General features: G+C 43.7%; 6 protein-coding genes across 12 annotated transcripts in view; 5 read left to right on the top strand and 1 right to left on the bottom strand.

Moving 5' to 3' along the window:
• Positions 1–571: 571 nt before the first annotated feature.
• On the top strand, positions 572–10,360 carry msh4 (mutS homolog 4; the record flags this gene model as incomplete). The annotated part of the gene is made up of 18 exons (XM_080784209.1): positions 572–658; positions 774–884; positions 3,731–3,846; positions 4,388–4,561; positions 4,668–4,840; positions 4,927–4,994; positions 5,433–5,507; positions 5,670–5,734; positions 5,855–6,024; positions 6,121–6,257; positions 6,830–6,933; positions 7,131–7,255; positions 7,674–7,874; positions 8,612–8,730; positions 8,848–8,976; positions 9,195–9,369; positions 9,463–9,551; positions 10,151–10,360. The coding sequence occupies exons 1-18, from the start codon at positions 587–589 to the stop codon at positions 10,358–10,360; spliced, it is 2,313 nt and encodes a 770-aa protein (XP_080640335.1). The 5' UTR covers positions 572–586.
• A 704-nt stretch (positions 10,361–11,064) lies between these two features.
• On the top strand, positions 11,065–37,128 carry ktn1 (kinectin 1). 3 transcript variants are annotated; one of them, XM_080784488.1, is made up of 36 exons: positions 11,065–11,195; positions 16,608–17,260; positions 17,393–17,557; positions 17,653–17,775; positions 18,275–18,405; positions 18,492–18,596; positions 18,716–18,856; positions 19,482–19,588; positions 20,121–20,265; positions 20,907–21,003; positions 21,097–21,281; positions 21,694–21,783; positions 21,889–21,926; positions 22,228–22,318; positions 22,601–22,669; positions 23,841–23,878; positions 24,262–24,352; positions 24,618–24,686; positions 24,927–24,964; positions 25,060–25,150; positions 25,334–25,452; positions 27,950–28,046; positions 28,177–28,217; positions 28,354–28,444; positions 29,314–29,400; positions 30,989–31,078; positions 31,801–31,893; positions 32,511–32,600; positions 32,689–32,781; positions 32,908–32,976; positions 33,225–33,308; positions 33,915–33,998; positions 35,381–35,464; positions 35,561–35,653; positions 35,910–36,020; positions 36,148–37,128. In XM_080784488.1, the coding sequence occupies exons 2-36, from the start codon at positions 16,609–16,611 to the stop codon at positions 36,175–36,177; spliced, it is 3,822 nt and encodes a 1,273-aa protein (XP_080640614.1). In that variant the 5' UTR covers positions 11,065–11,195; position 16,608; the 3' UTR covers positions 36,178–37,128. The 3 variants fall into 3 exon arrangements, with proteins under 3 accessions (XP_080640614.1, XP_080640616.1, XP_080640615.1); XM_080784490.1 differs by lacking the exon at positions 29,314–29,400; XM_080784489.1 differs by lacking the exon at positions 33,915–33,998.
• Positions 37,129–41,760: 4,632 nt separating this feature from the next.
• On the top strand, positions 41,761–57,669 carry peli2 (pellino E3 ubiquitin protein ligase family member 2). Its single transcript, XM_080784694.1, has 6 exons — positions 41,761–42,067; positions 48,891–49,020; positions 51,686–51,787; positions 52,945–53,142; positions 54,122–54,310; positions 54,559–57,669. The coding sequence occupies exons 1-6, from the start codon at positions 41,991–41,993 to the stop codon at positions 55,135–55,137; spliced, it is 1,275 nt and encodes a 424-aa protein (XP_080640820.1). The 5' UTR covers positions 41,761–41,990; the 3' UTR covers positions 55,138–57,669.
• Positions 57,670–59,765: 2,096 nt separating this feature from the next.
• On the top strand, positions 59,766–62,222 carry LOC308329544 (nuclear pore complex protein Nup93-like; the record flags this gene model as incomplete). The annotated part of the gene is made up of 1 exon (XM_080783881.1): positions 59,766–62,222. One exon carries the CDS (start codon positions 59,766–59,768, stop codon positions 62,220–62,222), a length of 2,457 nt encoding a protein of 818 aa, XP_080640007.1.
• A 5,846-nt stretch (positions 62,223–68,068) lies between these two features.
• On the top strand, positions 68,069–99,358 carry tmem260 (transmembrane protein 260). 5 transcript variants are annotated; one of them, XM_080783249.1, is made up of 18 exons: positions 68,069–68,238; positions 68,477–68,590; positions 69,720–69,759; positions 72,989–73,020; positions 74,290–74,441; positions 86,299–86,476; positions 87,298–87,411; positions 87,943–88,122; positions 88,282–88,322; positions 89,862–89,948; positions 90,705–90,813; positions 91,327–91,499; positions 93,006–93,177; positions 94,472–94,611; positions 95,289–95,465; positions 97,262–97,315; positions 97,611–97,698; positions 97,866–99,358. In XM_080783249.1, the coding sequence occupies exons 2-18, from the start codon at positions 68,549–68,551 to the stop codon at positions 98,118–98,120; spliced, it is 2,034 nt and encodes a 677-aa protein (XP_080639375.1). In that variant the 5' UTR covers positions 68,069–68,238; positions 68,477–68,548; the 3' UTR covers positions 98,121–99,358. The 5 variants fall into 5 exon arrangements, with proteins under 5 accessions (XP_080639375.1, XP_080639376.1, XP_080639373.1 ...); XM_080783247.1 differs by lacking the exon at positions 69,720–69,759 and having other exon boundaries at positions 68,232–68,238; XM_080783250.1 differs by lacking the exons at positions 68,477–68,590; positions 69,720–69,759.
• A 22,477-nt stretch (positions 99,359–121,835) lies between these two features.
• otx2b (orthodenticle homeobox 2b) overlaps positions 121,836–121,896 on the bottom strand; it is a gene marked incomplete at both ends in the record, with an annotated part of 1,399 nt that continues 1,338 nt past the window's right edge. The window contains one exon of the mRNA XM_080783743.1: positions 121,836–121,896. This exon is cut by the window's right edge and continues 569 nt beyond it. Coding sequence (XP_080639869.1) covers positions 121,836–121,896 — 61 coding nt within the window.

Here is a 121,896-nt window from a genome sequence, read left to right as displayed (position 1 = left end):
CTATCCATGTGAACAAACTGTTGTGATTTTAGTCACAATTTGAGCCTTCAGTTAAAAATATTGCCAACCTTAGTCTATCATTTTTAAAATCACAGAAAAAATCTAGTCTCACATCACAAATGTGATATTATATTCCCTATACCACAGGCTGATGGAGTGGTCTGCCTATAACCTCTGACTCTGCTGAGTCTGCTCTATACTTGATGATGTCTATGCTCTCTCTCTGACATAGGTCAATTCAACCATAGGTTCAGACCGGATTGCTGGACCACCACTTCATCAGTCCCACCAAATACTACTGGTACTGGTAGCTCCTGCTTCCGCAGCCATGGAGGAACTCCAAGATTCAGAAAGACGCCCGGTTCTGCAGGCACACACTTTCCACGGACACCACTGACAGAACATACTGGTGATATAACCATTGAAAGAATGTGTGTCAACTCAACTGTGAAAAACAGAATATGCATCAATTGTGATTCTTCCTTTTTTTATTCCTGCAGCAACTTCTTCCTGTTCAACAGCCACTGGTGCCTCAGTGATAGTAGCAGTTGTTGAAGGGCGTGGATTAGCCAGAGGAGAGATCGGCATGGCCAGTATCAACTTGAAATGTCCAGAGCTTGTACTCTCTCAGTTTGCAGACACAGGGACTTATGTCAAGGTAATGTGCATCCCTAAATGACAGGCTTTTAATCATACATAAAAAGTTGGTGGCAGAGTCATCTAGTCATCTTTTACCAGTAAATGAGTAAGTAAATCATCTTATACAAGCACAGGCTATCACCAAGCTTCATATCCTGGTGCCATTGGAAATACTGATGCCAGACACAGCCAGTGAGAAGGGGAAAGGGACCAAGCTGTTCAACCTCATCACAGAGAACTTCCAGGTATTAATACAACATAGCCACAGCCTCATTAGCCTGTATTTCACTAGTTGGAGAAAACACACCGTTGGGGAGGTCTTTTGATTGATTGATTGAAATCTTTATTAACAGTTTGCAGAATTACAGTACATTTCAAGCACAAACTCAATACAAAGACTGTTAACTGTGAGTGGACGACCCAATTAAGCCTTACACTTGTTTACAACAGGGTCCACATTGTTCAATTCATCAAAACATTTAGAGACAAACAAATAGACACTTCTATGTAGTTAAAGAACAGAACAGGAATTCATCATATAGGAAGCGAAAAGGGAAAAAAAAATATATATATACAGTGAGGGGAACAGGGGGATAAAAGAAAACGAAAGACAGAGTGTAGGGCGCCTGCACACAACACCATGCGTTGATGCCATGTGTGCATATGTGCAGGCACCCAACACCACGTCCATACAAAAACATAGTACAATCCATAGTACAAAGACAGAGTGTAGGGCGCCTGCACACAACACCATGCGTTGATGCCATGTGTGCATATGTGCATTGTGCAGGCACCCAACACCACGTCCATACAAAAACATAGTACAATCCAGATAAAAATTCAGCTTTTACAGAGGCCAGTTTCGAATTGCAGCCATCCGTAGGTGCCCTTTGAGAGCAGTTTTGAAGGAGCCAAGGGATTCACATGTCTTAATGACTGTTGGTAGGGCGTTCCACATTTTGGTCGCATAGGAGCGAAAAGAATTTAGCCCCTTGTTTGTGCCGAATCTGGGTTGTACATGGTTTGTTGCACTCCCTCTGGTGTTGTGGGTGTGGACTTCGTTTACATTAAGGAAGTATTTAGACTAGTGATGCACCGAATATTCGGCCGCAGAAAATATTCGGCAGAAAATGGCTAAAAAAGCATTTTCGGCCTATTCGGTTTCGGCCTGAATAGGCAGAAATTATATCACCGAATAGTGTATGCAATTAATGCATTCAAATGAGCTGAATAAATGTTTTATGGACCCTTAACAGTGATTATTATTGAAGTTAAGTTTTGCCATAACCATAAATCAGGTAGCTTTAATGACAGCAATGGTAGGCAAAAATATATATAATATTAAATATATTCGGATATTCGGTATTCGGTTTTCGGCCAACTGTTTCTTATATTCGGTATTCGGTTTCGGCCAAGAATTTCCCTTTCGGTGCATTCCTAATTTAGACAGGTACATGGGTATCTTGGTGGTGTATCTAATCTTGTGGACCAGACCCATTGCAAGATGCTGTACTCTGTCGTCGACCCTAAGCCATCCCAGCCTGTCAAAGTGGGCAGGGGTGAGGTGGGTTCGGGGGGTGAGGCCAAGTAGGAGCCTGACCAGTTTGTTTTGGGAGGTCTGGAGCCTTGTTTTAAGGGCCTTTGAGGTGCTGTGGTACCAGGAGGTGGATGCATAGTCAAAGAAACCTTGTACGAGGGCTCCTGTTAAGGTCTTCAAGGTGTTTTTGTCGACCAGTGAGGAGATCCTGTAGAGGAATCTTGTTCTTTGATTGACTTTTTTGATTACGTTGGTGGCCATCTTATCACCGGAAAGATTGGCCTCCAGGATGGAACCTAGGTAGGTAATTTGATCCTTCCGTGTGATAATATCGTCACCAACTCTAACCAAGAAGCCATCTGCCTTTTTGAGATTACTATTTGATCCGAAGAGAATGGATTCAGTTTTTCCCAGGTGTAAGGATAGTTTGTTATCAGCGAGCCAGGTGCAGATTCTACCGAGTTCAGAGCTGAGGGTCTTTTCAACCTGCAGTTTGTTCCTGTCAGAGACCAGCAGTGCTGAGTCGTCTGCGAACAGGAACAAGTTGCAGTCACAAGCTGAAGTCATGTCGTTTACATATATTAGGAACAGTAAAGGCCCTAGTATGCTTCCTTGTGGGACGCCACAGCTCACTGGGAGGGGGGGGACAGTGTTCCGTTCACTTCCACCATCTGTTCTCTCCCCTCCAGGTAGGATTGCATCCAGCTCACTGATGTGCTATCAAAACCAATAGCTTTAAGCTTGTTAACCAGTATGGAGTGGTTCACGGTGTCAAAAGCCTTTTGGAGGTCCAGCATGACCATGCCGCAGTATTTTCCAGCATCCACCTCGTGTTTGATGTGGTCGCTCAAATAGAGAAGGCATGTGTCAGTGGAGTGGGATGTTCTGAAACCAGATTGGAACTCGTACAACAATTTATTAGTGGCAAGATACTTTTCAACCTGTTCATAGACTATTTTTTCCATCACTTTCGAGATGGAGCTTAGAATAGAAATAGGGCGGTAGTTGCCGGGTTCTAATTTAAAGGATTTATTGACAGTAAGGAAAGGAGGGATGATTGAATGAGTTCGGGTGTGTAGGTTCCAGGGGGATCACCGACCCTGGGGTCTTTGGGGAGGAGGTCGTATGGCGTTCGTCTTACGGTGTGCATGGACAGTCACCCCCCAGCAGGAACCTGAGGAGGAGAGAGAGTTTTGTTTTAATCGTTTGTTCCACTTTGGCTAAGTGAATGCAGTATTCCTAGTGCCGATAAGCTCCTTTTGAGCGGGGGAAGGAGCTACTATGGAGGTGGGGGTGGGATGCGAGAAGCCTGTAGGAAGGCGGCTAGTGTGCGACGCAGCAAGGCGGGCGAAACGTGGAGGATTCCGGGTGGTACTGGACAGGTATAAATAGGGACAGGTAGATTGGTGTGGAGGGCGGAGAGTGGCGTGAAGGGCAGGGTCAATGTGTGTTTCTCCACCTCCTGAACATCTGTTGTTCCAACTCCATTAAAATAATCTCCAAAACAAAGGTGTCTTTTACCTGTTGGACTGATGTAACATTTCCTTATGTTAGGGTGTAGCTTTTACTCCTATCCAAAGGAAATATTTCAATGAAAGGAATGGACTGGAGTACATTCAGCAGCTGTGTGCACCAGAATTTGGCACTGTGGTCATGGAAGTGCAAACTAAGTAAGTGTGATTATGTTTACAGAGAATTTAGTAATAATCTCACAATCGCTTAAATCATGAATTATTTAAATTAAATGCTTAATGGACCATACCAATGTCAATACACGTCCATGTCTATTCACATTTCACACAGATTCACATTGTATGTAAACATAGACCATTGAACTTATTTTTAGATTTCACATTTGTTTACATCTTCTCAGAATAAACCTCAATTATTCAGTCAATGTTGGTTCAATATCTTTGCAGCTATGTTGCAGTTAAGTAATGGACTTAATTTGAATTTATTTTTTAAATCAATCTTTGTTCCAGGTACTATTTTCAAATCAATCCATACTCGTACCATACTATTATTAATGGAATCCATTGGCCTCCACGAAAATCAAACTGTATGCTTTGGAAAGTGTTTGGATGTAATGTAAATTATACTGTGAGTCATAATCAATATAAGGCTAAACATGCCAGACCACTGGTATGGTCCTTTAAGTAGGTGTATTGAAAATGTACATCCAGAATGTCACAATTTGATTGGTTTATTTAGGTACTACTGCCTGGCAGCTGCAGCTGCTCTGGTAAAATATTTAGAGTTCATCCAGAACTCTGTCTACGCTCCCAAGTCTCTGAAAGTGAACTTTAAAGGGAGTGAACAGACTGCCATGATCGACTCAGCATCTGCCACTAATTTGGAGCTGGTGATCAATAACAGGGACCACAGGTAAGTGGGCAACTGGGCAAGCAAGGTGAAGACGGTGAAAACTATGTTTATGTATTGCAGTAGTATAAAAATAGACGGTATTGTGTGTCTGTTTGTATATGTGCAGGAGTGAGCATACACTTTTAGGGGTGCTTAATTACACCAAAACTCCCGGTGGTGGTCGAAGGTTGCGCTCCAATATTCTAGAGCCCCTGCTTGATGTGGATACCATTAATATCCGCTTGGACAGCATACAAGAGCTGCTGCAAGAGGAGGAGCTTTTCTTTGGTCTGAAGAATGGTAAAGTGCAAGTACTGCTAGAATGGACTATGTTGGACACAACATATGAATCTGATTATGTATGTTTCCTTTCCACCATTATCCAGCCATAGGTCATTTCCTTGATATAGATCAACTGCTTTCTGTCCTTGTCCAGATACCAAAGCAGGAAACGGTATGTACAGTACATAAACTTTTGAAAAATGATTGCCATCCCTATTAAGCGAGCTTGTTATAATAAGAACAATAAGTTAACAGTTTAGAATAGATAACCAAACTAAATCTTCTTACATGTGTGTATAAAAAAGGCCTGTACATTTGCTGCTAAACTGTTATTTTTTATCAACATAATTTCTATTCTTACTCTTAGTCAATCAAGTCCAGTTTTCCTTATTTTCTTTATATCTCTATTATTTTCCCCTTTATTAAAAACTGCAAATGATGGGAACTTATACGAATTTCACCCACTTTTCTTACATTTGGAAACAAACCTGTGAAGTAATATAAGTTGAAGTCTGAACTTTGGATGAATAATATACTTTAAACAATGTGGTGTGGGCATTGTCTCTTAGCTCACCTGTCCAGGTGAAGTAATTTGACTTTTCATGTACAGGTTCAAGTTGCTGAAGCAAAGATTACACATATCATTCAGCTGAAGCACACACTGGATTTGGTGCCACCACTGAGGGTATTTGTCTTATACCTATATTGTTTATATTTTATTATTACAACCATGAACAGCATAAAGTAGACTTTCTTCTCCTCGAAAATATAAGGCAACACAAGAAAGCAATACGCATTCATGCCTGTGGGTAACACTTTTGTGAACAAAACATTATGCTCTGAACAGACAGTGCTGAAAAACTGCAACACTGCTCTGCTTAAGGCGTACAACTCCTCATTGGAAGACAACAGGTACTGTATTGCTTTGTATGTCCAAGTTAGTCCTCCTTTGAGAAGTTAATTGTGTACTGCAGTGAGATCATTACAGGCTTATAAAAACTTAACCTGCTGGATCTCTACATCCACCATCAGATTTGATGTGATCTTAGAGCAGATCAAGACAGTGATTAATGACGACACCAGCTACATGAAGGGGAGCCTCAACATGCGCACTCAGAAGTGTTACGCTGTGCGCCCCAACATCAATGAATTCCTAGACATTGCCCGGCGAGCTTACACTGAAATAGTGGATGACATTGCAGGTGCTTGTGCTGGACAGTGCATATTTATCCTTCATTTATAGGGTTTGTGTAGATAACATCACCTACACAAATTATCATCAATGGTGTGATCCACAGGGCTTGTCGACCAGATGGCAGAGAGGTATGGCTTACCGATGCGTACCAGCTTCAGCACTGCTCGAGGTTTCTTCATTCAGGTGAAGCTTGAGGGAGGGACACTACCTGGTGGGAAACTCCCAGCCGAGTTCATCAAGGTATGGAAAAAAATAAACTGTTACTGATGAAGACAAAGATCCTTGGAGAAGTTGATTAAAATAAAGTGCATTCATTTACTTACAGTATTTCAAATCTTATGCTGTAATAAAACCAGTGTTTCCTAGTTTATCGTTTTTATGATCCAGAAAGGAATTACAGTATGTACTTACTTTCTATTGTATTTATTTGTTTGTTTGCTTAGTACTAGTGGTACTTGAGCCCCCCTCTGGTGGTACACAGAGGAGTCTCCCAAAAAAGGAGAAAAAAGACAAAAGTGGAATGAAATATTTATATTACTACAGGTAGTTCTTCTGACCAAGCAATTGGTTGAAATAGGCTCTCCAGCCGTGCTGAAATGAGCATGACAGCAGACCTAGCCGTTAATAGAAGTTTTATTTTATAGAATAGAAGAGTTTTGCCAGAGCAGCAGCATTATTGGCTTAGGAATGGAACAAAAAGGGCAGGTATACGCTTCTGTATTTTAACATCAGTTATTATGGTGGTACTTGGAGTGCCAAATATCTTCTGATGTGGTACTTCAGTGTAAAAAGGTTGGGAACCAATGCTTTAGGTTACCAAGCACAAGAACAACTACAGTTTCACCACAGCAGACCTGATGAAAATGAACGACCGCTGCGACGAGGCCCTGAGGGAGATCTTTCACATGTCTTATGTGTGAGTACTAGTAGTTATGAGCTAATGGCTCACAGGCATACACAACAACATGACATGCATTACAATGAATGCACTAGCAACATGAATGGAATGTGTTTGTTTTATTTCCAGCAGAGGGTGCTATTTAGAAAGTATTGGGCTATTTTGTCTTCTTTTGACCATCTTTATACCCTAACCTAACTTGTCTCTCTGTACAGAGTGATATGTCAACTACTTACTACTGTCCATGAGCACATCCACTGCCTCTATAAGCTCTCTGATGCTGTATCCATGCTGGACATGTTGCAGTCTCTTGCCAATGCATGCTCCATCTCAGACTATGGTAAGTCTAGAATTAATTGCCCACCCTGTTGTCTGAGGGAGTGATGTAAATTGCCCCCACAACCACCTCAGCCAGCCTGTACTCAGACACCCTTGTTACATAAGTGTATGTTACAACGCAAATCTCCCTGCCAATAGATCTAATTGACTGATTCCTCTGCATATACATCTTCCTGGAATCATTCTTTTATTTTGATATTTTTCTCTTACTGTAATAAAGTAATTACTTGTTGTCTGTGGTATAGATGTTATAGCTGTGAGCATTAACAGTTTAATGCTGAACTGGCCTTATTACTTGAAGAGCCTGACGGGTCTTATTACATAGTATGTGCCATCTAAGTGATACCATTATAAACTATTATCAATCTTTTTTTTTTACAAGATCCAACATTTTTCATGGGAACTCTTTTCTCCTGCAGTTCGTCCAGAGTTCACAGACACATTGGCCATCAAGCAGGGCCGTCACCCCATTCTGGAGCACATCGCTGGACAACAGCCTGTGTCCAACAACAGCTATATCTCTGAGGGCAGCAACTTTGTCATTGTCACTGGACCCAATATGAGTGGCAAGTCCACCTACCTCAAACAGGTGGCACTGTGCCAGATCATGGCTCAGATAGGTATGTTGCACACAAACCTGTTGGTCAGTGACACGCTGCAAACAAACCGCCCGGCATCTCTACAGAACGGAAGTGTAACAATGATTGTGAACCATCGCAGACTAAAACCATATATGGGCATAGCACCGGAAATGACGGAACTAAACTCCAAAATCTATATAAATATATATATTTAGAAAATAATAAACTTATAAAACTAACAAATTGCATAATAATGACATCAGTAACAATGTGGATTTAACCTATTTTACAAATAATGAAAATAACCGATCTACAAGCTCACAAGAATACCAAATGAGTCGCCCATTTACCAACTCGCCCCGGCATACAGCCAGCGAAACTGCTCAGTAACCTAAAATAGTAACTTTACCGGTAAGTAAATTATGCTTAAACGGTTAAACGTAACCTTATTCCTAACCTTAACCTTGGTAGAACGATGCCTAACCCTAAATGTATTTCTAACCTTATTCTCAGTAAAATAAAGATTACAAGAACCACCACACCGAGCGGTCGGCATGAGGTCGGTGGAAAAAGCGAGGGCGAGATGGATTATGGGCGACGCCGCGACGGTACCTGATACCGCTCACAATGCACCCACAACATGTTGTCAGCTTGTAGATGAAGATAATAGGGATGAAAGGTTGAAAGTGGTTAAAATACCCTAGTGGGTCACAGTAACATGATTTCATTTTTAGAGTCAATCACTGCATAAACTGTGATCTGTATATTTTCCTCAGGCTCTTACGTGCCAGCAGAGTATGCCTCATTCCGTGTAGCCGATCAGATTTTCACCAGAATTGGGGTAGATGATGATTTTGAGACCAACTCTTCTACCTTTATGGTGGAAATGAAGGAGGTGTGTTTTGTTTCACACATGGGCTTCTTATCACTAACTTATTTTAAATAATTCACATTATGAATTAATAATATGTGAATTATAGTAAATGTATACATTTCTGTTTGTATCCCAAAGGTCTCCTATATAATCCACAATGTGAGTGACAGATCTCTAATCATCATAGATGAGTTGGGACGTGGCACCAGCGCAGAGGAGGGTATCGGAATCTGCCATGCGGTTTGCGAGTTCCTCCTCAGCCTCAGGGTAGAGTAGTCATGCTATACTGACTCACTTGTCTTCATCAAAAGATGATTGATGACATTCCAAGGCAACACTTTATTGTTGCATATTGTTGCACACCTCTTTGGTCAACATTTGGATATAAGCAAACTATTTGAGTATGTGGTGTGATACGGGCTATAGATAGGGTATGCATGTAAGGAAGTCTTTAATGTATGTGCTTTTTCCCCTACCTTTCTCAGGCTTTCACATTGTTCGCCACACACTACCTGGAGCTCTGCCAACTTGAGACACTTTATCCCAACATTGAGAACCAGCACATGGAGGTTCAGCACACACGCTCCAGTGACACTGGCACTGAGAGTGTGGTCTATACATACTTGCTGAGTCGAGGATGCTCGGAGGAAAGAAATTATGGTACAAAGTGATGCAGACAGGCAGTTACTACTTACTACTACACTGTGGCAGTCAGTCACTGAAAGCAATTTGCCTCATTTATTTCTCTTTTAGGCTTGAAAGCAGCAGAGATGACTGCACTCCCTGCAAGCATTGTCGAAGAGGCAAAGGCAATTGCTTCTAAAGTCAGCCAGCAGCTATTGGTATGGTATATTTCTCTACATTTTAAATCATGTTTACAGTTTGGGCATTTTGCTGATCCTCTTATGCAGAGGGACTTGCAGTGTGGCTAACAGCTTAACCGTTTTAACCCCTGGGGTGAACATTTGCCAATCACCAATACACTGGGCTATTTTCAGGGGAGATATTTAATGTAGAGGCTTCAACATTTTTCAGGCCAAGCACCCCTTAGTTGAGAGAGAGAGAGATGAAGCAAGGGACACCTGACTACATATTGTCTACATTAATCTTAAATGTGTGTTTTCAGACATTTAACCACTTAAAACCCTCAATACTTTGTAAACTTTGGCTGTGTATGTGGTGACTTGTGGTCTCTTCCTTTGTCCCTGTACACCAATCCTTTTGTCTTTGCTGAAAATAGCAGATCTACAAGCTGACAAATCACAATGGGTAATCAATGTACAAGTAACTAATGAGCCACAGTGCTCTGACAATTAGATGTAACAAATATAGCCTACCTGTGTCCCTAGAATGACTAGACAGTGATATTTGCCTGATATCTGAGAAGCACTTGAAATCTCCCCCCCTTTTATTTAAATATATGATTTCTCCTGTGCTCCAGGCAAAGCATCACAGTGATCCAGAAACCCAAAGGCAGAGGGCTGTGTACCACCTGGCCACTCGCCTCCTGCAGGCTGCCAGGAACTCCAGACTAGATCCTGACAGCCTGCGCATCTATTTGAAGGGCCTGAGGAAGCACTATGAGGTTGAAGTGCAGGACATCCTGAATCCATTGCAGTCACAGACAGGGACCCAGGAAGGGACTGACTGACTGACTCAGGGTGGGGAGGGGGAATGAAATAGCAATGAAAACACAGACACAGACACAGACTTAAATATTTTATGTAGGCCCTATATTATTTTTATTGATACATTTTTCACATGTATCATACCGGTATAACATTATAACATATTTACCACACGTAAATCAATACCCACCAACACGCACGCACACGCACGCACACACACACACACACACACACACACACACACACACACACACACACACACACACACACACACACACACACACACACACACACACACCAGATGAGAAAGACACAAATGCAAAATAGATAAATGAGCAAAACAAACAAAAAATTACTATTTAATTCAGATATTTGTGGGTTGCTTATTTAATAATAAACGTGGTATTTTGTGACCTGTGGTCGTGACTGTCATTTCGTTAAGCAATGTATCATTTGAATGTGCACTGTGTATTGTAATGTCTTTTAATCTTATTATTGTCTTGTCCTACCTACCTAGTAGGTGTACAGACAGACGCCACTCCCAATGTTAGGTTTTGTAGCTCGTTTGATTTATACGCGTTGGATCAGCAGCAGACCGGGTGGAGTTTTGTTCTCTGTCCAAATAAAGACAGTCATAAACCGGTGTGTTCCGAGAGCCAAACCATGCGCTCCCCCACCAGCTATGGTTGTGCCCCGCCCCTCGCCAAGCTACTACAGCAGATAGACTGACAGAAGGCTTAGGGTAGGAGCTGCTGGCCTGGAGGGTCCGCTGTCTTCAACCACCGCGGAGGAGCAACGCCATTTCAACATTCTAAACCGACGTTAAGCTGATAGAGAACCGCGCGTTACACACTCCAGGTATGCCCTTATCAGCAGCATTTGCTTAATGTATATGTTGGGGTTTTTTTCTTCTTAAATTGGTTCCGCTCGTTTGGTCCTGTGCGCTGCTAAGCAGTTCAGCCAGGCCTGGGAACGGCCTTTAAGAACATGACGGAAAACTGGGACGCAGGAATGGGTCAGAGATTTCAGGAGACGAGGAGGCTGGGTCAGCTAGGAGGAGGCCCGCTGGGGACTTGTTGGACCCCACCACGCCTCTGGACATTCATTGAGGATCAGAATGAAAATAGACACCTTTTTCTTGATTCATTGACCCTAATCGAGCTACTTTTAACCGCCCTTTTAACTGTACTCTGTGTATTCCCCTATTTGGATTAGCCAGCAACTTGCTACTAGTGTCAAGCTAACATTAGTTAGCTCATTCATCGATGTAGACTCCTGACTTGACAGCAGCAGAGCCGTGCGAGACCCACGGACAGGGATGTCTCTCTTTTAACAGCACCGGCCATGCCGTTCAGCGGGGGTTGGGTCACTAAAGTCGGCCTCTTGCTCGTCATAACCGTGGCTTGAGCCATTCCGGCCGGGCCGGCTGAGCCTGAGCCTTGCCGTCGACATGTGTGCCCCTCCTTGCCTTTTCAAGGTTCATGTTCAAGCTAACGTGTGACTAGACGGTGAGATTATAGGCTCGGTCAGTGTGTGTCTTTACCTTTTTATTGGGTTTACTGGCTATGGAGCCATTTTATCTCTATCATTTTGATGTTTATCTTTAGGTGGCTCGAATAACTTGCTATAATAATTTGTGCAAGACCGACTTATATACATGATGGCTGGCTGGAACATTCAGTACTCTGCCTGCCTCATATTGAGCAGGACCACCATCCTATCTGACATAAAAAATTATGCTTTAAAGTAAACTAATGTCTTACTGTGATCATAATTACAGTCAGTGAAGTTATGGCAAATGGATGTGGCGCAAGGTGTTGTTATAAAGTACTACTCCCCTAATAGCTAAGTTCGTATTTTATGTGAATGATGACTACATTAAAGTGTAGTAAACTTGTCTTGTGACCCATACAGGGAACATTTAACCCCATTTTGAAGAACCACTAACTGATTAAGAAAATATTTATCTGTTTAACTTACTCTTTTGACTGGGGGGGGGGGGTTGTTTGACTCACACTATCTATCTATATACATATAACATATATGTTATATTACTCAAGCAGTGACCTTGACATTCCTGTCCATTTCCATGTGACAGCCTTTATGTGTTTCAACTTTCAGCGGGCTGTTTATTTAGAATCACTTATGGTGAATCAAATCTAGTTATCAACTTTTACCACCACAGCATAACTACAAATTAATTGGACCATTACTAACTATATCTTTTCTAGTTTATCCTTAAACTGGAGACACTGTCAAATTTAGGTTAATTACACAGATCATACATGGGTATGACTCAACAACGAGGTGGTAGAGCACCAGTGTAATCTAGTAAAAGAGTAGCGACACGCTTTGATCTCGCCACAAAGCGGCTGCCTAGTACACTTCCGCATTCCATTGTTACAATGGGAGTCAACGCTAGTGTCACCACTCTTACTATTCCACTCGGGGTAGCACTAGCTGGACATCTTTATCAGCCTATGAGTCGAGGTGGGATGAATGAATAACATGGCCAGCTATTAGCTGTTTGGCATAACCTAGATTTGGAAAGATGTGTGACACATTAACATTGTTCACAGTGATGTAAACTGCGGTAGTGATTTCCTTGTTATGTGGAAGAGTTGGTCTGCTATGCTTAACAGACACTGCTTAACATTTCTCCTAGGCTGCAGCAATAGATGATGTTGCTTGTTAATTGTGTTGCCAGTTGAAGAGAGTAGAGAGTCCTACTTTCTCCATCTACTGCGTTTTTGACACTGACTGTTATGGGGGATCCCTTGGCGTCTGTTGCCTCCAAAGCAGGCAGTCTGACCCGCCAAGTGGCTGGATTCCGGGCAGCCAATGGCCCGAGAGGGCTTTGTCCTCCGGGCTCATTTCCATGCTCAGACATGGCTCTGGCTAGTGGCTACACAGAAGAAACTTTTGCACTGCCACCTTCTAGTCTGAGGCATAGAGTTAAAAGAAAGCAACGACTGGGATTGCAGGACTTGATCCCATGCATGCCCAATCTTCAGATGCCCAGCTTCTGTGAAGCCACAGCTTCTTGTAAAAACGGCATACATCATAAGAAAATGTGAGGACATTTCTAACTGCTATCCAGTTCTGTAAAATGGTAGAAATGGGCTGCTGCTTCCAGTTCTGCTGCTTCCTCCTTGTTTTACTAAACGCATCTGTATGTAATACATTTTTTTTTTGTCAATGTGAATTCATCTGATAAAGTACTAAAATTAGCCTAGCTGATTCTGTTTAGGTTTTGTAGACTATAGTAATCATAATGATAACATCCCACTCTTTCCAGCCTGTTCCACCTCATTTCAGTCTGTACTTTAGCCTTGAAATAATGTTCCTCTAGTCTAGTGCCATGACAAATTGAGAGGAAGGGTAACTTGGGTAACTTCATGCAAAACAAGACATTGCTATGCCTTCAGAATATTATATCCATCAAGCTAGGTTCTTTACATTTGTCTCACACTCACACAATGTCCCTCTTTGTCTAATAACACATTCTCCATCCACAATGAAAGCATGTATTTGTTAAGACTAGAGTTAGTCCTCATGGCACCCTGTAGCCTCCTGAATGCTGAGGAATGTACACTCTTTGACACATAATGCCTTACAGCCGTCTCTAAGTTCCAGTCAGGATAGGGATTGAATGTACAAGGCTAAAATTCTCCTTCAAAATATTTTGACTTTGTGAAAGCTGAGTATACTTGTTACTTCCAATATATGCTCCTTTTGCCCATGTTTTTCAGAATAGGGAAAGGGAGACGTGTATTACACGACAACGTTATTCTAGGCCCACTCGATAGCTGTGTGTCACACAAGAAGTAATGAGAGCTGTCAGTGGGTCCAAAGAAGCACTGCAGCGGAAAGTTATTCTTAAATGTATTATCATGGGTAATCTGCTTAATCCAAATTGGCCTACCTAAGAGGCCCACTGGCCCAGTATAGGAGATCTACCCGACCGAAGCTGACGCCCATGCTTTATTACAGAGTACAGACACCAATCTGAGTAGAGAAGGGGAGGGTACTACCGTAATTGACTTCAGGGCAGCCACTGTCAACGTCATTTCACATTGATGATGCTCCCTCCTAATGCCATCTTAAAATCGTGGTCTCTGTTGACTGATGATCTGCAATTGATTATTACATATCCTCAAGGGACTAAATACTAACTAGTGTCTTCAGTCTGCTAGGGCAGGCTAAACTGATTTTAAAGAATTACACTCACTCTTATCAAATCAAATCATTTCCGTGGTACAAAAATGTTTACACACACACACACACACACACACACAGTCACACACACACACACACACAGTCACACACAGTCACACACACACACACACACACACACACACACACACACACACACACACACACACACACACACAGATATATATATATATGGGTTCTTCAACTGATGGTCTTCTTTGTAGTTGAGGGATTGTCATTTTATTCAAGTTTAAGGATTAAGACCTGTTGACTATCGGTGGCTAGTGAAGGAAACTAAGGCAGCCTTTTTCCCCTCAGGTGCAAGCAGACGGGGACCAAACTGCAGTGAGTGACATTTACACGGATGTATTTTTGCCCTCGCAAAGCCTTCCTATTTGAGTTTAGAATGTCATCCTTGTAAGCAAGGGTCGAAGGAGGTTAGTGACCACTGACAGTCACTTGGACTGGGGTTTTCCCTTTGCCTGGTTGTCCATTTCCTGTTGTGCACCTAATTCATTCTGTTTTAAATTAGCAAAGCCAGTGTCCTTTGCTGGCCAAGCCTTGCATTTTCTATGCCGTCATAATCAATCTGCCCTGGGGGAAGTGGCATCTCTGTAGGAAGGCATTAGACTTTGAGGCAGTGTGTTTCTGTCTTAATAGGATGATAATATCACTAGGAGAGGACAGGAAGAGATCTTGATGTACTAATCCCCACCTCTCCCCCTTTCTTCTCATATCCGCACCCACCTCTCCCCCTTTCTTCTCATACCCGCAACCATTCACACGTTACACAGATTGTGATCATTCACCTGTCTTAAAGGGTAAGACCACTTTTTGAGATGTTTGGGTTGTTTTCTTACCTTATTATGGGAAAACTATTCCATTCCATGAGTTATTTCGCTCCGTTGTGTTGTTTATTAGCAATTTAAGAAATACAAAATATGGTCCATTGACTTCCATTGTAACGGGGAAACGGCTCTCAAAGTCCCTCTTTTAGCACATAAACCAACTCAACAAAAGCTGATTCTGACAGTTTATGATCAGGAAAACTCATGCAGTTTTATTTTTAATAAAAAAATTCAACTTTGTCTTGTTTTGACTTATTTGTGTAGAAAGAAGATCCGGTAGGTATGCCTAAGCCGATCGAATCACTGCTGTTCGTGTTGAGTAAAAAAACGATCTGATTCGACCAACTGTACACCACTTCCTTATTGGAAACGACTGGGATGTAAACAAATGGATTTGATCTCGTCCGCTTGTCACTAAAACATACACAATGCATGGAGACTTCTTTTTACAAACAAAACCTCGCAAGACGTCCCCGCGAGAGTTGGGTAAGCCGTAGTACGGCTTCAGTACCGCATTCCTGATGTCATAAACTGTCAGAATCATCTTTTGTTGAGTTGGTTTATGTGCTAAAAGAGTGACTTTGAGAGCTGTTTCCCCGTTACAATGGAAGTCAATGGACCCTATCTTTTATTTATTAAATTGCTAATAACACAACGGAGAGAAATAACTCATGGAATGGAATAGTTTGCCCATAATAAGGTAAGAAAACAACCCAAACCTCTCAAAGTGGTCTTACCCTTTAACATGTACTCAGAAGGTTATGATGGCATGTAGCACCTACGTTGGAGGTGAGTGTGTGTGAGCAACAAGCTGGTGTTTAGGTGACATAGAATTCAAATGCAGGCCCCTCAGGTTAATAAGACAGACATGAGTTTCTGTTCTTTTCTATAATTCTTGCTTCTGCTGCACTTGGCTGTCCTGAAATTAGTTAATCAATTAAGCCCTATTCAAAAAAATATGTTTCTGATCTACAAGCTCACATGTCGGGATGTGGCATGTTGTGAGCTTGTAGATCTGCTATTTTTGCATATAATGAATGAGAATTCATGCCCAAGTCGCATTCTATATATCTTTTGAGAATCGGTCATGTTTTTCAGCCATAGGCTTTGTCACACCAGATGTAAGTTGCAAAATGTCAAATGTTTGTAAATTGAATGGGGCATTCTTTATGACTGACACCAGCTTTGCTGTCTTTTCTCTATGCAGAATGGCGGTGGATATCTATGACTCTCAGTACCTGCTTATCCTGGCTCCTTCCCTGGTCATCGCCCTCATGTTCCTCTTCTTCTGGCTGTTCATGAAGGAGACGTCATACGATGAGGTGCTGGCACGGCAGAAACGTGACCTCAAGTTGCCACCCTACAAACCGGACACCCGCAAGAAGAACGAGAAGAAGAAAAGCAAGAAGAAAGAGAGCGCCAGTGCGGGCGGCGGTGGGGGTGGAGAGTCGGAAGAGGATCTACGGGAATTTGACATTACCGACGCCCTCAATGGCTCCACTCCAGACCTGGAGGAGGAGCCGGCACCTATGGCTCCCCCGACTCCTACCCCTGTGCCTGTGATGGCGCCACCGGAGGCTCCTGTTGGTTTGAGGGAGAGGAAGAAGAGGGAGAAGAAGGCGGCAAAAGCCGCTGCTGCGGCTGCAGCCACAGCTCTTTCTCAGCATCATCCTGCCGCTGAAGAACCAGAGATGAACGGCTCCAAGGTGACCGGCCGCAAGGCAGAGTCACCTGTGACTCTCAGCAAAGAAGCCAGTCTACTCAGTCACCAGCCTGAGGTCCAGACTCAGGTTCTGGCCCAGACGCCTCCTCAAACCTCTGGGAAGAAGAAGGAGAAGAAACGACAGAAGGCAGAGGCTGGTGAGTAGAATTGAACAGTGATGTGGGTGGATTCTTCAAGCACACATTCATCTCTGGAAATGTTGAATGCATTATATAAATGTCATAAAAGTGATTTTTGTGTTGAAACATCAACCTGATGTCCCTGTCCAGTGGATGAACAGCAGCTAGATGGTAAAGTGGAACAGGTTACTGCACCAGCTCCAGTCAAGAAGGACCCTCCGGTGGTGGCTGAGACCAAAGCTCAGGATGTCGTCACCCCTCTGACTAACAGTGGCAAGAAGAAGAACTCTGCCAAGAAGCAGAAGACGGAACACGGTAAGAATGCTGGGAAAATCCTGCAGCAGTCAAGCTGCAGCCAGTCCCCGTTGACTTTTTGGGCAAATATTAAAACCTGTTTGTCCATTCACTAGCCTTGGTGGAGGAGTCTCATGTTCTGGCTGATTCTGCGGCTCCTGCTAACCATCAAGTGGCCCACAATGACGACCTGCCATCCAAGGGTAGTGGAAAGAAACAGAAGAACGAGACTGACAAAGGTAGCAGCAGCAGAAGAAGTGTTAATCTTTACCGTTTACTTTTGGTTCTTACTTCCTGTGTGATGTCCATTCACACTATACCATGTTTAATTTCCTTCTCGTTCTTCTTTTTTTAATTTAATTTTTCAATGTATTTTTATTGAGGCTCTGCAATTCAATGTATATAGAACCACATTTTCTTTTTTTAACAGGAAAACAACAAGTACCACAATACGGACATTACAATGCACAGACAAAAAACAAAATGCAAACAAAAAAAAACGAGTACACCACAGTCTTGACATGATTGTACATTACAGGTCACCAGAGTCTTTGTTATTCACTAGCGTTCAATAAGGTACATTGAAGCGCAGCCTAGAAGGGTCCATTGTATCTAAGACTGGTTCCCATACCTTTGTGAACCCTTCCATGTTATCGCGTAGGAGTTGAGTCAGTTTCTCCAGAGGAACCACAGTCATTACCTCCTTGTACCAATCATCCTTCTCGTTTCTTTTGACAGAAAATGCTGAGGTGAAGCTCAAGGAGCTGCTTTCCGGTCTGGCTGGTCTGGCGCTGTCAGAAGCCGAGGCGGTCAGCGTGATGACCCTGCTCAAAGAGAAGAGCCCCAGTGCCCTGGATGCCTGGCACAAGGCAGGTTCAGGCCACAGCATCAGCAATCATGCCATTACTGAATGCATAGGTTTCTGTCTTTTGTTAATGTTCTGTCCCTCTTACAGTCTGCAGCCAAGGCTGATCCATCAGCTCAGGAGAGGGAACGTCTCCTCACCACACTGCAGGAGGAGGCCTCTATCGCCAAGGACAAAGTCAAGCAGCTCAGCCAGGTAGAGATACCCAATACATCAAAGAGATAATATGCCTCCTTTCCAGTTAATATGCTTAATCTCCACCTTGCTGACTGATTTCTTGGTCTCTGATGATGTGTGTTGTTTCTTTGTGCTAGGAGCTTCAGGTGGAGAAGCAGAAGACTGGTCGTGCAGAGAACATTATGAGAGAGCAGCGTGGAGCCATGGAGAAGGAGCTTGGCAGTATGCAGGCTAAAACCCAGGGCAGCTTCCAGGAACTCCAGACCATGCAGATTAAAGTGAGGGTTACTCCAATGCTCCCTACTGTAGCCTTGCCTTTCGAAAGGCTGTATGTTTTACAGCATTTCTTGTAGTGTCTATAGAGGGTATGCACATGCTTAAAGTGAATGGCACATTGAGTGTCAAAGCAACATGCCAAGTGAGTTTAACATTGTTTAATGCAATCAGATAGGACTTTTCTGTTTGGATGCAAGGCCAGAAAGTAGTTTTTTGCCACTCTGTAGGCATTCCTGCATAACTTCCAGGTTTGATGATGATGTCACGCGCATACCCTCTATTATACGTTGTGCTTGAGCCATGGGTGTTGCAGGATCCATACATTATCTACCAATATAAATTGGGATGTGATGGATACCGGAATTGGAAATGTAATTTATACGTGCCAAATATGAAGACGATCGGTCGACTGGTTCTCAAGATCCACTAATTCACTGGAGATCTGTGGAATTTATAAAGCGACGTGTTTAAAAATCTCTTAAAGTACCTTCCATGAAATATAATTTTTGTTTAGATATCATTCTGAACTAAATAAATAATTTAAGAGAAAACATCGTCCCCGTGTCTTGATTTTAAAGGTGCAGTTTTTGCCTTCATCCATTGGTTCTTTTTGTTTTTCATGTGTAGTTCCAGCAGGCGAGGGAACAGTTGGAGAGTCAGATCAGCCGTCTGCAGCAGGAGAATGGCATCCTGAGAGATGCCGTCAGCTCTGCCACCAACCAGATGGAGAGCAAGTTAGTACCACTCGGACCACAACCTGTAGTTTACACCATCTGGGCAGTCCGCATGTTCCTATAGTCCATTACACGAACAGAAAGCACTCATGGCTAACGGTGGGTCACACCATCGAGTTCCAGCCTAAAACATTGTCTGTTTCAGGGCTAGCTTCTTGAACTAGAAGTGAAATAAATTCCTTCGTTAAATATGTAAGGGAGTGTTTGTGCATGTATTGCAACATTGTAGATGTGTCAGAATTCAGCATTTTGATCTTTTTAATGTCTTAAAATCAGCGCTAATACAAAAAAAATGTTTCCATTGTACTCCATCAGTAATGCATATAATACCTGCAATACAAAACCTATTGGAATAAAGCTCAGTAGAATGTATGGCCACCATCAGTTACATTTTTTAACTCTTTTTATTTTATTTTATAATATAACAAGGATATTCCTATGGTTATACAAAATACATTGTCATTATTTAGCGCCGAACGTAACACTGAAGTGTGTGTGTGTGTGTGTGTGTGTGTGTGTGTGTTTTTTACAGGAACTCAGCCGAGCTCAACAAGCTCCGTTCAGAGTATTCTGGCCTGATGAAGGAGCTGTCGGAGAACAACAGCAAGCTGCAACAGGAGGAACACCAGAGGAAATCACTGGAGGTCGGCTATAAGCAGAACGTGTCCCAGCTGGAGGTATGCCATCTTAAATGCACACTAGCATCTTCTGTGTGTGTTTATTTGCAACCCTGGATAAGCAGTGAACAGTGCCTGATCAGGCTAGGTGGGGTTAAAGATGGCTAGCAGTCTCCGTAGGGAAGTGGATTGGGTCGGTGGAAGTCTTTGGGAGGAGACTGTATGTGTTTGTGTGGACTCGTTGTAGAATAGAACGTGGAAGTGGAGGATTGTATTGGTCCAGGAAGCGGGGATGTTTGAGGCTTTGTGCTGGGTGTAAACACCACTTCCCTGCAGCCGACTCAAGGCTCAGCCTTTCCTGTCTTTATCACAACCATAAGCACAGTTGGAAATGTACATCGTTGTCTTGCCACAACAGCAAACTCTACTGTCAGGCCAAGAAACTAACAGAATTTTGAGGAAAGCGGAATTTGTGAGTCACATTCATTGACCTATCGTATATATGTGAAACGTGTTTGGCATGTAGGGCCAAACTCAGATTTGGCACAATCATTGTTTCCTGTAACAGGAACACTAACGACATACTTTGTTGTAAGAAAATTGGTTGGGTCATTGAAATTGGAAAATACTTTTTTTGAGACTAGTATTGAGATTATAATTATGAAGACTGTTTTCAATATTTTTGTTTTTTTTTCGGAAAGGCTCAACTGCAGGATGCTAAGTGTCGTTGGGAAGAGATCCAGAATTACCTCCACAATGTCAACGCAGAAAGAGAAAAGCTTCAAGCCGCAAAACAAGGTACAGCAATAAAACATTGTGCCGCCATGTGACAGTACCTCTCAAAATACTAATGAGTGGGTGCAGTTTATATTCATTGTGTGCATGTGTCAGAGCTCCAGGGCCAGCTGTTGGTGGTGGAGACGGAGATGAACAACAAGAACAAGGAGATTCAGACACTCCACAGCAGCCTGACGGACACCATCGTCTCCAAGGAGCAGGTGGAGCAGAAAGTGATGCATCTGCTGGAAGTTTCCCAGCACAGTTTACCAGATGACTCACTGCAGAGCCAAGTGCAGGTAACGCATGCAGCTGAGCAATAACTGAGCACCACTAGATCGGAACAAATCCAGGATATAATGAAATCATACTTTACCGCCCATCATTGAGAGGGAAAACAAAGCTATTATGTTGAGCCGTGGGGTCTGGGGACACTCTCTGCTTTTGAAGTTTATATTTCTATTCATAAAATAACACCCTGACTCAACCTGAATACCTCATCTGTGCTCTGTTGCAGTGGTCCTTATTTAAGGGACATTCAAAACTTTGTCGATAAATTTGATATTTAGGATTTTAATAAAACCCCACAAATTATTGAACACAAATGTATTATCGAACATTACTTAACAATGAGGCCAATGATCTTTGGGAGACCTTGTTAAAAATGTGTCCCTTTGTACCAGGTTTACTGATAATAAATGTTATTGACAGGAACTGTTGAATGAAAACAAAGCCTTTAAGATGCAGATCGAGAGCATGCAAGTCCAGAATGAGAGCCTGCAGGCCCAGATGTCTTCACAGGTACTGTACATGAACTGACCTCACACCACTGATTCACACGACCACACAAATTCCACCTTGTCTAGTTTATTGTTATGTGGGCTAATGAACTGTCTCCTCATCCAGGCAACCCAGGTCTCCCACTTTGAAGAGCTGCAAAAACTGTAAGAGATGACTTTGTTTTGTTCTTAACCACTTTCAATTTGGTGTGGCTATTTTAGGCATGGCATTATACTGTAGGCTAAGATATGCTAAAACGGCTGATCTACAAGCTTTGATATTTCACTAAAATTACCAGCAAAATAATTAGCATAACCTGCTGGACTGGTCGTTTGCTGCCATACCTATGATTTCATATGATATGCATTTCAAATGTTCTACTATACTGAGAAACTATAATGTGAAAATGCAATAGTGATACTGAGACATTATGTTGTTGACTCTTGTTAATGTGATTGTGTCCAGGCTATCTGAGAAAGAGCTGCAGAGGAAGAGTCTGGAGGACTCGCTGAATGCAGAGCGTAGCAGCCTGGCCAACAGAGAAACAAACATGCAGGTAGAGCCACTGCCTTGTACCAACACTGCTCTGGTTGGTTAGTTTGCAGGAATGTGTTGGACTGGTCGCAGGCCTCTCGGTGCCAATAGACATACTGAAAGGAGGACGTTTGCAACATACTGATTGTCAGTTATTGAGACACTGTTAAGCGGCATACAAATGTTTTCGGATTTGAAATGGGCTGTGATGGCAGAATGTCTTTGCAGAGACTTTGTTGAGACCACCATAGATGCCATTGTGTCGGAATGCAGGCATCGACTATCTGATTCCTCTCCTCCACAGGCGATGCACAATGAGAACATGTCGCTGAAGGCGGAGCTGCAGAGTCTGCAGGCTCAGTTATCTGAACAGGTCAGCTGTGGAATGCGATTGTCTTTATATTGTGCATATCATGCACAATATTGAAATCTTGGCCAATATTCGATTACTGATTAATTGCATTGTCAAATCGACAGATGCCGATATTGCAGTACAAGTTTCCAGTAGGGTTTATCTTAAGTGTGATTCAGGGTGCATATGCAGGCCACCTTTACATGGCAACGGTCTCTAGAGAAAATGGCAGAATAAAATATCAGATGTGCCTTCCGTTTTGACGGCTACGGTGTTATCGGGGGTTGAAAACAAAGTGGAAATCTTTGAAAACTCTCTGCCTGGTGTCCATGTAAATGGGCAAAACGTGTGACATCATGGCTCATGTCGCTTATGTCTATTACAACATTGGAGCAGGTATTTTAGTTCCTAGGATGAGCAAGTGCTCCTCACCCCGTTCATCCTAGGAATACAAATTTAGCGAGCCGCTGCATTGGTGAATGTAAACAAACATCCATGTAATGGGAAGTAGAACGGACGGTTCTACGCATGCGTGCGTACACACACTGGCAGTGTGTGAGGGGGCCACGGCCACTTAGCCACCTGCCATGCACACTACACTACAGCATATATATGGTCTATCTGGCAGTGTGTCATGGGCCACGGACACATAGCCACCTGCCATGCACACTACACTACAGCATATATATGGTCTATCTGACAGTGTGTCATGGCCCCACGGCCACCTGCCATGCACACTACACTACAGCATAATACTGTATGGTCTATCTGGCAGTGTGTCATGGGCCACCTAGCCACCTGCCATGCACACTACACTACAGCATATTCTGATCAGTGTTGCGCCTCCGCCTAAACGCAGAATAAAGAGTGACTCTTCTACAGACCATTGCCGTATAAAGGTGTTCGCAGACTTCTAAAAAACAGTGCATGCTCATTACCAAATTCATTAGTTAGGATTATCTGCAGCTGTTATCGCCCCAAAAGGCTCTTTCAGGTTCACATTAAAAGATGAACATATAAAATGTATTTATATATTCTGTTCGATAGCAGATATTGCCGATATGATGACTAATTAATGAATCATGCATTCTAGTAGTAGTTTATTTTTTTACAGGGAAAACGACTCTGTGTGTGCAGGCTTGTTGTTTAACACACCCTCTGTTCCTATCTGATTTTGACTTTCTCTGTGCAGGCTGCCTCCCAGCTTGCTTTGGACCAGATTCAGCAGAGGTGCGTGTCAACACATAAAACATCATCATACTGGATGTTGGGGGTTGTTAGGACCATGTGGGCCTTTATGAACCACTTTTCAACCTGGCATCCTTATTTTGGGCATATCGACAAAGGAGGGATATATATATATAAATTGTGTTTCGAGCTTGTAAATCAGCAAATTTTTATTGCTTTACTAGCATAACATGGTACCATTACAGTATAGTACTGTTCTTTAACCCATTTTGGGGGTATTAAAAACGTTCACTCTGAAAGAGAATATAATATATATATTCTTTCAGAGCGAACGTTTTTAACTCGGATCTTTGCTTCCCTGGGACAACATCAACAATCTCCCTCACCATGTCATTAACCCCACCTACCTTGTCTCCTGCCCACAGTGTCCAGGAGAGGGAAGAGAACATTAAAACGGTGGAAGATCTGTTAAAAACTGGGCTGATCGAAGTTGCCAACAAGGAGGAGGAGCTCAAGGTGTGTGGGTGTCGTTTTCAAGATTTTCAAGCTAACATTGTCACATTGAAACCGGCAAGTAACACTGTTGTACCACAGAGGAAGAAGCAGGATTCTAACGCAGCATCAGAAAGTAGCATGTTTAGGAAACGACTCGCCTACGTTAATGCCCTGACTTCACTGACCTCAGCTGGTCTTTAAGTGACTGCATTTTGTTGACTTGCTTTCTAATCAATATTCTTAATGGCCACAAAAGCCACATTTCTAATTGCTTTCTCTGTCGTAGGTGGTCAGGGAAGAGAGTGAGGCACTGAAACAACAAGTAGAGTCTCTACAGCGTCAGACTGCAGAACAGGTGAGTTGGACTAAAGCCAATATCCTTCATAATGGTTGACAATTTATTTCATTATGTATACTATATTCAAATTGGCTAATGGCCTGGGAGGGTGGTCCGGCCCTCCAGACCACGGCCACGTCTCTGACTCGGACATAAACAAACCCGATACTATTATCTATAGGCAGGACCATTTCACGATGACTCGGAAGTCATCAACTCAGATACTTTGTTTAACTTGCTTTCTTTGATGTATTACAGATGTCTTCAGAGTCGATAGTGGATGAGTTGCAGAGCAAGTAAGTTGACATGTTTGGTATTCCTCTCTAATAGAGGTGTTGATTCTGCTTGTGTTTTGACAGTTCTGTGTCAAAGACTCACTATTGTATTGCAGGATCCTTGAGAAGGACGAGCAGTTGAAATCGTTGGAGGAGAGCCTACAGGCTGCACAAGACTCTTGCTCGGCCAGAGACCAGAACATTGAGGTGAGGACATAACCGCTGTTTCACCTTCTTACCTATTGAGTTCTCTTCCTTGCTCTCACTCGCAGTTTACTCTGTCACCATTAAATCCTTTGGTTTACCTGTTGTAGAAGCCGTTTGGTGTACTGTATGTTCCTCAGAAATGGAGTCCAAAGTTGAAAGTGTCACTGTGCCTTTTCATGTCAGACTCTGGCACAGCAGTTGGCTGCCCTGCAGGCAGAGACGGAGCAGCTGAGACGAGCAGAGATCTCTGAGGAACAGGCCAGTGCAGACGCCGAAGCTCAGCTTCAAGAGCTCCAGGTTCAGTAAGTTGACAACATGCAGCACCTCTGACCACACAACCATGGTGTAAAACCGGCGTACTCGGGTTTTACCATCTGATGAATTTTGGGGCCAGCGGCCACATTATCTGGTCGCGATGAGGGCTGTAACGTTTTGTAAACGGAGACTGCTATTACAGTCTATCGCCACAAGATGGCCCCTTTATCTATTTGTATTACACACAGAGTCTAAAATGAACACATGCATCTCTTTATTGATTGGGTCAGGGCCATACAATGTTCCCGACCGCACTTATTTCTATCTTAACAGATTGATGTAAAGTCTGGATATTAAAACTTGTGTCAGTTGTTTGTCACAAGTCAGTGCATTTTTAAATGTAATTTCGCTGCCCCACGCCATCACTTTTCCAGTGGGGTGGACAGGGTCGTCTGTAAAAAAGTTAAACTTTGTTTGCTTTTTGCCACATCGTTTCCATGAATGGTTCAAAGTAAACTTTGGTATGCTACACTCCTTCAACTTCACCTCATGATCTCCTGGCTTGTGATCTAAGCTTTAGTCCTGAAAAGAATATCCTATGGAGTGATATGCTTTACAATTATTTGTTGTATAAACACGCTTGTCAGTGAGACGGGCATGGCAGCAGAAAGACTTGTCATCTCGCCTGTTCATTTCATGACTAGACTTGGGACAGTCAATCTGGCACTAACGATACGTCATCATAGGACGAGGCTGTGTGCTGATAATAGCAGATCTACAAGCTTGCAAGTTGTAAGCTTGTAGATCTGCTGATTTCTACACATGGCCCGCTGTGCTGAGCTGTTCTCACATTCACATTTAATTTTCAAGCTTGATTGCCGAGTTTGCGGCTGACAGAATATTTTGGCATATCACGCAATCCAAAGTGTTCCCATATATTGGGGGTGTTGCATTACTTGGTTTTAGACCAGGCTTTAGCTGTTATTTACATAGAGTTCTACTCTCTCGATTCTCTACTGCTTCTGTAAATGATAATCACGTGCAACCAACGCACGTCACATGACACCGTTTGGCCGACGAGATTGTCAAGATTGAATTAAACCGAAAAACCTCACAACCTTGGACTCAACCATTCTGTTATGCATCCAGTTGAAGTGAAGCTTATCTGTTTATTTGTTGAATCCAACGCCATCAAAAACAAGCATATTTCTCTTGAATGTCCTGTCCCCAAAGCCCAAGAGGCCCTGCCCTGCACCATATCGAACACAATGGATGCCAAAACAATGGGGAAGTTTCCAACTTTGTATTTTTATATCAAAAGTCCATAAAAAGCCAATTTTAATTATGTGTCGAGTGTTGCATGAATAAAAATGAATGCTTGATTTCATTCATCCGTTTGATTCCCATATAGCTGCACATTCATCTAAACACGGCTGTTGTTGATTACAGAACTCTGTTTTTAATCTCATTCAAGATGACGTCCAGACAGTGTATTACCCGTTTTAAACTTAATCGGCATGCTAAAATAGCTATCTGAAAACATTATATGTTAGAAATGATCCACATGGCAGCACACTGACTGGCTGTCTGACTTGTAAACAAACGCGCGTGCAGCAGAGCTACCGTCCCATCATCTGAAGGGATTCAACCCTCTGATTGGTTCAGAAACGTACAGCCTCGCTTTCAGGCTCAAACTTCAAAATGAAATTACCGAAATAGCCATTGCACCCCTTCTTTAAATGATCATTCAAATCGGTCCCATAAAAATGTTACAGGTCCCCAATTGTTTTTCGTTCTCTTTGATCGCCAAGGGTTATAATTATAGCTACATTCATGTATGTTCAAATGATCTGAAAATTAAACATTTTAAACTATTTGTAAAGGTGTGTACATTCTATATATCCATTCTATATGCACTACTTATTGGAAAAATAACAAACAATACATTATACAAGCCAAGATACAAAGTTTATATAATCATAATATATGATGAATGTGATATTCACTTCACAGAAGCATAGATAGATGGCAACTAAAGAACAACAGCCGTACTATATGTGGAAGGGGGAAGAGTATGTAGACGGAAGAGAGACATTTGTTTAAGAAAAGTAGATGTTTGCGCCAGTATTTATTGTTCTGGTGTTTCTTTTTACAAAATGCCATTCTGTTTGAATGATTTAGGCTTGTTTCGCACAGAAAATAACGGCTCGCTAAAGAGTGCGGCTAGTTTAGTGCGAGAAGGCTGACACTGTCTGTAGAAATGAACTCCTGCGTTATAAGTGCTGAATTTGTTCATAACATGGCAAGATAAAGTTGTATGTGTCCCATGGATGCTGTGATGGTTAGTTTAATGCGTCCTTTATAAAAAATGAGATAATGGCACCCATACATTCATAAATGATGATCAATATTTGACAGTCCGATATCGCCATATCATTCTCCCTGTATAGATCCGACCATACCTAGTGTTTTCCTTGCATTGATCTGACCATACTTGCAACTATCCATACGGAACACATAATCACGTGAACTCTGACCCTACAGGCTGGCTGCCAAAGACCATGATATCCAGGCACTTCAGGCAGAGCTGGAGGCAAAGACGAAAGAGGTGGCCGAGCAGATGGAGCAGCTCCAGCAACAGGTGAGGAGTGGAGCTTCCACGTTTCACTGATTGTTCAGAGTGATAAAGAAGACGAAGACATTGTTAGAAATGGTTGCATCTATGTACTGTGTATATTAATTTACATACTGTATGTTTTATTTTCTAACAGCAGTCCCATACGGCAGCACCAAGCCCAGAACTGCTTACAGCGTGAGTGCTGCAGCACAATTACACGGCACATTACAACACGTTGTGAATATTAATTCATTAATATTCATCAGTGTGCTTTGACACTCTTCCTCTCTCTCTGCCACATTCCTCCTCCGACTCTTTTCTGTCCTCCCAGGCTGTCGGAGCAGGAGAAGCAGGTATCTGATCTGCAGGCGGAGCTGGCGGAGCTGAGGGACTCGCTGGAGCTCCATAGGAAGAAGAACAATGTAGGTTGCCTGCTCTTTCCCTGACGACGAACCTACAAATCACCAGTCTTCAATGTAGCCCAGAAAGTCCCCTCTCCTGTGTGTGTGTGTGTGTGTGTGTGGGGGGGGGGTCCTCTGAAATGCACCCCTCACTGCGGAGTCGTTCTTTCCCATAACCTCTACATTCCAGTCTACCACTTCTTCCTTTCCTATTTTCTACTACCCTCTATTCTGGACATTCAGAGTTAAGACTTTCAGAACCAAAAACTGATCCAGTTAATGGTCATCTTTTTTTGCCAGATAAATTACACGTATGCAAATTTAGGTTGAAGCAGTCAAAATATACTTCCTTTGCTGATGACTACATCAAAATTGGCCTCTGTCGCCCTGGGCATTGGCCATGATTGTGTGTGTGTGCTTGTGTGTGAGATGGTGGGCATAAACTAATTGCCCGCATTTATTTGTTTGAAAAGACAGCGCAGGTTTTGTTTGTAAGGCATTTGACCTTGTTTTTTTTTTAAATCTATAACTATTCACAACCTTTGACCTTTGCATGAACATGGAAGTATGTAAGACAGGTAACTGGTAATGTACACATTTGGCATGTATGCATGTTGCTTTTTGTTGTTGTTTTTTATCCACAAGAGGTGGCAAATTCTCTGGGCTGTCGGTATACATTTTTAGCAGTGAAGTGTGGATTAGCTAGGCTCTGACATGCGCAGCACTGGGTGACGAACGGAGAGTTCAGAGGACAGAGTTTGGATGTAGTACTTCTCGGTCATCCCTACCAGTTGTATTTGTTTGGTCTGGGTGGGTCATCGAAATCAATGCTTTTTTCTCCCTGAGGCTGAACTGAAAGTAGATATCTCTCTTGGCACCGACCAAAACAGGAGCTTCGGGAGAAAAACTGGAGCGCTATGGAGGCTCTGTCGGCCACCGAGGCCATGCTTCAGGGGAAACTCAGCAAGGCCGTCAAGGTTCGATACGCAACTTCCAGTCTGCTTCACTCTCTAGCTCCGAATCTGATGCACCCCTCCCCAATTGTTGCCATGATCGGCTCAGCGAGATTCCCTTTGGTTTTTTTGCGCCATCATCCATAACTATGCTGCATACTCATTTTACTCATTCTCTCGCCTGCCTTGTGTGCTTTTTGTTTGGCCACAGAGTTAAAATTGGCTGTGCATTAAGCTGTTTCTCCCCCAAGAACCTTTAAAAAGAAAAGCATATTATTTAACTTGCTCCTCCTGCATATTCTGCTTACAACAGGCCGACTGTTGCAATCAACTGGTCTTGTTAATGGATATGTTACACCCAATGCTATATAACGTAACATATTTCCCTTGCCCTAAAAGGCAATGGCTGATTTTTGTAAATGAGTGTGCAGTGCCCTAGAAATGTATTCACTAGATGTCATTAGATTTAAGATTCATGGTATTTATTCATTATACCGCTCCGTGTCCGCTCTTATGCGACTCATCTCCAGCATGTGCTCATTCTGCTTTGTGATGTACATTGTTTGTACATTTTGTCGGTTTCACCACTTAGTCAGCTAATATATAATCAACCAGTTTGTTTAATTCAGTTTCAATTCAATAATTTCAGTGATCCTACAAACATTTTTAATGAGTGTACACGTTGACTTCTCAATACGCTGTGCTCAAGTGCTGCGTTAACTGAAATAACAGCCATGATTCTAAACTAAAGCCTTGCCAAATATATATATTTACAGACCCGTTCATTTTGGGTATAGTGTGGGCCACCAGAGAGCATTGCTATAAACGGTAGTGGTATAGTGTGTATATAGTGGGTACGTACGTACGTACGTACGTACATGCTGAACTGTCAGGGAAGCAGCTGTTTTCTGCCATCCATGTACAGTAGGAGGAACCTCCTCGGAGCTGAGCCAGGGAGATCCTTGGCACCTGTTATTATGTAGGCCTGCCGTCTAAAACAAAAATAAAAGTGCACACTAGTTGTGTACAACCCAAACATGTCAGAGCTCCCTTCTGGCAACAGGCCGTCAATAGGAATAGTGGTGAATGCCCCGGCGTGCTAATGTTTCAGATGCATCAGCTCCTGTCAGGATTCAGTTACAGTGCATGCTGCTTGCCCATAATAAGTAGGAATTTCAACTTGTTTTTTTGCAGCTCATGAGTGAGTGGATCAGTGTGTTGGTTTTTCTTAGGAGTGCCGACTAGAGCATGTGTCTGTGGTTTGACGCTGAGGTCAAGTGAAACATGACGTAGGCCCTGCTGACATTGAGAGATGCTAAACGTGGCACAGGACATGGGACTAAGAACATCTTTACTCAAATTAAACTTTTAGGTTGTTGTTCAACATGAGATATTATTAATGATTTGTTGCCACTTCACTTGGGCTCTCTGTTGACTTTACAGTATGTGGTTTAAAATGAGACATGAGAGAGTAGAGCAAGAGATTAGCGTAATTTCTGCTCGGATGACTACTCTGCAGTGCTTTTCGAATGCATGTGAACCATCAGTCTAGTCTATATTCAATTTCATCTCTTATTTATTTGTAATGTCTCCCTCCCCATCCCCTCTGTAGGAAAACCAGACAGTGCTTGATACTGCCCAGGCTGATTGCAGAGATGTTCTGCACAGACTTCTACCCCACGTGCCTCTACCCAGTGAGCAAGTATGTATACATTTCTTAGCCGTTAGCCTGTGACCAATGGGCTCTATGCAGCCAACACTTCCGCGTTCAGTTTGGGCCGCCGGAAAGCTTCCGGTCGGAAGCAACTCATTCACTGTGAACGTACGGTCGTGATTTTGTAGGAATAAAGTTCAGTACTTTATACAACACTATTTCATTTGAATAGCCCATTGGCTAGTATAAGCCACTCACTTGGTCTGTCCTGATTGGCTGAGGGCGCACAACTCGATATGATTTTAACATGGGTGTTAAATGTAGAGTATTAAAAGACATGGCAGACTTGTGACTGTTACCTCCTAACTCCCACATGCAACCTCTAGGCAAACCTAGGTAGCTTATCGCAAATTACGTGTTAGAGTGGAATATTGCTTCTTCCAAATAGTGTTGAAATTAAATACTGTCTCTTAGTGTGATCACACTGGATGTGTTTTTGTTTTGCTCTAGCGCAGCGCTCTACAGTCTAGTACAGTGACTAGCACTACAGTCGCTAAATATTTCAAAGAGCACTTGGAGTGTTGCAAGTTTTGAAAACTTACTTAAAGGTTTATGATGTGCTTTGCAGCTAATGCTCTGCAGCTTAAAGCAGAGACATCTCCAGTTTGGATTGTAGTATAGAGGAGATGGCAAGCACGGGCACGTTTTTATAAAATCATCCAGCGTTATCTCTTTTTACAATGTCTTGTCCCTCGTCCTCTGTCCACTAGAACCACCAGGAGTGGCTGCAGATGTTTGAGCGGGCAGCAGCTGAGACGTCGGCTGCAGACTCAAGTTCCACCCCTGCATCAGGGGACATGGAGGTAAACAAAAATAAAACCTGTTACTGAACACCCATTCCTCCACTGCTGAGGAATGTTTTAATTTAGACCAAAGGTAGAGCTTCACTGCTTTCAAACTGAAGTCATGTTTTAGGCTTAGTTAGAACTTTGGTCCACCCAACGCATATTGACAAAAGTTGCTTCCAACAATTCTACTGTCTTTTATTGATTGAATACTTTATTAACAGTTTGCCCAAGAAAGCACAAAAGTACAGTTTAATACAAATACAATTCTAAAAGGATTGAACCCAAGAAAGAAAGCACTATGGCTTGTTTCAATTGGGGTCCTGTGTATTGAATACATTGAAACATTTAGTGACAGACAAAACATCATATAAATGAGAACTAATCAAAAAGAAAAATATTTACAGTAAGTAGTTTGTGGGGTGATGGGCATGGATGTTTTTACAGGGGCTAGTTCCATCTTTTGTTGAAAGCTGAGCTACACAAATAGAAATCAGTTGAGCACAAAGTCATAAATTACCCACAGCTATAATGGATCTAGGGTTTTGAAGTGTGCCTGTCTGACTTGGAAGAACAGGTTATGGCTGCTATTTGTGCTCTTATGTTTTCTATGAATTGCTTTATTCTTTTACCAGGGTCTGGCTGAGAAGCTGAGGGAGGCAGACGAAGCCCAGAAGGTCCTACAGAAAGACTGCGAGACATACAAGAAGGTTTTGGCAGAGACGGTGAGATGAGTTTCACCATTTTAACACATGATGGTGAAAATGTTAGCTTAAATTAAAACTGGAGTTGTCATACCTACCCTGTCCACAGGAGGGCATTTTGCAGCGCCTCCAGAACAGTGTTGAGCAGGAGGAGTCTCGCTGGAAGGTGAAGCTAGAGGTGTCACAGGGAGAGCTGAAAGAGGTGGGTATTCAGGTTTACCTAGTCATAATTCCCATGCTAGATGCTTACAACATTGCTGCAGCTCTAGAATATTTTGTTCCACACAATACGGTTACAGTACACTTATGGTTCTTTGTTGTTCCTCAGATGAATCTGAAAGTCACAGCACTGGAGCAGGACATTGAGAGACTAGGCGATGGAGCCGAGTTGGAAAATGTCAGTCCTCTTCAGATGCACACACACCTCACATTTTCTACGTACTTTTAGTACTATTGCACATCTCATTTGGACAAGTTTAGTCATGGCTATTTGTATATCCTTTAATCTGTTATATTACAGTCTCAAAAAGGCTTTACATTTCCATATAAAAAAGAAAAGAAACGCCCCATACTTAGTATTTTCTTAATTGGAATACATTTGTCTCAAGGTATTTTCTCTGAAGTTCTTCTGCTGTTGTTGTTTAGTTGAGAAGAGACAAGACGCACTTGGAGTCTGAGTTGGAGAGGGCGGAGCGTGAGAGCGCCACCTATGTTACCGAGGTCAGAGAGGTAAGCAGCTATGGGCGTGAGGATTCTGTGGTGACCGTAATCCTCAATGATTTCATATGGCTCATCCACCTGCAGCAGAGGGATTCTCTACTGTGTTGACTGGGTGGCAATATATATTTATTTATGCTTTGCGACCTTCACTACATTGTTTATACATTTAAAAAAGAAAAAGGCATATCATTTTTACACAACACAAACGTATAAAGCTGAAATGATGGGGTGCGCACGATCCATGTAGTTACTGTAGGCAGCTATAGCACTATAGAGCTGCTGACTAATCCAATCGATTTCCCTATTGGTAATAAATACAGTACAGTCATACAGAACTTCAACCTTATTGACGGTTGAGTGTTTTTATTTCCACATTGCCATCACATAGCTCTGCTGAATAGTGCAAACATTGATTTTAGTTTAGATAACTTTTGGCAGAATTAGAGCTAGACCAGCTGACTGCTTCAATAGCATTAGATGACTTTTAGGATATACTGCACTTCACACCCTTGGTGGACTTTCGGTGCCTCCTGCTTCATCTAGAGTAGTACTATCCTGGACACGGTCCCATAGCATAGACGCCCATTAAAAACATGATCTCAAACTTCATTTCAGCTCAAAGATCTGTTGACTGAATTGCAGAGCAAACTTGACGGCTCGTATACAGAGGCCGTCAGGCAGAATGAGGAGCTGAATTTGGTAAGCGTTGCTCACCCTGTAGCTAGAGCTCCTTTGTAAAAACAAACAAAAAAGACTGTCTTTACTGCACCCAGCAACGTCTCGGCACTCACTTCTACAGGACGGGTTCTCACAAGTGCTACAGAATGGGGAGACACACCCACAACCTCCAGCACGCTTGATACACTCCAAAAGTATAATTTACATGCTTTATAGGCCTAGGGGGCATGGCAGTGACGGCCATTTTCTGGTCCCATCGTTCAAGACCACATTTTTCCCCATTTAATTTTCCAAAAATATTCATGTCAGTTATTTAATCCTAGAATCAAGCCATCCAGGATCCAGCATCACCATAACATTTGATTCTGTAAAAAAAAAAAAAAAAATCATAAATTCAATATGCAATTCTGATTTACAGCAAGTCTTTCTGGATTCCTTGTATTTTCGCTGCGGGTCATTTAAATCCATGACTGAGTACCATGTGTGAAAGGCCCAGAAAGGCCTTAGGTCTGGTAGCGCTCAGGTGCCAAGAAGTGATCATTTATGGAGTGGATCTAGAATGGGAGGTTGTGAAAGTTGGCTATCTCATTAACTCGCTACTTGTACTGTCGCTGTCTCAGGGTGGGTTCATTCTTCCATCATCAAGCTTCTAACAAACTGCTAACTAGTAAACTTGCTGCATATGCAAAAGCCTAAAGCTGAATTCCAATACCGCAAATCTCTGCAACTCGCTCACTCACACTTGGTCACTCCAGCATGGCAGAAATATGTGACAATCATGTTATGTAGACGTTTCATAATGTCAGTGTCCGAACTTAAATTAGCAAAGTTCAACCTAGTGGTATTTAGACTGTAATGTATTTAAAGACCTCCACTTAAGTTATGTGAACTTGTGAATTCCACAAGATGGTCATATATATTTTGGCAGGTCACCAATTTTATCATAATGTGTGAGTGAGCGAGTGGCCGAGATTTTGAGTATTGGAATTTGGCTTAAATCTGCTGGGACCATTTCCGTTCTGTTACTGTAGCTTAAACATGCACACTTTGTCATTCTGTTTTCATACCTTGATACAGACCTTGTCTTGACACCCTTTCATCCATAACCTTTCTTTTCTGTGCTTTTTATCAAATCTTATCTGTTTAATCTAATTTTTCATTGTGATCATTTGAATAGTTAAGTTGCAGTAGTAATGGTATGCTGGATGATAGAACCGAGAGCAGTTGATGCATTTTTGTTGAACAGCATCACAAATACAGTAGTCGCAATTTGCAAATGAGACCCTCTTATGTCTTGGCATAGAGGTTTGGGTGTGAACGCAACAGCAGCAGTAAACGGGAAGTCCCAGGTGTCAACAGGAAATCGATCATGTGTTCAAAAATGTGTCTTCTTTGGATTCCAGCTGAAAACCCAGCTGACTCAGACTCTTTCCAAGCTGGAGACGGAGGAGAGTGAGAGGCAGAAGGTGGCTGGTGACCTCTACAAGGTAAGATGACCTGTAGACCCAGTTTTAAGCACAGCAGAACATGCATGCCACTGGGCCTGGTCCGGACTGATTCCTTCCCGTCTGTTCTGCCTCTAGGCCCAGCAATCTCTGGACCTGATCCAGGAGGAACTCTCCAAGGAATCGGGCAATGCTGACCTGATAGAGAACAGCAGCCTCTCGTCCCAGACGGTACCGCCAACATTCCATGTATTGCCACACACAGCTTGGCTGGTGTAATTGGTTTACACTTGCAGTATAAGTTTAACCTCATGATCACTGACATTCCTATTTTGGGAAAATTAAAAATATATATGTAGATGCCACATTTGGTGATATATTTTCAGAAAAACCTGTTCTTTGCATGCATGGTCTTAAATGGACATTGGACACTATTTGAATAATTTGATGTTGTGATATCAGAGGGTCTAAACCTGTCTGTCTGCAGGAGGAAATGGACAGGAAGGAGAAAATGACTGCAGGACTGAACCAAACCGTTAGAGAACTGCAACAGCAGCTACAGGCTGTCAACCGGCAACTTACCAAGGGACAGGAAGAGGTACACCACCATATTGTAGTTTTATAAATCTCACGCATAATTATGATTCCTCAATACCAGCAAACAATATTTAAGTGCATTCGTATTTAGGTCAAACTCAAGCCTCCTCATTTGTTCTCTCTTCCAGGAGGCCGACAAGGACTTGCCTGAAGTATAGGGAGAAAAGCATTGCTTTTCAAAGAGGCAGCCAACCTCCAACCTCACTACTACAGAGACCTCTGGTCTATCACTACCACTGCACATCCACCCTGCTCCGCTCCTCTCCTCACCTGGGCTCACTCTGGCCCATTCCCTGTGCATAACACTCCGAGACCCCACGCTGGTCACTATGGGAACAGGCATGGGCTCCAGTTACCACACCTGACCTTTATATTACTACACTCCCACCACATTCCTCTTCTACAGCAGCAACCCTGAATAATTAAGACTTTGTGTGGTGGTGACTCCACTCTCTCTCTGTTTAGAACACTTATTTTTCAATGAAAACCTTTGAATACAGCAGTAGTATTTTTCTTGTTATTTCTCTTTGTTAAGGGGGCAATTAAATGACCCCCCCCCCCCCCTCCTTCACTAAGCAAATGTTGGGTTCCCAGTCCATCAATTGTTTTTGTTAAGTTAAAGATATGTATTGTTTAAATGTACCAGTTAGGACCTGCTGAAATATTGTTGTTGGGCTCTTTGCCTCCTGTCCAAAGACCTCTGTCACAACCCGTACATGATCGTGCATTCATGACATGAACTCATAGCTCTGTGCATACTTTCTGTTCAGAACTGGCTGGAGGCAGGGGTGGATGAGAAGGGGTCTCAGCATGTCAGAAGGGTCAGTACATAACTGTAACGGAGGTGCATGGACTGTGTGTGTGTGTGTGTGTGTGTGTGTCAGTCAGTCATACTGCAGCTCCAATGGGAGGCAGTCTGTGAACCTGGGTGTGGGAGATGATGGCCACGTTGACACTCTAGAGGTTTTTATTCCCACTGTAACTACTCTAGGATTAAGCGTCCCATATCATCTGTAATCAACACTCGCTACTTTGTTGCTAATTTCATTAACTGAATATTTTGTTCTTTTTGTAACAGGTGACCGTTAATAAAAGGGATGCTTGATAAATCTGCTTGGCGTCCTGTATTGCCCGCCAACTGTTCTAGCATGCAGGTTTCAGAGTGGGGCCTCCCGGGGGAACCTGGCATCTACAAGTTTGTAGATTGGATATTTTTATTTTCTAGATTTTCCATTAGGGGGCGGCTGTACCCAGAGGGATCCTTGGCATGGAAACGTTTTGGAACCTCTAGAATGCTACCTGTACTTACCTCTCCCTACCATGCTGGGGCAGCACTGTTCTAGATATCTGAATTTTAAAATTAAATATATCTCAGACTTCTCATAATGGGCTAAAAGAAATTCACCTGGTTTTTATTTTTGTTGCTGTATACAACTGTATTCTTCAACCTTAAAATATGATGTTATTGATTAAGACCCCAGGAAGAGTAGCTGCTAAATAAATCAAACACACGCCCCTTTATAGAATCAAACCATAGACTGTAAGAAATATGGACAAAGCGTTCCCTGGGTCTAACATGAATGTAAAATGAAGCCTGTCAGTCCTTGCAATGGAAGTCGCCATCTTTCTAGATCCGTTTGGGCCCAGCTGGCCCGTTGGCTGGCCCAGACAACGAGGCGGGACTTCCCCCCCCTTCTTTTTCGTTGGTTTTTATTTTGACTCGAGTGCGTGGGGGATCCCGTTCAAAGACTGTAACGGTAGCCACGCCCCTCAGAACATGTACGACTTTATGGTAAAAATATATATAAATGGGACCATAATTTTCCAAAAAGAATATTATGACATTAGAAATGAGACTTTAAACTAGTGACTGGAAGCAAAAAGTATTCATGACCATGTTAAGGTAATACAGTCTAGGTGAAGTTGGGCCCAAATACATGGACTTCTATGGGGGGGGGGGTTTTGGGCCCAATGACGGCACCACAACAGGCCATTATATGAACTTTCAGGAAATCCCGATTTCCTTGTGGCTTCACAAAATATCTGTCTGACTACCCCCCTGAATCAAACGCAGTATTTGTAAGTAGCTCACCTTTAGAAGTGTGTGCTTTGTATGACAGATGAGAAGCTGGCACGCGATGGAGAGCCTCAATTATGGAAGTTTCAAGGGTGTGACAGGTTTCCCAGCATGGCAACATATAATCTAATCTGTCAGAAAAGGAGGTGTGTGTATCTCGCTCAGCTCAACTCTGTGGTTGTGTAACACTTTTGCCATTAAGAACTTTGGGTGAGAAAGGAAGTGACACGGCAACTGGTAAACGGTAAGAATAATGGAACACCAAGGACAACTTCCCCACAGATGTAATACTGGAAACTTTCTCAGACAGATGGACAGACAGACAGACATGAAATTTGTCTTGTAGATGGAGTACAGTCTGTGTTTTGGCAGTCTGGAACAGCACCCTGTGTTTTCCTTTGCTAGTGCAAAAGCTTTAGCGACTCACTCGAATCTGTTGCGGGATTAGTTTTGGTGCTTTGTTCATGAATCCTGAGTAGGAAGGTATAGTATAACCTCAGTTCAGTTGTGATGGATATAACAGAAATGGGGGAGAAGATTATTTATAATCACTGCCAGTATAGTCTATATCAGTACTGACTTGTTTTGTGTAATGACTTGTCAAGATGGTATTCTTGGTTTGCTAGCGCCAACTCTTATTTTGGTAAAGAAGAAAGACAGGTTATATAATGTGTCAGACTTGACATTAGAGCTGTATTCAATACTGTAAGCTCCTGCTTGTCGTCTTTGCTTACAGTTGTGCTGCACATTAGAGGGCCCACCCTGTAACAACACAACTTTTGTGTGCGTACTTGAGGTCAGGTCAGGGTCGAGAGCAGCATGGGATCAGCACATTCCTCAAATTCTCCCTATACTGTCATGCTGCAGTCAGCTGATTGGAGGCCTGCTCTCCATCTTCATGGAAGCCTGAAGCGACAAAGCAGGCGTGGCTGTATTTCAACATAACCCTCGCGGACAAGGTCACACAGGGCCAGGCTAATGATGGAAAGCTGTCCGACTAGGTGTAAATTGATGGAAGGTGTAAATTGTTCAGATGTCATAATTCTATGTAGAAGGGGCAGCAGTAGCTCAGCAGCAGGAAGACCAGCCGCTTGGGTCCCCAACTTGGCATGGTTGCCTCTTGTGTGTGAATGGGTGAATGTAGAGCAATTGGAATGAAAGTGCTATATAAATAGAGATCTTTTTAACCAGGTGAAAGAAAACACGTCTCAATTCACCAAGTGAGATTGGATCCTTTACAACAGTGTTGGATGTTGGATACAGAAAAGTTTACACAAATATGTGCAGTTTCTAATGTTACGGACAAATCCCCATTTGAAAATATTTTGTGCAAGGGTCCCCCATGAGAAGATTTCTTATAGATTGGATTTGCTGCAAAATTCTACAAATGTAGAAGGTGGGGGAGATTTTGGTGGAGAGTGTGAAACATGAACTGAATAATCATTCTCTTTGACGTTTACCCAGTGAAATAATGGTGAAATTAAAGTGCTGGTCTCATTTAGCTGGGAAGCCTATGGAAGTGATGGAACTCCCTCAAGGACCCTTGGTGGACCACCACGTCAGGGACCCTGAGAAATGATTCCTTAAAAGAAAACCTTGAGCACTTTTTATTTGAATTCACTCCATTGTAGAACGTTGAAAGTTATGAAGTTGGATTACATAACCTTTATGCATTGCTGTGTATCCTTCCCCAATGATGACGAATTTGATATTTTTGGGGCTAGTTATCTTTTGTGTAATATGTCTTTAGCGGTCCTTGACAAACTGCCATGCTATTAGAGACTGAAACTGAAACAATCGGAACGATAAGTTCTCTTGTTTGCAGGAGCAAAATGTGCTTCCTCTGGGTATCGCTAAAGGCTGAATAGTCTTACGACTTCTATAGAACTCTCAGGGGAGGAATAAGACATGCTGAGATGTTAATGGAGGCTTTGTCTTTTCCTATGTCATTGTGGCTCATACTGTAGTCACAATTGCGCAATCCAAACTTCTTGTACTGCTGGGCCTCTGCTCCATATAATATGCCTCCTGCCTGGTAACACTGACTCCTCCTCCTAAACATAGATTTGCACACATACACACGCATACACCAGCCAGGCCAACCTCGGCAAAGAGGCCGACTCCCTGCATCTGCTCTCCATCAGTGTGGTATGTGCTAGACTAGAGAGCCTTTGATCCCCCTCCCCTCCACTCCACAGTTTGTGTTTGCATGTGTGAGTGAGTCAGTCGTCAGAGAGCGCGAGAGAGAAAAGGTTGTTGTTCTCTTCTTCTTTTTTTCACAGACAATACTCTGTGGATAAAGGCGGAAAGAGACAGTGCCACAAAAGAGCAGTAAATACTCATTAGGCTTTAAGGGCAGCCTGGAGGACTGTTGGTTCAAGGCACAAAGTAGCTTGATCCCCATGCACAACTGCTGAAGAAGCAGAAGTTCACCCCTCCGTACTATTAATGGACAAGTATGTGCAGCCATGAACGGAACTAACAAATGCCATGGATTAATCTGAGTTGTATTACTTACAGATGGAAAGACAAGATTAGTACATCAGAAAAAGCATCAAAGCGTGTCCCAGTCACTTTTCTATTATATCCTACAGTTGCCAGGCGTTTTCTTTTTGGGTGATGCAGTGGGGTAGGCCTATGGAGGAGTAGAACAGCAGACCAGGGGGCCTGGTACCTTTGTTTTTGTGTTAAGTGTTATTGCACTTTGAAATTGAACACCAGTTCAAACAGGCAGCTAGCTATACACACAGGGGGCCCGAGAGAGTGAGGCACCCCACACCTCCAACCTTGCGGATTCTAATGAAAACAGGACAGAGACAGTAAAGTGTTGATGAGGTTGCCAGACAAACATGTAGAAGTGGCACATTCACCAGAAAGGTGTGACAACAATTGGACTTGCAGTATGGGATATGAGAAGTGGGTGACATGGCACTTGTAAGTGAAGAAGTGACACCACCATATTCTCAAAGTGTGGACATTAAGATTATGTTATGTGAAATCTTTCTTGTTGGCAACTAATCAAACTTTGACCAGAGGTGTTTACAATGTACCCATTTGAACGTAATGGCATTTTTTTTACCTCACTATGGGCATAGGGAACTATGAAACTATAGGAAATCAAATTCGAGCAGTTACCTCAATGTATTATTGCATATATCATACATTTGTATCCACTTGTATTTGCGGATAACTAATAGGTCGGGTTATTTGCAACTGATATAACTAACACAATTGAACAAAATAAGCAGCCAGACCATTTTCTAACATTAATTTGAAATGTAAACAGAGAAGGGTTTGATGATGATCCCTTTAAGAATTCCCAGATTGTACTCTTTGTTTACATAATAGAAGGTGCGATCCGCATGGACCATATGAGGAGGTCGCGAGAGGGAAGTCCACTCTGAAAACGGTGGTTTTGATTCCCAATATACTGAAGAGAACCTCGTCAATTTAGCACCTAGTCTAGAGAAATTAGCTTGTGTTTGTGTTTGAGTTTCTACGATTTAAAATATTGCCTAAAATGTAACATGCAACCTGTTGTTAAAAGGAGACTTGGCAAAGTGACACCCCCTCCACAAAGTGCAGAAGAAGTGAATGGTACAGTCCGCCCCCCCCCCCCCCCCCCCGTTGTTTGTGTCTGTGCTTACTCTTAGTTCAGAGCGGATTCAACCGCCAAGTTGTGATATAGCTCAATTAATGTCTCTCTAAAGCGCTATGTCACGTTAAACAACTTTGTGACCAGTTGATCCAACAGGAAAGTGGACTTTCGTCGTAATAGACACCTATGCGACTGGATATTACTGCCAAAAATGCCGGCTTCCTGTGTTTTCTGAGGGGGGTTCCGTGTGATTTTCGAGCACATTCAGACTGAGACACACTGAAGCCAGAAGCTCCATGTTTTCTTCAAGCCAGGAGGAGTACTGCGCCCCGTCTAAAGACCCGGTGAAATACGGGGAGCTGGTGGTATTAGGGTAAGTAACGTACGTCTAACAAATAATGGTGTCTAGCTGTGGCGTATGCAGCGGCTACTTTAAAGTCCCTTCCAAAGCTGATGAAACCTATAGCGTGTACCTGTCTGTCTCAATATAAAGTTTTTACGAGAGGCCCTCCATAGAAGTTATATTTTTAAATCCCTTTAGTAGTACGACGGTGTCGATTGCCGAAAATAACACATCTAGAAGCCAACAACGCAACGCATTGTTTCGGCAAGCGATGCCCCCTTTGGCGACTAAGGTTTTTTTTAGAAGACTAGTACTGCGTAAACTTTAATCAGTGTAATGGCACCATCATGTTCCCAAAGCCAACTCCACGGTTATTCTATTCTGTACGACGAGAGACAAAACGTAGACTCCGCAGAAATCTGACCGAGTGCTCACGTTACTCAACAAACCAGACACGTGCGCAATAACGAGTGTTTCCATTTCCCGAGCTGGTATTAACAGTTTCATTCCATTTATCCAGGCACAAGATATAAAGGCAAAATGGCCATCCATTAACACATAGCTTTGTACCTAAATAACTGCACTTCGTTTGTTTGTTTTCAGTATTATGGATAAACAGTGAATAAACACATTGTTCCACCACCATGACTGACTGCTGCTGCTGCGCAGTGCGCACTTTCCTACCTAAAGTTGGGTTCGTGGAGTTTGAGGAATTCGGAAGTGGTGATGGCCCCCTCCCCCAGCTCTCAGTCGACTACACACTTTAATGTAGAGCTATCTGTTTGCTGTTTGGCACTTTAGGGCCAGAACGTATAGAGACAGACAGAGTACAGGTCTATCTGTAGACTGACTGGGACCCAGACTGACGGAAAGGTTGCAGGTCTATCTGTAGACTAGCTCTGATCCATAACCTTCTACTATCTGTAGACCTGGACCCAGAGACAGACAGACCACATGTCTATCTGTAGGCCTGGAGTCCTGGACCCAGAGACAGACAGACCACAGGTCTATTTGTAGGTCATAATCTAGAGCGAGAATAAGACCACAGATTTTCTTTTCATAACAAATCTCTCTCTCACTCGCACGCACGTCGCGCACACACTAAGAAGAGTTGCTACAATATGTTTCTCCAAAGCTGACATGGCAGATGTTTCTATAAAGAGCACATGCATAAGGGTTTCATTTTATGTTTGAGTTACACACGCAAGGTGGTGCACAAACATGCATAAGATTCGCTTGGGACAGGGCTTTCATTTCAAAAGTTGTTAATGTTTTTGCATAACAACAGCATCTTATACAAAGGCCATACCACAGACAGGACATTTAGAAATATCACATTGTCTTGTTCTAATGTTGATTTCTGTAAAGGTTATGTAGGAAACTAGGGAGGACAACTCAATTCTCTTTAATATACCAGTTTATCCTTGTCTTTATTGAATTCAATTAATCTACAGCCCAACATCTGTGTGGATATGCCCAATTAAGCCATGTTTATAAACGTCATCAAAGTTAATACACTGATAAATAAAATGGCAATGAATGGCACGACTTGTGTCTAAATAAGGCTTTAGGCTGAAAAGAAAAGCTAGGCAGATGTAATGAGCATCCCAATATAGGCAGTCTGGGACTACTGTGTAACACCATTCAGGCACAATTATTAAATGCTTCTGAATAAACTTGTCAGAGTACTTTGATTGGAAAGGTGTGATTATTATACATTAATTAGGGTATGTAAATATTCATCAGCCATGTTCAGGTTTATGTGAATTATATTGATAAAATGCATTGAATTGGGTGCATTAATATCTTGGCACTTAAGCCATATATAAATAATGTATACTTAATTATATGATGACTAGTAGCGAAATAGACAGATCTGCTTTTTTCTCTATTCTTGAAGAATTATTTTACAAAGTTGAGCAAATTGTTCCCAAAACATGGATGCTAGAGTTAATGTGGTTATTGAAAGAATTAAATGAACTGGGTGAAAGCTTGATATTATTACTAAGCAATGCGTCCTCCCACAGACTCACAGACATGGTCATATCATTATTACAAGGCGTAAAAGTGCTGACTGCTTATTACCCCCAACGTTGAAAGTGTGGGGTGATGGAAGTTGATGCTTTTGCCTTTGCAATGCTTTCTCGCAGGAAAAACCATAGGGCAGACTGTATATTTTGATCACACTGCATGTAGAAACACTGCCATGTCATCACATCCTCTAGGATTAATGCTGATGGTGGACAAGATAGCCTATAGTATAATGGAAACAAAGGTTGTTTGAGTAGCCATTCTCTCAATGGTTTGTTTTCCATGACCAAAGGTGGCTTTTGTGCCTCCATGGCTCCTCCCTGGCTCTGCCTGGCAGCATTTGGTCTGGCACTGCCGGGGCAGTGAGCAGGCTGCGTGAGTGGGTACCCTGGGAATGAATGAATGGATGGATTGATCCAGAGTTTCAGACCCAGTCTCTGCCTCTCTCTACTACCTCTGTTCATTGTGGCTTGGGGAGACTGATCCTATTGATATGAAGTTTGTACATCGCTCCCTCAAGAACCAATGGTAAAAGGATGTGGAGAAGACCAACTTGGGGTCATGTCTGTCTTCCACCCTGATGAACACAGATAACCATCTACAACAAATCTGTCATAGACTTGATGAGATGTAAATAATGCACAGAGCAAGGCCAAAGCACTGAAAGCAGGCACGTTTATTGTGTCCTGGAGTGTGCAGAAATCCACCTAGTCCGGCTTGAACTCTTGTGTACAATGGTTGGTCTGACCCCCAGTCACATCACATGATTCTGTAGCCTCTCTGTCATTCACAATGAGAGTTAGCACTTGACAGTAGACTAGTAATCATATCTCCCTCTGCTATCCTCTCCAGTTGGCATGACTTATGTAGCGCAAACCTGGAGGACAGGTGATGATAGTCGCAAGCCTCTAATCCCTGCTGGGGATTGGAAGGTAAATCCGCTGTCTGTCTGGCACGGGTCGAAAGGGAAACGATTGCAATTAGTTGGAGGCACAACCAAACTAGCGATACAATGCAAAGTGTGGTTGCCGCAAATGCTTACATGGGCCCCTCCCACTAATTTTGCTAGTCAATTACAATGTCAAGTCACCCCTGTGATTATATGGAAGTAATTCGGAAGGGATTTATCCCACAAAAATCATGTTTTTGCAACAAACGGTTACATTTTTTGCATTTGCGGTGCCCCTATGGATGAAAATGGAATTGCTTTTGGCTCTGTGTTGATGCCATCACCCAGGCCATGTGATTCAAATTTGGGGTGGATTGGACGTTTGGTTCATGATTTGTGGCATTCTTTTGTATCATAGGCTAAGGCCGCTCCCACTAACTTCGATGACGATTAAGGCCGGTAAAAAAAAAATCTAAAATTATGTGGATTTTCTTGGGGCGGTACTAACCCACATTAACAAAATGTATCTGTAAGCTCACACATGTCGCAGACTTAGCATCATCACTTTGTATGATATCTATCAGTTATCGTCTGCTCATGGATATGATCATATACATGTCTCTGTGGGTGGGTTGTCCTCCAGGCCGGCTCTCTGCTTTCTGCTGACTGGGACCATGTGTTTCCTTGCCTGGCCAGCCGTGTGGAGACAGGGGACAGGTGGCCCAGCCTTAAGAGCCTATAAGAGGGAGGTGGGTTAGGAGCAGGAAGAAGCTGTGGTCTGTGCCGTTTGTGTTTTTATGTTCAAAGGTTTGGCAGACATATTGGATTATTTAGCGGTTGGTAGAGTTCATTCTTTTTTCATGATATATTGGCATATAAACCTGACCTCATGAAGTCTTTGATGCATCATTTACCATTGCATAAAGTGTGAGTCAGTTCAACGCACTGTGGTTATGTGTGGAGAGGGAGTGTAACAGAAGGCCTGTGTGTTGGATTGGAGCAGAGCATGGGGTGTCCCAGCTGTAGTAACCAGCTGGTGGATAGGGAAAGGGTCGGTCAGACCGGAAGGGTCTCGTCCATTCACCGCCAACTGGAAGAAAAGTTTGACAGGGAGGGTATGGGAAGCAACAGTGTGAAAGGACCAACAAAATGGACCAAACTTTCAGGTGTGCTTTGTATTTACTTTGAACGAGTCCCTGGAGTTTCCAGGCATGGTTGAGCTTTAGCCATGTGAATCAGAGCTCCACCCAGATTCGTCAGTGAGGTGGGGAACCTGACGCACATCCTAAATCCTGCTCCTGCCTGTGATGTATATTATGGGACCACATGGAACAACTGTAGTTTATGCAGAGCTGCCTTGCTGAAACCACGACAAGCACCAACGTGCATTATGTAATAATAATAACGAGAACAATCCAAGGTGACGCTTTCAGTTTCTAATGGGGAGAAATGTACTTCCAGTGATGCAACGAGCACAAAGCTGCTTCAAAAAAGGCTGCAATGTTTTGGTGTAATTAATAGTGATGTGCACTGAAACAAATTTTTAAAGAAACAGTGATTTTGTAACCAACTAGCCTACACAGCTAGTCTAAAATTAAGGGAACACTTGGAAAACAGCCCAAACTGATGACATTTAAATTTGTGGTGGGCAATAGCAAAAATACAAGTTTTTCAGGCTCAAAAATCTTATTGCAGTTCTTTTTCTTATACCGTTATAGGCATTACTACAAACACACATTTCCTTAATAAAAAAAACAAAAACATAGCCCTACACTGCCTACAGGGTAACAAAAAGTGTGCTCCTCTGAGACTGATTGCCAGGCTGTGTTGCATATACTACAGTGTTATCGTCAAACCATGATTTCAGCTCCACCCCTCCCTCATAATACCTCTGTATAACGGCATCTTTGTTTTCAATGCCCGTCAGCCAAGCTTAGTTTTAGCCCGATTGTATACTCCATCATACGGTGGTATCACACGACAAAATAGAAGGTCTACAAGCTCACAATGCATCACAATGCATGTGACCTAGGCTGGTAGATCAACTATTTTCACCCCACGACACCATTATAATTATGACAAGGCATAAATACATTGTTTTTTGATGTGTCAAATGCACGTGTGTGTCAGTGTGAAGCTCAACAGCTGTACTGTCTGTAGCCCTTTAGGCTGCTCAGTGCCACTTTAGGTCACCCAGCTGTATTGCAAATTTGCAGCTGTTGCTACTCTAAACAGACAGACATACATACATAGAGACACACGGCCAGTTATTGGAGTAGTGTGCACCGCTCAAAAAGTAACAAATCAGTGAAATCAACATGACACAACATAATGTCCCACAACATATTCCCAAACACAAATTGTGCCCAAGTGGATGAACTTGCCAATTGTATTATTTATGGATTTTTATTGTGTGGGGGACGGGAAAGGGAGTGAGACATACTGGGCAATAGCCCTTGTTAGTTGAGGACTTGAAAAGGTTTGTTGTGTTGCAAATCCATGATATCCATCCAAAGTGCAAACCTTCATTTTGTAAGGTTTGGGGCTCCACTGCAGCTGCCGGGCGTCTGTCAGAATGTTCCCTCTTAAATCAGTGAATGGTGCTACACCGCCGTTACCCTGCGCGTTGCGTTTGGACGGCATCACCCATTAAATATAGAACTGCAATAACTAATAGAACCTGCACTCAATCACAGTATGTATGTATAACATTAGAATGTCTCTGTAAAGGAAGATCATGGAGACATTTTAATCTCGTTTTATCACACACCCCTAATTTTGATCTATAAGGGGAATCCATGGTCAATTCGGGTTAACTTCACTGAATGGAAGTGTGCTGCTCCATCAAGGATTCTGACACCATTTACCATGCTGCTTGTCTTCTGAAAAATATTTTATTTTTTATGGAGGGACAGACAGTAGGCTGACAGGAAATGGGGGATGACATGCAGTAAAGGCCGCCGGGATCGGGAGTCGAACCCGCGGCACACTGCCAGACGGAATTACCAGCTAAGGTGCCTGGACCGCTGAGCCACGGCCCAGGCCAAAGATTGTTGTTTTACAGTAACTTTTACCATGAAGCAGCCACTGCATTACAATGCGGAAAATTACATGAAATGACCTTAATGATGGAGTGCCATAGTTCTGTGTCTCTGGAGTTAACATTACTCTAAGTCTAATAGACCCCCAGGTGTGGTTATAATAGTCAAATATGTCAAATAAAGCCTTTGAGTCAAAAGGCCCAATCGAAATACACCACAGAGCACAGACACACTAAAATCATCCCCTCCGATAACCCCTCCCCATTATCATATGACATCTGTGGGTGTGGCTTCAGTTCAGGTGGGTGGGCTCGGAGGAAAGCCTGGTCTGTGTTCCTAAATGTGTTTTCCGGTCAAGGCATGGTTTAGATAAAAAATTAAAAACAATTACGAAAAAAATCACCGGTACTTTGTTTTGGTCCCAGCCCCCCCCCCCCATAGAGTTATGCTTCTGCTATTTGTTTTTAGTCTCGCCAGTCTCTACGAGTTAAAAAGTAAAGTAATAAAATATGGATATGCCAAACGAACTATTCCACTCATTTCCAAACAATTTTTGGGGAAAGAACTGTCTCAAAGAGTTCTAATCTAAAGGTTAAAAATGATACTGTAGCTTTTCCTCTAAGCTCTGGGAATTTTGCCTGAAATCACATCCAGATCATTACTAAGAGATGCATTTCATACATCTCTCTCGACAGTGTCTGTGGATCTGAGCTGATCCTCTTCTGTAGTAGTTAAGCTTGACATACTTTTGGAATTGAAGCACAAGCCTCCTCAATTGACCACTGATAATGATGTTAGTCTTTACTTCCACTGTCCTTGTGTCACACAACCAAACTGAATGATCTGTTGTTAGAATGTGCTGATGTTTCTCTCCTACCTCTGTGTCTGACAGGTACAATGGCTCTCTGCCCAATGGAGATCGGGGTAGAAGGAAAAGCAGATTTGCCCTATACAGGAGGACCAAAGCTAACGGTGTTAAGCCAAGCACCGTACACATCCTCAACACACCACAGGCCAGCAAGGTAAAGAATGGATGTGTTGTTCTGTGAAACAATTGCCCTCTGGTTAATATTCTGTCAAACGGTCAAAACATGGCTGTTTTCATGTCAACAGGGATACAAAGTGCCATGTAAATGGTCAATCACCTAAATAAAACGATCATGAGACTTTTGCGTGGTGGTGGCTGCAAAACATTAGGTTTATTTGTGTCTTAGAAGCAATGTTGAGTTCAAGCTAACTACTGTTTTCTTGGTGGACCTCAGTGTTGACATTTCCAGTACAATGACTGCATAACGTAGCCAGGCCTCTTTGCTTTGCTCTGTGGCAGAGTGCCTGCCAGAAACCGCCCAGGCCAGTATAACTCGTCTGTCCTCTTGCATTCCATCCTCTGGTTACCTAGCAAAAACTGCCAAACAAGCCAAAGGGCCATGCTTACATCTGCACCTCTGCGTCCAATATTTCAGACACTTGTTGGAGTTTTGTCCCTGGCCCAGGGCCCTTGGGTTCAGCTTACTCTCGCATAATGGAACCTGACAATAATATCAGCTTGAGGTTTTTCTGTGTTTTGTGCCAATCAAACACAGATGAGAGTGTGCAGAATCTTGCATTGATTCTACAGTATATATTAGCTTATGTAGGTTTTCTTAGGAATTATTTCTCACATGGTCTGGCCTATAAGTATTGTTGTACTTGTTGTACCTTGCTGTACTAGGGGTGTAACACACCATAATGAATAGTGCACTTTATCACATACCCAGCCTTTATTTGCGCTGGGTGAGAAGAGTGATGAAAAGACATGAGAGGGTGATAGCTGATATCAGCCCTAGGGCTGATAACTGGTAAATGGACATGCAACATACTTCAGTCACCTAATCACACACACCCGCAATTGCGTAACATCATTAAACATTATTTGTTAGGTGTTATTCCCCTTCCGATGCCGGTGGCAACGATGCAAGGCCTGATCCAACCTGCTCATCGGCAGTTAGGGTTTCAGTGTCTTATTCAAGGACACTTGGACATGCATGCTCCTGAGTCTCTGCTGCACTTCAGAGAACCGTTATCTTAGCCGCTGTTACTTAGCAGCTGATCAATCAGCACAGGCTAAGGTGCCTATCGCAGTGAGTGTTCTCGCTATGAAAGGAACGCTGCTGACTTCGTTGATCAAATGCTTTCTCCTCATTAACTAAATAAGGCTTTGGTTATGTGATAAACAAATTATTGTCTGGGCATTTGCTCGTGGTAGCCAACCTCCAGCAAATTCCTGGGTGATGTATCTGTGGGCTAGAGGTGTGGGTCTGACTTGACCTTCCTCTTCACCTCCGCTTCCTTCTGTCACACTGTTGCCAGGCCCTGGACCAGGAGGGTAAACAAAGGAATATGTTGTTGCAGTTGGCCAACCCTCTACTCCCAGCTGTGTACACATAGTCTAAAATAGCAAGCAGTCCTTTAGAAGCAAGCAGTGAGAGCAGCCTGTTTGGAAACATGCCTTCCTCCTCCCTTGCTGATTCTATAAGTTTAAGCTACTGTTGAATTCATACAAACAGAAGGTGATATTGAAAGAAACCTTTTTATAAATTATCCTCTACTGTCTTGGAGCCTGTCCACCCTGGGTTCCTTCCCACAATGCAGCTGTCTCATGCAAATGAGCTAAAAACACTGTCTGAGAACTGAGAGGGTGAAACAAGCACCAGTCACATGTCTGTACACACACTGTTGCTCATGGCACATAATGACTGGAGCTCTCATGGTCTCTGGCACTGCCAGCCTCCTATTCAAATCCTGTCTCTGTCCTCTAATCTCCATTCTTGATCTACTGTACATTTTTATTTCCTTTGCTATGGACATGTTTCTTTGTCACCTTTGGGGTTGCATGTTATTTTGGCTGTGTGACAATTTGCTCACTGGGTCCTTTTCAAGTGTTTTTGGGCGCTAATTGTCAAACAGGTGGATGAGTCGAGGCACTATGCGATAGAGTTTAGATCCGCTCCGCTATACCAGCTGACAAGTGACAACGTCTGTCTGCCTCTGATGTTACTGCAGAATATGGCAGCGGAAGCTGCAAGCGATGACCCATTTTCCCCCTCTCTACCCAAACACACACATGATGACGATCATGACGGAGAGGGGAGATGTTTAGGGAAATGGAAATCACAGATTACAGTGGGATGGCAATGGCATGTGGAAAAGTGTATGTGAGCCGGGGCCCGATTGGCTCCAATCCAGAACACACACGTACACACCCCTCCACACATTCTGAGCTGAGCCGATGGCCAAGCCTGTGTGTGTTATGGTCACTGTCATAGGAGTGTTACTTCACAGGAACATAATGCTCCTGCAACTCCCATTCCAGGAATTCCTGGCTGGAACCTTTTTGTTTTCCATCCAGTAATATAACAAGAGCTTTCTTTCTCTTTCTCTTTTCCTCATCTGTGATTCCGCTTGCAGAATGCATTTAGATACTTCCCATTTGTAAACCTGTTGACGCTCTGTGGCTGCATGGTCCAGCATTTGAAGGAACAGACTCTTGTCACATGGTTTCCTCCTGATTTCATAATGGCAACAACACAGACAAGACGACGAAAATAAACGGACCCCGTTGTCGTCGTCGTTTTTACTGGGGCTGTTTGTTTAAGCATAGTGTGTGAACAATAACAACATGCAGTGACTTACTTTGTTGTGTTCCAGGCTGTGAACTGCAAAGGCCAGCACAGTATCTCCTACACCCTGTCCAGGAACCAGACGGTAGTGGTCGAGTACTGTCATGACAAAGATACAGACATGTTTCAGGTTAGTGGTACAACAATCTCTGCTACACCTTTCAAGATTTTTTTTGTTTTACAATTCACATTATATATATATATTATTATATATATATTATTATATATATTATTATATATATATATATCATCCTATATATCTGGTATTTTCTATCATAAGTGTTTGTGTTATACGTTCCTCCCCCTGTGAGCAGGGGCTCTGTCTGTGTGTCTACTGTAAGCCTAAAGGTCCCCCTAGCATTAAACTGAATGTACAGCAAAGAGACGGCTCCTCTCCCAGCAGAGTGAAGACACGTGCTTCACATTCAGGCCTTTATTGTGTCCATGTGTCTGTGAACGCTACTAGGTCAACAGAAACGCAGACACACAGTGGAGAAGGGGAGACGATTAAAAGAGGGGCAGTGAGAGGGTCAAGGACAAAAGTTTTGACCAAAAAACTATAAAGGAAATGCCAAAAAAAAGCCTTCAGAAGAAACAAAAACAAATGCCTTGGGCGGAATACTAACATGAACAAATAGGCCTTTATACGTTTTTCATACAGCCCATTAGTGAACACTCAGAGTAACAGAAGACCAATTCTCATCGCCCATAACGTTTGGACTTTTTACGTCCTTGCACATGTGTGGTTCACATTATTATTTTTACGAGCCACATTTTCGGCAAAGTGTAACAAAGTGTGGCCTTGTCGTCATCAGAGTCGTGTAGACTGTGGTAATGTATATCAGTGGACCCGCTCAGTTAACCCATTTTAGGCGAGAACCCCTTTTGGTGTTAGCATTATGTTATGCTTTAGCTATTTAAAAATAGCAGATCTACAAGCTCATAGCGCACGCTACGAGCTTGTAGGTCTGCTATTTTTGAAAAATCAAAGAACGACTGACATAGAAACACAGCTTTTTCAGAAAACTGTCATATTCAAACAGACATTTTTAGAATCTGATCTCAGGTCAGAATGGGTTAAATGAACACTATTTGGGTCCCAGAGATAGAAAATCATATCAAATGGAGCCACGTCTGTGGCCTCACTCATATCAAACTGGGGGTCCTTGAAATGAAAAAGGTTGAGAATATCTGCTGTAGGCCCTGGACCGCTGGTGTAGTGGTCCAGGCACCTAGGCTGCCTGACATTGTGTCGCAGGTTAACTTAATTTCTGCATTGTTCCACAGATTGGCCGTTCCACAGAGAGCCCTATAGACTTTGTAGTGACGGACACTGTGTCGGGGGGACAAGAGGGAGAGGAAGCTCCCATCACTCAAAGCACCATCTCCCGCTTCGCCTGCAGAGTGGTCTGTGAGCGAGTCCCGCCCTTCACCGCCCGCATCTTTGCAGCTGGCTTTGACTCTTCCAAAAATATCTTTCTCGGGGTAATTATTGATATACTGTTGTACACTAATATTGTATCCGTAGGAGTTAGGGACCACTTGTTTTAGGACAAGCCCCGCTGGAAGGGTTCAAGCACCGCTTTCACGGGCGGGACTTCTAAAACGTCACTGGTTAGTGGTTACATCTTCAAATATCATTCAAAACGCCAGTGGAGCAGTGACCTTAGTTGCTAACGAGACTAACGAGGCTTGGCTATGAATCCAGTCCCCCAGGATCAAATCCCATGGTGGACAGAACCATTTTTATTTTATTGGTTGGGTTTAGGCATAGTTTTCTTTCACTGATGTTATGGTTTGGATTAAGGGTAGGTTTCAGCATAGTTTTACTGAGGTTATGGTTAGGATTAAGATTAGGGTTAGTCATGGTTTTACTGAGGTTATGGTTAGTAAAACTATGCCTAAACCTAACCTTAATCCTGAGGTTAGTGTTAGTCTTGGGTTTTACTGAGGTTGTGGTTAGGTTTAGTCATAATTCAATTCAAACTAAATTCCAGACACACAGCGGGTCCATAGAGTACATGCAACAAAACAAATAGTTTTACTGAGTTGGGCCTAGGCTTTTTCAGATGGTATACCATATTACCATTATTATTCCCTGCGTGGCATGTGCACGTATAGGCTATACACTTGTGTGTGGTCAATGGATGAAATGATTAGCATACGCTTTTTCCCCCAAAACCTTGGCGCGACATACTACGATTACTATGTATATAGCGTTTAACAGTAGAACACAGCACTTGGTTGGGGTTAAGCACATGTAAACACAGACTCGCGCACGCAAGGTCCAAGCTGACACAGCGGAGCACTCCCTATCCCCGTTCCAGACGATCAAAAGCCACGTCTTCCAGCCCAACTCCTACCGATACAATGATCTCATACTGTACATACATGCCACCCCTTTTTTGCAGTGGCTATATCATGTGAAAAGAGGAATGCTAACATGTCTCCGTCTCACTCGCAGGAAAAAGCTGCCAAGTGGAAGAACCCAGATGGCCACATGGACGGGTTGACGACCAACGGCGTGTTGGTGATGCACCCCAGGGGCGGGTTCACAGAGGAGTCCAAGCCCGGTGTTTGGAGGGAGATCTCCGTGTGCGGGGACGTATACACTCTGAGAGAGACTCGATCGGCACAAACCCGCGGCAAACTGGTTAGTAGTCCCCCTTCATCTCTCTCTCATACACATTATATGTGTCTTCAATTAGATACTTCTGGGGCTGTGATGAAACTTAACAATCACAGAACACACAAACTCTCGATTACTCTGTTTTGCGATGATATACCAGACGGCACTAGACTTAAAGTAAATCACATTATATGCACAGTGTCGGCATTCTTTCACATTAATTTATTGTCCCACTGGAGTGAAATGTCTAAACGCTACATTGCCCCCTGCAGGTGGAGAATGAGAGCAACGTGCTGCAGGATGGTTCCCTGGTGGACCTGTGTGGAGCTACCCTGTTGTGGCGCACAGCCGATGGCCTCTTCCACACCCCCACCCAGAAACACCTGGAGGCTTTGCGGCAGGAGATCAACGCGGCACGTCCCCAGTGTCCTGTGGGTCTCAACACCCTGGCCTTTCCCAGCATGCAGCGCAGCCGTGCCCTTTCCTCTCTGGAGGACAAGCAGCCCTGGGTCTACCTGGCCTGCGGCCACGTGCACGGCTACCACAACTGGGGCCATCGTTCGGAACAAGAGCCCAACGCCCAGCGGGAGTGCCCCATGTGCCGGACGGTGGGGCCCTATGTGCCGCTGTGGTTGGGTTGCGAGCCCGCCTTCTATGTGGACACGGGCGCGCCCACGCATGCCTTCGTACCGTGCGGACACGTGTGCTCGGAGAAGTCGACCAAGTACTGGTCCGAGATCCCGCTACCTCACGGTACCCACGCCTTCCACGCCGCCTGTCCGTTCTGTGCCACCCAGCTCAACCTCACCCAGGGCTGTGCCAAGCTCATCTTCCAGGGCCCCATTGACTGAGACTGGGGTTCTGCTCTTGGGAAGAGATTAGGCAGCAATGCCGACATGCTGTGAAACTGTTAAGATTATTTTGTGCTTTCTCTTATGATTTCTTTATTTTTTATTTTTTTGCCCAACTGTGGAAAGGAGTGAATCCCATCGAGGCTCCTCATATACTGTGGATTCTGCACATGGTTTGTGTGCTGAGGTTCGGGGGAGAGGAACCTTCAGAGGTCCGTTACGTAGTGCTTTTATCCGGGTCGTCCTCTGGCTGTATGGACGGCCCCTGTTGGATTCAAACGTTCAAATGTTAAACACACACATGGCAGCCTCCTCAAACATGTTAAACACACTGCACCACACATGGCAGCCTCCTCCAAACATGTTAAACACACTGCACCACACATGGCAGCCTCCTCCAAAGTGAATTAACTGTTCCAACTGTTCAGCCAACAAGCTGCTTTTCACCCCAGTTTTAGAGTTGGCTTGTCTTGGGCCGCTCGCCTCATATCACAGTCACAGGGCCACGGGATGAGGGTCCTAGTAGGAGTGAGCCGTTTTCACTACTTGCCATAAATCCTTAGTCTGAACAGGTGTAGTTTGGGGTCTGCTGAGAAGCGGAAGAGAGAATGTGCGCGCGCATTTGTAGTCTGGTTCCTGTTGGGTCTGACACACATGGTTTTTTACAGAGCCAGACAGCTGGACTGCTGGCTGGGAGGAAGACCCATGGAGTCCACAGAGGGTCATGGCTAACGAGTAAAATAGTCCCGATTGGGCCCTCAGCCCTGAGACGATAACGGCATCCATGTTGTGCATCCAGTGGTGGATGCCAGTCCACTTGGTAAACAGACAACAGCCCCTTTTGTTTCTTTACAGAGATGTATTCCAGTGCCTCCAGTCCCATTGAAACAGTGGGAATATTTTTGCTACATGAGAAAAGCTATTTTGTTGAAGATGGTTTTGCCTACAACAAAACGTATCATGAAATGTTAACTCACACAAAAGTTCTTCACATTTTTATGTCAGAAAAGATATTTTACTACACTGAGGCCCTACGGTTTTGTAATGAAAATGTTAATATATATTTTTTCTCTCGTGTAACTATTGTGTATGTTTGTGTGGGTTGGATTGTGTGGGCGTGCTTAAAACTTCTTGTTCTGCTAAACATGGAGACAGTTCATGCCCCCCCCTGTGATTGCAACCATAACCGTGAGAGCACAAGAATCACCCTTGTGTGACTCGACAATGAATGTATTCAAATACATTGACTTTCCTCACCATCAGTGCTTTATCCTGAATTATGCCATTCATTTTTGCACAATGGCAAAGCGGTTTCCCTTAAGAACGTACTGTAAAACACTGTGGTTGTGAATGGCTTCTCCATCTGTGTTGAGAGAGAGAGAATGAATGGAAGTGTACTCCCATGCACGTCAATCCACACCTGCAGGTTCGATGTGGTTCTTTTTGCCCCACACTCACATGTACTGTGTTCGATCTGCACTGTTCTTAGCTTTATCCCCTGCTGGGTCTGATCCAATGATTTATACACCAATAAACCTGGGCACAGTCACAGAAGCATCGCATGATTATACCAAATATAAGGAACAGTCTCTCGCTGCCACCCCTCCTCCCAACCTCCTCCCAATCCAAAGCGTTCCCATAAATGATCCAAGCCAAACTTACTATCACTGTGGAATGCCGACAGCTCTGGATTACAGTTGGGGCTGTTTGGTTGCACTCATCAGCTCCATGAAAATGATATTATCGCACACAATGCCAAATTTGTTAATCCAGTTGTGTGTACAATAGATGAATAAAATTGGCCAAAACCCTGATGTTAAGTGCAAATCTATTGAAAATAAAGAACTCGGAGACCATTCTGTGCACTGCTGTTTGCAATGTTGGCTTGCTGGACTGTGCCCAATCTGCCCATATGTAGTTGAAATTGACCACTAGTTTATTGAATAGGGTAGTGAGCATGGTGAGAGCAGTGTTCCAATTATAGCTTTTAAGCATTTGTCCAAATTGCATTGTCGGCTAAAAAGGTCAAAGTGAGTGACACTCAACGCTTTTGTTAAGAGTCCAAATACATGAACTCTGGGCCACAAAACTGTCATTAACGGTGGACTTCTGAGGTTCTTTCTTCACCCGTCTGTCCTGAAGAGAAACACTTGGCAGTATGAAGCCATTAGCAGCAGCAGCATGACACTGACAGGACACACGGGTCCTTGAATGGCTTGATATTTCTAATAACGGTTAATATAACTGCCATGCAGGTTCAAGGACTGAGCCACGTTCTACAGTAGCATTCCTCTTAACACATTTCAGCTGAACGACGGTGCCCATTGCTGTAGAGACTGTTGCTCTGTTAACAGCTGCAACGTACGTTGCTGCCACAAACATTCCTCCTTGGTAAACATGGGTGGGGCCCTCAGTTCACACAAGGGCTTGTTCTATAAGTTTGTCTGCTGCAGGAATTCTGTTCACAGGCCATAGAACGCACTGATTATCATCCGAATGCTGCGTTGCAAAGAATAAACCGATTTTTAAAAACGTTTGAGTATAGCGAGTTTGTATTCTTGTGGTAGAATGTCTGCCTTCAGCCCTGCTCAAATGATGACAGCCTTGAAAGAAATGTATAATCATAATCCAGAATAGGCTTATGATGAGCTTGTGTTATTCAAGTGCTTCTCTATGCTGTCCAAGAGTCATTCCATTAAAGGTAATGCTCTGAGACCCTGAGGCTATTTGGAAAAAGATTTGCATCATCACATCTAAGTTTTAACTTGTGATGTATACAGAATGTGATGCAGATGTATTTTTGTGCAATGGAAAAGTTCCTCTTTTTACTCTCTGCAACTTGATTTCAACTGCATATGTCTGAGCTGTGTAGTCACAGCATAACTAGTGTCTGATAATTCAGTTGCATACGTGTTTCATCATTCCTCAGTATGAGCATTTCTCCACTATCTTGGTTGCCAAATTGACACCGAATGTTGAAAACTCAATAGAGCACAGCATTTTCTTTAGAATATGGTGCACGTCTTTTTGTTCTCTTAAAGTCTGTTTTGTTCAATGAAATGTTACACATGATTAATATAATTGTAATTCTCACCATACTATAGCCTAGGCATAACATGTGTGACGGCTGTATTCCCTGGTGCTCTGTGATGCAATTACCCTTGCAAGCCACAGGAGGGCACTACCTCATCAACAATGACAATATTGGCACTAGGGGACCAAAGCATCAAACAACCTATAACAGAGCAAAGACATGGAAGATTGATGTTGAATATAAAGGAGATAGTAAAATACATGACAAACCCTTAGCTAGTAATAATACATTAATTAACTGAATTAACTTTCCTACGGCTGTAGCTTAATAAGGTCGTAGGCTATGTGTAATTTGCCACAACGAATGAGAAAGATGAGTAATAAGAAGCCCATGTATTTATGTAAGAACTTGGATATTTACTCAATTTCATTACATTTAGAGTAAATCATTTCTGCCTTTTGGAATATAAAAACAGCTGTTCTCAGATAATATAGACATGAACGTCTCATGCCTTCCTCAAATTAAATGCAGTGCAATATATTTATATTAACATTAAGAAATCTCTATGGAAAATATTATTATTTTGCATATCATTTCTAGTCTTTATGTTCATCCACATTGATGGTGACAATTTCCATCTCTTTGCATGGGAAGTCCATCGCCCCTATAATAAGGATGTATGGAAAGGATTTAAATACATAACATGTCAGTCAGGCATTTGGGGTAGGGATGGAGCAGTGGGATGCCGTGCTTGCTAATTAACATTGCTACAGTGGATGTGAGGGGGGTTCATGTGCTGTTTTTCTGAATGACAGAAAAGACAGGGAAGGTGACAGCATGCTAATGTAGAGATCACTGGTTGGCTCCCCTGCCTTAAGCAGGGCAGGGTTATGCAAATAAAGTAGAATCATGATACAATTACTTTTTGTATCTTCTCTTTCTTTCATAAGATAACACTGATGCTGACTTAGGTATATAAAGTAAAATCACACCCGTGTGAAGTGAGGGGCGCTCTTATCATTGTGCATCAGCATGACGTAAAATAGACAATGTACACTATGACGTAAAATTGTCCATTGTCAATGGTAATTTAATGTGTGTGTAGTACAGTTTGTGAACACACACCAAAAGCTGGATATAGGAGGGGCTCCTCAAAAAAGGCAAGGGAAAACACAGACTGACTATTTCCATTCTCGCCTCCCTTGTCCAAAATAAAATTCTACAAAACCTTTCAGCGATTCTGCAATAACCTAATTTCACCACTGTGCTTCACTTTTGCGTGTGTGTGTGTGTGTGTGTGTGTGTTTTTATATTTTCTGAAATATAATATTTAACTTAAACATGGAAGTATAGAATGGAAGTCAAAAGGGCTTGTAGCCTATGGAGCTGGAACCTTGCCCACATTAAGTTGTATACATCATACATATTATGTCATAGTTGAGTGACATCACATGCTGATTTCCATTTTTTTAAAGCTTCATCTTCATTTAAGTCGTTTTGCAAACCACATCTTCCATTCACCACGGTAATACAAGCTCTAAAGCCACACCATTCTTGGAATAAGGACATTACATCTGGACGATATACCAGAGTAATGGACGCTGATGGTTTTGAGGATCTCCTGCAGCAGGCAGAGCAGCTGGCTGCAGAGACAGAAGCTGCGTCTGAGCTCCCACGCGTGGAGCGGAACCTGAAGGAAATCCAGAAGGCCGGGGAGCGCCTTAGATCTCGAGATGCACTGACACACACCTCACAGGACACGGCCAACATTAAAGCGTCCATACTTCTTGGTTCCAGAGGACATGACATCTTTCACCTTTCTCAGAGGTTGGAGAGTCTTAGTGCTCCCACCACATTTGAGCCTCTGGAGCCAATCAAAGACAATGATATACAGGGTTTCTTGAAGAATGAGAGAGACAACGTCCTCCTGTCATCCATCGAGGAGTCACGCCACAGGACATTCCAATTAGCCGAAGAGTACCATCGTGAATCAATGCTGGTCCAATGGGAACAGGTGAAGCAGGGAATGTTGCACACATTGCGGGGAGCAGGAGAGGATGAACTGGACTCCAGTCAGGAGGCCGAGCCCAGCTTTTTGAACGAGGTGGTGGGTCCAGGAAGGAGCTCCTTGGACTGTGTGGAGGTGGCTTACGCCCGACAGATCTACGTCTTCAATGAGAAGATTGTGAACAGCCATGTCCAGCTTAATTTAGGAGAACTGTGTGCATCTGTAGCTGATAGTCTGGATGACAGGAATGTATCCGAGATGTGGTTGGCGGTGAAACAGATGACAGACGTACTGCCAGCAAAAGACACCCTGAAAAGTCGCACGGCTGTTGACATGCAAATGAACTTTATACGCCAGGCACTCAGCTTCCTGGAGGACAGTTATAAGAACTACACCTTGACGATAGTGTATGGGAACCTCCACCAGGCCCAACTAGGAGGGGTGCCCGGAACGTACCAACTTGTCCGCAGCTTCCTCAATATTAAACTACCAGGACCCCTCCCGGGCATGGAGGATGGCGACGTAGAGGGCCATCCAGTGTGGGTTGTGATCTACTTCTGTATGCGCTGTGGAGACTTGAAGGCAGCCATGCAGGTGGTGAACAGAGCTCAACATCAGCTAGGAGACTTCAAGACCTGGTTCCAGGAGTACGTGAACAGCCCTGACAGATGCCTCTCCCCAGAGTCAGAGAACAGGCTTCGACTGAACTACCACAGAGTTCTGAGGAACAGCACTGACCCTTATAAGAAAGCCGTCTACTGTCTCATAGGGAAGTGTGACATCAGCAACAACCATGGAGAAGTGGCAGACAAGACTGAAAACTACTTGTGGCTCAAGTTGAACCAAGTGTGTTTTGATGATGATGCCAGCAGATCTCAGGACAGATTGACTCTGCCACAGCTCCAGAAACAACTGCTGGAGGATTACGGGGAGTCTCATTTTTCTGCCGCACAACTGCCCTTCCTGTATTTCCAGGTGCTCTTCCTGACACTTCAGTTTGAGGCGGCCGTTGCCTTCCTGTTCCGGACGAGAAGGCTGCGGAGTCACGCCGTGCACGTGGCCTTGGTCCTGTACGAGCGCCGCCTGCTGCTCAAACCTTCTGGCCAGAGCGCTCAGCTACTGAGTCAAGAGGCCGGTGATCCGCCTATGGTGCGTCGCCTCAACTTCATCCGCTTGCTGATGCTATATATTCGCAAGTTTGAGTCCACAGATCCACGCGAAGCCCTGCAGTACTTCTACTTCCTACGCAATGAGAAGGACAGTCGGGGAGAGAATATGTTCATGCACTGTGTCAGTGAGCTTGTCATCGAGAGTGGAGAGTTTGACATGCTGCTGGGGAAGCTAGAAAAGGATGGCAGCAGAAAGCCTGGAGTGATAGATAAGTTCACCGGTGAAGACACCAGAGGCATCATCGGTAAGGTGGCTCTACAAGCAGAGAACAAAGGCTTGTTTGAGGAAGCTATTAAACTCTATGAGCTGGCCAAGAATCCAGACAAGGTTCTAGAGCTGATCAACCGGTTGTTGAGTCCAGTCATCGCCCAGGTCAACGCTCCTCAGTCTAATAAGCAAAGGCTGACAAACATGGCTGTGGCTATCTCAGAGAGGTATTGCTCTCAAGGTGTGTCAGGAGAGAGGTCTGTGGACAGCACGTTCCATCTGCTGCTGGAGCTGATGAAGTTCTTTGATGAATACCACGCAAAACATTTCGACAAAGCCTATGGCGTAATGGAACATTTGAAGATTCTTCCACTCAGTCAGGACAGTGTGGAGGAAAGAGTGGTCGCCTTCAGGAACTTCAGTGATGAGTTGCGTCACAACCTGCCCGAGGTGCTGCTGGCCACCATGAACATCCTGTACACACAGTACAAGCGCCTGCAGAGAGCACCGTCGGGCACATCAGGCCGAGGGCAGAGGACTATAGAGGAGAGGGATGTACTACGTAGCCAAGCCAGAGCCCTGATCACATTCGCTGGAATGATCCAATACAGAATGCCTGGAGACACCAACGCACGGCTGGTGCAGATGGAAGTGCTGATGAACTGAGAGAACACACACCTGCCAAGCTAAGCTGCCATTGGTTTTGCTTCAAATCCAAACAGGCACAATAGAACACACACACACACACACACACACACACACACACACACACACACACACACACTTCTCATAATCAGGTTTTACATCTTAAACAATCACACCCATGTGAAGTGAGGGACGCTATATATTAAAGTCTAACTCATGTTGATTAAACAAACGGTGCCAACACAAACAATAAATGCAAACATTAACAATAAAGAGACAATATGACGTAATGAGGCACATTATGACGTAAGTTTTCCCTTCATTGTCAATGCGTTTAAAACAAACATTGAACTAAAGACAAATATTAAACCTGTGTACAGGAGGGGCTGGCGCCCCTCAAAAATATAATACTTAATAGGGTTGAGCAGTGATCCATTTTCTGTTGAAACTGTTTCCATCTATTACGTCATAAGAGGGGAAATAATTATGATATTTATAGGCTAAACAAATCTAGGCCTACTGAATCAAATACTAAAGATGGGATAATTCAAATTAAATTGGGGACAATAATAATGATTTTCCTTGTGATATAGAATTGTGTAATTTGCGTACAGTATGGTAATAGCATAGTAAATAATCCCACTCACGTTTTAGTAGTTTAACTTGGCAATCAGTTTCATATGCCAGTAAGTACTAACTGGTATGGTCACAAATTACAATATTTTGTGAAAACAAGTGTCTGTAGCCTATTTACAATAGTTATTATTCACATCACAATATTTGACTTCATATATGCCATATATATGCCACTAATACGTTGAAGAAACTTTGGAATTTGGGAAAGAACAGAGATTTTGAAAACATTTTAATTTATATGCTAAATCATCAAATATTTCCAATATACGGGTAGGTACACAATTTATGTTTGAAAAGGATTATGATTATATCGTGCCTATTCACTATTTCATGTGGTTCTTGATATTTGTACTGTATGTTCAGCCTACATGGCTTATTAGTCCTTCAACTGCCAATTAGAATCCAAACAAAGATACTGAAACAGAGCTGATAGACATATTTGAAAACATTTAAAACTGAAAGAGGAAGTCCAATTTGTTCCTTCATACCCTCTCCTTTTTTCATGTCCTCCACAATAAACTCCTCAGTGTGAATTTAACTCAGAGTGTACAAATAGAACCAACCTCACAAAGGATTTTATTGTGTGTGTATAGAGGCTGTTGTGATGCACGGCTTACTCATCCAAATAAGGCGACAAATTACTTTAATTACAGAGTAATTGCAGAGTCTGGTGTTAATTAAATCTTTATCAGTTCAAGTAAGTGGATTGCTCCCATATGGAAACCATGCTGTGACGTGCTGTCTCACTAGCCCCCCTCCTGTGTGCCATCTACATTTCTCCGAGCTGCAGTCTTTAAAATACTGTCTTGTTCAGTCTCAATCTACCCTCAGTCCCTCTCTCCGTCACCCTATATGTGTCACTGCAATGTTTTGGATTAGTGTCATAGTGGAAATGGGATTGTTTAACCATCTCTGTCAGTAGCCAGCTGTTTCTCAAAATAAAAAGGAAAAAGCAAACAAACAAACATAGGACATTTTTTTCTTGAGGCTCCTGTTTGACAAAACTGAATAGGCCTACAATTGTATTGGTCTGAACTATAAGTGTACTGCTTCGCAAAGTTAACCATGGACCATGCGGTTCTGCATGTTGTCGCTTGTTCTCTTCAGAGCATTATGTGCACACAGTTGATTGTGTTATTATAACTGGCTCACATTTGTAACAAAGGGGAGACTTTGTTACAATTGTCGTGAGGTGTAAACCAATAAACACATGAACTGAAGCAACCTGGAGAGGGAGAGAATGGATGAGGTTAGGCACAGGTAGGATGATATACACCAAGCTCAAGTGTGCCCCAATCTACCAGATGGTCCCTCAGACTCCACCCTGCCAATCAGCAACAACAACAAGCAGGGTACATTTTACATACCGTTAATAAAGTAGGTCTATTCAATTGATCAACCAAAGAGCAAGATGGCCACCATGTAAATATATTCAATTTCTACGAAGGAAAGTGTTGTATTTGATTTGCAGTATTTTCCTGCTACTTTCAGGGCTTGGCTGAACATTATGCTTTATTTGCCTTTGACATCCATTCAAACTATGGAAATGTTGGTCCTAAAGGCAATGTTTACATGATAAACTGGGGCCACAAAAATGGGGATATGGTCACTCAAAATCGGTATCTTCCATTACTGAGTTGCTGTCATTTTGTTTCCATAGTATCTTAAGCTGATCATGTTGTGGTTTATTATGAAAACCCAAGGCTTTAGTGTTTGATCTCAGAGGGTCTACACAACACTGTTTCCCAAACACCGGGTCGGGACCCATCATTTTTATGGGTCCCTTTATTTTTTGTTTCCTAACATTTGTTTTTTAATTATTATTTCAAAACATTTTCAAAAACCATTGCCAAAAAAGCAACAGTTTTCATGCATTAAAAACAAATGCAATGATTTTTCTTTACAATAATTTCATGAAGAAATCAAAGAAAAATCTAAGAAATTCCATCAATTAGAAAACAAATAGTCGATAGATCGGCTATTTTCACTAGTTTGGGTCCCAGGGAGGCTTTTGGGTCACAGGCTAAAAGGTTTGGGAACCACTGGTCTACAATATATGAATCCCTGCTTGTGGCCAGTGTCACAGTCTGTGAGCAACTGTTTAGCAGTGAGGATATTTAGGCAGGATGAACGGTTGTAATATGGCTGGGAAGCAGATTCAAAGGGGCTTAACTGGATTACACCTCATTTCAAGGATGCTTAAGGTAAGATTAAAACAGATATGCCGTAAGTGAGGAAAATACATAATCAAATAGATCAAATTTAACCGAGTGGCCTCATAAGCCCCTTGCTCCTGCATGGCTGCACCACATGCAAACTGTGAGTCACAACAGGGGGAAGAAAACACAGTTTTTACAGTATTCTGTTGTACATTTCAGCTGACCTCACCCATTTAGTTTTTTTTAATTATTTGTATTGGTTCTCTTTTCATTTTGTATCGTCTCTATTTTCTAACCTATTCCAGCTGTCTTTTGCTCCACTCCTGTGCTGTAAAGCTATCTACTTTCTACCCATTCCCTCCATACTCTCCATCCTACTCTGTGACCATTTTAAAACATCTCTTTTGTACATGACGTCACTGCTTAAAGCAAACATTAAAAGTCCATAGAACTTGGCTGCCTCATGACGTCACGAGTGGGGCCCTGTTGATTTTTAGGTGCTTGCTGATTTTTGGGAGAGCATGAATAAGACAAACACTAAAAGTCTATAGAGTTGGCTGCCACATGACGTCGTGTCTGAACGTCGGAGGGGCTAGCACCCCTCAAGAATTGTGAGGACCTCAAGAGAGCTACCTTTTAGGGCGGTAAAACATTATTGTAAGAATCTTTGTTTTGATGCAGGCTGCAGGCAGTGAAAGCCTGTACATACACATGTAGAGTTGTGCTCTGTTGGACTGTCCCAAATCAATTCAGTGTTAATGCCCTTTCTTATCACAAACTGAACTGAAATCCCCTGAAAACACACATTGCTACACAAGTGTGTCCAAACACACAAGACCCATGGAGGCGTACAGTGGGCACACACCATACACAATCGCACACCATGCTTACAATCTGCAAAGATAATGAATTTAATACCACTGCCATTACAGACCTCTAATGTTTGCTAATAGCTTGGGGCCTCACCCATGTGGGTAATTCCTATCTATGGTTAGACAAGCTGTCAATAAAAAAAGCCTTGCATTTTCTGCATGCATGCATGTGGTAGCCAGGGATGCTTGGAATGAGCTTAATCCACCAGGGTCTCTAATGATTTCCCTGTGCCTCTAATATGAGCTACAACATAGACGCGCTTCTATGAATACAGCACAGACACATTCTCACAGCTGCATGTTTTATTTCCCCTTTTGGGACTGAAATGTGAATGTACATTAGTAGCCTACTCCATTGAGCATCACACTTAGGCCAAGCAGTTAAACAACCCTTTTTTGTGCAGGGATTTTTATCATGGCGTAATGGAAGGGGGAGTTGGGGGTTGAGGCGGGAAGACTTCCTGGTGTGACTTGAATATAGCTTGCCTCGCCCACCCTCTCACCCCCCCCATATTCCTCTGCCAGCGCTGCAGCCCGGCGGATAACCATGAAGCATGGATTAACAGTGACATCACACCGAAGAGATGGAGTCTGAGAGTGAGGAAGGGTGAGTGTGTATGGGTGGTGTATGGGCGTGTGTGTGTGTGTGTGTGTGTGTGTGTGTGTGTGTGTGTGTGTGTGTGTGTGTGTGTGTGTCAGATGGGTGTGAGTGTACATGTGTGTGTTTAAGACTGATTAGACAGTAAGGGTGGTGGCGAGAGGCGAGGAGGATTAGAGAGCCATCTGAGAGTTGGCTATAGGTGCTGACACCACTCCACCTCTCCAAGGGCTCAATTTACTGAGGGATCAGACTCATTTATGGTAGGCTGGGATTATTATCAGTTCAATAGGGCAATTTCTTTATTACGGTAACCCTGCAACCTGTGAATGTGGACACTTGTGAGACATTTTTTAAGGGTGCATCATCTACTGTATCTTGTTTCGGTTACATCCAGTGTTCTCACAAGTTAATTCTGCATTAGCAGCCGATAACAATACATTTCTGGACTTCATTTGACATTTGGCCTGTCTGAGTGAATGATGCAGTTGATGATTATTAGAGAAGTTATTCATCTTCCTATAGTTCCTACAGAATAGAATCACTACATCTAGCCTATAACAATTTGCTTTTTGAGGAGGGGTTTTGACTTGCAAGGACTATTACACAGCATTAAAGAAATGTCCTTGCCTTTTCTGTATTTTTGAATGCACTGAAGACATTAATGCTCCCATTAGGAATCACAGACAAATAAAGCCTCCATCAGTCATAGTTTGACTCTGGAGTATAAAAAGAACCATGGTGACCGTGGCAACGTGGCGTGGAGCTTTTTCAAAAGGCACTAAATCCGATAAGACGGGCACTCGGGCAGCTATGTTTGAGTTTGGGTTTACCTGGTTTGTCAACACTCTTAAGCTGGACCTCTATGTTGGCCTGTGTTGTAATGCATTGTGCATCCCTTGACTGGTTCTTACACCACACAGTCCACTGAGAAAGCTGCTTTCTTCCGCCTCTACAACAATAGGCAATCTTTTCATTTGTTTTTGAATGCAGAGTGCATTTAGGACTGATCCTAAAACCAACATACCGGTAAACTAATAGGGATATCCTTGCCACAAATTTTAGGCTAATGTGGGCTTTCAGTTTCAAAACACATTTTGTTACCAAACTGGCTGGTAGAACACTTGATCAAGGCTATAAAGGACCAGTTTCAAAAGCTGACTAAACTTTTGTTTTATCTAGGTCTATGTAAACTTTAGTGAAACAAATATTTTTGAATCATGATGGTTGAAGAATTTGGAAAACAAGAAAGAAAGAAAGAAAGAAAGAAAGAATTGCCATCCCACATCCAACGTTTTGGAATTCATGCACACGTAACTCATGTTATAGTTTACATTTTGAAATAAATAAAAGTATACAAAACTAACAACAAGGTCAAGGTAGAAGCGGCCGGACACAAGCATGCATGCGCGCACACGCACACTCGGGGAGAGAGAGCCCCCCCCCCCCTTCTGATCTAGACGGTAGACATCAAGCAGAATCACACAAATCAGAATCATCAGGATGCAAAATAAATAAAGCAGAATAAAAACTATGTTGATGGTATTACGTGACTGACTGAGATGGCAGAGGGCTTCCGACATAATTCTGATGAAAAAAATCGCAATATAGAATAAATAATTATTTCCTCATAAAGCCTCCTTGATCCTTTCCTTTGCGGATTGAAATTGAACCAGGAAGTGAAATGAAATCTCCAGCCGGCCGCCGCCGCCGCTCTCTCTCTCGCGGTCTGTTTACAACTACTTCTCTGTCAGTAAATGATGTGTACTGGTGTAGGTATAGCATTATTACTTTTTTTTAACAAAATCTTAAAAGTTACACACGTGCGAGCTCAAACTTTTGAGCAAGGATAAGAACTCGGGCATTCCAGGAGCGTTGTTTATACCCCGATGCTAACATTAGCCAGCTAGCTAGCGCTAGCAGTAGTGTGTGTGTGTGTGTGTGTGACTGTGTGTGAGTTCTTATTATTTAATGTTCGTCATATTTTAAAACGAGAGGGATGCTTTCCAGTTTCCATGGAGCAGCAGTGGAGGAAAAGCTGGACTCTGACAGGAGCCACTGTGGCTTGTGTTGCGGCTCTTTATGTGCCATGTGTCCAGAAAACGGTCCCCGGAGGAGATTCAGGTCGGTTTGCTACTATGGTACTTCTACTTTGTATAGCCATGTGGCTTTGTTGTTTAGCCAGGCAGCTGAGGCAGCCAATCACGTAATCGAACGACGTGTAGCTTGTCAAAAAATAGTTTATCTACAAGCTAACAACGCGACGCGTTGGTTCCTTACGTAGATCAGATTTGTTTTGGCAGCGACACAGGCTTTAAATGAGAATACACAGGTGCTGCTGTCCATGGTACTGAATTAGCCTAGTATCAAGACTATCATAGATGTATTTAATCGAGTCTACTGTCTGGCTCGTACTTTAAAATGTAAAAAAAAACCCCAATTAATTACATGATGATCTGATTTGATCTGATCCAAGGATAGTAGGCTACTGAATCCAGTTATTGCACAAACATTAGAATAAATTTCCAGTTTTGTACAAACATTGATTGTGAGGTGAATTATATTTTTCGTCCAAAGTTTTCCTAAAAGTAGGCGGTCTCAGATCGCTGACGACCAGTAAGATGATGATGATGATAAGGCGCCCTTTTCCAATTAGAGACAGTTTAGTATAGTTAAAGCACTACAGCTGCTGGTCTAATAACCTTTATTATAGGGCTGGGCAGTAGGCACTATATCTATATATTTATTGTTATTGTGATATGAGATTGGATGTCTGGGATTTGGGATAATACTATTGTGGTATTATGGCATAACTTTGACTCTTCCTGGTTTTAAACTTTAAAGGCTGCATTACAGTAATGTCTGAAAGATGATGATTTTCTAAACTTGCCTGAATGTTCTAGCTGTTATTTTTCTGTAGCCACTTACTTACTTACTTACTTTCTGATACATTGATGATTATTTCTCTGTTAGTGCTTTTATGAAAGCACTAATTGTCAATCCCACAACATTGCAATATCAATGCAATATTTTGTGATATTAGATTTTGTCTATCGCCCAGCCAGTCTTGCTGTAGTAGAGCCGTATTATCAAGTATGGTGCCAGTTTTGTCTAGGAACGATATCTGCATGTTTGTTTGGGTAGAACTCCGTATGGACTGTGATCAAGGTTTCGATATGAAAAGGATGGCTTTGAAATGTAAAGTTTTAGTAATGTATTCATCTGTCAGAAGTGTCTTTCTGCTTGTGTGCAGATAGGGAATTACACCAGTGTCAGGATTACTGACGCATACAGTAAGTGATCGTGCATGTGGAACCCCAACATTTATTATTCACATCTGCCACAATATTTATGTCTGATTTCAGTATCAAATTCTTCTTCTACATTTGCATGGCTATTGGTGCAGAGTCGTCGCTCCTGATTGAGGCACACTTCTGTTTTAACATGAATGAATAATATCTATTGCAACAGCTTTCCTGTGTAGGGATTAGGGAACACAATTATATTATTTTATTTCTTGAACAGATATGGCAACATACATGTCATCGCTGAAAAGTTGGTTTGGGTAGTAGTAAATATTTTCTTTGCCCCATTGTCAGGTTTGAGATTGTCCTTTTCCTGCCATCACCCTTTATTATCCTATAAATAATAAATTAAATCTAATTGATTTATAAGACACATTTAAAAACAACTATCATTGACCAAATTACTGTAGAGAACATGAGGTAATAATCATATAGACATAAACAAGACATACAACTAAGAGACACAATCAGCAACACAAATAAACCCTAAAACAAATGTACAGTACCAGGTGAGTGGTTTCTGAATTTTCAAAGAGTCAAATAGAGAGGGCACTCACTCTTACAAGTCTGTGCTGTGCAATCTTCGTGTGGCATGTTTCGAAGACTGCTACAATATATAAGCAAGTTGTATAATTCAATATACAAATATGTATAATATGTTAAAAACCTTAGAAGCATTAAAGACAATGTGTACAGATTACAGAAAATGACTGGAATGATTTAGAAACAGTGATGTACATATATAGTATACATTGTCATTTGTTGACTTTTAAAATCACAGAAACATGTATGTTTGTTGTTTTAACTTTATCTTGTACAGTATCGCAGACTTGTAAGAATCCAAAATTGCAGAAATTTAACAGTTCACAACACAAATTTATTATTGAATATTTGGAGAGATATCTAGTAGGTTACAGGGTAAATTTGGACTCGGACATGGAAGTTCTGCTCAGTATAGGGTCTGCATGGCAGTGCCCATGCATGGAAACAGCCAAAAAAGGAATGCACATTTGTGTACATTTATTTAGCAGACTAAAAGCATGCAGAAAAGCTGGACTAGATAGCAGAGAGGAAACGGAGTGGGCAGAGAGATGAGGCGAAAGCAGCGCTGAGTAGCCCTGCTGGTTGTGTCTAGCAAGAGGAGCTTTTGGGGGAAAAAATGGCCAGCCCCTTCTCCACAGCATTTAGGGATGGTGCAGGATGCCCACTCTGATAGTGCCAGTTGAACACCCTTCCGAATTCTCCAGGTCTCCGTCTCTGTGTCCTAATCTCTTTAGGTGTGATGTGCCCTGGGGAGGCTTGAGCGCAGCCCTGCGGGTACGCTGTTGTCTAGGAATGTGGAGTGTGGAAATGGTGGGGATTACGGGAAGACTGGTTTCGGTGCCCGCGCTCTTGCTATCACAAAGACTCTTGGCGCTTGCGTCTGCTACCCCGTCGACTCAATATTTTCCCTTACAGAACTGCATCTCCGTGGCACTGTTAGTCGGATGTTTTGGGCTGAGTATTAGTTTGAGTGTTTATGTTGAATCGGCCAAAAAATATGCCAGGTTGGGAAAATGAGTAAAATGGAGAGACTGATGATGTAAATGGGCTGTCCGCTCATGGTTGATTCATCGATTAATTGGTTTGTTTGCAGATTTGTCATTGTTGTACAGTACAGTATGTCCCTCCCCTTGATAAAATCTCGATATAACCCTTTAATTATGCCAGTCTATAACTTTCAATAGCTTAACCATTGTGAAATTGTATACATTTGTTTATTAAACCAACTTATCGATTAGTCGATAAATTCCTTGTGACTATATTATTCAACTAAGAATTTATTTTCTTGAGTAAATTGAAGCAAGGCACTGTAGTAGTCTGTGTACGCCAGGTGGAATGGAGCTGTGACAGTGTTTAAGCTGTGCAGGTGGATGAGTTGTGTCTTCATGGTCCATTAGACTGATAAGAGTGAGGGCTCCTCATGTGGCAGGAATTCCGGCATCGTAATTCACTGTGACGACAAGGTTAAATGCAGAAACATAAGTGGTGCAGCCAATAACATCAGAAATTCAACTGCAGCGTTCTGAAATGACTGTAATGTCCTCGCTATGGAGGTATTTTAGTTTAGAACAGAATTTTCTGTTCTGTAGTGGTTGTTTTATTTATCAGGATGAAATGGAAACAATATAAAACCATTTCCTCATTTATATTTGATTTGTACCACATGCTACTTACTATTGACAGACACTTGACAGTCTTAATATATCAGCCTATTTGGAGGTATACAATATGTTAATTATCCAGTCAATGAAGGAATGAGGCCACTATCTCATTGTCTGGACCCTACCAACCTGCTACCAGCAGAGGGTGCTGTGTTTAATGCAGACATTTATCAGTGTAATTTAATCTGAACTATATGTCAATTTTGTCAAAAGAGTGGGAGATGCAAACATTGGGTGGGAAATCGGTACAATTTTAAACGCTCTGCTTTGTGCCCAAATGCATTCAGGCTGTCTTCAGATCGCTTTTAGCCGGGTGCCTTTTGTTTATTTCAGCCCCCCTTAGTGCTTGTCATAAAATTGCTCAACCAGCTACCTATTTTTTACATCTTTCTTACCTCACTGTGTGTGACTGTCACCGTTGTCGCCTTTTATATGTAGTCCTATCCAGTGGACTAAATGAGACACTGGGAGTGTGGGACTGTGGGAGCAGGGGAGAAGCAGAGAGACACTGGGAGTGTGGGACTGTGGGAGCAGGGGAGAAGCAGAGAGACACTGGGAGTGTGGGACTGTGGGAGCAGGGGAGAAGCAGAGAGACACTGGGAGTGTGGGACTGTGGGAGCAGGAGAGAAGCAGAGAGAGGATGGAGGGAAAGCTATGGGACCCTGGTGCATGGAGAGCCTGGGACTGGGAGCAATATTCTCACAACAGTATACAGTATGTGTGTTTCACACAGAGTATAAGAGTCTCTTTATTGTGTGTGCGTGTGTGTGCACATGTTTGTGGGGGGTTGGGCGAGGGGAGGGGGTGTCTGTCAGGGGAGAGGCATGAGATGAAGAGAATGAGCGTGCCGCTTAGGAAATGTCACACTGGGAAGATTTGCAGGTTTTGATCCTGGCCAATTAATGCAAAACCCCAATGCAAGTATTTGATTTGGGAAAACTTTGCAGCAGACTTTGTCTCTTAATAATAATTATTGGGTTTACATTAATTTCATCCCCCATTCTCTTCCACAGGAGAGCTGATCACCGCTGCCTGTGAGCTGGGGGTGAGTATTAGCCGTATTGTTTAATCAATTCATTCATTAACTCTTATAAGCATTAAGGAAGTTTAATTAAGCATGGGCAGAAAGCAGATTAATTTACTTTCAGTCCACAGGTTTTTTTCCTCCATCCTTTCTATACACTTATTTTACTAAGTTACAAGTAGAGAATGCTATAATTTGCAACCCGTTTTTCAAATCCAATTAAAGCCAATGGTAAGGCGATGGCTTTTGTAGGCTTTGCCTTATGTACGGTATAAGGCTTATTATACCCACCCTTCTTTTTTGTGTGTGTGTGTAAGCCGCGAAGAATGAACTAAATCGGGTTAACAGTTATAATAAGTTTTATTATTTAATAAAGTTTATTACGCCGCTGTGATCCTTTTAGGGAGGCTGTGTCGGTGTCACTATGCCAGTAATCCTGCCGTTAGTGCCGCAGTCCGTGTGGCCTGCCTGTCTGCCTGTCGTGGGGGCCTCCCCAGGGCCACCCTGGGCCCTGGGCTGCCGGCCCTCCCCTCTGATCCCCAGAGCGCTGGCGCTCTGGATCACTGTGCCTTCTTGCAGCCTTCGTCCCTCAGCCGTCCTTTAGGCTGGTGGCCTTTCCAACCCTGTTGGACATTCTCTTTGCATGTCCTTTACCTCCTGTTTACCGTTTAACTCTTGACATCTCTGTCCTGCCCATGAGCCAGGACTCTCAGAGCTATGAGGAGCCAGGAACCCTCGTTGTGTCCGAGACCAGTGGTGGGGTCATTATAGTCGTCCCTCTCTCACAACACTCTATTTGCAAGAGTCAGCCACCCCATATATTCCTGGATGGCTCATGTTATCAGTGCCGGGGAATGAGCCTGTGTTTAATGACTGAGCCCTTATCAGGCTGGATGAGACTTAGTGGCTAATTGCTGTGATTGCCGGGATCCCCCCCTAACGAGAGTGGCTGTGGCTCGGAGGTGGTTAGTGGGGGCTGGGGCTGGCTTGCAGGCACCACGTGCTGCATCCCCTGCATCCCCAGGGAAGTGCACTGTCCTTGGGAAGTGGCTGCAAGAAAAGGGCATAGGGGGAGGGTGTGTGTGTTATGTTTAACCACTTTAACCTATATTGGGCATGACATTATAGGCAAAAATGTGAAATTATATATATATATGGCAGAAGTTTAGACTGATAGACTCTAGTTTGAGTACCGGGCAAATGTATTTTGGGTCTCGACCTGAAAAGTTTGGGAACCACTGGTCATGTTGTTGCACTGTCAGTCAAAACGTATGGTCTTTGTGTGTTTAGGTAGCCCATCCTCCAGGCTACCCTCTGTTCACCCTGCTAGCTCGCCTGGCCATGTCTCTCCTGCCGTGGCTCTCTCCAGCCTACAGTGTGAACCTGATGAGCAGCCTCCTGGGGGCAGCAGCTGGCGGCGCACTGTGCTTCACAGTCTGCAGGTATGACATGTCCTGCTGGGGGGGAACATTAGTGTTGTTAACCACTTCACAACATGAACCCCATGTTTCTATTCTGTCCATGGCTTAGGGTTAAATAGGTTAGGGTTAATAATGTCATGACAGAACACTACCATTATGTATATCAGAACTAACCCACTATACCACTAGTACATGTTGGGGTACAACTTTTCCAAAATTCGGGACACCAGATTGAAAGTTGTTAAGTCTTTGTTCTGTCCTTTGCATCTTGATGCAGTATTCATGTTATGTTGCAGCTCTGCTACTGTGACAAATCTTCATGCGTTTGCAAAGTGAAAGGCTCTGTGAAGGTTAATTGAAACACTCCTTTAAGCCATTAAAACCGGGAAAGCATCTGTCATTTTAAAGTTCTTGCTGCGCTGCAAGCTTGTACATATCTGCAATTTTTTTAAAACATTCTTTTGTAATCTTAAAAGTGTGAGAACTGATGATTTAGATTAAGGCCTTTGTAGAATCAATGGGTTAAACTTTTCTTTTTACTGACAGTGAACATGAAAACACCATGTGATCTGCCCTAAGATCAGAGCTTTATGGTCCACTTCTCCAAGCTTCTGTTTCTCTTCTGACGTTCTGTGCCGTGACGCTTGCCTGTAATAGGGAGTGACGTCTTTTTTTTGGGTTCCTGACTGACTGATTGCCAATGGCGTCCCTGATCCTCTGTTCAGTATTCAGGAGCAGGGTCCAGCCACAACCTCTCCAACCCACCCACACGCCCGACCTGTTTACCCATCGCCCACCCGTTGCGTATGCGTGTTGTCTCATAGTACCATAGATAGACCCCCACCCCCCACTGCCAAGCATGCTCCCAATCCTGATATGGCACGATTTGTAATCCCCCCCCACCCCTTTTTCTTTGGTCCCGGATCTGAGAGGAACAGGAGAGCTCCCCTCCCGTCCTCCCTTTACCCTCCCTTTTCAACCACCTCTCTGCTGCTCACTCTTTCCGAAGCCAAGAGTGTTTTAAGCATTATTTATACTACAAGCTTTTAGGTGGTGGTTATTTGTGGTGCGCCACACGATGCCAAACCAACCAAGTATAAATCAGTGTGTTTTGTCAGACCACCCTGCAGTTTGTCTCGCAGTGCTGACCTCATCATATAAAGAGTCTTATCTCACGTGGTCGACTGGGCTACCTTACATCACACGCTTGCTGATCAGCACTATTTTACACATTGCATTGACTCAGTGCCTTTTTTGTTGTTGCATAACTGAACCAATTTGTGCTCAGGTTGCCCACTGTGGCGTTTTTGAGCGCATATAATTATGTTTACATTTACACCTCCGGCCCAGGAAATGTGAAACATGATGTCATTTCTTCCCGGTACGTGACATAAAAATTCTCAGCGGGCTGTTTTGGCCCAGTTAAAGCAGGTAAATACAGGGTTGCTGGGCCAGCGTGCAAGCCCAGGTGGGCCGCAGTGCGGCCGGGTCCATTTCCTGTGTGCTGGGCCAGGCAGTGCTGGGTGGCAGGTGTGCTGAAGAGGGTCAGTGTGCTGGGTCAGGGGCCGGAGGAGAGGAAACGCTCCCCAGGGGACTGGCCCTCGGCCCATACTGCAGCAGCCTCGGCCCCTGTCCTGCTGAAGCAGGGCAGGGGCCGTAGGAGAGGAAACGCTCCCCAGGGGACTGGCCCTCAGCCCATACTGCAGCAGCCTCGGCCCCTGTCCTGCTGAAGCAGGGCAGGGGCCGTAGGAGAGGAAACGCTCCCCAGGGGACTGGCCCTCAGCCCATACTGCAGCAGCCTCGGCCCCTGTCCTGCTGAAGCAGGGCAGGGGCTGTAGGAGAGGAAACGCTCCCCAGGGGACTGGCCCTCAGCCCATACTGCAGCAGCCTCGGACCCTGTCCTGCTGAAGCAGGGCAGGGGCCGTAGGAGAGGAAACGCTCCCCAGGGGACTGGCCCTCAGCCCATACTGCAGCAGCCTCGTCCCCTGCCATGCATGGAAAGTGACGTGCAAGTAAAGAAGATTCTGCCTCTGTATGGTAATTGCTCTGCATGAATATTTGGGGCCTTTGTTTTTTGAGGGGCCCTAGATATCCCGCTTTTGGTGTGTGTGTGCACAAACTTTGTCCTACACAAACCTTACATTCCCATTGACAATGAATGGACAATTTTACATCATAGTGTCTGAGCAAATTGACAGGCCCTCATTTATCAACGTGGCATATTTGACAGCCACCACTGGCTATCTATCTGTCATGACTCATAGACGTGCAGTCACAGACCACAGTGACAGAGGAGAAGATGCACTGGCTATCTATCTGTCATGACTCAGAGACGTGCAGTCACAGACCACAGTGACAGAGGAGAAGATGCACTGCTTATTTTATTTTTTGTGCGTCCAAACCAGGGGGGCAGTCAGACGGATATTTTGTGAAGCCACTAAGGAAATGAAAGTTCATATAATGGCCTGTTGTGGCGCTCTCATTGGGCTCAAAAAAACCCATAGCCTTAGAACCCATAGAATACTTTTTGCTTCCAGTCACTAGTTTAAAGTCTCATTTCTAATGTCATAATATTCTTTTTGGAAAATTATGGTCCCATTTATTAGAAAAATGACCATAAAGTCGCGCATGTTCTGAGGGGCGTGGCTACCGTTACAGTCTATGAACGGGATCCCCCACCCACTCGAGTCAAAATAAAAACCAACGAAGAAGAAGGGGGAAGTCCCGCCTCGTTGTCTGGGCCAGCCAATGGCCAGCTGGGCCAAAACGGATCTAGAAAGATGGCGACTTCCATTGCAAGGACTGACAGGCTTCATTTTACGTTCACGTTAGACCCGCGGAACGCTTTGTCCATATTTTTTACAGTCTATGGTCCAAACGTATCCAATCATGACAATGGGATATGATGATATTTTTCAACAACGTATGTAGAAGGTAAAATGGACAACGTGTAGGCCTACAGCTTTTTATTATTTAATTTCACCCATTCACCAATTCACACACAACATTCATTCATTCATACACCGATGCCGGAAGAAACCATGCAAGGCACATAAGTTGACATAACCATTTATGGACATAGTGGATCTGTGTATCTCTGTATCTGTCAGCCTTACTCCCTTTTATGTCCATATATGGAGATCGCTGATGTCATCATATATGGGCATACCCTCTTTTGTGCGCCCATAATATGATTTGTTTGCGGCTGATGCCATGACATTGGCTGCATCTCTTTATATGGTTCTGGCTGGCTGGCCCGCTCTACAATTTTAATTTGTTGTTATTCTTCATGTCATGTCTATGAATTGATTGCATAGGGCCTGAATGGAAACAAGACCGCAGTTTGAGTGTTTGACTGTACTCTGTTGCTGTTTTTACATTTATGTTCAATAATCTAATCAATCAATCAATCAATACTAGGATAGGATAGGATGCCATGCCCAAAATAGTAATGCCAGTGTGCAAGTGATGAATTAAAGAGGTGTAGAGAGGCCATTTGGTAGAGTAGAGTATAGAGTAGAGAGAGTAGAGTATAGATAGGCCATGATGCGAGGTCAAACCTGAGCCATTGCAGCCATTGTACTGTATGACTGTTTAGGCTTCATAATAAAGCCCTATCTTAGGCTGAATCCAAATGTCAACACTCAAGACTGGCGTTCTCTGTATTACAGTGCATATACTGTACATGCTGTGATGTTGACTGAAGTGTTTTGCTTCATTATGTCAAGTTTGCATTACGCCAACAAGGTGGGAATTAACTCATTGCCATAGATACGACAAAAGCCAAAATTGACACTGGAAGCAACAGGCAGCACTGACTTATATTATGGTTACCTTTAATAATAAGAGCATGCATGCTGTATCACCTGACCCTCACATTCAGGAGTTATCAGCAGGTTGATCAGTTTAAGTGTCACTGCAGTTGCTAGTGTGTTAGTGTTTATAAGCCTGTCTGTTCAAATTCATATTCAATTCATGTTGGTAGTTACATAAACAATATTAATTATGCTATTAATAAATTATAAACAATGTCACATTCTTGTTGCGATGAGTTCTGATCTAATCCCAGTAGCCTGGTGAGGTCTGTGCCCAAGCGGACTCTCTAGATTTGAAGTCAGCATGAAAGTCTGCATCAGCCCCCATGCAGACTTACTGAATTGTGGAATTGAGCAGCCATAGCCATTCCAGACTTCATGGGAACTTGCCTGTTATGTCAACTGCGGGAAAGACTGCATATTTTTGATTCAGCCTTGAAGTATTTGATGAATTACTTACCAGTCAGACAGGAGCACTGGCCTCTGCCCTCGGCCAGACATTTCTGTATGGTTATTTTGAGGCCAGGAAATATCCATGAGGTCTGGAGATATTTGGATCACAGCGCATACTGTAGCCCTGTTTGTAATCTCTGGGGATTTAGATCCAATTTTGGATTATGGTTAAGTGAAAAGTCATTATGAGGACCCCCACCACCCCTCACAGGGTTGATGATGGCCGCTGAGGACTTCAGCCAGAGCACAGTCACAGTCACACCCTGTAAGCCCTTAAGTATGAATGTTTAATCTAGGGTTTTCAATTTGAAAAATAAGCATAAAAGGTTTTAGTCATTATCTGTCTGGGCCCCAGTTTGGGTTGAGCTCATGGCTGTGGATCAGCTGGCAGACTTGGCCTGGTAAGGCCTGATTGGGGGAGGGTACCGGGGAGGCCAGAGGAGGGGAGGGGAGTGGTGTGGGTTTCCGGACTGGTCAAGACCTCCTTCTTACTCCTGGCATGGAGGGCATCGGGTGCCTCGCCGATTGCCATCAGGATGGCATTGGAAGGCTTGCCATGGCCCTGTGGGGCGTCCCCCGGCCAGGTCTGTCCCTCAGATGAGATGCCAAGTGTGACCAGTTGACACCCTGTCTTACCTGACATGTCCTCCGAATGACACTGATGGCCGCCGTTTTGTTTTGAACAGCTTCCCTAATGACTGCTTTGATCATGTGTCCGTTTTGAGGCCTCTCATCATAAACACATCCACCGCCAGTTAATTTGAAAGATGTCTCAGCTGAGGAATAGACTACTTTATTTATTTATTTTCCAAATGAATTGTTGCTTTGTATAATAATTTGGATGATGAATTACATTGAAGTTATTACTTGGTGCTTGAGCCTTCAAGTTCCGTCAGACCTTAAAATTCATCTGGAATATTCCCAACATGGCAAGCCTTTGATGTATGAAATTAAATTAGTCGGCCCGATTGTCGTGTTTAATGTGGGGGAATGTAAGTTGAAAGGCTTGGAAGCCACTTCACTCGTGCACAAGTTAAAATGTAGCACTTAGCCTTGCCTTTGATTTGTCATCCTACCATCCTCCTCTTGGCTTGATCACATGGTTTGATGGCCAAATTGCATGTCTTGTTATGTTTTCCACACCGGGGCCTGACAAGCCTTTGAGGATGGTCGCTGTAATGATAATAATTGCTATCGATTCCACTACCAAAGCGCCATAGAAATGGCTCTTGGCCTAGGAATCCTAAAGTCCTCGATCCACGGGTCTTTATCTTGAGGGATGAAAACGTGTGTACTCTTCATAGAGGGATAATCCAGACAGCTCGGTATTCTGTGCTCTCTCATTTCACAGTTTATCTGCTAAAGCTGTTCCAAATCAGCGCTACCTGAGAGGAATCTCTCTCCGTTCTCCCTGAAGCTTATCCTGACGCACACTGACGGCCGCCATCAGAGCGGGGAAAGAAATACGACGACGACATGAGCAAGGCTCAACACAACCGTCAGCACTTTTCACACTTTCGGTCTGATCTCACGATGACATAACAGCACTGCTGATGGGCACCAAATGTGTCCGTCCCCCCCTCCCCCTCCCCACTACCTTCCCCGGCCTACACACGCTCCCCCGAACGCACACCTGCGAGAGGCTCACCTGCCAAATGCTGGCCCATGTGGCACAGATGATACCTCGGTGGACTGGAGGGTTGGCGCAGCGCCATCCCCTGCATCGTGGTGCCGTGTCCCGAGCTCCTTATAAGGGCCTCCACCATATGGTCCTGATGGTGCTCCCCGCTTTTCCCCTCCCCGCCACCAACCTCACGTGTGCTATTTTTCCACTGGGAGGGGCGGGGTTGCTTTAAGGTTACACATACTTGTGGAGGGGGGGGGGGGGGGGGGGGGCTGTGTGTGTTTCCGTTTGACTATACAGGGCAGGCGTCAATCTTCTACTGTACCATCAGTCTGTGTACTTCACCCATCCTCTGGGAATCTGTGTCCCATTTGCTCCGTGTATCCCTGCTATCCCTTGTTATATTGTGGGCCAGCAGAACCCCAGCCCCCTCCCTGCATCCCCAGCATGACCAATGATTCCCCCAGGACCCATTCTGTAATACATTTAAACAGATGTCTAATGAAGATGTTATTTCCTCATTACTGGCTATATGGAATGGGGATAGAGGGGGGGGGGGGGGGGGGTCTAGATAGACAGCATAGCAGAATACAGTACCAGTTTAATATTCCTTTCGCCCGTGGGCCTGAGATTGTGTCTGCCTCGGACGTCAATATTACATTCTTCACCCTCCACAGGCAGTCTTAATAAGGCACCAGGCACAGAGACGGATCAGACTCTGCAATTACAATTCACCCAGAATTAGTTAATGGAATCTGTGCAGCGACATTCATATATCACTTGTGTGTGCCTAATGACTTAGTTGGAAAAAGCAGCAATAAAATGGCATTCTGCGAATTGCATAAACACAGGATTTTTTTGTAAATTGTTTTCTCTTTTTTTTGTCGTCGTAGGCCCCCCCCCCCCCACCCCCGGTTTGTACTATTTGTGTGTTGGGTGGAGATTAAGATGGCATTCTGGGGGAAATTGTCATGTCAGTGGCTGCATTGTTTGAGTAGAATTGTGGTGATTAATTCTGCACGCTCTCGGAGCACTGGAGCGCTCTCCTATAGGTCCTCATTTACCCTTCTCTCTGTCAGAGCAGGAAGGAAGCCTCCTCTGCTTTCTGGACGGGCAAGGAAATGCCTGTTTGGGTGCAACGCACAATCGCACATGCCAACCACCCCATTGGCTGTGTGGCATCACAGATCAAACACAAATCACACTCGTGTGAACTGAGCGGTGCAACTATACTTGTATTGTTGCAACCTTACTGGTGATAGTACTGTACTGTCGTCTGTACTGTACCGTACAGTGTTCTGTACTGTGTGCTGTACTCGGAGTACTATACTGTACTGTACTATTCTCACTGTACAGTTTTGTACTATTATAGTGCACAGTCTGAAGCTCAACAGCGCCACTTAAAGGTAGGGCATCCAGCGGTATTGCAGCTGTTCCTACTCCAAACTGACATAGGGACACATGCGGCCAGTCATTGGAGCAGTGTGCACCGCTCAAAAAATTAACACAGGGTGTTAATTTGAAATCTTATACATAGATTATCGCCTGTGGTTATCCAACGACAACCATGAATGTACAGATGATAATTTTTCATATAACCCTCATTTCGGCACAACTCAAAAGATCAGCATGGCAACTGGGGTATCCATGATTAACATACTGGGTTCCTTCTGCAATGAGGTTGATCATAGTGACAGTTCAGCATGCTAAGGTATTTATTCTTGCACTGATTGGTTAGTGACCTGTCATAATCAGCCCAAGGGGTTATCAGATATCACCCTCTCTGGCCTTTTATCAGTGCACTCACGCAGGTAAAATAAAGGCTGGTTATGTGATGAAATTGTATATCAATGTCGAGTGTCGATGCTGCCTTTTTTCCTCCTGTCTGGCTGAGAAACGTCAGCACAATCAATGCCACAGCACAGAGCATTTACCAGTGTCATATAATGAAAGCATGCTAAGTAGCTACACCAGTGTCGTGGCCAGAAGAAAGCCCTGGGGTTGTTGTCAACGGAGGCCAGCTGGAACCCTTACCCAGCCCTGGCCCCAACGGGGCACTTCTCCACCATGGGTTCCACAACCTCTTCAGGAATGTGTGATTCTTTTCCAGAAGCACCACTGCAGTGACAGAACAGTGGAGAGCTGATCTGCGATGGCACAGCTGTGGCTTTGTGTGGTCCCCTGGGGTGGGTTGTGTGACAGCGTGTCCCCTGGCCAGCGCCATTGTGAAGCTCCATTCACCACAGAGTGCTGGTGTTGGCTTTTTGTGTGTGTGTGTGTGTGTGCTGTTGTTTAGCTGCACATGGCTAGTCCTGGCCCCATGTTGTAGAACCGAGGGGGGTTAGACGAGGCAGGTTCGGCTTTGACACATCAAAGTGATCAAGCCGTTCCTGTGTCCTTGTGGAGGACATTGCTGTATCTGGGCTCATTCTGTCTGGTATTATTTCACCTCCCCGGAGTTTGGTTGGTTGGTTTTCTCTGCTTTGAACCCATCCTTATATTATTACATTTCTTTTTCTTTTCTTTTCTTTTTTGCATTGTCTGGTAAATTCTCAGATTTATTTTTTTAATTAACAAAACTAGGAATTATTTGTCAGCAATTATTGGGATTGTTGATTTCCCTGTATGAAATGAATCACACTTGCCTCTGTGCATACTGTATTATTCGCTGCATTCCTTTGTCGTGCATTTAATTTCCCAAGTGATGGCATGGACATATTTTGGCAGTTGGGTGGGTGGGGGGGGGGGGGGGGGGGGGTATTCAGTTCAGGATGGAATAGTTTCGTTGTCAGCCATGTTCCTCTCCTGCCACGTCTCAACCATGCGGTCATTGTCACAGAGCCACAACATTACAGCACACACACCAGCAGCATCCTGCACCGCATTGAGTTGTGATAACAGGGAGGGAACGTGGCCACAAACGGTGTCAGAGTCTTTTCCTGCTTTTATCTGCCTGCCATGGGAGCAGCGAGACAGGAGGAATGAGCGATGGGAGAGGCTCAGTGGCTGACTGTGGACCTGCAGGTGGTCCTTTGCAGACATACAGGTCATTTAGCATACAGTGTACACACATCACTGGCTGACGGCCTCTAATAGAGAGATGTGGCAGCCACTCAGGAGGAATAGACGAGTTGGAGAAGAGGGGGGTGTGTTTCTTGTGTGGTGTGTGCGTGCGTGATGTGTGTGCGCAGTGTGTGTGTGTGTGTGTGTGTGTGTGTGTGTGTGTGTGACGAGTCTTGGCTGTCAGACAGGGCTCCAGAAGCCACAGCAGAGTTGGTTAAATATCCTCGTCCGCGGACCCCCAATGGTGCTCGGCACCCTGCGCTAGCCTGAAACCAGACCCCCTGCTAAGCGTATGAGCTGGGGGTTAATTGTCATGCAAGGGGGGTAGGTTTGAGGGTATGGGGGGTCTCTGCACCTCTACAAAAGTCCCCATTTCACCCGCTGCACCCCCCTCACAGTCACACACACACACATTCCACCCTTCCTGCAAGTTACTACTAATTCCTGAAGCGGCACGGGGGAGAAAGACGCTGCTATCTCTTATTAAGACCCACTGCTAGACGCCCCATCAGCACCCAACACACACACACACACACACACACACACACACACCACGCTTGAAGCTCACAGAGAACACAGAGGAAATAAAGGGTAGGAAAGAGAGAACCCACTAAAAATGTGGAAGTAGTCGGCATGCAAGTTCTTTTCCTTCTCTCTCCCTCCTCTCGTCTTTTTTTCCTGATTTACTGCGGTTTCCTCAGAAAGCTCCATTGTTCCCCTCGCCTAAGTCTCATCAGGCCTTTTGTGGCCGACTATCACAGCAGCAGGCAGAGAGCTGGAAATGTATAAATGGTATCATGCCTCGTGATTAATGGCGGTGCTTATGAGTCAGGTCTGATAACAGGCCTGCTCTCTACTCAATTTCAGATACCGTTAATGGAATCTGTCTTCCGCGATTGTAATGTGAGAGCGCCTAATTTGCTATGGAGCTTGAAGCTGTCACCGGCGAGGGATTGTGGGGTCATGAGGGAGCTGGCAGTCGTTTGGCCTGCAGCTTGTATCTGCGGTGCTGAATAGAGCAGCTCTCTGCCTGTCAGTTAGCTGATAGGCTGATGAGGACTCTAAGCCACTCCACACAATGGTGGAGAGGGCCATACTGCCTGACTTCCCCTAATTGTCGAGCCCAGCTCATATATTTCAGAGCCAGCATGCCGGGGACCGGGCTGCCCCCCCCAACACCCGCTGAACCCCCCCCTCTTCTTCAACTTCCCTTCCTTTTTTCATCATTTCATCCTCCATCCTTACTATCCCCCTCACCCCCTCACTACAGTAACTACTCTCCTCTGCACCGTTCTCCTCCTTTTCTTACCCTTCCTCTCTTCGTAGTTTGCCCCCAAACCCCTCCTCTCTCTCTCTCTCTCTCTCTCTCTCTCTCTCTCTCTCTCTCTCTCTCTTCCCCTTCTGTCTCTCGTTTTAGTAAGTGGTGGGTCTTAGCATACGACAGATTATCCCAAGTTTGCTTCAATTACTACTAGAGAGATGGAGACAGTACAGGAAAGGAGGGGAGGGGGGAGGGGTGCTTTTGTGCACACATATATTTTAAGAAGCCAAGGATAAAGTGCTATCTCCACTACGGTGGTTCTCTGTGCCAGTCTGCTAGAGATCAAGCGGGTGCTACAGAGTCCTCGTGATATGCGCCAGTGCGACCCATTAGAGTGGGACAGCCAGTTTCAGGGACTTGTCCGCATAGCAAACGTGGGACACATTTAAAAGAATGTGATCAGATTGTGTCCCTAGTACAATGTTTAGTTACACTGAATAAACGTACTGTAGATTACAAGGGTCGTTAATATCATCTTTTGTTTTAAATAGGTAAAAAATGTCAATGTTTAAGAAATTAAGTATTTATCTTTATTCATAAAGTTTTTTGTGATTAATGGTACAAGAAAACATATTATTGTGAAGATTGCCCATTATGAACATTGAATGATACTTAAAATATAATGTTGTTAACACTCATGCTATTATTACAGCACAATACTCTCCTCCTGGAATACTAAACTTTTGGATAAAAAAAGAAAAAAGCCCATGCAGTACTTTTAGTTTTCTGCTGATTGTTGTCCCCACCAAGCCGAAGGTGTGGCAGAGACAGTTTTTGCCTCTGTCTGTGTGTTCTTGTGTGTGTGTCCGTCTGTCTGTCTGTCTGTCTGTGAATAACTAATCTCCGGTACTGTGGGAGTGATCGAACACCACAGCAGTACCTCTGCTCCATATTTTTCCCATCGGTCTGTTATAGCGCCACCAGGAGGCAGATTTTTGCAAAACCTTTTATTTATTTATTTCTCCTACAGATTTTGTCCAAACATCACGCTACACATTATTCTGTGATCAACACGAATCTGTTGGATTTTCCATATTCCATCTTGATTGGCTAAGATTGGCTTCCAAAGTCTGCAGGAGTGGTCTGTTTTGTACAAAATGCCTCAAATTATGAACGTAGTGTACGATTGCCACCCTACATTTTTCAGATCTCCTCGTGGTGGCACTACAACAGCCCACTTCACGTTTTGGCCTATAACTCTTGAACCGTCGACTACTACTGTTTCTTTCCCTGCATTCTTTGGATCATGATGCAACTTATAGGCCTTGTTTGTGCCAGGTTACATTTTAGGGATCAACCAATTATTTGGCAACGGCCGATAATCTGTGCCGATATTCATAATTATTTTCGCTCCCTGAGCACATAGATGCACCACTGGAGATCAAGTTAGTAGCACCTGCAGAACTTAAAGGGTTAGTTCAGACTCGGGCAATCAATTAATACCTTTTGCAACGATTTAAAAAAAAAAACCGATTGCAATAACCTAACATGCCTTGCTGCAGGCACGGCAAATATGGAGCACACTTGAGTGTGAAAGTCTTTCTCAAATTGGGTGTGACTTTTCTAGCCTTTACTTCAGCTCTCTGCCCTCTCTAACCTCAGGTTGTCTGGCCCAGGCCCAGGGGCAGTGCTGGCTGGAGGGGTGTTTGCTGTGTCCAGGCTCAGCTGGCAGTGGTCCATGGTGGCAGAGGTCTTCTCCCTCAACAACGTCTTCGTTGGGCTGCTCTTCTCTTTGACTGCCACTTTTCATTCTTCTGAAAGCACCTCACAGAGGAACAAGGTAGCCAGCACCTCATACCTCTAGCCTTGATACACTTTTAAAGGACCATACCAGTGTTGCTACATGTCATTGTCAGTATCTGGCATATATAGGTTGCACAAACCATTTCCCCCTAACTTGCTTAATTGTTTTAGATGTTTTCTCCATATTCATTTGCATTTTCCCCCCCCAATGTTATCTAAAACTAATTGTATCATTAAAAACGTTTTACCGGTAAGCTCAAATTTGATTTTGAAAGATCTATTGATATCAATGAAGTGAACACATCTGAGTAACACAACTAGGAAAACGGCCCCTCCCACAAACATTGGAAGCCAGTCATTGCCAATGGAAACTGAATATGAGAACAGTGACTGACACATGATGCTTAAAAATGTAGGCTGAGATCTACTATTTTTCTGTTTCTCTGCTTTATTGTGATATATTGAGGTGTATTGTAATTTATTGATTGATCTGTACATAGTTTTCATATATGATGGTTGGGATCTGTGTATGTATATAGCTATGTGGCTACCTATTATCAGCAGATGCCTGCAGAAGGTCTTTGACCGAAACGTTGCCTATAAATAAAATAATTGCAAGTGCAGACGTTGTGCGGGTCTTTGTGCACTTTATGTGCATCCTTCTGAATAGGCTGAGATCTACAAAAGTATGCACTGACTGCGTTAACCTGTTATGGTCAAAACTTAGTAATTGGTAAGGCCCTTTAAAGTTATCACTTTTCTGTAATCATGACTCAAGATCAGTTGGCTACTATTTTATTTTAGTGTGTATTTACCCCTGATTCTAGATAGAATTAACAATTCCTCTGTGCCCTATAGGTGGCTCACTGGGGGGCGCTGTGTTGTGGATTGGGTCTATGTAACCAACACACTCTATTACTGTATGTAGTGGTCATCATTCCCTGGGTGCTGTACCGACTTTACTCTCACAGGGTGAGTTCTGATGTCCCCTACTGTACTCCATTCTAGTATGACTACTACTTTAGTATTGTTTAATATTGTCAGGTGTTGAGGGGCGCTAGCCCCTCCAACGTGTGGCTTTCGTGTGTGACGTCATATGGCAGCCAAGTCATATGACTGTGATGTACAAAAGCAAACAAAGGTGCCCCTCACTTCACACAAGTGTGTTTTTTTTTTTCTTTTGTTGATCTATTTTTTAGTGTAAAGCACTTTGGGCTGCATTCGATGTCATGAAATGATGCTATACGAATAAGATTTATTATTATTATTACTAACGACTGCTGCCACTGTTCGTATGTTGGCATGCTAATTCATAGAAAAAAGCTCTCACAGTGTAGGTTCTGGCCCTCCTTAAAGGAGAATTCCATACTAGAAGGCTTTTTTACCTTATTTGTAGTTGTTACGTCACGTCTTTAATGTATTCCATTCTACTACTACCACTACTACCACACTGTTAGCATGTTACTGTAACATTGCTAATCCCTTCCTGTGTGTCTTTGACAGGAGCTGTCTGTGTGTGGGCTGGTGTCACTGGGTGCGTGCTTCCTGGGTGGCTTTCTGCCCTACATCTACCTTCCCATCTCCTCGTACCTCAACACAGCCCGTTGGAGCTGGGGGGACCAGACCACCCTGTCTGGCCTCCTGACCCACCTTCTGAGGTCTGAATACGGCACCTTCAGCCTGGTACTGACACACACACACACACACACACACACACACACACACACACACGCATATACTGTAATGCACCGGCAATGACAATACAGGGAATTTAATTGCATTTTGTCATTCTATAGGGTTTCCTAATAACCGATAACTTGTCCTCTCCCTGTTTGTGCACAGGCAAAGACTGAGGTCTCAGTGAACCCGACCATGATGCTGCAGTGAGTATACCAGTTGATGGCTACGGGGGTCCATTTGGGTCAATTTTCATAGTCTCAACACTGAGGATTTTCACTGTGTTACTTGGATGTTTCCACCCTTCTGTCAACTCTGACAAACTTTTCAAACATTGATCATAACCGCCATGCTCACTGGTGAGACACAGATATAGCAATGTATTGCTTGTAATACACATATAATGTACAATTGATGAGAATATTTATTTTCCATAACAGTATGCATAATTTAAACTGTAGTTTGGCTATTTTCGGTGCACAACTCAGGCTTGCAACAAAGTCTTTACTCATTTAGCTCCTACTGTACAGGGTTTTCCCAACATTTCACAGACATATTTATGATATACTGTACTCCATGTCAACGGCGTCAAGTGCGGCGTTTTCTGTTTCTGGCGTTCTACACAGAGAGGTTTTAACCGCATTGCAAACTGATCCACTAGTTTGCACAGTCAGATCTGGAGCCTGGCTCCTCTTCCTCTACCTGGCAGCTTTTGTCCTTCCATCCTATTCTGGTCGATCTCTCTCTCTCTCTCTCCATCAAAGCAGAACTGAACCTGCTTAGATGGCCAAATCTGTGTTCTGTTTCTCCAGCAGTTTGAAATGATCACTCAGCTCTGCTGTTTGAGCGTGACAAGCTGTGATGACAGACACTGCAATATAGCTGGGGAAAAAAAATCTCTTCTCCAACAAACCGCCATTCCACCCCACCCCTACCCTTCTTCTACCTCCACCCACCCGCCCGCCTCTGATACAGTCATCCCCACTCCCGGTGTCTCTCTCCAGCTGACGGGATGGGGAGTGGGGGCGTTCATCTTAAGACCCCCCACTACTGTCTCCAGCCCCTCCCCGCCTCGTCTCCCATAGCCCCCGCTGGTTGACGGACAAGCACACCTTCATGACGGTCACGAGAGACGAACATGACAGGCGTGTCACTCTGGAGACGTAAACCCGCTCCTGAAGCTGACACAGTCGTACGCGCACGTGTCGTGCACACACACACTCGCACGTGTGTGTGTGTCTCCTGAAGCTGACACAGTCGTACGCGCACGTGGCGCACACACACACACGCACGCACGTGATCGCACATGCACACACACACTGACTCAGGCAATGGTTCAGCACATCCACACATGTAGTGTACATTGAGAGAGATAGAGACTCAATAAGCTGTCAAATAGAGATGGGTATTAAGGAAGAGGCAGGAAACTATCTCTCTCTGCTCTGCGAAAGTGCTCTGTGACAGGCGCTGCTGGGGGGGGGGGGGGGGGGGGGATTGCTGTGTGTGTGTGAGCAGTGTCGTTGGTACCCGTCAGCCTGATTGAAAGGGGGTAGCACGCAGTTCTAGGAGTTTGTTTTGATAAGGGATGCATAGGCGTTTTAGAAGGGCATTCACTAATTGGTGTCCTTGAGTCTGGCAGCTGTGGAGCAGTGGGGTTGGTGCAGAGCTTGGTCCTCGATGTCCATCATAGGCGTGTGTGTGTGTGTGTGTGTGTGTGCGCGCATGTGTGCGTGCGACTGAATCAGGGCTCAACTGGACCACTGCCTCACAGATCTCTCCACCCCGGTTCTGGTGCTGGCTGTGGCCGGCATACTCCTCTCCTCCTCGGACAGGTAAGACAAGCTTGACAGTATGCAAATGACATCGAACCCTATCTGTCTGTCTGTATCTCTCTTTGTCTGTCTGTCCCTTTCTCTCTCTCACACACACACACACACACACATGCACGCACGCTTTGCACCAGCCGCTTAACCCAAAAATCTAATCCCCCTGAGTGAGAGACATTGAGCGAAACCCACCATCACATGCCGATCTTAGAAAACGGAATACAAAGACAACCGAGGCTCCCAGCTGTCACGCTGCCCACTACGATGCTTATGTGATCCACTCATTCGTTCTAGCAGTGTCTTCGCTGGGGTCTGTAGTGGGGCGCTGATAAGGACTAGCAGAAAGCCCAGGAACAAGGCCGGCCCCTTGGGGTGCACTTAATTAAACCTGACTCCACACGCACGCATGTATGCACACACACACACACACACACACAGGTGCACAGTGTGCATGCATTCGCGCTCGTTGTCTGGTTAGTGTGGACATTCATTTTAAAAGCTATGCTATAATGCGTTTGTGATGATGCAGTGGTTGGCACCAAATACATTATGACTCACTCAGCGTTGGATAATCAGTCATGCACTTCTAAGCTGACTGGGGTATACACACACCTGCTGTTGGCTGGTGCACGCCATCCCTTATTATTTCCATAGATTAAAAACAACGATGGCTTTATTACTACTGAATTAATTACTACAGTTACCGTATATGTACATTATGTAAAAATAATAATTATGTCCTGGTGAATTGGTGACCTATAGGCGGTGTTGCGCTGTGTCCTGGCTGTTGACCACCATGTTGATCGTCTACTCACTGTTCTTCGCTTGGAGAGCCAACCTGGACATCAGCAAACCCCTACTGCTGGGAGTGGTGAGCTATGCACTTCTTTAACTGCTGGGAGTGGTGAGCTATGCACTTCTTTGACCTGAGAGCTACTTTCAAAATGACCAGTGCAACGAGGTCTACCCACCCAAAGATTATTATCCCATTGCTGAAGATAGTTAAAAGATGTACCTGAATGGGCTTTGGAATAGCGGCACTGGTGTTACATATAAGACAAACGCACTTGGAATGGGAGATAGATAGAGGGGGAAATGGAATTGGCACCGTTTTGTTTTGTATAACTTTGTAATGCTACTGATGTTTTTCCGCTACACTCTTGAAAACAAAGTATTTCATTGTGGGTTTGAACTGACAGGCCCTATTTGATGTCAATCAAAGTCACGTGATCACAATCTACCTTTTTGGTACCTCTGAACCACTTGAACTAGAAAATCCACAAGCTTGTGAGCTTGGTCCACATTACTAGTCTAGAGGGTTTAAATTATGTGTGTGTGTGTGTGTGTGTGTGTGTGTAATTATGTATGTGTGTTTTCCCCTCAGGTTGAGCGTTTCTGGATACAGAGTGATGCTGTGGTGTGTGTGCTTGCCGGCCTTGGGCTGAGTTTAACACAGACTAGGCTGGAGAAGAGGCTGGGCCGTGGCAGGCTGTGGAAAACCAGTGCCTGGTGTCTCACGTGGGCTCTGTTGGCACACATGATCCACTCCAACCATAGGTGAGCATTTTGTGTGCATTTCCCAAATGTTTTTTCTTGCAGCTAGGTTGTTTCTAGCATAACACTCTTACTCGGACTTTGATGTACGTGTGATTTTTTTGTTACCGCTTTCAAAATATACAGTATATTCGTATCTCACAGACAAAAGCAAAGGAGGCACAAGTCTTGCTCTCTTTGTTCAGTTAAACCTGTGATGTTTTGGGGCGCAGAAGGGTACTGTTACAGCAACCATACTGTGTAGTGCAACGTCTCCGGTTTGATTCCGGCTGGAGCAACGTGATGCACGTCTTTACCCCTCTCTACCCTCGGCTACCTTTCTCTGCACACGCTCCTATCTCTCCAAGAAAATAAAACAGAAACTGACTAAAGAAACCCCACAACATTTTACTGATTAGAGGTAATATTTTCCAATGGAGCATTGGAAAATGTGTCATTGCTTTTTCCACGTGATTCTTGTAAATACAGTCATGTTGATTGTACCTGGGGGGGAAAACTATACCTCTTGTTTTTTATTTGCAACAACTTTTAGAGTAGACCTTGATTCTAGCCTCCTTCTAAAATCCCTGTCCATAACTTTTCCCTGAGTCAACGCGATTTGTTTCTCCTCTGCACTTCAAACTCGAGGCCTGAACTCCACATGTCAGGTTTCTCTGTGCTCGCCCCATGGTGGAGGCTAAAGAGAGCCACGGTTAGCACATAGATTCCCTTCGCAGTGCTCAGTCTGAGATGTTAGCCGTCCGAGGAGGCAGATTACACTGGTGCGGTGCCGGGGAGCGCCAGACAGCCATCACTGAGCGGCTTTGATCAGGAGGAGAGCATGGCCCACGTTGTCAGACCCATCACACCTGTCTCACCCATGATTAGATAGGCAGCCTGAGCGTGATGCTGCGGGGCTGACAACTTACCCTCAGAGAACCTTGAAAGCTATACACAAGCACACGTGCACACGCAATTATGTGTGAAACGCGCGCACACTTCTCAGTGGGAGTGAGGAAGCATTCAGCCATACTGTCAGCGGTGTTCAAACTGGAGACTCAAACTTGGGTCACGGGCGACATCTGTTAGGATACAGGCAACATTGTAATGGTCCAATAATGAATATAGAATTATTAATTAATAAACGTTGACATTTAAACATACTGCATTGAGTGATCTCTGCTCTTATATCAAACTGAATTTGTTGATGTTTGTTTACTGACATGAGTTATTGTACATGCATTTATTTTATGTACGTTTATGTACTTTTATGTAATGAGCAACATACAAAAACATTTTGACAGTTTGGCTGAAGAAGACCTTGTTATTGGTTCAAACATGTTGAAAGATTGTCTTGAGTGCACTGAAAATATAGCAGAAATGCTTTATCCCTTTTTAAACATGGATGTCTGCACTCTGCAGTCGAATAATGAATTGTCAATTTAATATTTGAATAAATACTACGCTGGGTTGAGTCGCGACGGTAATGTGTGTGTGTGTGTGTGTGTGTGTGTGTGTGTGGTCATCCAGGGACTGTGATCAGAGCAGTAACGGTGTGGTGGAGAGGTTCGGCAGAGAGGTGTTGGCCTCCTTCCCGGCTGATTCCATCATTCTCACCAGAGGAGACCTGCCAGGAAACTCCCTGCGCTATCTGCACTACTGCCAGGCAGTGAGGCCTGATGTACGCCTGGTCGACCAGGAGGTCAGCACAACGTCGCATTCATACCAGCATGTCTTTTAAAATGTATTAATTAATTTATTTATTTGACAGGGACAAAGCTCATTAATCAACATGTCAGTTTTCACATCAATGTAAATGGGCCAGAGTTAGCCGAAGCTAAATTTCATCTGTAGTCCCATCTGTAGTCATCTGACCTGAGATCAGATTCTAAAAATGTCTTTGAAAATGACAGTTTTCTGAAAAAGCTATGTTTCTATGTCAGTCGTTCTTCGATTTTTCAAAAATAGCAGACCTACAAGCTCGTAGCACGCCACTCGGTGGCGCGCTATGAGCTTGTAGATCTGCTATTTTTCAATAGCTAAAGCATAACATGATGCTAACACCAAAAGGGGTTCCCGCCCAAAATGGGTTAATACACTGATTGATTGTATAAACAATTCCATTGCCACATAGGGCCCTATCTTCTGCCGTTGCAATGGGCAAAGCACAACTGTCATTGCCAAACAGTGCCATTGTCATTTTTGGCAGGTGTCTTAAAATGAGGTGTCGACTCTGGTCTGAAGCAAACAGGGTACACTGCTAGCTTATAAAAATGTATGCATTTTATTTATTTATACATACTTATCTCTGGTGATGTTCATTTATCAGGAAATGGAAAATATATATTTTCTTTTTCAGGAAATTAAGAAAACCGTATATTTTGAAAGCAAAGCAATACTGCCTCATCAAAGTTGGTATTGTGACTTGTCAATTACTTGCATGAAAGGGGGAGAGGTGGTGGAGTTAGTTGCTTTAGCAGACAGTTTGAGGGTCAAATTAAGAGGTTTTGTCCAAAGCGCTTTTTACTACTTTCCATTGGTTCAATATTTTTATTAAACCAACACACAGACATAAAGGGTGTTCAATAGCACTGATTTATGTGGGTTTAAGTTTAGTGCAGGGGAGATATTGCGCTCATGAGCTTCAGGCAGTACCACTTGCCTATCTGACACAGGGTCTAAATTAGAGTAGAGCAGATGTTCTAGTTCTATTGTATTATCATTTACCACACATCGGTTAAATCACGTGTTATTCATTCAAATAAGTTATGGACTGAACATCAATGCATTAAATTCAATGAATTTAAGTGCAATTTGGACAATAACAACGACAGCATTAATATTTAGTGTGGTCCCTCCATGTCCCAAGAAACTTGCAAAGCATGCTGAAATGAATGGATTCCAAAGGCGCACTCGAAAATCAAACAACCCACAGTCTGCTTTGGAAAATGGTTGCCAGTAGTGTTGGGTGAAACTCAGTTAGTGTCTCTCTCCAGATGATGACCTACAGCTGGTACGTGGCCAAACTGGGGCGGCATCACCTGGGGGTCCACTACCCAGGTCGCTGGTGGGACCCGGTCAACCCAGAGGAGAAGGACACCTTCAGTCTGGAGCTGTTCCTCTCCCACAACTTACGGTAAGACACAGAGAGAGAGAGTGGGATAGAGAGGGAGTGGAGAGAACAAAGAGATAGCCTGGGTGGATGAATAGAAAGCTGTGAGACGAAGAGAAGAGTGAATGAGGAGGGCTACAATGGAGTGACTGAAAGAGTGCGTGTGATATAATGAGGTGGAGAACAGTGGAACGGCCGATACAGCAGTGAGTGCAGGGCAGAGATAAGCCCATAGAACTGTTGCTGCCGTGAGAGGAGTCTGATGAACTGTACAAGTGCGGACTAATCTACTCGATTTGCTTAAACGCTTTCCAGGCAGATAGCACTGCTCTCTCCACTCACTGCAGGGAGGAACAGAGGCCCAGGCATTAAGACAAGGAGACCTGTTAATACCAAGCCCACCAGGGGGCAGTATTTGCCAGGCCAATGCGTCTGTCTCCCAGAGGGGCAACACTGACCTGTGGGATTAACCCTGAGGGCCCACAGCGGTGGAGAGGAGCAGGGAGGCTAGTGGGCAAGTGGAATGTGTTGGGATGTGAGATGAATACCTGGTCGGTTATCAGCTGTCACCTGGGCTGAGAGAGGGAAGTGTTTTAAGGGAGATAGACGTGGGTGTTTTACCTCCTGTGGTCCTGGCCTCTCTGAGCGCTGTGAGAACCTGGCCTGTGTGTGTGTGTGTGTGTGTGTGTGTGTGTGTGTAGGAGGGCCGTGTTCGCGTGCATTGGGCTACCAGACGGGGACTCCAGCTGGGCTCAAAGCTACACTCGCTGGCCCCTGGGCGTGTGTGACCACCTAGTGCCCGCCCAGAGGCAGTTCCACCCTGAAGAGTGGGCCCAGCACACGCGTGGCATCTACAACTGGAGCGAACCACACAACAGGTACACACACACACACACACAGGTTTTGTTTATTTCCTTTAAGATAATTTTTGTTCGTTTCAGCTTTATTTTGAGAGTGACCGGAAACTGAGGTAGAGACGGGATCATTGTAAATAATGGTCACACTATTCAATCAGCTAATAATGTAATCATTACACAGCACTTGTACCATTCAGGATGTTAATTACATCCAACAGAAATGTACCTCGTCATCAACGAGAAAAAACATAAATATCATAAATACTTAATAAATAGAATAAATAGCCATCTTCTCTATGTCTCCGGTCATTTCTCCAGCGAGGGTTTTCCCTCTGTTCACCATGATGCGATTCTTAAAACCAGAGCAAAGACATTATGCTCTCAGGCCATTCGAAATGAGACTGAAGATGAATCATAATGAGTTTCTTATTGCTTTTTGTCAATAAGTGTGTCAAAAGTGGAATTAGTCAAAGCTCCCATATTATGTCTGCTGTGCGCGCCGGCAGGCAGCCCCTCCTTCACTTCAGATACCCACGACTGAAGACTGTGACATTATTTCCCTCACCCTCACTACAAGCGTGTCCGCCGATGCCCACGAGCCAAATATTAGCTCAGCAACCCTGCTAAAATATTCTTTTGAAGAAGAGGTCAAGTGTTTATGGGCAACAAAAATGGGGGGGAGGGGGACTTGCTGTGCTGTGGCGTGGTTTAGTCCATGTCTAATACATGCTGGCTGGTATTGTTGAATAATCATTTGGCGCTCATGAAGCAAATACAGAGTTGAACTAGTACATATAGTGTATATAAAAGGTCTGAGGACGTGATAGATAAGGCCAGTAGCTGGCAGCTGACCAAGCGCAAGCTAAAGTGCTGCCGTATGCTGAACAGTCAACACAAGCATTGTCACTGCTGAAGGAATTAGCAATGTCTAACTCGGCCGCCAAACATGGTTTCTTTGAAAGGTGTGGTAGAATTGTCGAGTAACTGGGGTTTAACCGCGTGCAAAGGAACAGAGTGGTAAACCAAGGGTTCCCAAACTTTTTTCATGTCAAGGACACCCAAATTGACACTAATTAGCCCCACGGACCCCCATTTGAAGATGTATGCCAGGGACCCCATAAGAGAAGAGTTTTATGACTCTAGCAGTGATTCTCAATTCGTTTAATTTCAAGTACCCACAGCATTAGTCTACGCTACGGACTCCCATTTAATGGCATTTCTATCTTTGAGATCCCAATTTATATTATTGTAAAATCAGTGTTCATTTAACTCTGAGAGTGTACAAATGGAACCAAATGGACCCGCTAGGGTCTGTTTGGTTCCATCCCACGAGGTTTCCATTTGGGTCCTAACTATCATTTAGCTGGGGACCCCCTGGAACTCCCTCATTCAGGGAGCCTGGTTCTCAACTAACTCCTGTCAGACATTTGCTGGGGAATTTGATATTAATTAATTAATTATTAACCACCTTTCCTGGGCATGTTGCAGGTGGACATTTGAAAGAAAAAATAATCTAATGTTTGGTGGAAACAATGTACTGTATATACTCTAGAGTTTAAGTGGTTACCTTAAATTGTGTAATGCTATGCGATCGGCACTTGCCATAGCCCTTGTTATCTAACTGCGGGCATGGCTGCCTAATCTGTATTACAGTGTATATACTACAGTATAGTGTATATGTATAATGTATATACTGTTTGCTGCAGTACATGCACCTACGTGAATAATCATTTATAATCAGAACTCTGCACAAGGCAAAGCCTTTAGCTATTTGGATTAAAACATATATCTTTTCATGTCCTTCTGTCTCTGCACAGTTTTCATCCTGCGTCCTGGGAGCACGTTGCTAATGAGGAGATGTGGCAAGCCAGGTACGTTGGTATTTTTATTTCACTCCGATACGGCTGCCTCTCCCCTGTCTTTAGAGCAGGGGGGTCGTATACCATAGCAAGCAGATAGAAGCTGTGTCACGACGCACACTAACCACCGGCCCGCTACCCAATATCTCCATAAACCAGTCTTGTGCGGTAGAGCATCTGCATGTGCTTTCTGCTTGCTGCCAGCATCTACATAAACCACTCTATTGGACTGGTGCGTCAGAGAGCGTGAATCTGCATGGCTCATCCATCCAGCACTTAGCCCTGAGTGCTGCGTGCTTTGTTTCAGGATGAAGACGCCTTTCTTTCTGTTTGGCCTGGCAGAGAGGATGCAGGGAGATGTGAAGAAGGCTCGCCTCTTTGAGCTCTCTTACACCGTGAGTCTGCCCTAAACACACAAACGCAAGCATAATTCACCAGGATCAACCTGCTCACTTTTAGAACTTGCTTTTCGGTGGCAGGCGTTGTATTGGATAACATCTGCCTCTCTGTGTGTTTGTGTCTGCATGTGTGTCCGTGCAATGTGCATGTGTCCGCCATGCAGCTGTACAAGGAGATTGTGGAGGCCCATTCCGACTACCCTCCCAATTGGGATAAGAACCTGGCACTGGCCTGTGAGAGGCTCCTCCGCTCGGGTCACAGCGGCCACGACCCAGACACCCTGCTGACTTGCAGCGCACGCCACTTCACTCTCTACTTGGAGAAAGAGCCCGACGATTCACAGGCTGACGCCATTCAATCGGCTGTTTCAGACTTTATTAAAGTGAGAGACCAACTCCGCAAGATGAAAAAACAATGACCTATTCCACGTCCAGAGGGATCTATACATGGAGCTGGAGACTGTGCCAACAGTCCTCAATCCGAAACGCCACCGGCCAGGGACAGCCTGAACGAACCAGACTGTTGACAGGTGGCGTTCTAGATGTGCAATATAGGGTGGCAAAGTTTGGTTCTAGTTGGAACTGTAGCACTCCTGTTGGATACAGATATCTACAAATGTAGGTGAGGGGAAAGTAACAATGTATACAAATAATAATTATTATAATATGGAGGGATTTGGGTGGGTTAAATGGGTCACTGTGGTGGATTGGGCTCTGGGTTGGGATTTTAATTGTTACATCCCACGAGAGAGGGCAAACGGAGCTCAGCACATAGATCGGAGTTCTTCGTGATTGGATAGATGTTTACTGTAAACCGGGGTCTCCTGGGGAAAGGCTCTTAAGAGACCCTTGTCTGACCCCAATAACGTTTCTTGTGTTTCCCTTACAACTTTATCGCTGAATCTCATTTTTGTTCTTTCTCTCACAACCGGCCTCCTGCTGTTCCAGTTTTTTTTTTCTTTTTTTTTTAGGGCGCAACAGAACTGAGATCGAGGGAAACCCACTATGGGGGGCCAAAATGAGAGATTAATTTGTATCTAGGACAGACTTGTGATGTGATGTCTCTTTATATGCCCCTCGTTCACTATGACCGTTACTGACCACCCCCTCCATCCATCACTCCTTCTCTCCATCCATTTATTCCTCCCATCAGTTTATCTTAGATCGTCCTTTCCACATTAAAAACTAATGGATTCCATGAGCGTTTTACTCTCTTCCTTCCTGACGACAGGGTTATAATCCCTCATAGATTTAAATGAAATTCTAAATGTCACAATGCCAGGGACCGTTTTAGAGGTGTTTGCATGCATGCGTGCATGCCTGCATACAGTACGTATACTGTAGCTGTGTGGAGGTGTGCATAGCGTGTTTGCAGTGTGCAACGTGTCTACAGGCAGCTAGCAACCACATGCAGTGTGAAGTGCTTTCGTCTTTAGAGAAGCACAAAATGCACACTAACCCTCAAGACACACACAGACAAGTAAGACCCTCAGTTCCCTGACAGATGGACTCTCAGCCTCATGAAGGTTGCTTGGTGAGACACTGTGGCACGCAAATGCCAGCAAATGGACATGGAGAGTCACTTAAAGGGCCGCATCAACCGATTTCAAACACCGGACAGTAAATGCACAGTAATATGTAATGAATGTTGTTGATGAATAAAAACAAAATAATGTTAAATATTTTAAAGCGTTTTGAATGCTTAGAAAAGCACTATAGAAATACAATCCATTATTGTACTAGAAAATAAATGGAAAAACAGTACATCATACAGTGAAATGGAAGTAGTAGCACTACCAATAGTGGGATAGTTGGTAGAACTATCCCGATGCTACCTGTGTTGCCCATGTTTATTGTGAGTTGCATGGTTTCAACATGGTTCCATATAGAGTCCCCTCTCTCTTGACCTCCTGCCAGCAGAACTGGTGTCGTCGACAGCGAAGACGGAGTCACATCCCTGCAGCGTGATCGTCTCCACAGCTTCCTTCACATGGAACAGATGGAGGTTAGGTACGGAGCCGTCGCCTGGATGTTACAGATCACATCCACCTCAATCCAGAGGTGGATCTCTGGACATTCCAGTAATAATAGGCCAGTAATAATAATAGCCACTTTGAGTGGCACTCGGGGCAAATGTTCCCGCCAGAACATGATTTGCTATTCTCTGTTTATCAGGTCGCAACTCGCTCTATAGCTCACTCTGTTTCATGGTCAGAAACTATATGCAGTTGTAGGCAAGAGGCACTTCCGTGTTGGCCACAGAAGGGGGCGTGGTTATAAGCACATGCTGTGTAGGTGCAGTCACTCAGTAGCACTGTCGCCTCACACCTCCCGGGATTGATTCCCGCCGGGGACGCTGTAAAGTTGTCAAATACTTGTAGTGGAGTAAAAGTACAATATTTGCATTTGAGATATTGTGGGAAATTGGTAATACTCCAGTAAAGTAAAAAATACTTCAAAATTGTACTTAAGTACAGTAAATGTACTTAGTTACTCTACAGTACACCATTGCTCTGTGGCTGTCGGCTGGCTGCCGTATAGGAGATGGGACCGAGCAGAGATGGTTTGCTTTCTCATAAACCACTATCAACCTGCACTTAGATGTGACTTTTTTATCTTTATAAATAGAATATTACCTGAACTGTGTTTTGCTATTAAATCATTATTACTTGAACATTTGTATCGGTATGTACAGTATTCCTGGTTACAACATGATGCACTGTTCTCTCATGTGTTGTCCCTTGCCTGTTTTACTTTACTTTCTCTCTGTCCTCCCCCTTGTTACCCTCTGTCTCTCTCATCCTTCTCTCACCCCTCCCTTCCTCTCCTCTCCCATGTCTCTGAGAGTCAGTTGCCCACCCTAAATCAGCAAGCTGCCGAGGATTGTGGGAACCCGTGGAATCGCCGTGACCAGGGATGCAGGCAGGGAGCCACGGCAACGCTGGAATGTGGGGCGTCTGAGGAGATAAGAGCTGTGAGCCCAGCCAGGGAGAGGAGGGAGGGGGGCTGAGAGAGGGTGAAACTGTGAAACAGAGACAGGGAAAGTGGAGGCAAGTCTGTGAATGGGAGACAGAAACACAACACTATAAACAGCCAGAGAGAGAGACAGGAAGAGAGAGAGAAAGAGGGGAGGGGGACTTAGGGGGGGCACACACTGGAGATGGGAAGCCAGCCTTATTCCTCTTTGCATTTCATTTACATCCCTGGCCGTATCGACCAATCGGATTGGGAGCAAAGCCCAGGGCTTAGGAGGGGAATAAAAAGACAAAATGCCTTTGCTGCTCTCATCCCTCCCTGATAATACCCCTTCTGTTTTTCTTTTCTCTTTTCCTCCCGTCTATAAGTAGATACTGTCCGAAATGCCAGCAGAAAAGCGACACCTCCGCGTGCTGTGTATCTCAGATAGACCGAGCGGGAGCAGGGTCTGAAAAGGCAGCTTTAGCAGCTGGGCCTATCTCCTCTCTCTCTCCTCCCTGGCTGGATGGAGGCTTGGAGTGGAGTGGAGTCAGGGATGGGGCGGGTGGGTATGGGGTGTTGGTTCGAGTTTTGGGTAGAGAATAGAGGGTGTGAGAGGCATGATATACTGAGCTGGCCACAGATTTCGCAGAATCTTATACTGTGGAAAAACTTTTGGCCTGCAGATCCCTTCTCTAAGCAGGGGAAACCTGTTTCAAGGAGGTTTACGAGGTGCCACCCATCGTTGTGGATGCTGCCAATTCCAGCCACAAAACTCCACACTATTTTTAGCCTGGGATTGTTGGATGATTGTTATTGTTAAAGTTGTGAAGTTGGCAGGTTTTATGTAACACAGTCACCAAACTGTCCATCGTCGTTGTTTGGTTCCTCTCACTGTAGTTAACAGCCTCTCAACACACCCCGTGCCTATTTGTGTTCCATAAACGAATATTTTCCACTTTTAGAAATCATCAAATGGCTGTTGTCATGAGCACTGCATTTGGAATTTTAAAAAAAGATATTGGTTCTTCAGCAGTTCTTAATTGCTATAATAGACGGGCTGCAGTACAGTATATAGATCTGCTGCCATATTATTATATTATTATAAAAAAACCTGTAAGCCCCTTTATGGTTCTCTACTGGTTCTTCATCTTACTTTAGGCACCTCTGATGGTTGCATATGTATGTCACCATTTGATAAATGTGCTACATTGCACCTTGATATGTACTACAGTATATAGCACCAATAGTCGGTCCCCTATGATTATGAACCAAAGAACACATTTTGGTACCATTTAGCACCATTTGTCTGTTGAGCGTGGATGTTTTCATATACGAACGCATAAGAATGTGCATGTATATTGGGTGGAATTATGCTTTTAATGGCCGTCTGTGTTGTTGACACGACTCCACGTGTAACTTTCCTCGGTTTCTTAAGTTTGCCATAACCTCGGTGTGTGTGAGAGTGGGTGTGGCAGTCATTGTTTGTTTGTATGCCTGCAATGCAGGTATAGAGCGGTATGTTTGCAGATTTGCTGAGTTTATTTGTTCAGGGGTTTGTAGTGCATTCCTTTGTGTGTGTGTCCCCTGTTTGCGGCGGTTTGCTTTGCTTCCATTGTGTCAAAATGCACAGTGCATTTCCTCTTGCAAGTGTCTTGCCTGTATTTAATGGAGCACAGCATTGCTTTCTCTGCGTAGGCGTCCCCGGCCCCTATTGTACCACCGCTACTGGACCTGATGTTGGCATCAGTGCCGACGCAAAGGCTTATTGAAGGGATTGTGGTGGTTTCACACACACGGATGAGAGTCCTTCGCTACATGGGGTCTGCAGCAATCTAAGCACTCAGACATACAGTATATTTACCTGCCACCACATGGCATCTGGCGGATGTGTATAGTCACCCCCCGCACCTGGCGTGGATCCCCCCCCTACATGCACACTACATCATCATCCTCCTCATCTTCACCTCACAGATATGGTGAGGATTATAGGGTGGCTGGGGAGTTGGACCCATCTACATTTCCAGGATCAATCAACAACCACCGGGGCCTCGCATACCTTCAGTGGTTTGTCACGTTGAGCACTGGTTCCTCAAGCTGGGGGTGAGGATAGGCAGATAGGACTATAGAGCTGCACAGGGAGAAGAGATTTGCCCTGGTGGTGTATATATATATATATGGATAGAAGACCTCAGGGGATGACTGGACAAACAGTCCTTACAATCATCAAACCAAACAAGCATCCCTCCCTCCACCTCAACGAGAGGTGTGCATACAGTGCATATTATGTATGTATGTATGTGTATGTATGTGCAGATGGACAATAAATGTAGTATTATATGTAAACATGAGGGCCTGTGTCTGTGTGCTTGCATATGCAAGCGTGTTTGTAAAGTTAATTTTAATCTAACTTAATTCTAATCTAAATTTGTGAGTACAAAATAACTTCTTTTTTTTGTTCTGGAACAAACTGAATTGTATCCCCAAGTCCCCGTCGTTATCTTGTGTACACACATTTGTTTATTTGATACAGCCCCTCTCTCTACTACAGCGCGTCTGTATATCAAAGACAGCAGCGCGGAGCATAATTGAAAATGGCTACCGTGGAGAAAGGTCTCCCTGTGCTTTGAGTACTACGAGGCAGAGAAAAAGCCCCATTCTCCGCTCTCTTCTTAGATCTATTTAAATAATTGAGGGGTAAACTGACAAATTAGGCACCTTTATGGACGCCTCTGGGCTCTCTCTGGGGTCCCTCCGATTTCCCCATACAAGAGAGCGCCACTGGGCACAGGATAATATCTCTGTGCTTTGAGATGGGGGTGAGAGGGAGGGGGGATGCAGGCTATTGGGCTGGGAGGGGTTTCGCCAATCAAGCGGGCCACACTTTCTCCCTCAGGTTCTAATTTTGTGCCACATTAAAGAGCTCGGCCTCCATTTAGGACACAGAGAGGCATTTTCATAATTTGCCACATCTCTCGACTTGCTCGGGGTGCCTCTCTTCCTCTCTCTCGCTGTCTCTCTCTCTCTCTCTCTCTCTGTATATCTCTCTCTCTGTGTGTTTCTCTCTCACTCTCTCTCTCTCTTTCTCACTCCGTGTCTGAACGGAGGGCCCGGGGAAGAAGAGGGGTAATTCATTCGCCTGCTTTCAGTCGACGCGCTTGAATTCTGCATAATGTTGCTGCTAGGTGTGTATAGCAGCTAATATTTATCTCTGTGATACTTTGCTATTAGACCTGAATATCATTAGCTTCACACAACCTAATGCTGCTTATTGTCAAGTGTATGAAAACGGTGTCAAGTCTCATTATTACTGTGTCACTACATGCCCAGATTTAGCTCTAAATTAAAGCGGCTGCAGTTAAACCAAGTCAGGAACCTTGTTTACTTTATATCCTCCAGACCCTGTAACAATGACTTGCTGGATTGATAGTGCATGTGACCCATAAAGAGTAAAGACGTGGTTCAAGTTCACGTTGCCCGATTTCCTTTCTGCACAGCACGGCGTCAGTTGCGTCGTCCATTCATACGTGACTGCAGCATGCGTAAGCATTGATTCATACGTTTTTGGTCACATTATTCACAGTCTCAGGGGGCATTTCATCGCTGACAGACGAGCTAATCTAAAATCCCCCCAATTTACAAATGAAAATCCCGCCATCCAATTGAGCTAATAGAGGGACTTGAATGGGATAATAAGATGTGGTGTAATGCTGTGTAATGTTGTGTTGGTGTATGAGCCTGTGTGACTGGGTGTTTGACTGTTTGCAGTGATTACCGGGGGCCTGCGGGCCTGGTGGCTGCTCCAAGACTGGGGACAGGGAGCTTCTCTCTGCCCCCTGCTCTCAAGCTCTTGGTACCAAACTCAGGAGGGAGAGTGCAACATATGAGAGTCTGTCTGTCTGTCTGTCTGTCTGTCTGTCTCCATTTCTGTCTCCGTTTCTCTCTCTCAGTTTCTCTCTCTCTCTCCGTTTCTCTCTCTGTCTCTCCGTGTCTCTCTCTCTCTGCCTCTACTACTGCAGTGCTTGCAGATGTGCACAAACAAGGGAGGATTAAAGCAAAACGAATCTAAACAGACAAACGGAATTAGAGTGATGGGTGTCGGTGGGCTGGTTCGCAGTGATAAACATTGTGTGTGTGTGTGTGTGTGTGTGTGTGTGTGTGTGTGTGTGTGTGTGTGCCTCTGTCTAGGGGATTATCAGTGGTTAGGTGTGGTGTGTGGCTGGGTGACTGCTTCTGGGTGTCTTTGTATGTTTGCCTGTCCCCTATCCGTCTGTGTTTTTGTAATTATATATATATGCGCGTGCGTGTGCGCTCTTGCGCGTATATTTACCCGTTGTGTGTGTGTGTGTGATAAATGTGTTACTGCATATTGCCTCATGACAACAACAAGTCTTCTTTGCACACTATACGTATAGATGTGTTTTCCCCCCTCTGTGTGTCATTATTTGTCTGGGTCACATTTCCACCTTGTTTATCATAGTTTGTGTTTGTCCACTGCAGTCCATCCACTAAGCCTGCGTGTCCCAGCTGAACATATCAAAACCAATCACTCAATATTGACATATACATGTGCTGTATATTTCTAGTATAGGATGATAAAACGCAGTTTATGAATGTTTTTGTGGAAATGTCAAGGTTGTGTGCGCGTATGCTCGCGTGCGTGTGCGTCTGTGTGTGTTTTCCCGGTCCCAGGTCACTGTGTGCATGTTCAGCAGTTTGGGGGTTCCCTGCAGAAGTACTCTGGGACTAGAGCTAAATCGTGCCCACTGCCAGATGTGCATCATCATCAACCACCAGAGACATGGCAGCCCTGTGGCAGTGACTGGTATAGTATGCTGCTCTGCTCTATTCAGAGGTCAATCAAAGTGTACTAGTGGAATAACAATAATAGCATAGTCATGGACATCATAATGAGCATCTACTGTACCATGCATTTCTTTTTATAGTTACCTCAGATCCATTAGATAAGTTAGGTTACATATATTTACATTCCCACTGGATTTTACGGTGTAGTTGATCATGTCAGTGAATAGTTTTTTGTAAGACCTTAGGTTGCAGGAAAAGTCAAGCGCCATGAGGTGCTCTTAAAGTGTCAAATGATAGCACTACTCCTAGACCATTGATTCTCAAACGTTCATTGTATCGTTCATTCATCATGTATTAGTAGAAGATTTGTGTTTTTATAGGTTAGATGTGTACTGTAGGTAGTGAGATACCAGTGGAGAGAGAGCGTGCGTGTGTGTGTGCGTGCGCGTGATTCTAAAATGTATTCCTTGAGCCTATCGTTAATATTGGTCGTGGATAATGTAAAAACGACAGCACCTAGTTGAGATAAACGTGGGCATGTTAAAAGAGTCTCTGAGGTTGACGGCACTAACCAGAGTTTAAAATCAGAGTGGTATACCCCGCCCACTGTACCCTCTCTCCACTCCCCACCTGGATCGGCCATCCTACGTCTACCCAGCATGACTTCTGGAAAATCGTTTCCGTATTACTAGAAAGCAGATTACACGAGACAAGTGTACAAACAAATAAAAGATTATTTCAGTCTAATGCCCTTTCAAAGAGTAGTGCTCAGTACACAATGCCATTCTTTCCCCAAGCTAAATTTGGATTTCAGTGAAGGGTCTGTCGGCCAGCTGTGAGAGCCCAACCTCGGTAATGACAGCGTTTCCACATTGACTCCTCTCTCGTATCGTTTAGGCTTTTGGAGTTCAAGTGACTACGGGGTTTAAACGTGGAAAGAAAGAACAGGGGGATTCACTGTTGTTCTTGAAAAGCTGTGTTTATCCAGGATTAGAGACACCAACATGTTAATAATTGTTTCTCACAGAACTGCAAAGAAGCACTTTCCTGTAATCCCCTAATCAGGCATTACACCTCTGAGCGAAGCCACAACGCAGACGCACGCTGTCTGTGTCGTGAAGCCACAACGCAGACGCACGCTGTCTGTGACGTGAAGCCATAACGCAGGCCCACACTGTGCCACAACGCAGACGCACGCCGTCTGTGACGCGGCACGCCCGCGCTGTGCAAGAACGTCTTCCCCCATATGCCCTACCCATACAGTAGTGTGCGCACTACTGTATGGGCCGGGTTTTTGTCTTAAACAAACATTAAATTCCCATTGACAATGGATGGAGAATTTACGTATGTGTCTGAGCAAATGGGCATGTTACGTCATGATGATAAGAGCGCCCTTCACTTCACACAGGTGTGTTTTATTTTGTACAAATAAGTATATAGGGCTTTATAGAGGGGTTTTTAACTCTAAAACACATCCCTGGTATAAATCTACTCTTGCCTTTTGTGTGGCATGTGCATAAAGCTTTTAAGTTGCTTGGTTCAATATTTAGACTAGGCCAATACCTATCGGGAACGATTCTGTGCAGTCATAGTGTGGCCACAGGAGTGGCCCATTTGGAACAAAATGCCTCAAATCATGAACGCAGTGTCCGATTGCAGTGAAACTTTGCACGCACATTCCGGAAAGGCAAGGAAGAAATGCCACTCTAAAATAGATTGCTCAGCCACATAATGGCACTATAACAGGCAGATTTCTGTGAGCAGCTAATCTCTAGGACCACTCACGCACCTTTATATCTTGTCATGTCATGTATAATAATGTACCATACTAGTAGATGACTGATACCCGACTTTTACCCGTTGACCCGTTGATGAGCACTTCAAAATGCATTTCATATTCACCCATTCACGCACTGATGGCAGTTAGGTACATGCTAGGGATGTCCCAATACACTGATGGCAGTTAGGTACATGCTAGGGATGTCCCAATACACTTTTTTCGTTCCCGATACCACAATTTCTGTGTTATCTTAGCCGATACCGAATACCGATACCAGTGTTGTGATCTCGTGTTGTGTTTATAAAGCTAGCTCGTGTTGTATTCATAGCAGACTCCTCACTCAAATGTGCACTAAGCTTGCAGTTTGGGCAACTCGAAACCAAAGTCCACATGCCCCAACATTTCATTTACCTGCCATAGTGTCAACCCCTTACCCCTGTGTTGAGTTGGTGGTTAGACTGGCATATTCACTGATACCCATATGACCCGATACATTTCAGATACCGATACAGTATCGGGACATCTCTAGTACATGCATAAGTGCGTTGCAACGGTACAATAACTGTCACTTGACGTGATTAAAGCACTTACGTTTTGGTTAGTTGGATGTTGTATGTTACAACTTGTAGCCTATACGTGTTGGTCCGGTCAGATATGTTGTTGTTTCCATACTTTCCAATCACTCTGTGCTCTGTGTGTCTGATAGGAGGACTGCTGTCTGGTTTGAAGCACGGGTGTAATTTAACACCCCTTGTGATGGCGACGAGGTCACATAGTCAGCTGTCTTCTGTGGTACGGCGGTGCAGGTCTCAGACACAAGGCCACCTTACCTGCTGAGATGATGACGGGTCCAAGGCCAATGTTGGTGAGCACAGTCTCCTCACACAGACTGAGGAATGTTAGACAAGCCTGTGAATACCAGTGGACTGAGTGGTGCTTTGGCAGTAATCAACCATTATAGATTTTATTATTTATTGATTTATTTATGTAATTAATGTAAGCATAAATCCTAGTGTCCCTATTCTGGGGCGTTTCTAGGGTGAACAATCAACGAAAAATAGCAGATTATTGCAACACGTGTACTTGACTACTTGTAGATCGGCAAGGAGATTTGGTATTGAGGGAGAAAATTGGGGGGACCTAATATAGACCCCTTGGGGACTCAATGAAATATACATAGGGTTTAAGAGATTAACATGGACATCATGATCGATGATTATATGATTGTTAGACATACTGTATTTGGAGTCACTTGTGACAGAGTATGTTTTTTTGTGGTCTGGTCTCTATAAAGTAGCTAATGCTTGTAGGCTATGTCAAGTCACTTGTTTGCTGAAACGTAAACCCTGTCCATTGTTTCAAAAATGTTTCCATTCTCATTTTCACCCTCCCATGTTGTTTTAGATTTTTGGGCGTTTGTTAGCATGGAGTGTTTGTTGTTTGTTGTTCGCCTCCCCCACACACCTCTGCCCTCCTCTCTCCTTGCAGGGCCTGGCTGGAGAGTGTGATTCGGGGATCGGCAGGGATTAACCTGGAGAATTTAATTAGTGGAGCTGTCGTCTCTGCCCTTAACATTTCAATCTCCCTGGGCTGAAGGAGCTGGGACTAATGGTGACTGGCCGCTGGGAGGTGGAGGGGGGTGTGTGTGGGTGGGTGTGTGTGTGTGTGTGGGGGGGGGGATGCAAAAGCAAGACTCACGTTTGACAAACAGATTAGTCCAGCTGTGGCCCTGATGCAAGGTGGAGTAAACAGGGGAGAAGGATGGAGCTAACAGGGTGTTCTGTGGTTTCAATGAACGGGTGATGGTATGCCATGATGATGGTGTATGATGGTGTGCCCTGCGTGGCTTCTGTCTAACACGCCTGAGCACACCCTCCAAACCCCAGTCCTGTATAGGCCTTATGGAGTGGTGCTCCATGTAGGCAGGAGAAGGATGGCTATGGTGGTGTCGAGGAGGAGGGGCGGGTAGATGGTGTCGTGTGTTGGTGAGCTTGGGGGTAATCGCCGCTCAATCTGAAGCCACCACTGTTGCATTGTAATCCTGATGCTAAGCTCTCTATGAACCCAGATGGGACCCCCCCCTTTCCCCCATCTGCACCCCATCCCACACACACACACACACACACACACACACACACACACACACACACACACACACACACACACACACACAGTGTTTGTGGGCAGCTGTGTGCTAGAAGTGTGCCCATCCCTTTAGTGGGGGTCCAGTAAATGAAGGACCTCCTGTAGGAATGTTGCCAGCTCCCCTGAAGGACACATGCACCCAGTCAGTCCAACTGGTCCCACTGACCCGCTGGTCACCATTGATCCCCTCTTAGTATTCCACACACACACTCCTGGGCCTGGGGACGGGTCCCAGAAGCGTCCCGTGGGACCACTGATAATTCAAGTCAAACATGATGTCCCACTGCTTGTTTGACACACATTTAAAGCCTTTCAATCAGATGTGTTAGCCACAGTCCATTGCCTCGCCTTGGACCATTATCTGTGTCACACCCGTTTAAAAGGACATAATCAATTTTGTCTGATTGAGTGCCTACTATCAAAAACATTGATTTGCTGTACAGGGGGGGGCAGAAATAAACATCGAGCTGAGAATTTTTCATTAGGTTTTGGTGTATGGTGGCAAATTGATTGAGTTCAAATTGGAAGGGAAAAAAAAGAAGAGGAAAGAAACAAGGTGAAGCCAGAAGAAGTTTCTTCTTGTTTACGTCTTCCTCTCACCAGTACCCCCCCCCCCCCCCCCCTTGTCCCCAGTGTGGCCCCTCCCCTCCCTGTTCTGGGCTGGCCTGTGTCAGTCAGTGTGCCACTAATTAAGGACTCTTAAAGACCTACGCACCGCGCTCATTAGTGAACTGTAGCATCCTTACTGTCCAGGGAGGGGGGGGGGACCTGCTGTCCCAGCGGCCCACAGTTCTGTTACAGTCCAGACGGTCTGAGGAGCCCAAAACAACACTGTTTTGTTGTTTTTTAATCTGATGCTGATTTTAATACGTTTGGAAAGTGTTGTGGTGAGGTATTTCTAGTGAATATAGCCTTGTACTATTTTCACATTTGTTTTCTTTGGACTGTGCTAATCTATGCTGCCTGCAAATTGCAATTTTTTGGTCTTTGGTTTTGTTTTTTGTCATACATTTTCTGGAGAGTTCAGAGTTTGAGGACCCCCCCCCCCCCCCCTTCACCCATCAGCTTCAGCTGTCCACCACTTGGGCATTTGTTTATTCCATTTTAATGGAAATGCTAAAACAAAACAAACGGGCGTGTTTGTCTTCTTGAAAGTAGGCCAAACAAGCGCTGACAAACAAGAAGGAGGGGGTTGTAGGTCAGGGCGGCAGCAGCCATGTGTAACCATCCCTGACCAGGGTACATGCTACGCTGTTGTCAGCCATGATAAACACACAATAACACACACCCCCACTGGGATGATGTAACATTGTCTAGACCAGCAACACACACACACACACACACACACACACACACACACACACAATTTACAATTGACAATTTAGGCATTTAGCAGACGCTCTTGATCCAGAGCGACTTACATTTAAGCAAAAACAAAAGCATGGCATACATCACATAATATAAAAAGTAGTTATCATGAATCATGTATAAACTAAGAACGTAACAGTGGAGTATCTATGTCAACTATACACACACACACACTAGCTATTAACAACCTAACCCTACTTATTTGCTATAATTAAAAAGGATATTCATTGTACAATGAATAATGAAAATAACATATTTACAAGCTTACAACATGTCGCATGCACGTCTCTCTGTTTGTCTGTACATACCGTACGTACGTACGTGTGTACAGCTGTAATGGATGTAACTGGAGAACCGTTATCCCCACCGACTTCCAAATTCGACACACGCGTTTCACACCCACAGGGAGTGAGTGCAGTGCCCGGTGTCGAGCCCACGGTTGTCCAGAACCGCCACAAAAGGCCTCTGTCTAGTTGAAGTTAATATTTTATAGCGTTAGCATACGATACGGTATATAGAGTTACGGTTAAATTGAGTTCATAAAACAATCATGCACTTCATAGTTTGTGGAAGGCTGTACAGTTGGTATGCTTACACAACCCCAGGGACCGCCAGGGACCACCAGACCTTATCTTCATGACCTTGAGCCTTTTGACTTGCTTGTTATGCTGCTCTGTTCATTTCCCCGGTGACCTGGGGGTCAAGTCTGCCAGCATTGACGGCTTGACTTGCCCTGACCTCTGTGACTTTGAGATCCCGGTGAGTTGACCCCAATAACCCTGCCATGTGTATATGATCCACTCTACTGGAGTTCATAAATCACTACAACCCCCCTACCTCCCCCCACCCCAAAATGTTTCAGAAGCAGCCAAGTACTGTTTCTTTGAATTGATCAATATTAATGATCTCTGGAGCGATATGAATGTGCTTACCCCAGAGTAAGTAACTCCATACTTATGGTACTGAAATAGTTGTAATGTCCACAACAGGTAATAACATGTAAGTATGGGTTAATGGGTGGTAGAAGTAAGTAAGATAGACCACAAATTATTATTTGACATATAACTGTTACACATTCTACCATTCGTTCATCTGGTTAGGATTCCTCTCGAGCGTCTCCCTAGGGAGGTCCTCGATGCACTTCCCGCTGGAAGAAGACCCTGGCACAGATCCCAGAGGATTAAGTTACTAATGTTGCCCCCGCGAGGATAAGCGGTTGAAGATGGATGGATGGACATTCTACCGTGATTTAGGTTAAGTATTATCCAGACATCCAGAGTTCTCTTTTGAGTTTCCGATCCGTTGGGATAGCAATTATTGTCAATTTGTCATTATAATGCAGTACTTGGCTTATATGTAGCAATTCGTTATCAGCATGTGTTAATGAACAGCATGTAGTAATTTAGTAAATAATCTATTGTGAATGTCAATAGCAGCAGAAGTTGACCTGCTATTAGGTTGCCATGAGACCACAATGCATTCAAGTGTAGACCCAATTTAATTATAATAGATGCAATTGTCCCGTCGTCCTCCGTCTCCCCCCCCCCCCCCCCACCCACACACACACACCCAAACCCATCACTCTTTGTCCTCTGTGCCCCCCTATTTTGCAGACCCATTGGCATAATACCTTAGGTTAGACACACACACACACACACACACACACACACACTCACAACAGATGCCCCCTAACGCTGATATATAACACAAGTGGGCACATGATTGAGGACCCTGAGGCTGGCAGGCCTCATGGCATTGTGTTTCCCTTGAGCGGGCAGCCGGCCTCCCTAAATACCCCTTTGTCTCAGGGTGGGATAATAAAGCCACTGTCCAAGCCACTGGTACGGCACGCGTGGCGCACGGCTACTCATCCCTGGTCTGTGACCCAAACAGGTGGATGTGAGAGATGGGGCGGGTGGTGGCGGGTGGATGGGTCTCTGTTGGGAGGGGATGGGAGGGAGGGAGGGGGGGCTGCATCTGTCTCCATACTCAACGACTCCCTGGGCCAGTCACCACTCCATATGCTGTCAGGAGAGAGAGGGAGTCAGGGGCACAAGACCAGACTAACAGGTGGAGGGGTGGGGGTGGTGGTGGGGGGGGGTGTTAGAAGAGATACAACTTGATCAGAGAAGGATAGAGGGACTGTTAAATTAGCCATATGAGAGAGAGATTTGACTATCCTGATTTCACTTAGGGGGAGACTCTTACTATTTAAGCCATATTAATGTTTGGCCTGCAGCATAGAGAGGCTTTTTGTCCCTTGTGCGTTGCCGTACAGTCTCCCATGCAGGCCCAAGAGCAGTCGCTGTAACCGGAAAACAATCCTCCAAACTACAAAGCATTTATACTTGTTCCCTAAAACTGAATGGATGTTATTTTTGTGTACAGTGAGTTCTTAATATTTCAGTACCTTCTCTGTCCTGTATTCGTTGGTCGTCTTTGATTTGTCAGTATAGCTGTTAATATAACCAGAGTGGTTAATATTTTGTGGCTTACTGTATTCCTGTGTTCCTTAATAGCATTGCACTTGACTTGGATGTAAAAATAGTGCCTGAATGTGTGCATCCCAGTAATCACACCATAACAGTTATAGTGTAATTTTAGTTACTGTGATGCGTTATGGCATAACGGTTCACTGTGACTTTGACCATGTCTTTTTGTTTTTACAGTTTTTACAGCAACAGCAAGCTGAGAAGATCATTGGTAATGGACCTATATTGGTAAATGTACTGTGTATGCACAAATGATCACTGGGTATTTTACTGCAGGTGTGTTTCGGGAGAAACGTGTGTGGGGGAGAGTGCGATTGCAAGCCTCATTCTGTTTAATCCAGTCCACTGAAGCTGAACATATAGGCCTGTGTGACAGCTGGAGCTCCCTGTCCCTATTCTGTAAAATTATTTAAAAAAACCCTAAATGAAATTGGTCAAGGTCCTGTGAAGGTACAGAAAGGGCGTGAAGTGAGGGGTGCACTTATCATCATACATCATCTAATTCTGGCCATTCACATCCTATATCCAGCTTTTAATGTTTGTGTTTACAGTCCATTCATTATCAATGGCATTTAATGTTTGTGTTAGGACAAAGTTTGTGTTTACACGCACACTAAAAGCTGGACATACAGTATAGGAGGGCCTAGCGCCCCTCAAATATGTATTATAAGTAGCAATATTAATAGATGTTGCCTCACCTTTTGTGGTCATGATGTCTCTTCAATACTTTGCTACCTCTCAAATAGGCGGCCATATAAATTCAAATGCCATTTATTTCAAATCCTTAAAAGTTCAGATGGAGGACAGTCTTCACAATCAGCGAGGTAGGCCCACACAAATAACCTGTTGTGGAGAGTATCATACATTTATTTATCTGTGAGTTTCTGTGAGTAACATTTTCAAACGCTGCATGCCGAAGAAGTATTTATTTAGGTCTTGAGTGATAGCGATGCATGCTTCTATTTATCAAGTGCACATGAAGTGCATCGGAAATTCAAAAGCCTCGGCCTCTGCCTGACGACAACCTGAAACCGTTTGATGACATACTGTCTAACTCAATGAAATATTGAAATAAGAAACGAGATTCTGCCTCTGGGTTGATTTGCCTCTATACTATAACTGTGTCCATCTAGGGGGGTCTCTAAGCTATAATCTGTTGGATAAGGCTAATTAATTTTTGGTTCCTGCTATAGACCGACTGTCTCACAAGAGAATCTTGTTTGCAGGAGATTAAAAGATTGTTTGTTAGAAAGGTGTAAATTATCAGGGAGGCCTCGTCGCATGCACCTGCTTAATTGACATAATGAGGAGTCTCATGGGCTCAGAGTGGCCATGAGGGGGAGGAAAGTGGATCTTTCACAGGTAAGTGGGCCCTGTGTGCTATGGTAGATAGAGAGCACCAAATCTGCTAGCACTGCACAATAAAATCCTTAGTCTTACTCTTAACTGAGTGTGACAAAAATTGATACCCATAAACGTACAATTTTACACTGAGGATTTTACTGTGTATACTTCAAACGAAATGTTGGAGAAATATTCAAAGATAATAGGCAGGTACTATTGTATTACCTCAATGTGGATTTTCTTTTTTTAAGAGCTAATCAACACACTGGCTATTTTATGAGATCTCTGATTCATAGAAAATGTTGCAACTGCTCTATCCTTTTTAGGTATAGAAAATCGTCTACTTTTCATATTGTAAAAAATAAATCTGTATTTGTGAACAGATGTTGTCTGTGAAGCTGTCAGCAGGTGATGTCTGATGTCAGCTGTTCTGTCCGGTGCTCTCCATCTCAAATTAAAGTAAGTTGGGTGGGGGGTTGTGGGAGAGATAAAGTTTATTCAAAGCATGCAATGTGAATTTTGGTCACAAACCGCAGAACTCAGAAGGCTTTTCATGTGAGGACAAGGTCGGGAGACAGTACAGCACATGGAGGAGTCTGTATTTTTCCTTTTAGATTTCTGCTGATAAATCACAATGGAGGAACCAGGTTGAACTGCATGGCCTGCTATAAGATAACATATGCAGTAAATGCAGGTGGAAAAATATTTTTAGCTTAGATCTTACATATGAATCAGCCATAATGTCATCCATGTGTTTCCCACACATTCGCAACTTCGCATTATCAAGAAAATATCCCACTTCTTAACCATATGAAACCCTAGCATCCTCATTCTGCAGCATTTTGGTGTGGGAATAATGCTAATTATTTTCATATCATTTGTTGATTTCAGATGTTTTTAAAATTGCTAACATAGTTGAAAAGCCCTGGAAAAGATGGAGCGTATTTCTTCTTTACTTAGTCTCTACTGATTTGTCATTATCTAGTATTTGAAAGTTGTGAAAGCCTAAAAAGCGTTTAAATACATTGTGTATATTGATCAAGACAAGATGTAGTATGTATTCACAGTCGCACTATATGATATTATTCAAAATATTGTGTCATATAAAACCATGCAGAATTGGCATCATTGTGATGCATGACACAATAATGAAACGAATGCCTTCATTAAACAGACTTAATTTTAGACTGGCAATGTCCCACTTGTCCGCTAGGCAATGCCCACTGAAATGTTGTTTCCCAAAGCCTGCAAAGCATGGTTCCGATCAGCATTCATCGGTCAAATTGTCTGTTTGAGCCCTGATTGTCTTTGTGGCTTCAGTTGACCTTTAGTTTTTGAAATATTTGTTGATCAGGCGATTATAATTCTCATATTTGCGTAGTTTTTCTCTGCATGGGGCTGCATCTGCATGTAACACATCAACATTAGGCTGGAGCGTAATCCACCATGAAAGTATTTCCATTTGTCTCTAGAGGAGATTTTTATTAATGGTGTTCTATAAGTCAAAAGGCATTGATAAATGGAATATATATATACGGCACTCATTTAGTCCAAGGAGTTTTAAAGAAAGACCTGCTAGTGGAACCACATTTCTGTTTGTAGCTGTAACCCTTGAATCATTTGGGCTGCGTTTCATCAAACACCAACTCCTTTGAGATATGTAACGAGAGAGAAATATCAATTATATTCCACCCTGACATGAATATAGGAAATTAGGGAAAGGATGAACACAAATGTATCCATGATTTTCTGGGGTTGATGGACACTTTCATGATTGATTTCTTTTTTTAAAATGTATAAGCACATGAGCGTATATGTGTATGAGATTGTGTATGAGATTCAGAGTCATTCTCACATTTCTTGAATATAGCAGCAGCCTGTGTCTCTTCAACAAAACAGCACGTTATGAATTTTATTCTTTAAACTTCTGGAATGAGCTTGTCATGTTTTTACCTGATAATTAATAGATTGGAATTACATCTGACCCCCACCCTCCCCTCTAAACGGAGAGCATGCAGTGCAAACTAGGTGAGCATTAACTTGACCCATAGTACTAAGGTGATTTTTACATATGCTGAGAAATGGCTTCGCTCGTATAACTATAACTTGAAATAGGCCATCAAGTGCAGGCTAATGAATTGATAAGCCCTCTGTTGTGAGAGCATATGGACATAGTAAATTAGTATAAGTGTTGAAGAATTGCCTTTTTTTCCCCTTTCCACTGAGCACTGGCGCATAACTCAAAATGAAAAAGGTACAAAATATATTTTTCAATTGTGGATCCTGTAGAAAATAAAAGTGATGTATAGGCAGTAGGTCGCTGTAGAAAATATTTAGACTATAGGGTCACCCAGAGCTTTAATGGCCATTGATTAAAGTGTGTGGTCCCTCAGACCTCTGCTCCATATGGCTGTTAGCCTCATTATCGGGTCTGGATCTCTGTACATATGTGTATGAGGAGGTTTGGATCTCTGTACATATATGTATGAGGAGGTTTGGATCTCTGTATATGTGTGAGGAGGTCTGGATCTCTGTACATATATGTGTGAGGAGGTCTGGATCTCTGTACATATATGTGTGAGGAGGTCTGGATCTCTGTACATATATGTATGAGGAGGTTTGGATCTCTGTACATATGTGTGTGAGGAGGTCTGGATCTCTGTATATGTGTGAGGCGGTCTGGATCTCTGTACATATATGTATGAGGAGGTTTGGATCTCTGTACATATATGTATGAGGAGGTTTGGATCTCTGTATATGTGTGAGGAGGTCTGGATCTCTGTACATATATGTGTGAGGAGGTCTGGATCTCTGTACATATATGTGTGAGGAGGTCTGGATCTCTGTACATATATGTGTGAGGAGGTCTGGATCTCTGTACATATATGTGTGAGGAGGTCTGGATCTCTGTACATATATGTGTGAGGAGGTCTGGATCTCTGTACATATATGTGTGAGGAGGTCTGGATCTCTGTACATATATGTGTGAGGAGGTCTGGATCTCTGTACATATATGTGTGAGGAGGTCTGGATCTCTGTACATATATGTGTGAGGAGGTCTGGATCTCTGTACATATATGTGTGAGGAGGTCTGGATCTCTGTATATGTGTGAGGAGTCTGAGAAATGAAAATAATATGCTTTTTAGTAGCTTACCGGTACTTCATCTCTCTCTCTCTTTTTCTTTTCTTTTTAAACATTTAAATCCGTTAGGTATTGTGTGCCATATACTGTACAAAACCCCTTCAAATCCGCATAGACAGTGGCAGAAACTTCAATCAATTCAAAGATCAACTAAACCCTGTTATGCACTTTTAAGGGGATACTGTGGGATTAATTTAGAAGTTGTTAATAATAATAATCACCGTATTATCATCATCATAACACTAATAAAAATAATAAATAATAATTTAGTTGCTACTGCTGAATACCTGTAATGTAATTAGGCCTATTTAGTTAAAAGTAATTCATGGCGCCTAAGATAGGCTACTCACAATGCTATCGAGAAGGCAAATCCTTTGGGCTATTTAATTTAGTTAATTCCTAAACTGAAAGTGAAACGGACTAATCATATATGGTGATAGTTTAATGTCAGAGAAACAGGTCCAAGTGATGTATTTTGCCATATTCCCGGACAGTTTTAATATATTTGCTATCTCTCTTTTATGTATCTTTCTTCGCCCTTAGAATTTTCCACTGCCTATATATTGTTTACGCATTTTGACATTAATGCAGAATGTTGAAGAAATCGCCAGACATCGTTCAACCTCTCGTTTCTCCATGCACTGTTCACATGAGAGTGTCGGAGCACTTTTCCAACGTCTGCAGTTGGCCAAGTTGTCATATTTATATAGGCTACAGTCAGCCAGCTAGGCCTATAGGCTATAATAAAAGTAGGCTATCGAACTTTATCCATGCCTAAGGCTTGTGACTGACAAATTCACTGATGGACGGACGGACGGACTTCATCGTCTATTGTTTAACGAAAACAACGAGGGATTAAAGTAGCGTCTGTCGATCCCATATGCCCCTTATAGGCCTAGTCCCTCTTGGTTTGATTAAAACAAAGTTATTGTAGAAATATATGTTATAATATCGAGTAGGCTATTCTGTTTCAGTCGTCGTAGGCCTATGACTTGTGTGTTGTGTGCACCTGTGTGCCCAGGCCTTGATTAGGCCTGTGAGTATAGACCTATGCTACACCATTTCGTCTCCATCTTAACAGAACTGCAGGCTGACATCTGAAAGTGACGGTAGTGACCTTGGGTCGAAAACTGAGATTTATCTTTTAGCTTCACCAGGATGAAGGACAGAGTTGTTAACATTACGCGTGGATACGCATCTCATGAATATTCAGGTTTCTTTAACCCAAGCTAATTGTTTCCAAGTTCAAATTCAACAACAACATTGTACAATTGGGCAATTGGGTACACATTTTGTTAAATGTCATTGTTCGGCGATAAACCTAATCCTTTTTTTCTTATAAAAATTATTATATCGACAACCTGCAGGTTAGCCTACACTGCTTGAAATGTGGATATTGGCTATTGTGAAGTCAAATAAATTATGGTAAAAATACATCTAAACTTTTGAACAATTAAGCACACACGCACACGCGCACGCGCGCGCGCGCACACACACACACACACACACACACACACACACACACACCTATTATCTGACCACGTAGATAATCGCGCCTCCGTAACGCTTCGATTATTTCAAGCAACGCTTTTAATTAGTGTGCTCCTTTAGACAGGACTCGACTGAAAGAGATTATTGGCAATGTCAAGGATGCTAATTGAATGTTCGACTTCTAACAATTAGCCCACTGTAGAGCCATGTCGACTCATTAAAGATTCGATTGCCCGTCTGACTTTGGCTCTTAAAGTCAACTTATCGTTGCACTTGAAACTTTGCCATTCACAAATGCCCCCCCACAGAGCTGACCAACCCCCTGCATCCACCCCCGCGATTTATCCACTGAGACAAAATGAAGTCCGTCGTTGGATACGATATCTTATTCGAAATCTGGTAGGCCTAACAGGCCTATACCGCTAAAAAAGTATTAGCGTATAGGCTATTAAATGATAGGGTCGGTGTTTTGTCACCTGTGTAAGTTTTTAACAATGTTTCAAAGCCTACAGCTCGTCTTTGCAAAAATTATAATAATAATAATCTGTATACCGCTTCGCCGTGTCCATGCATTTAGAACCCGTTCAAAGTATTTTTAATATATGTCTTGAATTAGCTATATTGATCAGATATCTTAATACAACATTCGATTGGTTTCGGTTCGAGAAGCCAATTTCTCCTCGTCTTGAGATATACAAAAAGGCGTGTTTGTCTATGGGTTCTTCAAGTGAAATTGTAGTCCCAGGAATGTGAAGTTTGTGCAGCCTATATAGAACCATGCGGTGGTGTTTGAAAGAGACCCTGTGCCCCAAAGAAGCCCCACCAGTAAAATATTAGGATTAGCATCTCTTTGAGGCCCCCAGGATTAACACTGCTTCCCAAAAACGCACATTCCTTTTGTTAAAACTATCTGAATTGAACTACCGGAAAACCAGGAAAAAGGTTAATTCCTCCATTTGGGTATAATAAGGCTATAGGCTATTGTTGTAAGAAGAGATTTGGTTATATTTTATTCCTGCATGTGGGATGCTTTGCCTCTTTGTTGATTGTGCCTTGAATTTACAAACATTTTGACCACTTAAACCCCTTTTCCAATTGTTTTAAATTGAAAATTGCCGATCTGCAGGCTCACAAAGTGTCACATTGCAGAGCGTTGTGAGCTTGTAGATCTGCAATTTTCGAAATAAATAATTAAATAGGCTAATAGCCCCCCCCCCCCACACACACCGTTCCGTTAAATATTGTAGATGTAGGCTATATTACCATCAACTATGGGGACATTTTTATTTTTTGCATGCATTTTAATTTTCGTTTAAATAAATTATCGGTATAGGCCTATACGATTTAATTGGAAACATTTTAAACTCTATAGGCCTTATATAGACCAGCATACTTTTCCTTTAGAGAAATATCACTGTAGTCCAAATAAACTAGCCCGACATATAATGGGTTCATTCCTTGCATCGGGATAGATACATTGTCTGAATTTGGCTTTGCGGGATAAAATGATTTCCAAAAATATATATTCCCCCTAGTTTCTTCATTTTCTAAACATCACACACGCACGCATGCACGCACGCACATACGCAGGCACAGATTTAGTTGGTTGAAGAATGAGTGGGGTCAGCTCACAGGACCTTTATTCATGTCTTTTCATCGGTGGGGTCAACACCATCTTTGGAGCCCGTGAGGATCCATGGTCACCGTGTGTCAGATCAATGGAGGGGAGTCGCGCGTAAAGTGAGGAGTTTCTCAGCACCCGAGAGTCTTTTCCAGTATGGCTATCCCTTGATTATTACTACCATGTGCTTGGAAAGTCTTGTCTGTTCTTTGTGATGCTAATTAATTCACGATTAGCATTTTTTTTTTGTCGTTCGAAAAAAGTTAGAAATCTATTAAAATCACAGCAGAGAGTCTGATGCGAGGGGGGCTCACAAATTGCATACAATACAACAGATCACAGTTTCGAAGGCTAGCACAGATAAAAAACACATATGTACCATTTATATAAGACACACACTGATTGTCTCTTAGAAACTACATATTGATTCCTTATAAACACGTTTTTTTTTTTCTTAAATAAAGTAGTGCATCCATGTCGCCTCGTGGGCGCGCAGTCCACACACCATCCTCACCGAAGCGTCTCTCAGCGCGTCACGTGACACGTCGGCAAAATCGTGTATCTTAAATTAGACCTGTCCATCCCAAACGCTTCGCCAAAACATTGGCTCCTTTAGTTCTGTTATCAGATAAGCACTTGTTCCGCCGTTGCTGTACTTTTATCAAGAGGCGACTCTGTGTGTGCTGTCCTATAACCAACAGGTGTTTACGCATAGACGCGCACACTGGTAGACATACTATTGGGGGCTACAACCTGTGAATGAACTGAAAATCTCATTGCCAGTGCTAAAATAAATACAACTTCTCCTCTAGGGGATCAAACACCATCATGCCAAAACCCCAAGCCCCCCACCCCCCGAGCGCCTTGTCTCGCCGACGACTCGCATGAATCAATCTTTGTATGCATACATTTTTATTGAAGGATGGCAGGGCTATGTTTGATTTATGGTCATTGTTTTGTTTTGTGTCCTTGACGGATGTCTACTCTCTTCACAGGACTTGGAATTTCCACGAGGAAGTTTGATCTTTATAATCCAAGCAATCAGCGTTG

This window comes from Protomyctophum bolini (genome assembly GCF_963924005.1).
Source record: "Protomyctophum bolini genome assembly, chromosome: 15".
In the NCBI taxonomy this organism is placed as follows: domain Eukaryota; kingdom Metazoa; phylum Chordata; class Actinopteri; order Myctophiformes; family Myctophidae; genus Protomyctophum; species Protomyctophum bolini.
The sequence above is the reverse complement of the archived record's forward strand: the minus strand, read 5'-3'. Positions and strand labels throughout refer to the sequence as shown.

Excerpts from the sequence above, each read along its gene's own strand:
- tmem260 (XM_080783247.1), top strand. The coding sequence starts at position 68,482 with ATGGAGCAGCAGTGGAGGAAAAGCTGGACTCTGACAGGAGCCACTGTG. Across the intron at positions 73,021-74,289 it reads CCGCTGCCTGTGAGCTGGGG|GTAGCCCATCCTCCAGGCTA; the intron begins GTGAGTATTAGC and ends TTGTGTGTTTAG. Across the intron at positions 88,123-88,281 it reads AATACGGCACCTTCAGCCTG|GCAAAGACTGAGGTCTCAGT; the intron begins GTACTGACACAC and ends GTTTGTGCACAG.
- ktn1 (XM_080784488.1), top strand. The coding sequence starts at position 16,609 with ATGGCGGTGGATATCTATGACTCTCAGTACCTGCTTATCCTGGCTCCT. Across the intron at positions 17,558-17,652 it reads GAAGCAGAAGACGGAACACG|CCTTGGTGGAGGAGTCTCAT; the intron begins GTAAGAATGCTG and ends TCCATTCACTAG. Across the intron at positions 18,597-18,715 it reads AAGTCAAGCAGCTCAGCCAG|GAGCTTCAGGTGGAGAAGCA; the intron begins GTAGAGATACCC and ends TCTTTGTGCTAG.
- peli2 (XM_080784694.1), top strand. The coding sequence starts at position 41,991 with ATGTTTTCTTCAAGCCAGGAGGAGTACTGCGCCCCGTCTAAAGACCCG. Across the intron at positions 42,068-48,890 it reads GGGGAGCTGGTGGTATTAGG|GTACAATGGCTCTCTGCCCA; the intron begins GTAAGTAACGTA and ends TGTGTCTGACAG. Across the intron at positions 49,021-51,685 it reads ACACACCACAGGCCAGCAAG|GCTGTGAACTGCAAAGGCCA; the intron begins GTAAAGAATGGA and ends GTTGTGTTCCAG.